General features: G+C 41.2%; 5 protein-coding genes and 1 long non-coding RNA gene across 16 annotated transcripts; 1 reads left to right on the top strand and 5 right to left on the bottom strand.

Annotated features, from left to right (window-relative positions):
• The first annotated feature begins 3,629 nt into the window (after positions 1-3,629).
• LOC125697495 (uncharacterized) lies at positions 3,630-15,647 on the top strand. The gene is made up of 4 exons (XR_007378811.1): positions 3,630-4,058; positions 8,380-8,429; positions 9,668-9,702; positions 13,114-15,647. It is a non-coding gene; the product is annotated as an uncharacterized LOC125697495 (long non-coding RNA).
• A 159-nt stretch (positions 15,648-15,806) lies between these two features.
• On the bottom strand, positions 15,807-26,076 carry C1H3orf52 (chromosome 1 C3orf52 homolog). Of its 3 annotated transcripts, XM_048954774.1 has the most exons (7): positions 25,552-26,070; positions 24,517-24,750; positions 21,548-21,671; positions 20,864-20,991; positions 19,919-19,989; positions 18,261-18,460; positions 15,852-17,103 (listed from the first exon to the last, which is right to left on the bottom strand). In XM_048954774.1, coding segments are annotated over exons 2-7 (702 nt in total). In that variant the 5' UTR covers positions 24,694-24,750; positions 25,552-26,070; the 3' UTR covers positions 15,852-17,101. The 3 variants fall into 3 exon arrangements, with proteins under 3 accessions (XP_048810722.1, XP_048810716.1, XP_048810731.1); XM_048954765.1 differs by having other exon boundaries at positions 15,807-18,460; positions 24,517-24,709; positions 25,552-26,076; XM_048954759.1 differs by having other exon boundaries at positions 15,807-18,460; positions 25,552-26,075.
• Positions 26,077-28,798: 2,722 nt separating this feature from the next.
• Positions 28,799-49,415, bottom strand: LOC125697475 (suppressor of tumorigenicity 14 protein-like). The gene is made up of 17 exons (XM_048954746.1): positions 48,978-49,415; positions 48,459-48,627; positions 47,676-47,800; positions 46,696-46,763; positions 45,498-45,679; positions 45,363-45,401; positions 44,680-44,899; positions 42,857-42,996; positions 42,068-42,165; positions 41,256-41,368; positions 40,275-40,408; positions 38,458-38,565; positions 36,417-36,536; positions 35,607-35,790; positions 33,265-33,536; positions 31,543-31,679; positions 28,799-29,228 (listed from the first exon to the last, which is right to left on the bottom strand). The coding sequence occupies exons 1-17, from the start codon at positions 49,056-49,058 to the stop codon at positions 29,070-29,072; spliced, it is 2,349 nt and encodes a 782-aa protein (XP_048810703.1). The 5' UTR covers positions 49,059-49,415; the 3' UTR covers positions 28,799-29,069.
• Positions 49,416-50,479: 1,064 nt separating this feature from the next.
• TMPRSS7 (transmembrane serine protease 7) lies at positions 50,480-99,869 on the bottom strand. Of its 7 annotated transcripts, XM_048954716.1 has the most exons (21): positions 99,330-99,869; positions 84,715-84,834; positions 81,031-81,191; positions 76,420-76,495; positions 76,303-76,338; positions 75,370-75,500; positions 72,819-72,886; positions 71,611-71,804; positions 70,990-71,028; positions 66,259-66,487; positions 65,253-65,383; positions 63,923-64,035; positions 61,890-61,996; positions 58,762-58,898; positions 58,057-58,164; positions 57,337-57,447; positions 56,112-56,228; positions 54,381-54,558; positions 53,929-54,197; positions 53,052-53,188; positions 50,480-51,086 (listed from the first exon to the last, which is right to left on the bottom strand). In XM_048954716.1, the coding sequence occupies exons 3-21, from the start codon at positions 81,079-81,081 to the stop codon at positions 50,916-50,918; spliced, it is 2,403 nt and encodes an 800-aa protein (XP_048810673.1). In that variant the 5' UTR covers positions 81,082-81,191; positions 84,715-84,834; positions 99,330-99,869; the 3' UTR covers positions 50,480-50,915. The 7 variants fall into 7 exon arrangements, with proteins under 7 accessions (XP_048810673.1, XP_048810644.1, XP_048810639.1 ...); XM_048954687.1 differs by having other exon boundaries at positions 70,990-71,025; positions 76,303-76,495; XM_048954682.1 differs by having other exon boundaries at positions 76,303-76,495; positions 99,330-99,868.
• A 1,126-nt stretch (positions 99,870-100,995) lies between these two features.
• On the bottom strand, positions 100,996-117,433 carry TAGLN3 (transgelin 3). 3 transcript variants are annotated; one of them, XM_048960964.1, is made up of 6 exons: positions 116,854-117,433; positions 111,855-111,967; positions 111,231-111,412; positions 110,200-110,374; positions 105,309-105,411; positions 100,996-101,550 (listed from the first exon to the last, which is right to left on the bottom strand). In XM_048960964.1, exons 3-6 carry the CDS (start codon positions 111,408-111,410, stop codon positions 101,409-101,411), a joined length of 600 nt encoding a protein of 199 aa, XP_048816921.1. In that variant the 5' UTR covers positions 111,411-111,412; positions 111,855-111,967; positions 116,854-117,433; the 3' UTR covers positions 100,996-101,408. The 3 variants fall into 3 exon arrangements, with proteins under 3 accessions (XP_048816921.1, XP_048816918.1, XP_048816929.1); XM_048960961.1 differs by lacking the exon at positions 116,854-117,433 and having other exon boundaries at positions 111,855-112,063; XM_048960972.1 differs by lacking the exons at positions 111,855-111,967; positions 116,854-117,433 and having other exon boundaries at positions 111,231-111,829.
• Positions 117,434-117,445: 12 nt separating this feature from the next.
• Positions 117,446-127,005, bottom strand: ABHD10 (abhydrolase domain containing 10, depalmitoylase). Its single transcript, XM_048951723.1, has 6 exons — positions 126,886-127,005; positions 125,506-125,699; positions 122,511-122,687; positions 121,642-121,753; positions 120,593-120,730; positions 117,446-120,138 (listed from the first exon to the last, which is right to left on the bottom strand). The coding sequence occupies exons 1-6, from the start codon at positions 127,003-127,005 to the stop codon at positions 119,797-119,799; spliced, it is 1,083 nt and encodes a 360-aa protein (XP_048807680.1). The 3' UTR covers positions 117,446-119,796.
• Between the last annotated feature and the right edge of the window lie 17,174 nt (positions 127,006-144,179).

The raw sequence follows: 144,179 nt of genomic DNA, 5'->3' as shown, positions 1-144,179 counted from the left end.
TTTATTAAAAAAAAAAAAAAAAAAAAAACAACTATTTTATTATAAAAGCTAAAAGCTATTATAATTATGTTCACTACTTATTTTTGTATTTCGCCTTTGCATCTTTGGTTTGCTTTGCTTCAGAAAACAACATTGCTTTATTAAAGGCACCTCTTTGTCTTGACATTTAAATGTCTGAAATGTTTCAGTGCAATTACACTGTTTTGTATCATTGCATAAAAACTGGTGTGCCCAAATTCTGTTTGGGCTGTTCCAAATTGTGCTTCTCCTGGTTCCTTCTCAGTTCCCCTCACCACCCCAGGGACATCTGATATTTCTGAGTCCTATGTTTTGAGGATCTGATTGGCACTCAGATGGGGCTGGTAGGCACAGTTAGAAATCCCCTATTTCAAGAGAGACATAGGAAGCACGTGTAACTGGAAATCTAAGAGGCACAGCAGAAGAATCCCAAATGCTGTTGGTCAGAAAAATGTATATCATCTTAACGTTCACCTCAATACACTGTGAAAACTGCTTGAATGCAAGCACATTTAGTCTGACTCACGCAGACAGAACCAGATCTAACTATAGCATGTTGAGAATAATGGGGCCCTGCTCACTGAGTAAGCTACGTAGGTGTTCCACTGCACATAGATAATAAATTGCAGTTTTTCTAAAGATGAATTACAGCAATGTGCCATCATATTTAAGAAGTTTATTTCCTTTTTCTGTAGAACTGGATGATGAAAGCAAAGCAATTTGAATCTGCAGATATTGCTCTACCCCAGCAATGGGAGTTTGTTGAATTGCTAAGATGACTTGTAACAAGGTCTTCTCTTGAATTTAGTTTAAGTTCCAATAACTCTCAATAAAGAAATTTAAAATGACCCGTCTCATTACCTACACAGACTTCATAGGCTGAATATTTCAAAATTTTTCTAGTGTTATAAATCATTAGATACCTTCAAACCTGTCAGAAACAAACAATCTGTGTAACAACACTTTGTCTCCTTCTGGAACAACTAATTAGTTGTGTCCCTTTTATATGTACTTGCCTTATCCTGCCTGTAGCTATTAGGATACATCACAGCACTTTCAATCAGTGCAAGGGCACTGAAGCTGGCTTCCTGGAATTCCATCAGAATAAAAATGAAGTTATTCTTAATGCTTGACACATCATTCAGCATGGCTTGTTCCAGACAAGGAACAGGAGAGGAAAATAATGCATACCCAGAGCTGTTGAGGAATATGGAACTATTTTAGAGGTCAGTGCTTTTGATGAGGAACTACACAGGAGCTAATCCCATTCTCGGGTACCAAGACTAAAAGAGTGTGACTAATGTGAAAATCACAACAAAACCTTTGAACCAGCTTGTGCAGAAAATGACAAGCCTCTGCCATGGGCAGTGGAAGCTGTTCTGCTCTGCTGTGCCTGAAGGCTGGCTGCACCACACAAGAGATCTTAACTCTTCTATCAGGAAGCACAGGCTTGGCCCTCAGCTCTAATCCTCACAAAGGCAGTGCTTGTGCCTGGCAGTGTGGCAGGGCAAAGCATGCAATCCAGAAACATCAGGGTGATCTTTCTGGGAATCACTGATCTCCCCCAGCAAGCAGGGCAGCAGCACCCAGCAATGCTCTTTAGCTAGTGGCTAGTAAGAATCTAGTGCTACAGTTGATGTCTCAAATGAGCCTTCAGCCTAACAAGCAACAGTATAACAGCCATTAAAGTTTAGGACTAGCAAAGGAAAAGAGGCAGAGATGCCCAAGTTCCTTACACTGTTAATAATAAACTAGGTAATAGCTAGGCTTGCACATGCCAAGGTTGTTAATTAGCAAACATAACACCAGAATCACAGATTTATCTTGTAGCAAATAGTATCATGCCTTTATTAGCATCTTGTTCATGTGCCTGTTGCAGTATTCCCTTCAGGGCTTCCTCTTTCCCAAGGCTCCTTCAGCTGCTAAAGGCTCTGCACACCCTTCCCAGGTCCTTCCCAGCCAATATCTCACATCTGCCATGAATCTGCTAATCTACTTCAGTGTCAGCAGCAAGAGCAGCAGACAGCAAGATTTGTGCATGTTTGCTCTCTTTCTAGCCTGCGTATCAATTTATCAATTCTGCTTCAAGCCTATTCTCCAGCCTGTACTGGGACTTCAAAGCCACAGCACTGCATTGATTTTTGCCTCCAGAGACCATGAGGATATTTCCTTTCCCTGGGAATATATACTTATTATTATTAAAGATTATTAAAGAGCATCTGATTTTTATCATGACTATGGCACAACAGCAGAAGCAATGGAATTAATTGTAATGGCAATAACCATGATAACAATAAAATAAGAGCACTGCAGGAAAACTAAAAGGAACAATTTTTGTTCAGCAAATGGGTGACTTTTCAGAGCATTGTTAAAACTTGGGCAACGATAGAAGATGATTACTAGTAAACGTAAATGTTTTCTGACAGAATATTCATTCAACAATGTACAGTTTCTAGCATGATAGATGTAGAATTACTCTTAAATCTAATACCACATCTAGCATCAGATGTGGAGGTTGGTGGCCCTACCTGTAGCAGGGGGATTGGAACTTGATGATCCTTGGCATCCCTTCCAACCCAAGCCATCATATGCTTGCTGTTTTATTTATAAACAGGAAAGCCTAGATTAACAAATGGGTCACCTACCTTGTCGCAGATTTGATGCCTCTGCTCAAGGTGCTGCCTGTGAGTGGAGCAAAACAGGGAATCAGCTTCACCCACTGCTGAATTTCAGTGGTTTTGAAGGTCAGAACACCAGTACACCATAAGCTGCACTTGTTGCAACTTCCCAAGGGCAATCACACAGGTCTAATGCTATGAAGCATAATGCTAATGCTTCATAGCCTACCTGTGAATAAAGTATACATAAAACAAATCCTTCTAAGTCCTAGCAGCATGCTGGGGTGGAAGCAACAACCAACGACCAATTTACAATCAAGCCAGTGCTGCTGCAAAGACCAACAGTCAGCAACTGAGGGATGCAGCATGACCAGGTGCTGGTCATTTGGGTAGGCATACAGGCAATGCATCACATTTGAGCACAAATTTGAGATCAGATGACACAAGGATGGTTTGAATTCAGCTGTGTTTGTCTTGGATATATTTGGGCTGTGGTATCTTCCTAAAGTAGATTCAGTCCTGCTACTATTGGAGTGCCAAAAGGTATACCACAGGATTACCCATTACAGACACTGATGCTGAGACTTGGTGTGGGACTGCCTGGGAGAGAAGCATCAGAGTGAGGTTGCCTGGCTGAGTTCTGGTGCATGGTGAAGCACGCTTGTCCATACAAGTATATGTTACTGGGAGGACAGCAGACAATGTGAAACTGTCTGGTTAACCACCTGCTCCACTACATACCTCAGCTCAGACAAAATTGCTGCAGGCGCCTCATGTCTTAGAGGCTTTTTCTTCAGATAGAATTTTACAACTACAGTGAATGAATTATAAGATAATTAAATTATCAGCCTGGCAAACTGTATTTCTGACTCTTTTATTTTTATTTTTCTTCTCCATCTATCTCAGGAGGAAGAAAAAGGGATTAAAAAAAAAAAAAGAAAGCAAAAGAGGATTCAGCAACAAAAGTTATGGGTTTTTTTGACGGGACTGAAGATCTTATTTTTTTTAACGTTTTGGTTTGTCAGACCATTTCTTAGAAGGTCAAGATGGCCAGGCACTCAGGTTTCCTGTTGCTACTTCAGATGAGGGATCCTAGAGGGAGTTCATGCTGCAGCTCATCATCCTTTTTGGGGAGACCGCCAGCGCAACACACTCCAGCCTTGGTGCCTCAGGAAGCCACGTCACTCATTCATTCTCCCCTCCTACTTTCCCCACCTCCACACATTGTGGTTGTGGTTGAGTGTTTTATTTGGTGTTCAGTATCTGAGTGGAAGAGGTAAGGAGCCTCTCTGATCAGTGAGATTAATTTGGTAACGTATACTGTACAGCAAATTTAGAAAGCAGGGAAACCACACTGAAAATCGGCTACTCAAGGGTGCAGAGATCCAGTGGAAGGATGGGAAACTGTCAGCCAAAAATAAGGTAGGTTCAATATCATTTTATGCTTCATTAGAATAGATCTAAAAGAGTGAATTCATTAGAATTTGAGAAAACTATACCTGCAATGAGTCAACTTTAAAGGACTGGGTAGGGCACCATGTGGAGTTTCTTGAATAAACAAGGATAATTTAGCGAGCAAACTAAGATGGACAATATGGTTTTGAGTATTGCCATGGACTGTTCTTTACAGAGGTGACGCCCCTAGGTTTACAGCACTCAGAGCCTACTGAGGCAGGGAAAGATATTACAAGCATGATACACAAGGAGTAGAGCATCCTTGTCAGCTGCCCTGGCCTTCCAGGGAAGGACATTTGGGAAAACTGCATTTAGAGGTTGACCTTGGCATCTGTCATCTGATGAGCCGCATCTCATAAGGGTGTCCTTCTACATACATAGATGTATAGATAGATTATATTTACACTATATATAAATATACTGTATTTATGTGCAGCAGTGGCTTTCCCTAACGCAAACAGATTTTTGCTGTAGGAAAGCAATGGCTCATCCTAAAGCAACTTGGGATTTCTAAGGATGCCTTACCCCACATGCACAGATGTAGGAAGAGATGCCTGGGATAGGCAGCCCTACCCGGAGGACTCTCCCATCCAACCACCCAGCCCATCTTGCCATTGCTTTGTCAAGTATTTGTGTGTTGGCCTTGCTGATGTTAAATTACCCCCTCATTCTTAGTCTTTGCCTTTGCACTTCCAAAAGGTGGTCACCAGAGCTCTCTGTTAACACCACTTTCTGGAAAACCACTGTACTCTGACAGCTTGCTTGGCCTTAAGGAGCTCAGATAAGGCTTGCTGTTGCCAAAATTAAATGTTCTGCTCATTTCCAAAGAGAAAGCATCCCTCACCTCCATGTTGACTGAGGTATAGGGAACAACTTTTTAAGGTGATCTTCAGGGGAAATGGCTTAAAGTTCCCAAAACTTGAAATCCTGCTCTTTCCAGCAGTCAAGGCCAAGAAAGTCCATGTGAAACTGGTGGTCCTAACCTGTACGGGTGCCTGTAGGGTCTTGGCTCTCAAGCCTACTGAATCCCCATGATTTTAAGTGTCTGGAACAACTTACATGGACAGGATTCCCACTGCTTTTTAACATTCCTGACTCCTTTCCAGAAACAAGCTGCTGGCAAAAAACGTGTGTGGTAGAGCACTAATACTAATGAGCTACCCTTTTGGGTAATATCAGGTAATATCAGCAGCCCACGTCATGCCTGACCGGGTCAGTCAGCAGCACCATCCCACCCTCAGCTCTGTGTGGCATGTCACTCCTTGGTCACAGTCGCCCAATTGCTGATAAATCCATGTCTTTCCGAGAAATCACAAGCCTTGCAGAAATCAGTAGGATGAAAAAACAGCAGGATGTTTTTTCTATTCAGAAAACTCATGCAATGACTCAGCATCCTGCTCCATTGTGCTCTGTAGGTCCAACCCCAGACCCGCAGCCTCCTGTGTGGAGGAAGAGATACTGTGACAAGGGAAGTAAGTAAAGGTGCTCCTCCAACACTCCAGAGGGAGGGTGGCATGGGGTGCCCCGGCCAACTCCAAAAATGTCAGGGCTGGTGAACATCTGCTGGCAGTCAGCCCATCCTGATCCTGTATCCATCACAGTGTTTGGTATTACTGTGGACCCAAACCCACAGCATTGCATGAATGCCCTTCTAAGCACCTGGTGCAAGGTTTTAGGCGTGTAACTTGGCATCAAAGTTCTCCTCAAAGACTTTAGTTCTTTGTTTATAGCTTATGTGTTATCAGCTCAAGTTCTTAACAAATGAGGTTTGTGCACCCACACCACCCAGTTGTCTGCATCTCCACTGAGTAGCTTTAACCAGAACTGGAAAAGAAATAAACCAGATGAGTGCAAGTGGTTGATATTTGTTTTTCTGGGGGTCTGGCAGTTTTATACCAGAGGTAGTTAATTTAAGGAACCAGGCGGGAGCAAAACTATTTCCAGGCCATAACCTCTTGTTGAAGGAGGGCAGGTTAGACAGAGAAGAGCTGCAGCAGCTCCCCATTGAAGTCCTCTCTCCAGAAGCCTCATGCAGTAATGCTCCAGTAATGCTCAGAGGACCAAGAACATCATATTTGTGGAAGAACATGAGACTGGCTGTCCTTCCTTACAAATATGTATGTAACCTTGCTGACAGCATACATATTCCCAAATCCACCACTTCATCCCATTTGTTTGGAGATCTTAGGTTTTCGTGTCACTGCTATTTTTGTTATGACCACTTCCCCCATGTGACAGGTCTGAAGCCTGTAGAAGAGTTCAAACAGTTTCTCTGCACAGAGCAAAGCAAAACTACAAAGCTGAAGACAACCAGTTTTGGTTTTGCTTCTATTTTAATTGCATTCCTTCTGTTTAGAAACTGCTAGCCAGATCTATTTCCCAGAATTTTTGTTGATAAATCTATACATATAATTACCTAAACAAACAAGCTAACTAAAAAACCCAAAAAGCAACATGCAATCCCCAAGCCCCTCCAACCACAGACAAATCCAGCTCTAGTCCTCCAACTGGACATTTCCTGCTGTGGAGCCTGCATGTCTGTTGTGTGAGCACAGATGTTGAGAAACTTTTAAAATTCTCAGATCACAGTATATTTTCCCAGAGAAATCCACATTATTGACTAAATAAGACAACTTTATCTAGGGGTTGTGCAGCACTACAAAGGTCTAATTTGCTACAGAAACGTGGTATTTTTCTTTCAGCTATCCAGGAAAAGAGCCATCCGAGCCTTATCCAAACCTTATCAAAGGAAAAGAGCTATCCAAGTGGGCATAGTAGCGTTGGGTCAGTGGTTGGACTAGATGATCTTAGTGGTCCTTTCCAGCCTTAATAATTCTATGATTCTACAATTCTGATGGCCTGTATCACTTCTCATTCCAAGTGAACAACTGAAAAATCAGAAGCCAAAGGAGTATAAATAAAATGCAGATGAATGAACAGATGAGAAGACAAAAATACTGGTATCAAATGTGTGATATCTCGCATTACAATATAGTCAATATGAACTATGTATATTATGAATATACATAACAATACATATGCAATTTTAATTAAAGTGTCCCTTATAGAACTTGTAGGAGCAAATTGAGTGAAGCACTCGCACTGGTCTCTCCAGCTAAACTAGAGGAGTTCATGCTCAGTGCATTTAATAAAACTTGCAAAGAAAATGAGGTAGAGCATCTGAAGTAAGGCAAGATCAATTTTATCTTTATTCTCAACTGCAACAAGAGAAGTAAATTCTCCCCTTGAATGGGAAGTTGGGAGCTTATATTCACTAATGTTTGAAAACTTTCTGCTGCTCTGATAAGAACACCGTAGATGTGCAAAAAGAAAATTTCATGTTACTTGCCAAATTTAGATGGCATGGGAAACAAGTAGGACCTTAGTAATAACGTGTCTATAGCAGCAATAATGATGGGAACACCTATTTACTTCAGGTCCTGGAAAAGGAAAATACAATCTAAATATGCAATTAGAAAGAGACTCACTGCTCAGATGAACAAGCAAGCCGTTTGCTCAAGAGCATTTCCTGTCTCAAATTGATTTGGCAGCTTCATATTCCCTGAGAATGCTTTTAGAATATATGCAATTATATCACTTAGATACCAACACAGTGTTGTAAAATGCTCATGAGTTACCTTACAGGAATTTTACAAGCATAGAGTTATAAAATATAAGCAATAGTACCGCTCCATTGAACCTAGTTGTTACTACCAAAAAACCTTGCTAACAGTGCATTTGTGTACTGTCGTACTGGTGTAATTTGAAGGGCTAAATATGCCTGATAATTTCAGTACTTAAAGCTGCATCACCTTCTGCTTGAAGAGCAAACAGTACCTCAGTGGCCAGAGCTTGGGTCTCTCAGGAGCAGTCCTGCCTGCCCTTACCATCACCCCTATGCCCGTAGCTGTGCTGCACAGTCGCCTCCTTGCCATTCCTCCTGATTGTCACTGAGACACACCAAAGGGCAGATGGATGTGAATAATGCACAGGGACACCGGGCTGGGTCTCCCATTTGTCTTCCATGCATTTCCTGCTTGCTCACCCATATGGAGTTGTTTAACACAGGCATAAAGGCTGCTTGACACTGCAATGCCCAGTGCCCACTGCACGCTCCTCCCTGAGTGGTCTGGGGAAAGGCTGAGCTGGCCAAAATGCCAAGTAAAGGGACAGGTCTTAAAGCAGGAGGGATCTGCCCATGTAATCACAGGCTCCTGGGGGTTGGCAGTGAAGTGTGAGGTCTAACCAGCACCCGAGCTGACCCTCTGCCATTTTCCCTGCATTCCAGGTGGAAGATGAGCATTCCTGTGTGGAGGAAGAGATACTCTGACAAGGGAAGTAAGTAAAGGTGCTCCTCCAACACTCCAGGGGAATGGGGACCCTCAACCACCCTGAAGCACCACAGCCCCAGCCATGGGGTACTCCAATGTAACTGTGCTGTCTTAGGAATTTTCCTAGAAACACAGGCACAAATACAACCTTCCCCAAGGGAAGTGGTCATGGCACTGAGCTTGCCAGAACACAGGAAATTCCTGCACAGTGCTCTCAGACACAGCGTTAGGATTTTGGCTGATCCTGTGTGGAGCCAGGAAGTGGACTCAGCGATCCTTGTGGGTCTTTTCCAACTTGGGATATTCCATAATTCTATGGTTCTAAATATATGTTTTTCTGTTTGGGCAAAAAGTGTCTTCACGCTTTATATTTAAATATCTAGCAGAGCACCTTCACGTGCTTTAGTATTTAATGGCTGAAAGATTAAAAATGAAGAGCAAACCTGTGGACTCTATCAGGTGTTCTGCTACTGAAATAGTTTGGGCATATTACATACGTAAATAGGGAAGACTCATGTGGTTGGAATCACATGCATTCACATAAACCACGAGATCTTGGTTTCAGTTCATATTGTTATCTTTTCTGTCAGTGGGTAAAACAGTTCATCCACTGAAGTATAATATGTAGCACTGCTCTCATGAGTTGACAACTTGCTCAAGAGGAGCAGCTTCTAGTGTATGTTTGCGTATATTGGCAATCTCATAGCAGCCTTGAGGCAGCACTGTGCTATTTGAAACCACTGCCAGGTCTCTGGATGGCAGCCTTAATGCAGTGCTGAAGGGCTGACACCTTCCCTTCAGTTAAGTTGCAAAGCAGGCATGCTTCAAGGTCTGCTATCTGAGGCAGAAGTGAAAGTTCAGCTCTGAAATGTTGTAGGAGCAACCAACAGCTCAACCAACTTCCCAATAATTGGGTTCCCAGTAAGAACCCCATAGGCAGCTGAAAATAAAGCTGTGAGAAAGGATGAGGCAAAGAGCTCTGTACCAGGGTCAAGGGACAGAGAGAGAAGCTGCTAGATAAGCCCAAACTTCTGAACCAATGAAGTTAATTGTCTGGGTTTCACTGTAGTCAGTGAGTAACATGACAAGGTGTGTGTGCTAAACCAAAGAAAAAAAATAATCTTTACCATCCACCAGATTTCTCTAGTACCCAGAGAGAACCCCGGGGGTTTTCCCTTCCCACACCCCATATCCCTCTGGCTGTACAAGAACTGGCAGTCACTTCTTTGCTTCCTCTCTTCCCAGCACAGACCGAGAGTCACCCGCCGAGCCCTGCCCAGGTAATGATTCAAGCATGTGCTTTCACTGCTCACCCAAGGCATCCTCCTGACTGAAAAAAAGAGACGTCCATCACCTTCCCTTGTTAGCTTCTAAGGAGTACTGCCCTCTCCTCCCCATCATAGCCATTTCCCCTCGGCTGCCTGCAGCTTCATCAAAATTGGCATGCTTTCTGCAAAAAATGTTTTAGTTTCAGCATGGCGTCTTTTAATAAAAAGCCTTTTATCTAGATTGTTGCCAACTCACGTTACCAATAGAAATCTCCAGTTGAAAGAATAAAAGAGATTTAATACTTGGGAAGTATTAAATGAATGGCTAAATCTCTTCTGGAACAGATCAAGGTTTCTGGTGCCAATTCCTTCCTGCCTCTAGGAGGAGGAAAAAAGCCTCAAAGCAGGCACTGTCAAGTTAAACATTTGGATTCTTACAAAACACAAGAGATCAAATGTCTGTACTGCATGACAGGGCACACAGGAGGATGGCGTGATGTCATATTGCCCAGTCCATTTTGCTTCCCTGTTTGGGGTCAGAACCAGGAGCTCTGGTAAGGCACCCTGAGGTAGCTGAAGAGGTAGCCACCCACTGGTGTGTGCCTGCTTATCTGCCCACACTCATCTCCCCAAAGGGAACAGGAGGGACAGCAGAACCTTTCTGCCCAAGGCATCCAACTGGTGCATTGTGTTCATTTGCTGAGATTATTTTTGGTGAGGCACTGAAGCAGGTTATCCAGAGAAGTGGTGGTTGACCAGTCACTGGAGACATTCAAGGTCAGGCTGGATGGGACTCCGAGAAACTGGACTGAGCTGTAGGTGTCCCTGTTCATTTCAGGGTAGTTGGACTAGCCCGTGAGGGTCCCTCCCAACTCAGAGGATTCTATGATTCCTTCAGAACACAGCAGCTGAATACCTGTGGTCTGCTACTTCTGCTTTGAAAAGCAGAGGATAAGGGAAGTTGTCTTTTAAATCACCAATCATAAACAATCACCAGAAAACCCGTGGAGAGCAGAAAAAGGTGCTGCCATTTAGCAGCCTGCTCTGTTTTGTTTTTTTTTTTTTCTTTAAGACAGCAGCAAAGCAAAAGTTGCCTGTAGATATGTGGGTGTTTAACAGAAAATTTTAAGAAGGTGGGCAAGATAACAGAAAAGGGTGTGATTAAATGAGCTCATTGTTTGTGTGGGTGTGGGGTGAGATGAGGGGGAAGAAAAAAGGAGCGGGTGGAACTCTAATGGGGAACCTGTCAAGTAGCTGTCTTGAGACTTTTTGGTCCCAAGTATGATCCACAGAGCAAGATGTGAAGACAGTATTGGGAGAGTCTTTACTACAATACAAAGATAGCCCTTTCCAAGTATTAAGCTCAGTCTATGGCTAATGAAAGACTCAACCAAAGTGCCAGGAGTCTTCATACACACTCCTCATGTGCTGCGAATGTGTGGGACAAATCACTCCACCTCCACACTTAATTCCCCCCACTGATAAGAGAAAGTTGATGACAACAGCTTTGCAAAACTCATAGGTTGCAAGCACACTGGAATGTGTGGCTGCAATTAAGTTTTGGGTAGACCTGTGTGTTGGAAGGAACAAGAACCACACCAGACTTCACTTGGTGGATTTAGAGCCAGTTAGTTATGAAAATAAACTGCCTAACTGTTCTTATTTTCAGGTATATTAAGAGAAATGCTGCTGTCCTTCCAGTTCTTTCTAACAGAGGCTAGGGAAAGGGACAGCCTGGTCTTTGCAAAAAGATAGGGAATTCCTTTTCTTAAGCTTGTCCTCCCTTATCACTTCACTCTTTAAAATTTCTGTCATCTCTAAGTCTCAAAAAATTGTGCAAAACCTCAATTCAAAACTCAGGAATTGTTTTCAAAGCACTGTTTCCCTCATGTTGTGAGATCTTCCATACCAAGCAGAACCCAAATAGACAAGATGATTGTTACAACTGAGAATATCTGACAGATTCCTCAGTAATTATGTTCCAATATGCCCTACTGAAGAAAGGAGCAACTGAAGAAAGGCCATTTAGTCTGGAGAAAACGAGGCTGAGGGGAGACCTTATTGTTGTCTTCAAATACCTGAAAGGTGCTTACAGCAAGAGCAGGGTTGGTCTCCTCTCATTGGTGACAGGATGAGGAGAAATGGCCTCAAGTTGTGCCAGGGTAAATTTAGGTTGGATATCGGGAAAAACTTCTTTACAGAAAGGGTTGTTAAGCACTGGAATAGGCTCCCCAGGGAGGTGGTTGAGTCACCATCCCTGGGTGTGTTTAAAAACTGTTTGGATGTGTTGCTCAGGGACATGATTTAGCAGAGGGTTGTTAGGGTAATACGGTTAGGTTGTGGTTGGACTTGGTGATCCTTAAAGGTCTTTTCCAACCTGAGCAATTCTACGATTCTGTGATTCCAATGACAATTTCTCAAACCTAGATTTGAAAAACAAAAGATAACTGCTTGGGTTTAATAACTCATGCAACAGATACCTTTGTTCCACTTACAGAACACAAAAGTAGCTCTGCTACAAATGTCAGCATGATCACAGCAAAATTCACTTAAACATACTGCTAATGCACCAGACAGCAGTGAATGCCACCAGAAAAGCTGTATTTACTTGCTAGCTTTATTACTCTGTGAATTCAAATCAAGCATCAGGGCAAGTAAATTTTTAACTTCTGGATCCAGTTCACTGCGCTCTTTTGGATTTAATGAGTCATCCTTCTGCCTACCTGGATGAGCAGTCACCCAAAACACATTAGCAGGCATGCACAGGAGTTAAAGAGTGGGCAAGTTTCAACAGGTTTGGGAAGGCAGCTACTCATGCAATGTTATCTTCTCATTCATTAATGAATAATTTCCTCTCTCTGGTTCCAAGGAACATGCTAGAAGAGGGCCACCAGGCAGAGGGCAGCTGTCCTTGCATCCCCTGCAATACTTGGGCCCCTTCCAGGAGCCACATGTCCACGCTCACTTTAAGTGCTACTCCTGAGCCCAGCTTGTGCTGGTGGCTGGCACTTGGACCTCTCCAGGCACCAGCAGGCAAGCACACGGGCCAGCTAACTCATAGTCCCAGTCCCTGGGTGCAGCCAGGGCAGAGGATGATTCAGACTCCCCTATATGTGCTGCTGTGTTCCCATGTGCATGGTGTGATGAAAGTTTTCTCACGTAATCCACCAGCAGGCAGTATCAATCTCAGAACACGTCAGGCCATCACCATCCAGCTGCGCAGCAGTTATGTGCTGCTGCATGCTCCTGTGTGCAGCTGTGGTCCACACAAAAGGGAAATAGCTGCAGGTCTGCAAACCCTTCTCATTATTACATACGAGCATTAACACTACTGCAGGAGCGCTGCAAGATTCTTCAGCAAGAGGGTATTACCATGCTCAAGCCAATTCATGTCTCTTTCTCTCTCCCTCTCCCTGCTCTCAGGAACACAGTGACCAAAAAGGCTCTATGAATACCAGTGGAATGTGGTATTCTACTGTCAGCTACAATGTCAAACCTGAATCCTATGCAGCTAACATGGAAACTCAGACAGAATACGCAACTGTCAACATACCTAAGAGCAAGCAATATACCACCTACTCTGAAGACCAGAATGCATACGATTATGTCCTGATCCATTAGAAAGGAAGCCTTTCTGCTCTGATGGCATTCCTGGGAGCTACGTGAATATTTAAGCTGGCAGCATGCAGCCTTCCTAATCCCATCTGTTGTGCTGACTCTTCAAACAAGCTGGAGAGCATCTCTGTTATGTTATAAAAGCTTATGTATTCTAGTCAGTCCCGATGAGACAAATCTGAAAAAGCAATCACCAAAAGAAGCATGGAGAGGATACAGGACTTAACAATTAAAACAAGAGGAATCAGCAGTAGCTACCATTGCAAAGCAATGTTTATGTTTCTCTATAGAAAATGGAGTGCTTTTTGCTAGAAGCAATTGAGACTTGATGATTTTTCCAGATTTTCAGGATTTTTACAGTGCCTTTTTTTTAAGGGATGTAATAGAATTTATTATAGAAATATCAAAAATTCAATAATAATAACCGCCTCCTTTTAAAAAAAAATAATAATAAACTTTGTTCTAGGTGATCTTGCTCTTCCAGAGTTTCTCTGGCCTGCTTCATATATATCACTATACACACAAAGATACAACCCGGATAAAGGCATCATTTCTCTAGTTGTTCTCCTCAGCAACCCTTAATGCAATATTACTTGTCACAGAGTGAAGTCTTAACAAAGCTGGATAGAATGAAGAACGCAACAAACTGCACACAATAAATAAACAAATAAAAAGTGTAGGCACTTCAAGCCACTGCCACCTGGAAGACCATGAAACCACTGAAGATCCCAAAGTTGCACAGGCAGCAACTGCACACCTCTCAGCAAGGGATTCCCTGGTGCTGCATCTGGCACATAACTCTTTCAGCTCTCTTCTACTGGACTCTCAGTTTTGGCTCCCTGCAGTGGCAGAGCACAACTTCTTCATAGTCCATCGACCTACTGCACGAAGCATTTCTGATCACACATGTCCAGGTTGAAACTGGTTATTCATCTGCTAACCAGAGATCATAAAGTGATTCTGTGCTAATGTTCTTGCTACCGCATGTATTTTTTTTTCCTCTGTTTTTGTATTAAAACATTTTGAAAAAAAGTGTTGTGCAATTTTTCTGATATAAAATCTTTCTTGGTATCCAAATTACTTAACTTGATGAAATGTTTTCACACTATTCTGATCCTAATGGATAAGGTATTTATTATGTCACTGGTTATTTTCTTTTGTATTATCAATTTACCTCTAAGAGGTAACCAGATATGACTGCCTTTTTTTGGCATTTCCTTCAATTAGAGTTCAAAGTACATCTGGAGACATGCTGTAAAGCTGGATACTTTCTGTTGAATTATGGAATCATAGAATGGTCTGGGTTGAAAAGGACCACAGTGATCATCTAGTTTCAACCCCCTGCTATGTGCAGGGTCGCCAACCAGCAGACCAGGCTGCCCAGAGCCACATCCAGCCTGGCCTTGAATGCCTCTAGGGATGGGGCATCCATAACCTCCTTGGGCAACCTGTTCCAGTGTGTCAACACCCTCTGTGGGAAAAACTTCTTCCAAATATCTAAACTAAACCTACCCGTCTCAGTTTAAAACCATTCCCCCTTGTTCTATCACTATCCACCCTCATAAACAGCCATTCCCCCTCCTGTTTATATGCTCCCTTCAAGTACTGGAAGGCCACAATGAGGTCCCCCAGAACCTACTCCTTTCCAAACTAAACAAGCCCAGTTCCCTCAACCTTTCTTCATAGGAGAGGTGCTCCAGCTCTCTGATCATCTTAGCAGTCCTACATCTTGCTACAACTTCACTGCATTCTTCCCTGTGAATTGCATGGGTAAAAAATCTGGAGCAGAGAACAGCAGGGAAAAAATGAATACTTTGCAGCTTCTTGTTTCTCCTCATTAATTCTTAATGCACATGGAAGTGTCTTCGTAAAGAAGTGATTATTATTTTTTTGTTCTTTGAAACAGAATCAAGATAAAGAAGTGTTGGCACATTCAGTCACCTTAAGCAGTAAGAGCAATAATATCAAGCAGCATCTCAAAGGCAAACTATTTTCTTGCCATTGTCATTTCCATAAGCTTCTGCTTTTGGGATAAACTATGCAAACTATGAATTTTGTCCTTCCCCAGAATAAGAGTATCTCTTTTAATTGTATGCTGCATACTATGTTAATGCACAACATTTGTGTATCTGTATATCTTTTTGTTGTTGCTGCTGTTTTTTAGATACATGTATAGAAATAATAGCCCTAAATATACAATCATACCATTTCATCAAATGAGGCAAGAAAAGAGAAATTACGGTACTTATAGCCAGTGCTACATTTTACAAATCGGGATGGGGACAGAATTAATCATAGATGTGAGCTTAGTGACATCCTGATTTGCTCTACACCATTCCCCAACCCCAAGCTCAGATAAAATTACAACAACAATCATTTGAGTGCAGACAGACCCTTCATACTGCTGTCACCATTCAGGATTCCCATTGCTATTTTTCAACTCAAAATGCTGAAAGAATGCCAAAGAAAGAAAATGATCACTTGTAGAGTAAAAATAAATAATTTAATGCATAGTTTAGTTTTCAGTTTACTCTTTAAATAAACTAGTAACAATAGAAAAACAAAAAAGCTATTTTCCCTAGGATATTTTTCACAATACAAAAAATTCCTTAAAATAAATTTATCTATGCAACAATAGTAATATTTATACTGGCTAAAAATGTTTGTAAGTGAGAAAAAGTTATACTTCACTAACATGGTAGTGAAGTATCACATTATTCATGAAGTTAATGCTTAACTTTTAGCTTTCATGTTATAGTCAGTTACTGGCTGTAACTCTCACGCTACACTGGCCTACATCATCTGCCTCAGCATCTTCCTCTTGACACTCGTCTGTCCCATATGATCTCTTGTCATCAAGAACAACTGTCACTGTCTTGCTAAAGTATTTTGCATCTGTTTACTTATGGTTCTTCTTTTCTTTGTGTTTTGTTCTTTTTTTTTTTTTTTTTCCCCATCACTGCCAGAGCAGGAGGTATAAGTAGAGCAGAAACTCATTTTCCTTTGAATTTAGAGCTGTGAATCCAATGGATGTCTTTTCACAAGAACCAGTAGCTAATTAGCAAAGTACACAGCTAATTTGACAGATTTGAAAGATTGCTGCAGCATTCAGATGCATTAGAGTCTTCCCAATGCTTCTTCCTGCTTCATTTCTATTTCACATTACAGAAGAGAAAAACAGATCAGACACCACCTTTTCTGGGAAGACTATAGGATGAACAAGGGGATGATGTGAGTACTAATTCACCTAAGAAGGAAGTGCAAAAGTTTTGAAAATAGAAAGTATATGTAAGTTTTTGATTGTTTTGAGAGGAAAGAGCACTGGGGAGATATGGCAGATGAAGGTGGCAGAGAAGAAAAGGAAAAGACATGAGCACGGGTAGATGTAAGCATTAAGGATGAGATTGTGCAGATAATTTTTTATAAGCCAAGAGCAGAAGGAATGAGGCATTTGCCTTAGCAGATCATTCAAGTAATCCATATTCATTAAAAACTTAATAAAAAAAGAAAGAAAAAAAGAAAAATCAGAGGGGTTGGAAGCCAACAGAGCCCTATTCAGACAAAATATGTTAGTTTCACAAGATTGAAGATCTACCTATAATTCCACACAAAAATAAAGGAGGTAGCAATGTGTTAGGAGTAAGGCACTCTCATACCAATACCACATTTTCATTTAAAGAACATCTTTAGAAGTGTTTCCACCTGTTGAATGACTCCCTAACCTGAGATCACTAATAGACAGTAGAAGACCACCTCTTCTAAGAGGTAAGGAAGATGAGGAGTCTGTCCATTATTTTCCTGAAAATAAAAAAACACATTATTAACACTAAATTTTAGTTAGATATTTCAGAGTATTCTTTCCTGCCCCTTTTATAGTATTACAGTGGATTTATGTATGTTTTTTTTCTTTAAATATTACCAACATAAGGAATAAAATAATATTAGGATTAGAATTTGTGACTTGTTAATTTCTTGTCCCTTCATTCTTTACTTCCTTGGTAATCTCATGAATTAAGCACAAATCTTACTTGTACCTATATATTATGTTCTGTGATGTGTTAGTCCAGGTTCATATTCCAGTCTGGGAGGGAATTAGAAGGATTACTGAATCCAACTCCTGTTCCTCTCCCTCCCCCCAAAAGACTACCTAAAAATTAGGCTATATGTCTGAGAGCATTGTCCAAACATTTCTTGAACTTTAGGAGGCTTTGTGCCATAATCACCTTATGAATTATTCTGAAGGCACTTAGGTATGTTTCAATAAATTCAGGGAAAAACACAACACAACACAACAGCTCCCTGAACTATTTTCAGTGAAACTTCAAAGCTCATAAGACTTTTATACTGATATTTCAATAAAGGCAGACCTAAATTCAATAAAGACAGACCTAAATACACTGGAATCACTGCCTTTTTACTAGAAAATCTGGAAATTGGAACATTTGGTTCATTTAAAAGATATCTTTGTGTATACGAAAATTTCTCCCAAGAATTCTTTCCCTTTTCATTGTTGACTGTTAATTCATCAGAAGTTCACTCCCAAATTGCTAATCCTTTTCACTTGGATTTAAATTTGTTTTACAAACATTTAAATACAAATTAAATATGAGGAAAACCAACTGGAGTTATTTTTGCCCCCTGTTATGGTACACACATACACGAGATTTTAACTGTGTGCATTAAATGCAAGAGGGGATCAGAAGAATTTGGTTGGATTCTGTAGCTAAGCATCTTCATCACTACTCAATCTCTCATTACAGGACCAAATAAAGAATTCTGGTTTATAAGCTAGGTACAACAAGACTTTCTTGTAAACAGAGTATTTTACAATTACCTTAACAAAGTTGTGCAAAACATGAGCTAATAAATCTCAACATCTTTCCAGAAAGATCTCCCTCTTTTCAAGTAAATAATTGTGCTCTTTGTAAACAGCCCCTCTAAAGTACAGTACTTACATGTTGATGCGAGAGAAGCTGGGTCAAGCTTTAACCTGGTACATTCAGATGCCCCGGGATTAGAAGTATCTTCTTCATCATAAATATTTTGAAGTAGAACATTCCTTATAAAGTCTGGGTTCATTACATTCTCCATAAACCCCTCTGTTGATGGCGGTACAAAGAACTCTAGTTGGTAAAATACAGTGGAGCTTTCATTACTGAAAAATAGGAAGCCAAGAATGAATGCCTGTGAGTCACCAATGAATCCTTTCTTCCTTGAGGAGGCTGAATTCTCACAAAGTTGGCACAGATTTCTTCTTTAAGCTCTTTTCTAAAGAAAAGCATCTTAAAAAATAGAAATAAAACCTGCCACCTAAGCATCCCATTTCTTTTTTTCCCCTCTCTTCTCCAAGTACTTCTTGACATTAACAGAAACTGGGCACATACCTGAGGCATGTTTTCCAATGCACAAAGGGCAATTAGATATGTGAGGATGAGGCTTTCGGCATTTGTGCCTAACAAACATATAATGATAAGGGAATAGCTGCTGCAACATCTGGCACACAACTTAGCTAAACACCTACAGAAAAACTTGCTCTCCTGATAGCAGAGTCTGGCACAACCCAGCTGTGCTTCTAGCCCGAGCTCTGGAACAGATGAAGTTAACTACAGTCCCTCTCTGGAGATTTGTGATCTACCAACTCCATTAAGTACAAATAGACAGCTCCATTTTATTCAAACAATTTAGAATACCAAAAAAAGAAATTGCACAAGGAAAAAGAGGCAGAGACACAGATTGGCTAGTACATACACAGTACTAAAGATTTGTACTTGATCTAAATCATTATGTATGCCCAAAAGGCCAAGAAGCTAAAGCTCACTCAGTGAGCCATGGCTGGTGGTGCATAGGAACACATTCCCCAAAGCACCCTCAGGTCTGCTTCTGGGCCCAGTTCAAGGATCTGGAGCTTTTGCTAACCTTCTGCCCATGATGTTCTCCTGTTTTCCCCATCCACTTTGCAACACTGCATTTTCAGAAGCCCTCTGGGATCAATTGCATTTGCCACACTGCTACTTCTCCATGAGAGGACCGCACTACAGCAGAGCCTTCCGGCCTCATTTTTCCTGCAACTTCTTAGTTTCACTCCTGTGGAATCTTCATAGCTTAAAACATGCGTGTCTAAAACACAGTGAACTCCTCAGCCTTCCTTCGGTGTCAGTTTCTGCTGACGGTAAGATTTCCTCTGTATTCCGGTTAGAAGCTTTCTTCTGCCTCTGCAAGGCAAGCCTAAGTTCTTTTCCCCTTCTTCCCACCTCTACTGTTTCTCTGGAACCATGAGCTGAGCTTCTCTTCATCTGTAACGAACTGTCATAGATTCCAGTAGCTCATTTTCTTCTTAATAAGAATAAGCTAATTATGGCCTGCACTTGGAATCAAAGACAGCAGAGAAGATACTCAACAGTAACAAAATGCTACTGTCATTATATACTACTAGTAGGACTTGTCTTTTACACCAGACCAGAGGATCCTTTGTCAAGTTTTCACTACCTATATTTATCACTCTCCCCAGAACGTTCTATTTTTCACAGATTTAAATGTTATGCATATTTACATAGGTACACATCTCACCCAAAGTTCGTAAATTTCTGATAATTTTGGTAATAAATTTGCTTACCTGACATAATCCACTTTAGCAGATCTAAAGTAGCGTCGTAGAGCTGGAGATGAGCTGTAGACATCTGTTATCTTAGAGAGAAAAAAAAAATTTTTTTAAAATAAGGTATTTCTTCCATTCAATTTCTACCTTCCCCACAAAAGACAGTACAATGAATCATTCTTATAAAGGTGTTTTAAGGGCCATAAACACAGGTGCCGAAGGTCAAATATCTGCAAATAAATGCCTTGGAAATGGTACACATTCCATTTAAGCTTGACAGACAAGTTAATCTGTGTGCTTGAGTGATTATTGTATTACCTTAGCACAAAGGAAGGCATTCAGGGTGAACTAAAAGTATGTGCTCTTGTTGCCAGAGCAATTTATGTTGTTTGGCTTAGGTTCTTATTAGTGGCAAAAAGCCCTTCTATTCTAACTTGGCAGAGAGAAAGGTGTCCCAGCTGAGACTCCCATTCCACAGTACATCTAAGCCAGTATGGCCATGCCTCACTTCAGCCACTGCTCAGTCAGCAATGGCTCAGTGTAAATGGCAGATATAAATCCAGACTGACATTATACACTTCAGGAGAATGTAATGCAGATCTGACTCTAGGCTAGAAGACCTCTACAGGCCTCTCCTTATCTAAGCTATTCAGTGGTTCAATGAAAAAGTGAAGATCATGTCTCAATTATTACTCAAATAATAAGTAAAAAAAAAAAATTGTAAAAAACAGCCTTTTTTTTTTTTCTTTTTCTTTTTTTTGCTTTTTTTCCTCTTCCCTGGCAAATGCAATTGTTCACGTGCTTAAAAGCAGCCAGTTTTTCTTTACAAAAATACAATTCAGAATTTAACAAGTTATGTGGAATTATAAGCGGCTGAGTTGCTACACAGAGAAACAGAAAACACTTAAAAGGAAAAACACTGAACCTATGTAAGGAGAATTTGCTTTGCCAAGAAGCACGTACCCTCTTAGTAATGTCTTCAGAGAAAAGGTGTGGAAGACCACACAGTAAGTTGAACTTTCCAGAAAAATTGTGATAATTCTGTAGCAGTGCATCCGTATACCAATAATCATCTTCATCTGTGTAAACATCTAGTATCCAAAAGGAGATAGAAAGGGTAGGAAAAATAGTTAGCAGAATTATTGAGGAAAAAGCAACAACCTCCTGGTTTTCTCCAAGGTGGCTTTCACACAAACTTGCTAGGTAATGACTGTGTTGGAGTGACAGAAAGAAAGCATGAGTCACCTAAAGAAAAGTGACAGCACCCAGAGAACTGTGACCCACCCCATCAATAACAATGACAACCATCTGCTCTGGGAATCTGACAGACATCACATGAGGAGAGGTGAATGATCCATTGCCCTTCCAGCGGTGCTACAAGCATCATTTCTACCCTAGCTCTCACTCTAGTAATACTCTCTCACTTAGCTACAAGAGCTGCCATCCCATCAGGATGCAAGTTACTGGTTTCTTGCTCAATTAAAAGCCTTCACCACCTATTCTGTTCAGCACACTACCTTCTGCAATTGGCACCCAAGTCTCCTATGCAGTTTTCAGCAGGACTTTGGATGCTGCTGTTCAATTAATATTTTTATTAGATTGTACATATTGCTCATTTTTATTAGAGAACAAGCCAAGAGTACTTACTAGAATATAGAGCTAGACTGATGAGAATGACCAGGAACAAAACAACAAAAATTGTAGTTAAAACCATCCATAGTTTACACTTCCAGAAAATTATCTTCCTGCATGATTTCCACTGATCTCTCCCCTAGTTAAAAAAGGAAAGGGAATTTTGATTAATGAAATGAGGTGGGAAGAATATTTAAGCATGTCTCTACGGTCACATATAGAAACACACTCAAAAAAAAGCCCAACATAAATGAGTCTTGTTGTAAGTAATTTTCTGTATCGAGGGTTCCCATCCTGAAGCACTGGTGCAAGACAGAAGATAGACCTGCAGGCTACTACCTGAGAGATGTAGTGTTCCCCATTTGTTCAGTTTCCAACTTTTGAAATGCTCAGAAAGCTGAGGTGCTAGCAAGGTTCTTTCACTGCTTCCAATTTTTGTCAACTACTTCATTTTGATGTGCATGTCCCACAGGCTGTTCTTTTAAAGCGTGCCATGTCTCCCAGCTAAAAACGTGTCTGGAGGAACTTGCAAAATAATTCACCCCTGTGATGTTGATGCTGTTAGCCTGCATAGTTCCTGGATGCCAGCACTCAAAGCAAGTGAGATACTATTCATTAGGTATTACTGCTTTAAAAAAAACACTAGAGTAATTAAGACTTTTAAAGCTGACTCCCTTTTTCTTCAGAAGATTGAATACTGGGAGGCTACTGAGTAGACTTAAAGATTATTACAAATCTCACTTGTTCTGGATGACAAGGAAATTACCTTCAAACAAATTATGTTTGCATGCATGTTCATGTAGGAGTGAAAAGACAATACATACATTTCATTTAACTTTTACTAAGATTTAAGAGCAAAGTTATTGGCTAACCCAGCTATACTAACATTAAAGAACAAGTTTAGGTGACATAATAAAACAAATAAACGCCAACTAATTTGTTCCACAGACAGAAAATGGAATGAATAGCATGAATGGATATTTTCCTTTTAATTTATCCTCCTCTCATCTACTGTAAACCTATGAACTCCATGTCTTTTTGTCTTTGGCACCAAATGAGGCAAAGCAAACGTTATGGGTTGTCCGAGATACACATAGGTAGATTGGCAGGAACCAGCTGCTAGCTGGCAGCATTAATCTAGTTTCCTTTTCTTCATCTTCTGAACTTTCTAAGAACCTAGCACAATGGAAAACTTTTTAATGAATTGAACTGGCATCCTCCAGCTAGCTTAAAACTTCAGTGGAACAGCAGTTGCACAGGGGGAGAGAGCGAACATCCCCAGAAAGAGCTTATCTGAGCTCTCCAGGAACTAGGGTAGACAAAGTGTCCTCTATAGACACCTCCCCATGGAGAACTTCGTTTCTGTGGGGGATGAAGAGCAACTGGCTTAATATAGTTTCTCTTACAGCACATGTTCAAGTGGTCATGTATATACATGGGGATTCTTTTTCATTTAAAAAAATGTATTAGAAGAGACAACCTTCAGTTTAATACCTGACACTAGTATATAACTTTTTTATCTGAAAAAACAAATTGGTAACTACTATCTAGCATTACACTGATGACATCAGCTTTGTATCATCAGTCAAGACTGTTATCAAGCCCAAACTCCCACCTAGAATACAAGTCACATATTCAGGCCATCACAAAAGATTAATTGCTAATCAAGCTCTGTAAACTGCATTGATGTCAAGTAGACATTCAGCTCTGCAATGGTGTTTCATCAGTTGGGCCAGCACCCTCTTGGACACTGCCCATAAACGTCACAAGACCTCCAGGAAGAAGCAACAGAAAAAAAAAAATCTCTCCCAAATGGACAGGGCCATTCTGATTAATCTGCTGCCTGAACAGGAAGCAGAGCATAATAATTTTCCAATATTCTTCATGGGATAGGAAATCAAATCCCAGAATCAACAGAAAGAGCCCAGATGAAAACACATTTCTGGGAAGGGGAAGGCTGAATAGAAACTCAAGGCAGTTTCTCAAGGAAGCTGAGCCTCTCTCCTCCACCCTTTCTCCTATTTCTCTTTGAATCTCCGCAGAAGTTGCCTGATCCTATAGCAGGCTGGTACAGCTCACCGGACCAGAGGAGAAGGAGATGGCCCCCTATATGGTACAGGAAATCAAGCTGTTTATTTAATGGCACAGATCAACACTAAAACGATGAATGGTGCTCACACAAGGAAGCTTGGCCAGGAGCATGAAGGAAGAGACAGCATGACTAATGCTGCCAAGATCTCAGGTGGGTTCAGCCATCCCAAAAGATCTGCCCACGCAGAAATGTGGAATTTCTGCCACAGATTTTCCCTCTGCTCTTAAGTAATGAGAATTTTGTATCACAGCTACTCATGAGTAAATACTGCTCGTCTGGCAGCGTTAGTCTGTCCCATAGCTTGAAGCTAAATGCTGGGCACTGGCTACCCCAGGACTCACGCACTACTCTTAATTGAGGCTTTGGGGCGCTCTTGTATAAATACCCAAATGCAACCACAAATTGCTCCAAGATCAAAGAGGAAGAATTCAGCATGATTTACAAACTTTACTGCAGGACATTCTTATTCTTTCTTTGGCAGCACCATTTTCAGATTAATTTGTTCCTTCAGAAAGTCTGTTTTTAGTGTGCTTCAACATTTCTCCCTTCTAGTTTTGAGCCCAATCCCACTGGCAGTACATGAAAACAGAAAGCAAAACTTAGAATACCAAGTACAACTACAACTTTTATTTCCTAAGATAAAGCTCACAGACAGCACCAAAAAATAATAATGGTAATATCTGACTTCAAAACTAGAATGTTTCATCATGTAAAATAAAATAAATACACTTTACTTGCTCTCAGTCTTTGTTTTCAAGCCAGAAACCTTTCCCCATCCCTCAAACAAATTAAACAACCCCTACACAAAGTTTCTATAAAATGCCACTTCTGTCATTGTGTGGTATTTCCCCAGGAGCTCCACAAGCATCAGATGAGCAACTGAAATTCCTACCTTGCTCGTTGCAGGTTCTGAAGAATTTAGAGGCTTCTTATGATCAGCTGTACTTTCCTCCCCGTTAACTTCTTGCAATTCAATAACCTCATGCTCCCCGTCAGAGCTTTGCCTTTTCATAGCTTCTGTTTCTGTGTGAGGACCTCTGTCTCTGTAGCAAGCACAGAGCCAGCTCATTTCCTTCTGGTTTCAGCTGTAATTATGCCAGTAACAGTTCTGGTATGAAGCTGAAGACTGTAACAGTGAGAGAGCTGGGATAGTTTTTACAAGAGCAATCTCAAAACGTCAGTAAGTAAGGGGAAATCCTTGGAAAGACAAATAACATCATCTGCACAAGCCAAGTAGGAAAGGGAGGGTGAGGAAGTATCGATTTGCCTCGTCTCCATAACTCCACTGTGCAAGACTAGGTTTTCCAGTTTGTCTGCCTTACTGTACCAGCCCTTGACAAGCACGAGCAGGTGACTAACCCTCAGCAGTGCTGCCATTTGCTGAAGTGATTTTGAAAGCAACTGGATTGCTTTCCCTGCTGCTTTCAGCTGAAACAGTGAAATACAGACAAACAGATGTGGTTCTCGACAGCATAAACCAAGGAAAGTATCACATTGCTTGTGGTTCTGCTGGGCTACAAAAGGAGCTTACATCTTCCATTAATGCTTCCAATTTTAGCCTCTCAGTGTAGTCTAATTGGAACTGAACACTACTCAGCGTTGTGCTGGGAGTTGTCCTCTCTAGATGTTCTATAGTCTAAAATTGCGTCAGGTGCCAAAGAAGAGTTTATGTCTACTCACATACTGTGGAGCATAAACTTGGAAATTGAGAATTTAATTCCATATAAAAGAAGAACAAATCTGAAGAGAGAAGGGGGATGGCCTTCTAATTTTATCTTGCACCCTTGAGGGTTTTACAAAGCAAATCATGGCGTGAATTGAGATTTGTTCTCCACTAGATTGCCACAAGAAATAAAATGCTTACTGTAACCAAGGGCTGATTTTCCCCTCTCCTTCCCTCCCACCCTTCCAATATTCTTCATCCTACCTCCTCTTATTTCTTCTGTTCTGACTCCTTCCTGGGGTTTCTTCTTCCTTGCCACAGAGCACTCCTCTTATTTTTGATCAAAAGGATGCTCACACTCCTGCCTCAGAAGAGAGGACATTGGATTAAAAAGGGAACAAAGCCTCTTTCCGCAACTTCTTTTTCTGCTGGATGAACATCCACTCACAGCACCGCTCCTTGTTTCCCCTGCCAAACGCTGAGGATGGGTTTTTCTCCCTCAGATTTTCTCATTGTGCAACTCTTCTGGCTACTAAGCTTAGAGTATTCCCAAGGAGGTTTGGATTGCTGATGTCATGGTGCAGTCATCCAGGCAAAGGCACTCTGTGAAGCTGAGCATAAGGCTCTGTTTAAATCAGCAAATAAAAACAAACACAAGTCCCACGACCCATCTTCTGGTTGTGGAGAATCTTTAAAAGACTGGAGTACTGAGGATGAAGCTGAGCAGACATCAAGATCAAAACAGGTACTGATTCCTGAATCCACAGGAATTCACTTGGGATCTTCACTAGAAGAGAATTTACCTGCTGGTTCTCAAGTATTCCTGTTGAAAACTGGGTTCACTTCATTTCCACTCATATATAAGACTGTACCTTCCTGGTGAACTGCCTGAAACAACAACATTTTTTCCTAAGTCAAGTGAGTTAATGATTATGGATCTCAGCTTGTAAATGCCAAAGTCCATTTATTTCATCCTTCTGAAAGAACTCTGTATGAACTCCTGAATTTCTGTTGTCTGGGTGATCTAACTTTCATACTTAATGTCTTTTTTTTTTTTTTCCTCCTTTTGCCAGTGAAGCAACTGACCCTTCTGACACATGGAACTGCAAAATTCTTAAATAAAACGGGAAGTTAAGAACTGATCTGAACCTTCTGGCCTAGGCTCTTATCTCAAACTGAACAGCAGGAAAGCTATTTTATGCTGAAGACAACTGTTGTTTCTAAGTAAGGAGAAGAAGGAGAAGTACGGAGAAGAAACAAATGCCCTTAAATACATGCTTTTGTAATGCAGGTAGGTTTGGCTCAGTTTTACAAAAAATGTAAACTCCAAAGTACAAATGCAGTTTTGACCATATCCGGGGATTAGAATTTCAGAGGCACAACCAAATGAAGGAAACATAGACATCTACATTTTTATTATGTGTTTATTGAAAGAGAAGTGAATGACTTATGCCATTATAGTTACTAAAACCCCTACAGAATATAATTTGAGTATTGTTTAGGTAGGAAGCTTGTCACAAGAATTGTTGTGGGGGTAGCAGTGAGGGGAATGCCCAAAACCACAGCAAGGATGAAGAAGCAGTATCCCTGTTAGGCACAGGAAGCACACTGTGTGAAAATTTCAGTAGTAGCTCACTCTCACATTTTCCCAAAGATCAGTGACTAAACAAGAACCACACATTTATGTACTTTCGAAAAAAAAGCGTGGTGTGACTGATACTCAAGTTACCAGCTTCATCTTTTTCACCTTTTTAAAAGCTAAACACTTCCAAATATGCAGCATGATTCTGACACCTTCTAGAAAATGCAGACAGATTTTTTATTAAATTGAATGCCAAAATTATTAAATATCATAAACAGCTTTGGAATCTTAAAATCAGCTAAATTTGGTTTATAGGTTCATCAACAGATTATCATTTTCAAAGCTAGATTTACTGCTAAGATTGAAACAATGATCTTATGACAGAAGTGTGGCTGTCATTTCCTCCTCCACTTTCACTGAGACCAAGGACCTCTTAATTCCTTTTTCATTTCTTTTAGAGCAGCGTGGTCATATGGGCACAACCCTTCTTCTGGCCAGGAAAAGAGACAAAACAAAAAACATGACATTGAAACTCAGTTCACTGCAGACCAAGGACATCAAGGAAAGCAGCACAAACCCACCACAAGCATGCCAAAATAGAAAGAGCTTGTTCAAGCCAGAGATGAGACAATCCACTTGTTATACTTTGCAAACATTAGACTCTACAAGTATTTTCTCAGTGTAAAGAGAAGGTAAGAAAGCAGTAAAGACTGAGGAAGGTGTCCAGGTTAATCAGGAGAGTCTCAGAGCTGCAAGATTTTGCTTGTTTTTACTAGAAGACTGGATTCAACAAGACAGACTTCCTAGCAAAACAGAAGTCCTGAAACAGATTACTTGCAAGCTGCCCCCAGAGAAATGCCACTGTGCGTTTTGTCCAGTCTTGCTCATGTAGTACCTTCTCTCCTCAGGCAGCTCTAGCCTTTCATTTTAGGCAGGTGGGTGTGTAGTTTCTGGCACCCACTGAAGCCACTGAGGCATTGGCCTTCTATGACCCAGGGACCAGTGTCATGCTGGTTTGAAGACTGATACAACACAACACAGTTCCACTACAGTTGCCACCTACCACTTTCTGCATGGGTACTAAGTGAGCCCTCAAGCTGCTTGGAGGTGGGGAAAAAAAAAAAGATAGTCAAGTCTAGGAGACAAACCAGCTTACACTCCAGTGTGCACTACAGTTGAGATCTGACTGCCAGTTCCTTTATAAAGGAAATCATTCAGGTTTGGGTAATTTCATCACAGCCTAATATCAAACAAGGCAATTAATAAATAGCCCTGATATTAACAATTATTAAAGAAGGCAAATATACAGTTTTATCTTAATCAGTTACATGCACAAATATGTATTCACAGCCTTTAATGATAGGAATGGGACTGTATTCTAAATTCCTGACATTTTGCTGATGAACCGATAGCTTATGAGATCTTTATTAGGAACTTAAAAAAAAGCATATTTCACAATGGCATTTTTACACGCAGTTCTCTTTAGTTTAATTAACTAAAATTCAGTATTTATTTCCTCTTATTTACTATATTCCAATAACCTAATGACACTTCCATTTTTTAATTTTTTTTTTAATTTTTTTTTTCCATCATAACTGTTCTGGGTAAGTATTTGGTGATTTTAGGAAAAGCACAGGAGAGGACAGCCCAGAAAGGAACAGCCATGAAGTGGAAGCAAAATTAACACACAAATTCATCTAGAATCTGTATACTATACATGATCATATTATTTATAGTTTGAAAAAAAAAAACAAAGGAATTACTCATGTTTAGAATCCTGTAACATCAGTAAGGGAATATATGTGAGTATATATGGGATGTGAGCATGAGTATCCATGTATGCCTATGCAAAGGTAGACAGCAAAAGAGATGCACATACATCTCAAAGGTGGAAGGAGGGAAAATCTGATAAAAACAGTTTGGCTGGACTTTTTTTTCCAGATACAAATTTAATTTGTAAGGGAACCCTGCTTCTGCTGGTAGGGAATAAGACATATGAATCTATAAGGAACCTGAAGTTATTTGAAGCTGGTCTGAATCCAAACAGTTACCACTAGGGAATGACAAATGATCATTTCTGCATTAAGATCGTGCTTTCTTTCACAGTAAAACAGCCAGCAGCATTTTCACGTACATGATAACATAGGAAGCAGCTTCTGTAATGGAGATGACCTGCATTTTCTCCACGGCACATCAAAAATCAGTTTGCATTCTGACGAATCCAGTCATAAAGTGCTGTCACCTTAGTGTATACACCAGGACGATTGCGTCGGGCGCATCCTTCACCCCAGCTCACAATGCCAGCAAGGTACCATCTATCTCCCTTTCCTGTGCAGGCCAAGGGACCTCCAGAATCTCCCTGAAACAAAGGGAGTTTATCCATTAGCATTCACACACAGAGTACTGTAAAATGTTGAATTTATTCAATTTGTTTTAACTTACAGAATTAGCACACTAAACAACACAATGCAAAGGCGAGAGGAAGAAAAATTACTCCCCGCTGGTGTCCTGTTACTACAGGATTCATAAAGCAACTCTTTGTAAGCTGAACGGGGAGAAGAAAAGACAGGGATGGAAAGAGGGAACTCTACTACCACTAACCATAATCTGTTCTCAGACTGAAAACAAAACTTTTATGATGTTAAACAGGAATAGAAGGATACCAAGAATAGTGTGGTTAGGTATTAGCAGCTTCATTTTCAAGTCTGCAGCCCATTGGTAGAGTGAGGGAAAGGAACAAAGACTCCAAGGGATATGCAGGTAAGAGCTGGCTTCTCAAAGGGAACATTCTGGTTTGTATAACATAGAAAATTAAAGATTCCAGTTTAGTTCAGTGCACAAGGTCACAACACATTTGAGCTCAAAAATGCTTTGTGACCTTCACTGCACGCCTTCAGTGAACAGATAGCTCACAGAACTCCAAACAGTTTATTAATACAGCTGATATCTTCAGACTCTCCTAATGTATACAAGGCAGTTAACAGCCTCCAAATTGAGCCAGAACAGTTAACCCTCTCTAAGGGTGCTGATATACTGGCAATTTGGATTATCAAAGAGGCTGATCTAGAGGCCACTTGAGAAAGGAGTCTATATATTCTAACCAGTTATACAGCTGCTTGTGAAAGACAGAAGAAGCTGTGTGAAGGTAGAAAGAGGAAGGGTCCTGGAAAGAGGAACCATGTAAAACCAAAGAACACCCAACACTGATAAGATAACTAAGCCAGAAAGAACATACACTATTTCTCATGGTAACTATCACATCAGCTAAAGATGAAAGCTGTTTGGAAAATTCAGATGAACTGTGAATGGACTACACAGGTTATAGTGACCATGAAGAAATAAAAGAAATCAGAATGCCAACAAGGCTTGAATTGTAATACAATGGTTTTCAGGGTCCTCTAGGAATTTCCTGAACTTCAATGTCATTCATCTCTAGCACTGCACAGGAAACATGCTTGAGACAGAAGAAAAAGAAATAATAAATCTGTTACAGACAAAGAAGTTAAAGACCCAGAGAGCCAGCACACTGGGACACAACATAGCATATTGTATCGGAAACTGGATTAAACAGTACAGTCTATAGCAAATTCAGTTAAAATACTCATCTAAAAATCTAAGGGCACATTTTATGCAACACATATTTTGGAGGAACTTCAAGCCTTAGGTGTATTACAACATGTTTAAACAAAACAATACTAAGGTTTAAGATTATACATAAACAGAACATTAAGTCAACAAAAATAATGTTTCACTGAATAAGAACCTAAAGCCTGCAAGAGGATCCTACAACAGTCCATTGTGTATAAAGAAGTTTGACCCATTAAGAGTTACATACTGTAAAAAATAACCTATTGCATTAAAACAGTAAACTTCATATATTATACAAAAGTTCTATCAAATTACTACTGTCCAAATTCAGTAACATGTTTTTCTCCTTTTACTAAGAATCTGGAAAATTGACTGTGTTTGTAATTCAGAAAGCAGATATTCGTCATAGTAAAATTAAATACTGATAAATAGCACAAGTAATCTAACAACTAGGAAGGAAAAAAAAGAGTTAAGATGGTTGCAGTATGTCCAAAGGACAGTTTCTGATTGTGTGCACAGATAAACTAGGTCGTATAACTCATGATACCATGATGTAATCAAAACTCATTATACGCGTGAATAAACACATGAAACAAAGAGGCAGCACTTCACTTGCATTTACCAAATTCACCTTTTGCATTATGTGTTTGTTTGCAACTGTTAACAGTGTATTTCTCAGACTGCTACAATCCCAACACCCAGATATCAAAAAAGGAAAAAAAAAAACAAAACAACATAAATAGCAAAAAGTACAGGTAGACTTAGCTTCATTCCCTTTATCCTTACACTGCTGCTTTATAACTATATAACAAAATTAATTGTCAGAGAAGAAGAATTGTTTTCAACATATTTTACTCCTTGTCTTGTGAAGTTGTATTTCTCAAGAGTTTCAGATATTCTGCTTATTTTCCTTTCTTATTTTGAACATCTTTAATTGTCATGTTAAGCTAATCATAAATTCAGGACACCTCACTCTCCTACTATTAAGGAGTGGGAAAAAAGCAACAAAAATACTACCTCAAACTCTGAAGTTTTCTAATGAAAGTAAACACTTATTTTCGGTTTCTTAACAAGCCCCACATTACCTGGCATGCATCAATGCCACCATTAAGATTCCCAGCACAGAGCATGCGCGATGTGATGAGATCATCATACAGCTTGCTGCAAACGCTTTGATTAATTATTCTCACTCTAGCTTCCTGCAGTGTTCTGGCAAAATGACCTAGAAAAAAGCAAATGTTGCAGAGATGATAGTAGTACAGATTTCTACAATGGAAGTCACTTGCCAAATCAAAGAAAAATTGCTCCAAACTCAAACTCTACCCAAGCGATAGTTGAAGAGTAGTTCTCCTGTCTTTAATTGTGGCCTGCCCTCAGCTTTTGAACACTGCTGTCTACACAGACATTTTTAGACAAAGTAGTCCATATGCACCACCAGTATTCCCTTCCCGTTTCCTCAGTCTTTATTCTTATGAACTTTTTCTGCCAGAAAGCAGTAAAAAGTCATTAAGTTATAAAAAATACAACATACCACTGAATGTAATTAGTTTTGAATGCCATTTTAAGTTGTGCTCAAAGCTTTCTGTTGTTATTTACACTATGGTTGTCTTTAAACATTGCGTATAGCCTAGCCAAGAAAATTCCTGTGTTGTTTCCTATCCTTCCACTTATAGATAAGGAGCTAAGGAATGAAAGTGGAAGCAAAAGGGGACTGAAATTCAAGCATGTAAGTCACAAGACATACTAGGAACTTGAGTCCATACTAAAGCATTGGCATAAGGTGCTGCTGTGAACTACATATCCTCAGTCATGCTTTGGCCCGATAGTGAGGGTAACCTTTTCAATATCTGGATGAACAGAAGTTTGCTTACTCATTAGGCTCTTTGGGTGAGTTGGGAATGAAATAGGGAAGACAAAAACATGTTGTTTTCCACATACGTTTAGATTGATTTTAAGCATTACCTAAATTATTTTGATAAAAGATAGTATAAGAAGACATCATTAAAAAAAAAAAAAAAACAAAAAACATTTGCAACTTATTAGGCTATTAAGCGGTTATCTTAGACTTATTTACTTATTTATTATTTTTTGCATGTTAGGAAAGCCAACACTACAACAGCAGATGGCTTCTGATCAAACGTGAAGGATTTGATCTCAGCACAACAGTGGAGATTAATGCAATGCTGAGGAGCTGTCTACATTCATGTCTCAAAGCTGGCTCCCATGCGACAGTGCCAAGATCCTACAGGTTCCTCTGTGGCTCTAATTCTGCTTGCTTTTCTTCCTGCCTCCTCACTGCAGCACACTGCTCTGATCTGCAGTCAGCACTCCTCCAGGGACAAACATGAGTTTACCTTTTGTTAAGGCAGACAAAACCAAAAGACACCATATTCTTGCAGTTATTTCAGGGGCTCCATATTCTTAACCACAGCCTTAGAGACAAAGTCTTTCTCCTCTGTATTTCCAAGTTCCTGTTTTCTTGACTAGAAAGCAGATTGTTATCTATTCACTGGATAAATGAAACTGTGAAGATGAAATGGGCTTGCTTTTCATAAATGTAATGCATTTGTTTTTCAGTGACCTGTGACATCATCTCTGACCCCCAAACACAGTATGTGTATTGATACTTACTGCCCACTACAAGTATATTCAGAATTTACAGCCTCGCTATAAGATATTTTCAAGTTTTTTTTTATAGAACTATTATTTAAACCAGAAGTATTTTCTCTGAGGACTATAAATATTTCATTGTTAATGTTTAAAATTAAGCCAAACTTGCAAGAAGTATATCCAGGAAATGAACATACTATTTTCTTTTTTGGCTCCCCAGCCAGTTACATAGCAGACAGTTCCATAAAGAAATACTCTAGAGCTGCTTGGTAAACAAATGGGCTGTACCAGCTCGCTGAAGAATACAGGTGTCTCCAGTTCCAACAGGGCTATGTCATAATCTGAGATAGATTGGTCATACTGTGGGTGGACAATAATCCTTTTGATTGCTCTCATAGCTACATGATTGCTCTTTTCATTAACAGTGCGTAAGCCCATATATGCTCTCCACCTTGATGGAGCAGAGTATCTGCAAAGAGAATGTTTTTAGAACAACCCATTGCAAAGCAATGCAGTTTCAGTTCACTCCATTTTATGAACGGTATGGTATTTGATGAGATTCATCAAAACAAAATGAATGGGGTAGAACCATAGGTAAAACTGTAAACACTTATGAAAATAGATGTTCTATAGTCTCTGCCCCCTAGAACAATAAATAATGGTTTGAATTACCATCTTGAAATTAATAATGTCCTAAAGCTATAAGATCAGTTCCTGGAAAAGCACATTTTTCAGTCATCTTTACAGTAAGCAAAGCACCCTGTGTATTCTGCAATACTTTCAAAGCTGACTCTTTTATTCAGGTATGATGAAAACACAATGACATATGCTATGCTGTGGTAAATCATGCAGTTTTTCTTTGTAGTGCAGTGGACTGTATCATTTTCTTTTGGTACAGAGATCAACCCCAACTGACCCACCAGAAATCTGTTGCATAAATAGATGGACAGGTAGGCTATCGGTCCTGACGCTGCCCATAGGCAATGACCAAAGCAGAACCAGACCAAGCTATTGGCAGTGGGTTTCTCAGAGCTCTGTTATCATCACATTTATACTTTCAACAACACTTGCCTCAGGTAAAAGTCAGTATTGCTATTGACATTCCTGCACCAGGAAACAGGCCAAAGTCAACTGTTCTGACATACAAGCCTCAAAAGCACATATTCTTCTCATACTAGCAGTGGTTCTTCAGGGTCTTGGTCAAAATTCTATTAAATAACACGCCTGTTTTAATTATAAAATTACTTCATGCAGATTAGATAATTAAACTCAAAAGTGGCTATTTAGCTACAGCAATAACCTATTGCTGCATGTCACCACAGTTTTCAAACGCTTATTGTCTAAAGCACATCATCAAAGCTCTAATCAGGACACAAATGAACAGCTGTTCTGAGAATTCTTTGACTGTAATTACATCAATTGATAATGGAGTAAAACTCTCAGGCCTCAGATTAGAATTCAGGTCAAATCAAGACGCACCAGAGCATACAGAACTGAAAAAAATCCTCATACACATACACATTTCTGTGTATGAAAAGAGAGGTCACCTACTCAGTTAAGAATATAACTGGGATATATATACAGCTCAGGGAAATTCTCTGAAAAAACTTCTCTGTGCTGAATAAAAGCTAGATTACATCTCAGACGCAAGCAGTGCACTGCAGTATTTATCTCTGCAGTATTTACAGCCTTTACTCAGTGTGGCCTCTTTCCCTAGGGCATTAATGCATTTTCCACAATTGTATGCAACACTGTGGGTGATAGTGGGTCATTAAAATGGTTAGCACAAAGGCAATTGTTTTGCCTTGAAAGTGAAGTGCAGAAGTACAAAATGTCACCAACTTGAAAACTAATATGCAGTCATACTACTGGAACTCATGTACACATTGCATCAAGAGTGATGTGCTTGACAAGCAAAAATATGATCTCAGTCTTGTCTGAACATGCGCCATATGTTGCACAAGTACCAGATTATCTTACAAAAAAGCCATAAAATCTTTATTGTAAATTACATCTAGTGTACTGTCATGCATACAATCTCATTCTCAGCAACTGAATACTTTCAATCACTGAAATGAAAATGTATGGCTTTCTGTTTTACAAAATGTAACCACAGAGCTCTGGAAGTCACAAAGTGCGTTACTAAACTCTCCGCCTTGTCACACATTGGAAGCACGTCTTTTCAATTTACACTAGCTAAACTGAACTCTGGTGAGTTTGACACCTTCCTTAAGTAACCATTTTCTTGGGAGAAAAGGGCCATTACCATTGGGGGGGAAAAAAAAAAAAAAGCATTTGTTTTAAATAAAAAGTAAAGCAGTGTGTTTTATCAAACAGGATTCACTGGAGATAGAAGCAGAAAAATAACTTCAAATATTTGGGACTTCCAAACTGAGGGTTCATGTACTTATAATGTCACAGTTATACCTGATTCAATTTATCGAAACATGAAGTACTTACTACAGACTTTTAAAAGCAGTACTGCAAAATTGTCAAACTTCAAATTGCTGAAGTCTATGACAGCATAATCTTTCCATACCTTATGGAATCAGAATCCAGAAAGCAATGGGCAGCAGATACAAGCCAGCTCTTGGAAATAACAGATGCACCACAGACGTGGCCATGTGCTTCTATTTGTAAACTTGCTTGCCAAGGCCATTTTCCAGATTGTGCATCTTCACCTCCAACAATCCTGTTTTTCTTAAACTGGTGTCTTCCACAAGCTAATAGAAATAAAAAAAAAAAAAAAGTAGTAAAAGAAAACACAAGGTCATTTTATTTGGTTATGCTTAACACAAACTAACATTTACTTACAGACCACAAGGCCATCGGGGGGAGGGGGAAGAAGTATTTTCTTACAATTGGAAAAAATGATACAGGTACTTGCCCATTTTCACTCAATGGGCGGGTAAGGAATAAACCACACATTGCTTATCCTCCCTTACAGATTCCCTAAGAGGCTAGTAACCCAAAAAACCATTTAAACACAATCCTAAGCTGGGCTGTTTTCAACAGTTTACTGGAATAAGATCTTATTGTTTCCCTACTTATATACACTGCTCCATGAGTCTTTGAATTTACTTCAGATGGAACAAGCAACAAGATCTACCAGTTTAACAACCTGGAAACACTCATTGCTTGAAATAAATAATCACAGACAATAGATCAGTAAGTTTAAAATGAGTACAAACATTTAAGATGTCCATTTTCATGCAAAAGTTACCAGGAATTTTTTTAAAACTCACATCTGATGTTATCAACTTTTAATATAGTAATACTTGACAATGGCACCAATTCCTAACTCCGTTTGTGATGTCTTTAGCTAATTTTCAAATAACTGTTACCACACCACAGTTCATTTCATCTGATCCATCTGTGCAGTCTCTTTTCCCATCACACTCAGGATTTGGTTTCAGCAAGCATTTTCCATTAAGACATTTGTAAGTATAAGGCAAGCAACTTTTGTAGGCTGAAATGTGAGAGAAAACAGTGTCACGTACTCTTACGTTTCAAGTGTTGTTCAAAGCCACACATTCCAATCTGTCTGAAGTCATAGTCTGTGCTAGTGTAAACAGTTCACTCTGTGGAAAAGGATTAATAATCGCACTTATTTAAATTTCAGTCATCCCTGAAGAAAGACACCACAGCCTTCAGCTGCACTCTTTCTGATTTTAACTCTAAAGTGAGTAAACTAGGCTTGTCAGATCTATTGTTTTACCTCTACTAGAACCATTCTCATTACGAATCACACATTTACAGAGCAGATATTACTCAGAAATCATCTTTTTGTTTTTAAGTTCAGCAATCCCCAATAAATTTTTTGTTAATAACTATCATAGTTTGCTATATAGAAATTCTGATCTATCCACTGCTATCATGCCTGTGGTGGGGGGTTTGGAGGTTGATAATACTTGAAGTCCCTTCCAACCCAACCCATTCTAGGACTCTATAGTTCTATGACACTATAATTATCAATTGTTTACAGTGATCTTGAAATAGCAGTAAGGATTTTTCCAGCGAACAAGGACATTCTGCTGGCTACATCAAGGACCTAAGATTCAAAGCAAGGCAAACATTATAGTGGCAAAATGCAAGGAGACATTAGCAGTACCAGCACTGTCCATAATGGTGTTGTAAAGACATGTACGTGCTAAAAGGACAAAAGTCCCAGAACTGTAATGTTTTTGTCCCTTACGTTATTTGGTACTGATCAGGCAGCATTTGAGGAGAATTTGCTATTTTAACAGAAACGCACAGCAAGACACAGATCTTCCAAATAAAATCACTGTTATCCTTGATTTTACTTTATTAATTTCAGCTCTAGACTCTCCCATAAACTAGTTACACTATGCATGTTATGTTTTTACTACTACAAAACTTGTACTTGGTGCTGAGAAAGAGTACATAGGAATACTAAATTCAGTAAATAATTCAGAAGCATTTCCGTTCACTTTATATAGGTGATGGGAAGCAGGATGACTACCAAAATAGGTCCGCATCAGAAGGGAATTGAATTCAAAGTTCTTTTGCAAATTAGATTGTATTAAGCAGATTTCTCATATAACGGTACTGTCATTACTTTTAGTCACTGAGATTATAGGCCTAAGGACATCTCTTAAGGTTCATTTTTAATCCCAGTAAATCCTTGTGGTTACGCCTTATGTTGGACTTGCACAGGAATCAGTAGGAGAAGAAAGGTTAAAATACAGCAGGTCCTTATTGGGAGACTGAGCATATTGTTTATCTTAAGCAGTGACAACCAGTCATGACAGCAGCATGAATCATTCCTGCTGCAAAACAGAGCAGGGAATACTTAGCAGCTAAGTTGTGGCAGAAAGTAGTTAAAGATGCACTCATTTGTTAAGTTCAGGAAGTAGCATCTTGATTTTGTGTACTTAATTGGATTACTAATAGGCATTTGGAGATGACATTAACCTTCTTTCCTCTTCACCAACCCTCTCCCTATGGATAGGCAAATCTAAAGATTTTATGTAAATGTATACTGTATGCTTAGTCAAACAAGTTGAACTCACAGAAAAAAATGGAAGAAACAACACTCTAACAAGTCTGGAGGCTTTTTTTTGTGTGTGTGTGTGTGGGGGGGGGGGGGGATACTGTGTGTGCCTACCAGTACAAATAGAAATGGCTGCTTAAAGCCATTTTGAGGAAGTTAATGGACATTGACTACAAAAGTACTTCTTGAAGAGAAAAAAACAATACCTTGGTTTGGATTCTTACATATAGAACATTCAACTGTATTTCTAATCTGCATGTCTACTGGAAGATTCACAAATTGAATGAGAAAGTTTTCCACTAAAAATTAAAATGAGCGCATCTCCGCTTCTGCCTTCCACTATCTCTTGGAAAACAGTAAAAAAATATATACTTACAACAGTTGTTTTCACTGCTGTCCTCCCTGCAGCTATCATCACCTTCACAGGTCTTAAACTGATGCTTACATTTTCCATCATCACAGTTCAACTGCTCTGGAGCACAACCTGAAGCAGAAAGGTCTGTAAATGCTTATCCAAATATCTAGTTAGTGGCCATGTGTTATCTTCACTTGCTACAGGTCAGCTTGATGTTAGTTGCCATTTCTATCAGACTACCTTCTTGTTAGCTTCTAGTAAGGAAAAGATTCACTGCACTAATTTATACTCTGCTCCCTGAACCTGGATTACCTTCTGGTTGCTCTTTCCAGTATCTCTTTATTGTTTCCCATCTTCTTTTACATGCACTGTCACACTTCAGCCAAGGCCTTCCCACAGACTCTTCTCCAGACTTTTCAATCATCATCACTCATATACTTTATGCAAGCTTAAAGATAGATATCTTACAATTTTTATCAGTTAATCTCTAAACTCCCTAAGATAATCTGATTACAGGTGCACACAAATAATTGCCCTACCACTATCTAATTAATCACTACCATCTGAAAAGCCTTTCCACTAATCAGACAGACTACTTAAGGAACGTATGCTATATCTGTGCATCCAAACTGTCGAGGACAAGCTAGAAAAATCATAAAATCATATAGCGGGTTGGGTTGGAAGGGACCGACCTATAGATTATCCAGTCCCACCACCCTGCCATAGGCAGGGTTACATTCCACCAGATTAGGCTGCCCAGGGCTCCATCCAACCTGACCTTGATCCCCTCCATGGATGGAACATCCACAGCTTCTCTAAGCAGCCTGTGCCACAGCCTCACCACTGAATGAAAAAATTTCTCCTAACATCTAAGTCACACTTTTTAATTTAAAACCACTTCTCCTTGTCCTATCACTGCCATGTAAAAAGTTGGTCTAATTGCTGCTTATAAAATCCCTTTAGGTACTGCAATTAGGTCATCCTGGAGCCTTTTCTACAGACTGAACAAACTCAGCTCCCTCAACCTTTCTTCATAAGTGAGGTGATTCCAAACCTCTGGTCATCTTTGTGGCTCTCCTCTGGACCTGCTTCAACAGCTGTACATCTTTCTTGTGTAATATTCCAGATGGGTCTCAGAAGGGCAGAGTAGAAGGGAGCAATCCCCTCCCTCTCTCTGCTGGCTACCTTTCTCTTTTGATGCAGCCCAGGATACTGTTGGCATTTTGGGCTGTAAGCATGTCATTCTTCCTTAGATCAGGTCAACTTTAGCTTTTGCTCCTCTAGCACTGGAGGTAAATTAACAGTTAAACAAGGCTGAAGGGCCAAACTAATTTGTCCCACATTTATGTAGTCAGTTCCAATTTGGAGTTATTTTCTTCTCTTTATTGCCTTGATAGGAAGAAAAGACACTACTCAGCCAGTACTAGTAGCTCAAAGCAGGAATTCCTCTGAAAGAAAAGAATCTCTGATACATAGATACTTTTAAGTCACCAATTAAAAGAACTACACTCAGTCAAGCAAGCTGAGGATCTGAAGTTTCACAGTGTGATCTTTTCAAGTCATGGAGAACTTCTACTCCCTAGAATTTCATTAGCAAAAGGAAGTTAGCCTGTTCAGAAACAAAAAGAGAATATTTCTGGAAATAAGTAAAAGCTTCTAAAAGCAACATTCCCCTAATATCTCAGATATATTTGTTCAGTTAATGTTAACATAACACACAATAGCATTTTAAATATTACTCTCAAAAATAAGCAAAAAGGCAAGTTGATTTGTAAATATGTTGTCTGTCAAAAATGGTTTCTGTAAGCTCCTTTTAAAGTGCATGTGTATTCACTTACTGTCTGTGTTACTGAAGGCTCTATATTCAATATAAAATCCTCTATGGGTGACTAGTTCATCGGAATGGAAGTTGATAGCAACAGAATAGCCATATTCTCTGCTTCTGCCATTTTCTGAAATATCTTTACAGTATCTGGCAAGACAAAATTCAAAGGAGTCCATTTCCAACCAAACTAAGCATTACCACCTAGCTGCTTTTCTCATTATTAAAGGGTACAAATGCCAAAAAGCTTTAAAGCAACGCAATAAAAGAGAAGCTTTTTTTTTTTTTTTTTTTTTTTTTAATTTTTTGAAGTGTTTTTCAGCCCAACAGAAGTATTAGAAAGCATATTAACAAATACCTTCCATTTCACTCCACCATATCCACAACTTTTCTGGGAAAGCAAGATAATCATTGTCAGAGTCTGCTTTATAAATACCAATCACTTCTCAGCATGCTTGACTTTAGATTCCCCATTTGAGTCTGCAAACTCAAAAGGCTACATATCTAGTAAGAAAATCATTTAACCAAAACCAACATCTATTACCATATCAATGCAATTCATTTCCAAGAGACAGATCGCTCTGAATGCTTTTTTTTTTTTCCCCCTGAAGAAACATTTTTATTTGCATTATTTGCTGCAAACAGTTACAACCATTAAAGAGTAACTGGCATAGGAAGTGAAATTTCAAATTATGCAAGCTCAACACCCATGTCGAGATCATAGCCAGGAATACTCAGATCCATTGCAGCTGCATAAAATCCTTCAGTTTTCATCATTGCTCTCAAGAGAAACAATAAAGTAAATATTTATCGCTGTGGAAGATGTATGCTTAAATTAACAATAATAATAATGACAAATGTTTAGTACTAAAGCAGGAGTAAGTACTATTCTGCTGAAATTCAGTGGAAACAAGTCTGGTGAGACCTTTTTCTTTAGTATGACTTGTAGAACAATAAAGTACAAAATAGCATGTCAGAAAATAGTATATTAACTTACCTAACTCCATCAATTTCTAACCAGTCTTTATCACATTTACTGGACCCTGGAGACTTCTCTTGAATTTGTATTGCAAGGATTTTTAACGAGAGCTTGTAGGCAGGTGAGGGTGCCTAAAAAAAAATAAAAATCAAAGGATAAGTAAACACAACCACAAAATAAAGTCTGCTGCTGAGATAGTATATAAATCATGCTTTACTTATAAACAGATTGAAAATACGATTTTTTTTTTTATGATTCACAGCAGGACCTTTGAATAAACAAAATTTTTCTACCTTGAACATGTATAGAAACATTTTCAGCCCCACCTTTGGCCAGACTGTGCTAGATAAGAAACGTAAGCTTTTCTACAGCAAGCAGGAAACATTATATCTGATGCTCACAATATGTTTGCACCACCACATGTTCCTGGAAGGTCAAATAAAAAATTTAAGAAGGTTCTGATGCAGAGCTCAAGGAAATAGCGTAATGTGCACTGTTTGAGACATGAGTTACATGAACTTCTTTTGTCTCTCTGTTATAGAAATAAAGCCGGGGACTATGAATAGTTTGCTCCAGCTGCTAGGAATTGTCATCTTGTCCACCACTTTATTTCAGTCACGTGCAAACACTCAATCTTTTGGAAATCCTTCTCTTCCACAGCTGGCACTTGTACATAAGAAGAAGAAAACAAGGTGCCTGAGAAGTCAGGTGCAGTGGTCTTATTATGTTTTCCCTTCATTTCACCAACATCAAAAGACATTACTCCCAATTTTATGTCTATATCACATAAAGCAAAGTCACCACAACTCAGAATACTTCCCAGAACTTACTCGGATGATCCAGCTGCAGTCAATGTTTGGTGGGTAGTAACTTGGGTAGTAAGGGGAACTCAGACTTCCATTCCAGGAAATATAATGACCACCACACACTGGAGGAGAATTATAACAGGAAGAAACACAGTTATCTCAGCCGGGTTAAAGTGGAGAGCCTACTTCTCCTGCTGGGATACTTCTCTATGCGCAGAGTTAGAATAATGGGTTGTGAACTGATTAAACTCAGTTTTAGCCTGGATTAACAGAGAATCACTCTTTATTTCTCTTTAAATAAATAAATAAATAAAATCACATTGCAGTTGAAACTAAATATGGAATACCTCTGATGGAAGTTTGTTTTTTCATTTAAAAATGTTCTTTATAGACATGAAATGGAAAAAACAATTAAATGTAGACAGCAGGAAATAATCCTATTACTTATAATTTACCTCTGGCCTTCCTGTGAACATTTTCAGCAGTTAGAAAGCATTCAGTCCTCTGAAATGATACCTCTGACTAATTTCATGTAAACCAAAATTTTGAATGTAGTGGTTCTGAGGCTGAAAACATACATCACTTTTGAACTGCATCTATGAGGTTTTAGTTTCTCTCTTAGATGCCCATCCCCTATAGTTATTGCCTTTCTTTAAGTATGCTGTGAATAATAATAATAATAAACTAACACAGATTTGAAAATAGCATAATCCTGGAAAGGGACATGGGGTTCTGGGTGATGGAAAGTTGAACGCAAGGCAGCAGCATGCCCTGGCAGCTTACATCACACATTTGTTTATGTTAGTCACTTACTGATTTTAGGGATTGCTTGAAAGTGAGCTTTTAGTATATTCCTTTCTTCTCTCTGGTCCAGTGAGATGGTAAGTAACATGACATTACTAGAAGAAGTTAAACGTATAACTGGAGGAGCCCAGGCTCCAGAGCCGCACCACCTGAAATATTCGAAAGATTGCATAGAAAAAAAAACTTGTGACATTCCAATCACCTTTTTCGAGTAACTGGGCAGAAATGACACTGATCCAACCAGCTGTTTCAGGAGTACTTCCCCAACTACTATTTTTCCTTAACTGTTCCACCTCACTGATACTACATGAGATGCAAAGTCCCTGCATCATTGCTGAGCAACTTAGGCAAGAATATCTGTGATGATCATTCTAACAGGTGTGCTGGACTTTCCAGACCTGTAGAAATATCAGAAAGGCAGTGCCAGATTAGGCTATTTCAATAACAGTTGTAGTACTGAGAAGCAATGGGCAGTGATGAAAAAGCCAGAAAGTACTCAGCTCAGCAGTGTCGCATAGCATCTATGCAACAGATAATGAGCCTTTTAGCATTCAGCTTGATTTCACATCCCAAGAGACATAGAGCTCCATCTGTGGCGGTTCTTTTTATTCTTTAATTTGAAATAATTATGAGTTCATTTATATCCTGAAGCCTGAGTACTTAATGTTCCTTGTAACATGAGTTGCTATTTCATGCATCTCTTAATTAACTATTTATTGTATTTTTAAATCTACAGTGTATTTAGTATTTCTTTTCATTAATTTACAATTCTATGTGTGTGAAAAATTTCAAGTAGAAAACTAACAGGCATAAGAAAAAAGGCACATTTGCTACTTTGGCAATAGAAGTAATCAAGAAAATTGGTTTGTTTGTAGATATCGTAAGAGCATTCAATGCCATTTTAGTCGCAGCATTCTTTTCTCTGCTGTTCAAATCAAATTCTTTGATAGACAGACATCAATACACATACATATTCTTGATATTTTACTTATGACTTACTGCATCAGTGTTTTCTAAACATGTTGCGTCATATACTTGTGGATTTTGCTAGCTTCCTGTGCTTTCATGCACATGGTTGACTATCCATTTCTGGATCATAATAGACTGAGCCACTGCACAACAGAGAAATAGTTCAGGAAATAACCCATAGTCAGCAGTAGAGCGTATGCAGCCCAGCATCAGGCATGGGATTCTCCACGCTATGCTACCTATGTGCAGTGCTGCTGATTTGGAGACAATAAAAGTTTGATTAATTACAGAAGGAATTAGTCTGTATAAACCTGGCCTTCTGACAATCTACCAACAGTGATGAGGTCTATTGTCTTGTTGCTTAAGAACAGAGACCAAAGTCTGTCAAAAGAGCTGAAGAGGACTATCTCCTGATTTCAAGAAACTGAAAGCACAACTAAATAAATACATTTCAGACAGTGCTAACTGAATCTGCATGCTCATCTAACGTCTACCTCTCTACCTAGTAGGCCTGTTATTTTTTGTCAATGAAACCATTCTAAAATTTGTTAGACTATTTTGTTCATGGTAGACAACACGTCCACACATAAAATTTGACTCTGGAAGATTAGGATTAGTGTGGCTGCTGAAAATTACAGTAACGTTTGATCTCATTTATGCAAGTGGATTTCAAAGAGACTGGGGATGAAGCCTTCCATAGACATAAGCCTCTTATGAACAGAGGTCTAACTGCGAATGAACTACTATAAAATAGGCATTTTCTACAATCAGTAAAATACAACATTCAGTTTTGGAGATAATACAACGCAGTTTTGGAGAGCTTCTCTACAGCTCAAGAACCTCTTTGCCCCATACTAACATACCTTGTAATGATCTTGTTCTGCAGAGGAAGAAGGAAATCGTATGCAGACAAACGGTGAGTTGCACAGCTCTCTGAAGCAACAACATGCAAAGAGGTAACTACCAGTCTCACCACGCAGTTAGGAGGAACTCGCAACCTCCATTGATAAAAAGACTTCTTGGGATTCAGCAGAGTTAGAGTTCTGTTGTTACCTGGCTTTGCATACAGGTCAAAGGATACTGCTATATAAAAGAATCTAGATTAGTGGCTGAAAAACTGAAGTTGAAAAACAAATATTTGGTGAAAAATTCAGAAGTGGTGGCAATAAACACCTACCTGTGTTTCTTGATTATTTTAATCTCCTCCTGACTTATTGTCACAAATCTACCCCTCCCCCTTCGAGGCTGCATCACCTCCTCCTGCTCTGGACAACAAAGCACAGAGCTTCACCATCACCACTGGCTCACTGCACACTCAGCAAGCAAGAGGGGACTTGTCTGCAACAGCTAACAACTTGTCTGCATAAGCTATTTTCAAGCCAGGGAAGATCTCTAGTTTGCTTTGATTCATAAGCCCCACAAATACAAGGATAACTGAGAAACTGCCATTTTCCTATTACACGGTTGTTGTTTTTTTCTGTTGTTTCTTTTTTTTTTTCCTCTCCCCAAAAGTAACATGAGTAATATGGGATTGAAGAATAATTACCTGATTTTAGCATCACATCGTATTCTGTAGAATCTGAAACTGAAATTTAGTAACTATCAATTACACAAACCAAAGATGAAAACCAGAGAAAGAAAAACAGACAGAATAGATATTAAATGACAGGTACATTGTTACCAAAAAGCTCCATTGTAACAAGATCAAAATCTCCTTCCCCAGAAGTACTGAATATGTGAGGTATTTGTTTACTACTCATTTCTTTTTGTTCCAATGGGATTAACTTTTTAAGAGAGCCAGTAATATCTTGTGGTGCCCAGAATGTATTCCAGTAGTAAGCTCGAAGTCCATACTCTCCTTCACTGTGTATGGGAAAAAGCATCAGTGTTATAAATACACTCTAGGTAATATTTTGAACATGATTTCCATTGCATTTCTGGCTTGCACTGGTTTGCTGGTCAGTTGAACAGCCATGCAAAGAATTACAGCTGAACATGGTGGCATTCAACAACTCTCTCATTCAACAACTGGTCTATATATAAATGTCCACACACACACACACACGAAAAATCAAGGAAAAGCTGTTTAAACATTAACACTCAGACAAAAATCTACTCCTCAAAGAAAATCCTGCAAGTAATTCTATGGAATTAGATGTTTTCATAACTGCTGTATACACTATATGCTTTAAAGATCGTATTCCAGTTCCAGGCACATTTTCCTTGATATATTTTAACTGACGCTTCATACCACACAACAGTATAATTTTATGCTTGTGCTTTGATACAACATTTCACACAATTCTTGATATAAATGATACGTACAGATACACATATAAAATATTTTTTCAGTGATTCAAAGAGACAGTCCATCACAATTGTCCTTTTGAAACTGCTGATGGACTGACCTTCCAGTTTTCAGAAACCTGGGACAGCAACAGCCATCTGCTCAAAGTGTTTACATTTCTCGGCAGGAGCTTAAATAGAGTGCCTTGCCCAACATCATGCTTTTAAATTTTGTTTTTGGAAGGTTAAAAAGGAGCTTCATTTGAATAGAGAAAACCAAAATAAGCTACGCATAAAAAAAAAAACAAAAAAAACATGCTGGGCTATGATGCCAGTAAACAGAAGTGGATGAACAGATTACAGAGCAAAGGCACCATTAATCAGGTTTCATCTCTCTCACTAATCTGAGATCACGCTATTATCTTAGTGCTTAGTTCACATTTTTATCTAGTCTTCCATTTCCTGTTATCAAGCGTGTTATCCCAGTATCATAGCACATTATCCCAAAGTAACAAATGTAAAATCTGCCAAAAAGACAAGACTAACACAATTTAAGATCTCATATTTGAACCACACACTGGAAAAGTACCTACCTGAAAGCAGCCACTATGGACTTCAAATAATACTTTCCCAAGGTGGAACACTCATAGGATTCTGCAAGCTGACAGGTAAAAAAAATTGTGAAAGTTACTCTGAAGTGTTATATTTTAGTGTCAATAACGTGTCTTATGTTGGGAAGCATTTATCCTATTTCTTCCCTTCCGAAACCCCCCACGCATGACAGACACTAATCAAACAATTTCAACAAATGTCTCTAACAGGGATCATAAAGATGTACACATTTCCATTTAAAGTGATCACGTTTATAAGAACATTGAAAAAGCTCTTGATAATCAACCATAAAAATAAGCTTTTACCAAACCTGCTTATATTTTGCTATAAGGCTTCACATATTTTAGTTACCTAAAATTTGTGGCAAATTTCTGTCATATAATCCAGATTATATGACAAAATGTAAGATTATAAGATTATAAGCAAAATGTATTGGCTGTGCACTCAGAGACACTCAATTAGCCCTTTTGGGAAATACCAGCTAACAGAGAACTGCTTTGTGTTTAAAGCTTCTGATTGCAAGTAGCAAAGAAACTACTGATCTCAAAAATACAAACACACATCAGCAGTACAAGAAAGCAAGTGCTGCTTAGGGAAGAAAAGCAGAACAAATCAAAATGGCTATGCATTAAATGTGAGCTATAATTAAAAACAAAAGCAGCTCAAAGAGAAAAGACATAAAAAGGAAGAATTTTCAAGTATATAAAAGCAAAACAGAAGAACTCCTTCAAGAACAACAATTTATCCACAATCGAAAAGACCTCAGAAATGCTGTCTTTGTGGTGAGAAAGACCCAGCTGTCCAGCTGCATTCCTAAACTGTACACCTCCAAAAAACATGCTTTAAATTCATTATTTTTGAAAAAATAAATTGTGACTCAAACCAGAGTCTTCTCCACAATCTTAATTTGATTCTGCAATAAATATTATTAAATTACTGCTGTACCTATGTGGGGACTTACATAATTTTGGATTGCTTCCGCTTGCAGAAGGAATTTCTGGGAGCTGGGATCATTGAGATCATTTGTGTAAGTCAGATTAGGAATTTCTACACTTCCACCAATATATATTAAAGAGAAAGCTGGAGCTGAGGGGAAAAAAAAAAAAAAAAAAAAGCATTAAAAAAAATCAGCACATCTAATAACATTACAGAAAAGATTCCAGAACAAGACAATTGCATAAGTATTTGTCTTTAGCATTAGCAAGCATTAGTTCTGAAGAGAAACCTGCACACATGTGTGAGACATGAGTCCCACTGCTACACCAACAGAAAGGAGAGGACCGAGGTATAGGCTCAGATAAGCATTTCTACCAGTAATGCTTTAATTCTCAAACTTCCTTCTTTTTGCAGGGCTCTCCTAAAGAGAGATGATTTTCATGGCTATAAGTTGAGGTCTGTAAAAAAAATATATATATATATATAAAAAGTAGGAACTCACTCCGTTTTGGAAAAGTGACTGGAAGGCAGACTGTTAATTCATCAAGGCTACTGGGAAAGACAACAGTTAAATAATGACGGTATTCAGAAGCAGAGACAAAAATTAGGAATAAAATACATGCCTTCTTGTGCAACTATCAACACTGCTGATTTTTGCGCATTTTGTTGTTTAGCAAAGACTTTAAAGAGAAATGAAATTCAATGAGTGCACACACAGTAAGTGCTTAGCACAGAGCTTTTGGGATTAACCATTCACACAGTTCAGAACCACCGTCCCACCCGGACTGCGCTGGGGAATAACACTTACAGAACGAATAGTGCAGGACTAGCACAACTACTGCAACTGATAAAGAAACTAGAGATAGTATTCCTAGAAGCCATCTTCTCCAGAAACACGGTCTCATCCATTTGAAGAAATAGTACTTCTGATGCAAGCCATTCTGGTAGGATGTGCAGTAGCGAATATACAGATTTTCCTAGAGAAAGACACATAGGGTGGCATCAGTTGGATGACAACACAAAGAGAGCCATTGTATCATTTTTCAGTATATTTGCCCTTTTAGTTTTTATCAGAGATACAAAGTAACAGATTAAAACAATGCGTTTCATATTATGTCACAAACAAAACCCATGCATTTCACCTTTTTGCATTTCAAATGATAAAAGGTCAGGGTGGGAAAGAGAAAAGAATTGCTGTCACTTTAATTAGAAGCAATTACATACAAAGAGCAGAGATCAATACACACCAACAGAGGCCTGCAGGCGTCAGAAGGTGCCAGAGAGATTGCTTACTGTGCTCCTGTAAAGCACAACTGTTGTCTCTTACCTGCCCATCAGCCTGCTCAGGGTGGTATGGAGCTGGTATGCTGTACACAGAAACCCGTCTGGAGGGAAAAGCCGGTGTCATGATGCCTTGAGAAACGCAATAACAAAAATCCTAGATGAACCTCATTCCTTAAACATAAACCAGTAATAGCGTACTGCTCACCAGCTCGCACACCAGGCTTCTCTCATTTCACCTTTGCCATACTGCTGAAAGCTGGAGCCAGCCGATCTGCAATCAAAGAAGGTGGGGAGGAAAAGTCGCCGTCACTGTAACTCTTTGTTTTCCTAACTGCTAGAGTAAGACACAGATCCCATTATTTGAAAACAGAAAGGACACACAAGCAATTTATGTGTGAGAAAAATCCCAGATCTAGAATAAATACTGTAATTTCTAAAGAACACCTGATGGGATTCACATAAATCTTTATAAAAGAGAGAAAACACAATTCAAAACTGGAAAATTCAGGTGATCTTTCAAGTGTGATAGACTTAAACCTGCACAGCAGAACAAACATAACTGCAAAGCAATTAACGTATTTCCTATTCAGACTTAAAAATGACATCAAGTCAACAAGCCAACAACTTCAGAGAGTTCTGCACATAAAAGAAATGAAGAAAATTGAGGATTCACATGGGGAAATTACGCATTACATATGATACCTTCATGTGTATATAGCCAAGAACAAGAACAAAGCTGGATAGAGGGAGCAAAATACAAACAACAACACAGAAGAGGTCCTAGGAAACTGTACTCCAGAAAACAAAAAATGAAACAACCGAAGTCAAACATAGGTCACATGGTGACTACAGAAGGGATTAATTGGAAAGCAATCGTTACAGGTCAGGAATGCAAAATACAGCTGTAGACAGACTGCTTTGTTAGCATCCTCCTTTTCCTACAAGTCTACCTCCACTGTGTGCACAAACTGGTGACTGGCCAACACTTCGCACTCTCTTTTAGGGAAAAGAAACCCCTAAGAAGAGCTCAGACTAAATGAAATCTCTTTTTCATCATCTCCAAAAATGAAATCAGTATCTATTATTTTGTTTACGATATATACATTCAGAGAACCCAAATACGTGATGATTCAAGACACCTATCGGAGAGCAGAAGAATCAATTTCATGTGGACAAGAGCAAGACCACTGCAGTAACAAACATCATCATATTTACGCATCTTGTCAAGGTAGCCTGAAGATAAAAAAATATATATATATATATCAAATTCTCAGGCGGATGATACATGGAAAATCTTCACTAGGGGGAAAATAAGACAGGAAATAAAACAGTAGTTTCAAAGCATGCAGACAAAACAGAAGCTGGAAAAGGTATATTGCTAATGCTTTGTTCCATGCTTATCTGCAGAACTTCTGATCTCCAAAAATGAGTGTCCTGCTACTTGAGAGGATTAAGCTCACTTGCTGCAATCCATTTTCTTTCTCTCTCTCTCTCTCTCTCTCTCTCTCTCTCTCTCTCTCTCTCTACTGGAAAGGGCAGGAAAACCAGAATTAGCAAAAGTACTAGTGGCTGACTGCTATGCCACTTAATTAGTGTATGCACAGCTGAGAGGAAAAATGTGAGTCAGACTTAAGCTGCCATCAGATAGTCAGCTGTATCTTTAGTTTCCTGATAGATTGCACATAACATGTGCCATGTAAAAAGAACAAAAAGGACCAGATGCTTATTTCCACATCTTCAGTGTTCCCAGATATCTCTATAGAGCAAATCTCAAGATTTTTTCTCCGATTTTCCTTTCCCTGAGGCTTGAACAAAAGGTGCTTGTTACTGCCATATACTGCCATATACGCACTCCAGAATCAAATATTGTGACATCAGGGAGACATGCAAAGAAATTCCCACACTGAACAGTTTTTAGCCTAACATGCTTTTTAATGAAGATATCCAGCACATGTTTTATTCCAGCAAAATAGCTTTCAAGTTATATGACTGAAGGCACATGTTTGTAAATCCATGGGGCAAGATTTGACACTCTTGTGTAGACACCAGGAAAATTTGGTCTTCCACATCCATAACCCCAGCTAACAATGCCAGTCAAAAACCATTTTCCATCTTCATTGCTTTGACATGACAACGGCCCACCAGAATCACCCTGAAGAAAAAAAAAAAAAAGAGTTGCATGCATTTAAAATCTGGAAAATTAAAAATGGGACAAAGTTCAATGGATGATATTTTTCCTGACGAATTCCAACAGTGATTATATTTTCCCATCTGTATACTTCTAACTTTAGAATTCTTTGCTTTGTTTTTCCTCTTCTTGAAGCAGATGGGATTGCACAGTTCTACCAAAGTTTACTCTTTCACAGGAGAGAGAGCTAGCTGGCACTCTTTAAAGGTATTAGGATGCTACTTTGTGAATTTGAAACATAAATCATAAAATTTACTTTCCAGTCTCAAAGCTAAACCCAGAATCTGCTACTAAATATGTATATCCATTTAGAGGTTACACACCTCAGGACACCAAATACCAAGCCTTTTCTTTTTTAAATAAAACTGTGATCATTGTGTTTAACATGCAATATCACTTTTTTCAAATTAAAAGCAGATGAAACAGATTGAATATATTTAGTTTTTCTTCACAAAAAACAACCACCCCCTCTCCCCCAACTAACTGTTGTCTTATAGTAGATATAAGTGAGTAGATAATATTTAAAGGTACACAGTGCCTAAAAATATGACAGCAGCTCAAGCAAAAGATATGCCACTGTTTGGGGAAAGTCTCTTGAATCAACTTTAAACTTTCCTGAAAAACTCAGCTGTAGACATAACTTCTCTGAAACAACTGCTAGCAAATTGAGCTTTGCCAAATCATTGGATGTAAAAGATGATTTCCAGAAGCAAAACCTGAGTTGGAAAAATTTAAATGTTTGCAAGGGGATGCTTTCTTTCCACGCACATTTTTTTTTGCTAGAGTCAGTGAACTATTTTGCTTTAACTTTTAAAGGACCACAGCCTGGTCTGGTGGTTGGTGACCCTGCACAGAGCAGGGGGTTGAAACTAGATGATCGTTATGGTCCTTTTCAACCCAGGCCATTCTATGATTCTGTGATATGATTCTGCAACATTCAGGTAGGAAGGCATACCAGTAGATTACCTAGTAAAGCCACCTGCTACCCAAAGCATGATCATCTTAAATTGTCTCACAAAATTAAATATTTAACTTTGAAGATCCATCTTTCATCCTTGACCACTAAGAAATTTATAGAGATAAACATTTAAATTTCTCTTTAATTACTGGGACAAAAAGAAACTGGAACAGCAGTAATTTTCATAAAACAGAACTCCTACAATTCTCTCAGCTCTAAAAACTGCCCAACGTATTGAGACATTGCAGAAATTCACCCCCAGGACGTTGAATTATGCCTTTCACTAGTTCTGTCTTGATCGGCCAGAGAGATAAGCAAAGAAACAAATTCTCCAGTTAATGAAAATGATGTTTGACGTCAGTGGTCTCACAATCTGCTAGCAAACAGCTGGTACTTGATATTCCACAGAAAACCCTCAGACACTTCTTGCCACAAGAGCCACTATGGTGTCTTACTTCTATATAGTGAAATCTAGAATACCTTGAAGGTACCAAATCATCATCATAAAAACCAGCAATTTCACCTGCTAAAACAAATGAAAATTCAGAACTTCACTTATTATTTTACAGCACTGTCAGAAATATTATGCATTTGAAAGTTTATATCTAGATGACTGCATCTTATCTGACTGCCCTGTAGTCATACACCAGAGAAAAGAATCCAGAAAAAAAAGTCAAGGTAGGTTCTCAGTTTCTTCTTCAGCTGAGAGACCCTCTTGCCAGAAATAGCCTACCTTCACCGCACGACTATGTGCAAATTTTCTGGACCTGGGCTTGCAAATGAAGTGTCATGATCCTATTCATGCCCATCAAGCAGCAAATCTCTGAGAATACCCAAATTGCAGACTGTTTGATAGCTCTTTTACATAGCCGTGCTTCAGTAAAACAAGGCAACTTGCCAGTCAGTTCTTATGCCTCATCATGCGACAAAGACAGACAAAATAAACTTGTGAGTTGTATTGAAGTACATACTTTGCACCCATCTCTTCTTCCAGACATTAATCCTGCACAAAACATTCTGGCTGTGATAATTCCATATGTGGAATGACACAATGTTTGGTCAATAATTTCTACCTCTGCTTTCTGAAGAATTGCAGCACCTTCATCATCTGGAAAACAAATTGAAAGGAAGATGATTCAACAGAGCTTAACATATTACTTAGTCATTGAAAGCAAAGCCATGAAGACTTCAGAAAATACTGCGTATATGTTTGAACTCCAAGCTATTCCAAATAGCCAACTATCAAAGTAAGGAAAGCCACTTCTAAGTATCATGCATCTATATAATGTGATCTTGGCCTTTTAACAAGATTGACCAAAAAGCCTTTTGTAATATCTTTTGTAAAAAGCCTCAAGATTTCCTTGTTCTTCCCCCCCCCTTCCCCCCCCCTTCCCCCCCCCTTCCCCCCCCCCCCCCCTTCCCCCCCCCTCCCACTTTGGAAAGAAAATAGGACTTCCTAAAGGTATTTGGACTATTGGCAGGTCAGCATCTTGGGACTGTTCAGCCTGCAGAGGCTGAAGGCAGGAGGCCTTAATTTAATTTCCTTGCAGCAGGCAAGGAAAAGTCCATTTAGGCACTTAATGCACCTCCAAGAGTAACAAAGTGGAAAAATGATGCTGTATGACTCAGAGGAAGTGCAGCTTCCTCTAAGTTCTAGCTAGCTGAAGCACTCAAGTCTTCTAGATCCACAGGAGCGGTAGCCAATTTTCCTGAGCAAATGAAGGTATGTACATACCAGAACCTACTTCCAGAGGGAAGCAAATTGAAAACATTACAATTTTGTGCATGCCTCAGAAGCAGAGGCAGGTATCCTGCACACAAGCCTGCAGCTGAGGATATTAAACTCACCCACTTCCTGCTTTTGGCCCCAACCTGTTATCCAGCACTTCTCACCACTGCGAACTTTGTGCGAGAAAGGAGGCACGCAGATTGGCTGAATGACATGGCTCATTGTATCTGGCCATGGCTTGCTCAGCTGCAGCAACGCAATGTCATAGTCATAGTTTCTGCTGTTGTAGTATTCGTGGACAATGATCCGTCTCACTGCAGATACAAACTTTGCACGGCCTTGTATTCGCATCCCCAAGTGAGCACGCCACGCTCTGGGGTCAGCCAGCCTGGTTGGAAACAATAACACGCAACAAATCTTCAAAAACATGCTCCAAAATGCACAATCTACCCCAGCAGTGGGACATGCAAAAGGAGGGCACATCATCCTTCAGTCCAGTTCAAACTGGAAGCTAAAGGTGTTTCAAGACATTAGCAATGTCTAGGAAGAGTTAGAAGGGAAGACTGCTTACTTGCTCCCTTGAAAGCAGTGAGCTGCAGATATAAGCCATTCTTTTGATATCACTGATGCCCCACAGTACGCAGCTCCCACAAAATGGAGGCTGACCTGCCAGGGCCATTCACCCTCCTTAGTGTTTGTACCACCCACAATCCGAGAGATGAGATTGCCACTCTTGCTGCTGCCGCAACCTGCAAGAGGTATTTCAAGTTATTGCCTCTATCCCATGAGAGTGCTTCCCACATAGGGTATGAAATAATCACAGAATCACAGAACTGCAAGGGTTGGAAAAGACCTCAAGAGCTCATCAAGTCCAACTCCCCTGCTGAAGCAGGTACTCTGCAAAACATATTAAAATACAACATTATTTAAAGTTCATTTTCTTATCCTGCTTTAATCAGAGAACTCCTATATTCAATACCCTGTTCCTGAAACAAGAAGTGGCACCATAAATAAGGCACTGGCATGGCTAAGTTTATTTTCTAGCTCTGCCATAGAAGTTGGCTTCAGTCTTTCTTGTGTCAGAAATGTCAGAGCATCCATTGATTTAACAAGCAGCACAATTGATACGGTAAAACAGACAACTCAATCTCTCTCTTACTATTAGTCCTAACCTGAAAGGAGTCCTTGTGGTAAGTAAGTTCAGTAGTACCTACACACTTATTTCCAGCAAAAACAGTGGGAATGGTGCGGTTACAGTAATAGCTACATGTGTGTAGTTTGGTCATCTAATACCTCAGAAACCAAGTGGTTAAAAAATTACTTTGCTTGGAGACAATTGAAGGTCTGAAAGTGTTGTATATTACCAAGTCTGAAGTGATCAAGCCATGCCTCAGCACAAAATGCTTTGCACTAATTCAGAGAGCAATGGAGAAAGACCTGTCTGCAGGACCTTGTGCTTCTACTCTTGTGTGCACATAAAGTCTTTGCTCAGCAGTTTTATTCCCATGTTCCCAAAGGCTTATACCAGCACTTCCCAGCACACAACCAAAGAATCAAAAGTGGCATTAGTATTTAAAAAAAAAAAAGAAAAAAAAAAAAAAAAAAAAAAAGGAGGCACATGGCTTGTTAAGACGTCATACTTCATCCAAGGCAGGTGCTGGCAGGTTTGACATACAGCTACTGTGGCAGGAGCAGCTGAAGGCCAAAAAAAAAAAAAAAAAAAAAAAAAAAAAAAAAAAAAAAAAAACACTATAGGACATTCACTTAAAGCAAGTGAATCCTATCCCATTTTTATTCCTACAGCACTAAGAATCACCTGTCTATTTTATAACAATACGAGCAAAAAGCTTGCACAGAGATTTCTTTACGAAGGTTTGAGACTAGAATCTAGACTGATGCTGTGAAATACTGAGGTCTTTCCCACCAAGAGACAGAGAAGTCAACCATTTTTGTTTCTTACTTCACCTGTGTCACTCCTGAAGTCTCAATACACTCCGACTCCAACAAAAATACTTGACTCTGCTGCAGCAGTGAGAATATTGCTTACCAGCTGGCCAAGTTCATTCTGCAGTTACCCTAGCTTCTCCACTGAAACTTCCCATACCTGTAAACCACACCTCCCACAGATACTGCAACCAGACATGACGTAAACTGATAGCTGACTGCTGTCCCACTATCACCAAGCAGATACAGTAAAAACCTCACTGCATGCTGCATGAGTAATACATACTCTAAAAGAGGAAGAAAGAAAGGGCTTTAAAATGGAAAATGTTCAAAGTACAAAACAGCAGGAGGGACTTACTGCAACTGCTTTCATCACTTCCATCAGTACAATCCACAGTCCCATCACATTTTGCATTTTGTTTCTTAATGCATATGTTATTCCTGCACCTAAATGTGTGGTTGGTGCAAGGAATACCTGAAATAGTGTGAAAAAAGAAAGATGATTGTTGGAATGGCTTTACATGCAAACACACAGCTGCACAGACAAAATTAACGTGTGTGTCAGTAGACTGGACAGAACATAGCAAAAAGCACTTTACCTAGAATGGCTTCATCCAGTCTTTAAATTGAAGAAATTATTCAAGTCGAGCTGCATCTAAACTAGTGCCTGTGCTAAGCTGGAGGTGCCTTTGTACATAGATTGCCATTCATCTGTTCCCAGAGGATTAGTGAACATAAATATACTAGCAAAAACATGCCAATAGAGTAAGCGCTAGGCAAAGAAAGGAAGAATACCCAGTACTCTGGAGTGGAACCTCTTTTATATCTCAACATTATATAGAATACAAACAAAAAAAATTGCAGTGGAAGCCATCTACTAATTGTATCCAGTAATCCTTCATTCCCCAACAGGTTTTTTCTCCATGCCTCACAGTAAGGGATATCACACCAAGGAATCTGTTTTTCTTCTCCATAGACAGAAATATGCTGTGACCATTTACACGGATTGTCAAAGTTAAGCACCTCATAAACATTACAACTCTTTAAAAGTGTTACTTGCAGCTCTTGCTAGTGGGGCTCCCTTTCATATGCCAGTTTGTCCATTTGTTCTGAGAAGTTAAAGACTGTCTCAAACCATTCATGTTCTGCCAAAAACAAAACTTCCAAGGCATTTTAAAAGCGTTGGCCTTATAACTCTGAGGACAGTTCCAAAGAAACAATCCTTTTTCTTGATATTTTACATATGCTAAAAGGAGTCCAAGAAATAATTTGCCAAAGATTTTACTTGAAGGAGATAAAATCTGGGAATTAAATCCCTAGATCTACATCCTGGACCCACAGTAGTTAATTCTCATGTCTCATTTCACTGAAACAGATGTTCATGAGTTCACAAAAATACCACAACAATTTAGATCAGTAACTACTTGTTTACAAGCGTAACAGAAAATTGAAAAGAATTATAAAGCCTGTATTAGATTTGCCTCTTAACTGTTCATATACTGCATCTAGTATTCAAATCAGGATGGAGTAAATAATAGAACAAAAAGAACTGGGAAAAAAAGGAACCAAGAGAGAAGCCTTACTGTTGGTGCAATTTTGCTCATCTTCTCCATTCTCACAATCGTTTACTCCGTTGCAGACAAGCAAGTTATCCTGTATCGCAAAGCTGGAGTTACAGTTCCACTCAGGGACAACTTTAAAACATGAGTCAAGTCAGTTACAGAAGCATTATCACAATGCTAACACTACGCTTCTGACCATGTCCAGGTATCACTGTCATAGCTTCACTGCACTCTACTAGGATGATTTTAAGTGCCACATTACAACAGAGAAAATAAAGTGCAAAAGACTTCAGTAACCTATGCAAGTTCACACAGTGCCCCAGGTGGAATGGCTGGTGCTCTTTCAACCATAGGCATTTATTACCACTCTCATCTACCGTCTCCAACACAATTTGCCATTCCTACGCGAAAATAAAATAATTACACCTGAAATAGAACAGAACTTCGTGTTTATCAAGCATTTATCACAGGAAGAAAACCTAAAAAACAACCTCTTAGAACCATTTTTCCATATTAATTTTTTTCCTCTTGCTTTTCAATAACATACCTTCTCCATTCCTAGTTTCTTTTGTAAAATCCTCAAGAGACCAAACGATGGCCTGAACCTGGACACAGAAAGTTGGAAACATCTTTCTTTTTTTCTCCTAAAAGAATTTTCAGCTTTTTTTAGTTTGCCTCATAAGACTAGAGAATACATTCAATGGGTTTTGTAGTCCAGATCTCTGATAAGTGAATACAAACCACAGAAGAGTTCATCACTTTCGTCGAAGCAGTTGTTTACCCCATCACAGCGCTGCATCTGCTGGATGCATAAACCAGTAGAACACTTGAAATATCCGGGTGGACATGCTGGAGGTTTAAAAAAAAAGCAAAAATTTCTAATTGCACGCCAATTAGAACAAGTGGTTGGTTATTCAGCATACTGCATTCATCACCTAGCGCTCTTTGTGGTAACAAGAAGATTGCAAACAAAACTTTGGCAATGAAAACAGGAAAAGCAGACTTCAATTGACTGATATTCATCATCCAATAAATTAAAGTGGATGATCTCACATTATTTCAGATTTTATTAAATAGAAAGGAAATAGCAAACAGAGCTACTCGTGCAGGCAGAATGAAATGCGAGGCTTCAGGAGTTCACCAGGATTACTGCATATGCATGCTCTGGCCATACAGGAAGTTTTATGGACTGTGCAGAAGAGAACACATTCTATACGTACAGGAAACCAGAGCATGCTGCACACAATCATAAACCTTAGCCACGTAGCCTTGACAAGCTAGAAAAGATTCTTGGTTTGCTGGATACTTAGCTTAGAAAGATTAGCAGTGAAAAATTAATATCAACACAGTTTCCAGCATAAACATAATTAAGTCTAACCAAACATAAGTTCTACTTCATAGGGCTAAAAATGCAGAGATAGATTGAAAAAGAAAAATTGTTCTTACGCTGGCTGATGTTATAGCTGCCATACTCCACCAGAAGGGGCTTCTCTGACACCTTTGAACTGCACTGAAGCTCAATGTTAACAGCAGAGCTTGCAATGTGGAAGACTGTTTGGTGATCAACATAGAAACCGCAGTACCTAAAAAGGATCAATAGATTTCTAGAACAACCTGCATCAAAATTATCTTACACCCAATTTAAACATCAGCGTCACTGATATTCAACAATACATACTAACATACCTTAATTAAGAACCAAAATCTGGAACAGCATCCAAATTCCCTAAACACTAGTATATAATCAATAAATATACCAATGTTATAATTATGAAATGAACAAGAGAGTTTTGGCTAAGCAGGTTATTATGCCAAAAAGAGAACAGACAGAATGCTTATCCTTGTCCTGGGCTCACCGCAAAACTCCAAAGGGGGCGATCTCCAGAAAGAGATTCTTTCCCACTGGTAGCCAGCTCTTAAATAGGTCTAGGAGAGGTAGATCCAGGCTCCACCCATTCCAGCAGCACAGGAGAACTGCCTTCACCTGTGCTCCCGTGGCTGACTCATGGCTCATTTCAGGTGATAGAGGTTCAGGCTGTGATTCAGCAGTTCCCATACGACTAGTGATCCTTAATTTCTCAGTACAACAACCTCTACGCATGCAAGCAGAATGTTTTACCAGAAATTCAAGAGCACTGGAAACGTAATGAAGAAATTTACTGTCAAACACAGTACCTCCATCACCACTGCTGCTAACTCGTTTCAAAAGATCTGAATTCTTGGGAAGACACAAGCAACTCGGTGTGGAGGGAAATGTCATACAGTGGAGAGCCAAGTTTAGCTGCTCTCATTTTAAGGAATGCCTTTAAAGAAGGGTGCAGAGTTTTATCAGGATGAAATTGGTCTGACCATTTTGGTGGTAGAATAAAAAAAGATGTAGAGAAACTGAAAATGTTTCTTCTTATCCGCTTATCTTTCACTCATCATTAAAACTGCAGAATTTAACTTTTGAAATTCATATCTTCAAATATCTATTCTAGATGAAAAAGTCCACTGGATACACATCTAACTTTGAGCTATTATTTGGTAAATAATTTCCTTGTACTTCTTAAGTATCCCTTAACTCAGAGAAACCTAAAAGCTCACAGATCCCAAGAAACATTTAATCCATTCACTGCCACATCATCAAAGATGCCAAGAATGTTGCAGCAGGCATTTAGATGCTGCTCTAGCTACGGAGGAAATAATAGTAATAATAATAATAAAGAAAAAAAAAAACCACCCTCTTTAAAAGGAAGATGTTGCTGGATAGGATTTTAAAACTGGATACAATTTTACACGTGGTAAAACTTTGACAGTTTAGGCTGTACTACAAGTAGAGCTGAGCTCCTTTCTCTCTGTCTGAACAACAATGAATAATACCAAATACATCACTTACAAGAAAACCATGTAGCTTCAAGTCTCTTATCAAAAAGAGTACTTATTAGTCCAAATAGACAGAAAAGCAAAAGCATCTGTAATAGTTCTTAGCACATTTAGCATATACATTTTCTTGACAGCAGTGAGAAGCCACATAGTATGTTTAAAGTGAACTCGAATGCAAAATGAGTTATTTTATTGTTAAATAGACTGATGCAGTCGCACCCAAAGGTAAGTTTTTCTCTTGCTTATTTTTGCAATGCAGAAGGGATAGCTGAGAATGGAGGGAAACTACGGCATTTCTTCAGAGCAGCACTTCACATCAATAAACACAGGCAACCTCTCTGTTAGTGAGAATTTTAGCTAAAGCAGCTTATTAACTGCAAATCCTCCAACTAGACAAAGCAACATATTCTGTATAACCCCTGAAAAAAAGACAAGGACTGAATGCAACCACACAGTTCTTGTCTCTGGTTGTATGAAGCTGACTCGAGAAGTCAGAAGAAACCTCATCTGCACCATCTTCATAAATATAAACATGAAGAATGGAATTATGTTTTAAGCTGCCATTTCAGGGAGCTGAAGAGTTGGTGTTCTGCTTTTTGTTTGCTCACAAAAAATTGAGAGCATGCACTATTTTGTAGTTCTTCAAAACTAACACCTGAATATATTTCTGAGGGTCATACTCTGACATATGATTCTGTGAAATATTTAATGAATAGGCTTATTTAAATGTGAGTCTTTCATGGAGAAAATTCTTGCAATATGAACTCATCATCAGATTTTGCCTTTACTTAATCCATCTCTCAGCAACCTCTAAGACTTCAATTTCTTCCACTTATTTCATAAAGACGACCAAGAGAAACCTACAAAAACACATCATGTTGTCTGTTTTTACCAGCTTTTTTCATGCCTGTGTCATTGGGCCACCAATTCCCATTAAGATACAATGTTAGTAGCTTCAGGCAAACTGAATCATCTCTACGGAAGCACAACCTGGTATCAAAGAATAAGGAAATGTTTCTTCCTCTACTTGTAGTTTTAGTAATGAGTTCAGAAATTCACTTTCAAATCTGATCTTACTGATGTTTCCATTTGAACAATTAAAAAAAAAAAATAGAATTCAACCTCCCAAATTTAGCCTTGCCTCATCATTCACTGACCTAAAAATGATTTTAAAAATTATAGAAGAAATGGGTGGAAAATAGCAATATTGATGTAAATAAAAAGCATTTAAAAATGGCATACCTTGACAGCCCACCTCTGTGGTTTCTCTTTCAAAAGCCGGTGACTGGAATGAGGAAGGAGTTTATTTCCAATAAGCTCATTGTAGTACCTTTCACTGATAACTCAATTAAGTTTGGTGTCATGAGCAATCATGGAGTTTACTTACATTAAAAGTGTTTCTACAGTCACCCTAGACTTACATCAGGGTCTACTGGACATTCATCTTCACCCACACTTCTCATTTCTTTCTCCCCAGTGAAAACCAAGGGCATTTTCAGCCTCCTGAAGCTTTTCATTAGATTCTTCTTTATTTTTTTTAACGTGGTATTTATGAAAGTTCAGTTACGTCATCAACCATAGTGAAAAAAGAATCATAAGAGACACAAGTGAACTATTTGTCTTAGTGTAAACTCTCAAAGGAACCATGGTAGCGATAACAAAGTTTATATTGGTAGTGTTTGTTTAACAATGTATGCAGAAGTACTTACATGTGTTCATTAATTTTCCACCATCCTCGTTCACAGCCTTTAATATTCTTCTCACTGATGGTATAGTTATGAAACTTCAGAGCTATACCGAGGTTCTTCTGTGGAGTCTGTTGTGAGTAAGAAGGACAGTGCAAGGCAGCTTCCTTTTCCTTTTGTGAACACAGCTCATGATAGACTTCTGAATTATCTCAGCAATTACAGTGCTTGGCAGTGCCAAGCTGTGGGAGCTGTGCTGACTTCCCTGACTCAACATCCAGCACCTGAGACACCTGGCAGCTATTAGCCCTCAGTCAAAGCAAAGGCTGGCAAAGGGCCACCACAGCTGCAGGCTTTCTTCCCCTCTAGCCAACAGCCCTTTCATCTTCAAAAAGCCACTGTCCATACATAGAAGGCAGCTTTTGTGTCAAGATCAAAGCATTCAAATGCATCCAAATTTACTTGCACAGGGACAGACAGCCACAGTGGATTGTTAGCAAAGACACTGCACCTGTGCCACCTTTGAAATGCTAGGAGTTATTTCAACAATAACATGGTAGCTTTTTCTGACATGTTCAGTCAAGGACTTGCTAACATTATGGAAAATATTTTAAGCCTAGCAGTATCATAAGAGCTAATTGTAGCTTCCTTTATTAAAACAAACTGAACTTTTTAAGAAACACTGCTGCCTCTTGCAAAAGCAAGGGCTGAGTCACAGCAAGAATTAAGAAATGAAGATTTTTCCTCCTTTCTTACAGAAAATACATAACACAGAAAATTTCAATATCAAACTACAGGGAAATTAAACTGTTTTGAGAAAAAAAAAACACAGACAACTCCCAAGACTTATGTTGGCAAACTGTACTTCAGAAGTTCAGGCTTAAGTTTAGCAAAAAGGTCATCACCATAATTTTCTAGAGGAGAAAAAAGCTGCAGATCTTGGCTAACTAGACATCTCTCAAACTGGTACAATTCAACATGGGTAACTAGTAGCTAAAGTAGGAAGATGGGCAGAGTAGAACACATTTTATTCATTATCCTGTTCTCACAGAAAAATTTGTGATTACAAACAAGTACCAGAAAATTTCCCCAAAATCTCAATCTTGCCATTTGTTTTATTTTCCCAATTTGGACAGCTGATCTTGCTACAAAAGAGGATGTAGTAATACATTTTATTTATAACTTTAGAAACACCACCCCATCATCAAAACCATCCAGAAATCCAAGAGCTAAGGCAGAATGTAAGTTTGTGCATTTGAAGGTCAACGAAGAAGAAACATTAAAACAAACTGTGATTTCTGGGATTTGAACTACTAAAAATGACTAAAGTTTGCCATAGTCAATCACAGGATGATTGTAATACACTAACCTGACTTGACTGTGAAGGGCAAAACACAAACCAAAGATCATCTCACAGCAGAAAAGTCTACTGTCAGATTTTCTTGGATAACTGGAAAGACTAACGTCATCAGAAAACGCGTAATAAAATTATCTTAATCAAAATAAACTTCAAATGATTTGTGTCCAGGAAAGTGGCTGAAAAGATAAGTAGAAAGATTCTAAAACAAAGTAGTCTGTGGGACTGCATTGTTTGAACAGACTAACTTACAAGAGAACAATCCAATTTATTACACATAATGAAAATAGACTGAAAGAAATTATCAGAGAAGCAGCAATACTGGTGTGAGTAGAGGAAAAAGGTTCCTTTTTGTCCTCTTCATTTTTCCTCCAATTTGAGAAGTTTGAAAGAGGAGAAGAAATATTTAATTCCTACATTTTCTCCACTGAAGCAATTCTGCAAGCTAAATGTCAAAATTTATTTCTTCTCAGCTCTTTATCTTTGCAATGAATCAGACAAATTAGAGTGTTTGCTACATTAAGAATAAATGCACTGAAAACAAAACCAAGAGAGCACAGACAGCTATTCAGCTGTGCCATTTCTAGGAACTACCATATCTGTGAGGATGAAGATGACCTCTTCTCAATTGTTTCTGCTATATTTCCAGGCACTGTGCTCTCCAAACAAGTAACAGCACTCAGAAAGAAGTCTGTGTTACCTGGAAGTTCCACGCACAAAGACATTTTGGAGGGTAATAGCTTGGGTAATAAGGACTTGTGATTCTCCCTTCATAGCCAATTTTCTCTTTTGTCACTATGGCTTTTCCACACCCTTGAGAAAAAAAGGAGGCAAAAGATGGTAAACCATCTACTTCCAGCAAAGCTATTTAGTTAGCTACGCATTCAAGTCTTACCCATATTTCACTGTAAAACTGGACAAACTTAGGAATTATGTTTATGTGGTTTCAAGTTGTCATGAATTACCCCTTTCCAGTTTTGCAGACAGATAAGGGTTGTAAACTCTAAGAACGCTTGCTGAGATTTTGCTTGATGAGAGGCACATGCAACAGAGTAAGCTCATATCGCCCATTGGATATTCTAAGGCTGTCAGAAATGACTGCAAACTTAGGCTTTAGCTCAGAGGTTTGGGAACAACGTTTTTTCCTTCTTTAAAGAGAGCTCTTTACTGGGATGTTGACTTCTGTCTTAGCTCTGTGGGACCAGGAGAAAACAATATGAAGCACTATCAGCCTCCTGGAAGCCAAAACATGTTTTTATAACATATCAATGCATTTAGACAGTTTAAAAGCAAACAAAACCAAACAAGTAACAACGTACCCTGAACATAAAGTTACTTATGATACAAAATTAATCACGTGCTTTCACGGTGGCATTCCAGTGCTTAATCACTCTCACCACTGAAAGTAAGCAGTGCCTTTTTGAGCAGCTTAATTGCAGCTTCATTTCCTCTTTTGGATTGCGTTATACTTTTGTCTTTACGCTACAAGGGTGAGGTTCCTTATACTCTTTATCATTGTGACTGATTTCTTCAAGATTAAATCAACAAAAGGCAGAAGAGTTTTAATGAACAAGCATAACTGAGTCTTTTGTGTTACTGAGGAAGCAGAGACCAACAACCAAACGCAGACAGAGCTACTGAAGCTTTTCTCTCTCAAATTCTCAGTACTGAGTCCTTCCACCTTTAACGTTATCACCAAGACCCAAATAAGGAGAAAGGCCCGAGCACTGCCACATCTGGAATAACAACTCCACCTACTGGCACACTGCAGCTCTGACCTACTAAGTTCAATCAGTGCTGGCTCAGCTTTCTACATTCATATTTTGTGTAGACTGCTAATCTGAACAGCTGAAATTTCTCCTGAGCCACTTAGCAATGCAGAGGAGATAAAGGAGAGATAGGAATGTAGGGAAATACTGAGATACAGAATTGTAAGGAGTCATTTATTCATAGCAAGGAACACGATAGCCACTTAGGGTTTTCAGGTAGAAAGAATACAATAAATGTATTTCCACGCATAACAAACTCACTTTCTTGTGCAATGACCTCAAAATAGCCATGGAATCCCTTCTGTTCCTTTATGTGTGCTGCCTTAAATATTACCAGCATCAGATTATTCGTGGACACAAGTGACACCAAGGAATCAGCTGGTTCGCAAGCCCTACGGGGGGCAGGGGGGGGAAGAAAAGAGTAATTTGCATCAGCAACAGGTTGTTCCCATTTTGAGTTTTTCCCTGCTGTGGTGCTCACGTACTTTAAAGCCTAGTTTAAAAAAATCCATGCATTTAAACTCAGAAGTGCCTCTAATTAGACCAGTTAGAAACACCACTGATTTCTATTGACAGAAACTTAGATTGGTTTAGGCTAGAGGACCTGAAAAGTCATTCTGCTCCAAACCCTCTGCTGTGAGCAGGGTTGCCAAGGATCCCATGCAACCCATCCTTGGGATGGGGCATCCACAAACTCTGGGCAGGCTGTGCCAGTACCTTACCACTCTTAGAGCAAGAAGTTTCTAACACCTAAGCTAAACATCTCTTAGTTTAAAGCCATTCTCTCTTGTCCTATCACTATCATGCTGTGTAAAAACTTAGTCCACCTCCTGCTCATAAGCTCCCTTCAAATACTGGAATGCCCCAGCAAGGTCTCACTAGAGCCTTCTCTTCTCCAAGATAAAGAAGCCCAACTTATGTGGGAGACAAGTTCTCTTACAGGAAAAAATTATGACATTTTCTTCCACTTAACATCTGCTTCCCACTGATAAAGAGAAAATTCCATCCATTAATGCACAAACTTTTCATATTTCATTATGCATGTGAAGATGCACTCTATTTGAAAAAATAAAGAAGAATCTGAAGAATACATAACAATTTCTTTAACTTTTCCACCTCTTTACAGGGATAAAAAATATATATATATATTTGGTATTGCGTGCATAGCGATAACAGTATTTTAAACAAAGCAAAAAAAAAAAAAAAATCATATGACAAATCCTCAGAAAAGATTTTCAATGAAATCTTAATGAGAATGTATACTTACCGATACAGTATCTTATGCTTGATTGGCATCAAAGAGTCATAAATAGTTAGTGAGTCAGTGATGCAGTTATCTGCTTCAATCTGAAGGGATACTACTGAAAGACGAATAAGATGGCCCACTAATGCTATCAGTTTCAGATAGCAGATTGTTCCCCCAGAGGTAGCATGGATATCCAGAGGAAAATGCTCATGTAGACGATCAGCATGCAGATCATACATACAATTTGTTCCTGTGGAAACATCACATTTTCAGGGCTGGAAACCTGCTTGAAAACTCTTAAATCCACACAGAGTACAAAAAAAAAAAAAAAAAAAGCCTAAATATAATTTTGAACTAAAGCAATGTAAGAATGTTTGCATGCTTGCATATCCAAACAGTAAAACAAAGTAGTCTGTGCCACTCACTGTTTTTATTCTACTTAAGAGTCTGTGATAAAGGAGAAGTCTATTCATGAAGCTAAAGAGCATGGCAAAGAGTATTGTAAATAAATAGCTGTAAGGGTACTCATATAAAAGCTCTGCCATTTTGTCCAGAGTTAACAAAGATCTGCAACAAACAATTATTCCCTAGGAAATGTTCAGATTCACCTATTAATACAGGTTGGAAGTGATTCTAGAAACTCTTTTGTTTAACCTCCTGCACAAAGTAGAGTCAAAATGAACCGAGATCAGGATTTTGTAGTGTCAAGTCTTAAAAACACTCGCAGTATTAGAAGTCACTGTTAGAAAATAAGTGCTATAAAAAATAGACAATACAACTTAGCCTAGACAAACTGTTTTTATTAAAAAACAACTACAAAAGCACATAACATATATTAGACAAAAATCACCAAAAAGTTACCCTACTTACATACAATTTTCAAACTGGGCTGAATAAAGCAAGGCTTTCAAGTCAAATATATTGAGGTGGTTGTTTCAATTAAATATGGCAGTCCCTATTCAGCATAATGCTTAGGGATTTTTTTGTTTGGTCATACCTAGAACTCTTAACATAGCACTCGGAAAGGTGAGAAGGAACAAACAAGCAAATTAGCAAAAAATAAAACTCAGTAAATATTTGCATGAATCTCTATCTTCTAAGGAGACAAGTGTCTGAAATAGTTACATTAATGGAACTTCAATTAGAGCACTGTGAAAATTTGCACTCACTCATCAATTCCGATTGACTGCTGGTATTTTAATCACTAGATGTTCAAGACAGGAAGAGGCAGGTGTTGCCCAAGTTCCACTTTTTAGTTACAATCTTGAAACTAATGCTATAAATGCTTGAGAACATTTTGTCAGAATCACATGCCATTCAAGTTCAATTACAGTTATAATAGTTCAACCAAAGCTCTAAATAGTTGTGTTTTTTTGTTGTATTTTTTTTGTTTTTGTTTTTTATCTCCAGTAACTTTTTTTTTTTTACTAGTAGTTCTTTCTGCATATTTTCTTGCCCCCTAACACAGCCAGTTTTAAATCAACAGAAATTCCTTAAAATTCTATTACTGTCATCAATGCTACAAAGTGAATTGCACTGTGACTAGCTCTTTGCTGGGAAAAAGCACGACACATAGAATTCAGAGCTAGCCCTGGTGCTAGAAGTAATCAGAGTCATTGAACCATAGAATGGCTTAGGTTGGAAGGGACCTTAAAGACCATTCAGTTCCACCACCTTGCCACGGGTAGGGCTTCCACACACTGGATCAGGTTGCCCAAGGCCACATCCAACCTGGCCTTGAATGCCCCCAGGGATGGGGAAACCACAGCTTCCCTGCGCAGTCTGTGCCTCACTGCCCTCTGTATGAAAATTTTCCACTTAACATTTAAACTAAACCTCCCATTTTTAGTTTAAAAATATTCTTCCTTTTGTCCTACCATTATCTTCACATGTAAACAGTTGATATCCCTCCAAAGCTCCCTTCAAGCTCTGGAAGGTCCCAGAGATGTTTCCCCAGACTTTCCCTTCTCCAGACTGAACAATCCCAGCTACTTGAACATTTTCTTCATAGGAGAGATTCTCTTGCTCTCTGATCATCTTTGTGGCCTCCTCGGGACCTGCTCCAACTGCTCTATGTCTTTCTTGTGCTGAGAGTCCCAGACTTGGCTGCAGCATTGCAGCTAGAGCCTCATAAGCATAGGTAGAGGGGAAAAGTCACCTTCCTCTCCCTGCTGGCCACCCCTCTTTTGATGCAGCCCAGGATACAGACAGCCTTTCAGGCTGCAGGTTCATGCTGTTAGCTTGCCTCAAGCTTCTCATCCACCAGGACCCCCAAGTCCTTCTCCACAGGGCTGCTCTCAGCTAGTTCTTCTCTCAGACTGTACACATACTTGCTATTGCCTTGGCCAAAGTGCAACACTTTGCACTTGGCCTTGTTGAACCCCAGTAGGTTCATGTAGGTCCATTTCTCAAGCTTTTCAAGATCATTCTGGATGGCATCCCTTCCTTCTGTTTTATCAACAGCACTACGGAGCCTGATCTCATCAACAAACTTGCTGAGGATGTACTTAATCCCACTTCCATCTTTTCACCATATTCTATAGACCTAAGCAGACATAATCAAGGAAACCTAGGAAACAAAACTGCATCAATACACGATCTTCTGAACTGTCATAGCAATTCATATTGTTACTCTCCTGCAGCTTCACTGATATGAGGACTACTCATAGAAAACAGTTGTCAGCTGTGACAGACCGCACTGTTAGTCTTTGAAAGATGTTTAGAACATGGCAGGCCATCCTTACCCCTTTATGTGTAATATAATAGGTTAAAATCCTAATAAATAAATGAAATTAAAAAAAAAACTATTCTTCTGCCCTGGAACACTGACTGGAAAATGAAATTGCTATGCAAGCGAGCAACAATATATTTCTGTTATGTAATTAAAATGTCCATAAAGATGTGCAAAAGAAATATTACAATAAATTGTGAACTTTGGAATTTGAACTACTAAAAAAGGATTTAAGTTTGTCATAGCCAGTTCCAGGATTGACTGTAACGCACTAATATGACTTGACTGTGAAGGGCAAAACAGAAACCAAAAGATCATCAGATGCTACATTTCTCATAGCAGGAAATCTACTACCAGATTTTTGGGGGGGATAACTGGAAAGATTAATGTCATCAGACAAGGTATAATGAAACTATCTTAAATGTAAACTCCCAACTATTTGTGTTCAAGAAAGCATCTGGAAATATTAAAGAGAAAGGATACTAAGAAAAAATAGTCTGTGGGATTGTGGTGTTTTAGAAGGCAACAATACAATTTAAGCAGGTTGCTCTGAAAGAAACATTTCCTATTTATTACCCTGGAAACTACAACAGATACAAAGAGAGCAATGACACTATTTGATACAGTAAATTCTCAGCTACAAAACGCTGTTTTTCCAACAGAGTCACTACCATTAGCTATGCATTTTTACCAACGATGAACAAGAGCTTGCATGCTACACTTGTACAAATCTGCATCTGTACAGGTGACCCAGCGTCACCATATGTATCACCTACTGCCTCACTGTGCTCACATCTACTGTTTGGTCTCCATAAACATTCAGTTAACATTAATGAATGCCAGTGGATGCCACTTTTTTTCAGATGGAGGAATTCAATGACATACCTTAGTTTCACACTCACTTCCTGTTCTAGTATTATATATGAAGGCTTTTGATCCTGCTTGCAACGGGGAGGTTGGAGCTTGATGATCCTTGAGGTCCCTTCCAACCCAAGTCATTCTATTCTATGATTCACTGCCAGATCCCATTTTGTCAGACTGCCCCTCTACTGCCATCTCTCACATGGCAAAATGTAAGAGAATACTGACAAGAAGGTTCAGCATCTATTGCCATGCCACCAACATCTGCTTCTGAGTTCGTGGGCCAGTATAATAAAATAGGAAGCATTACTTTCAGAGCAGCCCTTACACAAGTTAATATCTTAAAAATCATAGATATGGAGGGGAATAAAGTCCTTAAAAATCAAGAGTGTGATTTGACAAGAAGAATAAGCCTGTGTCAAGAGCAAGAGATACCAGCAAGCCCGTCTGATTGACAGCTGCTAAATCAAAGACTTAACAGGTAGCTCAAAGTTGGTTAGTATATTAATGCTTAGCCTAGCAGTGGTTTTTTCTAAGTATCTACTGCACGTGCTAACGAACAGAGCTGCGACTTACTTTTGAACTCTTCTTGTCTACTTGTAAAGTCTCTGCATACCAGCAAAGAATCTCACAGGGAGGTTTAAAACAATAAATCAGACAGGAATATAAGCTGTGTCTCCCACTACCCTGGCTAAATTGAACTGTTTGGACTAACTTCTGCTGGGGAATTCGTTTAAAAAAAAAAAAAAATGCATCATTAACCTTGGAGAAAAGGGAGTAAGTAGCATAAAGGATAGACAAAAGCTTTGTTTTTGTTCAGGGTAAAAGCTAATACACAGATTTAAATTCAGCACTGCCCAGATTAGAACAGGTTTATATTATTTTCAGCACAGAGTAATTGGCAAACAATTGCTAAGTTTATTCTCCACAATGCCACTGATACAGTCAAAGTTTAACAGTCAAAATGAAGGCAGATAGTTTCTGTATTTGTCACATGCAAAACTCTTGGTCACTCTAAGAGCAAGCAAGCAAGAAATGCCAGGGCTGAATTTAACCCTTTTAAAGTTTAAATTAATATGGAGAAGTACCTTTGAGTCTTAAGACATGAATTAGAACTCATTCTCTACCTCTGCCAGGAAGCTGCCAAAATGGTGAATTACCTGTTCCTGTTGTTGACCAGTAGTCTGACCGAAGACCTGCTGCACAGAAGAAAGGTCAGTCGGGGAGGTTTATTCACATAAAGCTTGATCTGTCCTTTGTTCACAGAGCTAAAAATCTTAACCTACATTGGAACTAATTACATTAAACAGGGTCTTGAATCCTTCCCTGCTAATTTCTTCCCTAAACAGGAATGGCATAGTGTATACAAGTTGCTTAATGAATAGGCAGCTTTATAATATATATGTATACTGTTTATTTAACTCTAATACAGCTGTGAAAAAAAAGTCTCCTTTTCAGTGGAGTGGGTTGAAGTTTGATCCTTGCATAAAAAGAGACCCATCACCTTTTGACACCTTCCAAGTCATAGTCTAAGCCAAACCTAAGTTGGCTGCAAGGTGTCAGGCTTAGCTCCAGAATTAGACGATAAACACTCCAAGTACAGAAAGGATTGCTTTTGTACCTTAACTTGACTTCCAATCTTTTCTTTTCTACACCACCAGCCCCACTGCCCCCATGAGAAGCACAGGATAGAAATGTTGGTATATTTATAGAACCTGTAACTCCAAGGGTAAAAAAAAAAAAGTGCCCCTTCAAGGACAGGGACATGTACTAATACTAACCACTTAGTACGATGGAGTCCATGTCAACTGCAAGGTCCTGAAGAGTTCCCACTGAGGTCCGGTTAATGATGCTGGTCTGAATAGAATCCTTTAAAATGGCAGCCACACAGTCCTCACACAGTGCTTGGCCTTTCGCCTGCGGTACCACAAATACGATCCAGAAGTGAATAAGAAGGCCTCCATTATTGTTGTTACTGAAATAAGAAGGTCCTACAGATTATTACCACATTAAAAGTTTCCTGAAGGCTAGACTCTTAACACAAGCTTCTTTTGAACGATATGGCTTATTTACAAATTGTCTTGTTGGTTTGATACAATGAATATGTTTTCTTTTCTGAAGAAAGGAGCCCCAAAATTCACGTCTTATGCCCAGTTGAGGGTTTTCACTAGGATGATTTTCTGGCTTTCGTGGTTTGCCAAAAACGTCATAACTACTGGAGTAAGAGCTGGATTACCTCCTAAAAATTGTAACAGAAATGGTACAGTTGCCATCTCCAGAAATGCAGAACTCTGCATCTCAGTGCATCTCATACTGTACTGAGTACTGTAGTGAGCGAGAACCAATTTCTACACTACTTAGGTAATACTTTAGATGCTGAATATGGTCACATCAATCTTTGCCCATTAGACGAGAAGAAAATTCCTTAAATCAAACCATACGCCAGAAACTCCTGTTCCAAAACTGTTCTTAGTTCAAGAGGATTGAGATACTTAATCCATTCACATCAACTGCGCTTTTAATACTAAAGTAAACATACTTTACCACAGCAAAGAGGTTTTCCTTTCTCCCATGCAAAGACATCAGTCAGTACAAAATAATTTAATATCAATAGCACCTATAAAATACATCAAACTCTGCAATGTAAATAATATAGAGTTTTCTTGTAACAGCATGTTAGAGTGGCTAAACATGAGGGTATTGATGACTTATCAGCCAAAGCATCACCATACTTCTTCAGGGACATTATTTCTGTGTAACTTAATTAACCTTAAGTTTCCATTTACCCTGCAGAAAACAAACTGTTGAAATGACTTTAGTTTGCCCTTACTTGCATAAAAGCAATTGGGCAGGTTATACTTATATTTTGCTATCACTACATGTGATTACCAGAATGATTAAATAATAGCAACCAAAAACAGGCTTCTCTTCTAGGCTCATTGTATCATGTATTATTCAGCAAAAATATGAATGCATTAACCAGTTTTACCTGACTTCTGTAACAGTGGACTGCTTATAAAATTTGGAGAAAGAGGAGGTAGTGTAAACCAAGTTCATCTGAAAGAGAAAGTATTAAGCTGATAAAGATACAGCATTTCAAAAAAATCAGACATATCTAGAGATGTTCTAGGTCTAGATTTCCCCAGGAATATCCTCTTTTTCACCAAGAATAAAAAAATCAGCACACACATCCAGACATACAGCAATAGACATTGACAGATTGGCTCTGCAATGCACCAATACTAAGTCCAGTATTAACAGGAACATCATATGTTCTGTACAAGGCCAGCTGATGTGTACAGCAAACACTTTTCCCAAACAAAAAGAGTTTTGAAAAGGGTGCACATTCTTTGCTCCAAAAGTTCCAAACACAAAGTCCTTATCTCTCCAAAATGCAAAACCTTTAGTGCCAATCTTCAGGAAAACAATAAGGAAAAAAAAACTTAAAAAAACTTTCAGGAAAACACTCATAACACGCACGTTACCACTAAGATGCAGTGAATAGTATACAATATATACATTTATTTTTACAGAATTACGAAAAGATTGAGGTTTGAAGCCTCTGAAAATCATCTAGTCCAACCTCCTCAAAGCAGCATCAACAACTGCTCAGGGCCACAACCAGTTGTTTTTATATCTCCGAGAATAGAGACTCCACAATCTCTCTGGACCACCTGAACACCTTCACCAGAAAACAGTGTTTTTTGTTTGGTTGTTCTGTTCCTTATCCCAAAATTAATGGGGAATTTTCTCTATTAGCAGCTTAGCATTAATGTATTTCTTTCCAATATACAGTACAATATACAGTACAATATACATGGAGAATGAAAAACTGCCATTTCATGCTGTGGGACTGCTTTTGGGGAAAGTACACTCCCAGTTCTACCCAGTTCTTCTTCAGCTAAGAGTGTGATGATGCCATGTTAATTCATTCCTCTTGTTGAAGGAGGCACACTGCTAATACCACCAGGTGGCACATACCTCAAGCTGTTCAGACCCTATCCTGCAGTTTAATCATTAACATTAATACTCAAGGGAATAACATAGATTTTTTTTTTTTTTTTTTTAGGCAAAGCCTGTGAAAGTCATATTACTGTTATCTCCTAACTTTTGGTGTTTGATACAAGATGACTGAACAATTCTTTTAAGGGCCTAATTAGAATAGATGAAGCTCAATCTTTCTCCAGATTAGGTTGCAAGGGATTTTATTCACTGCTGTTACTATCAAAGGGGAAACAATTCTATCTTGAGAGGTTCTTCAGCTGCTGTTCTGGGGATCTCAGACCCATGAATCATAAACAAAGGAGTTTCAGTGACAAATAGCAAACACAAACCTCACAAACTCAAATTCCCTGCATCCCTACCAGCCCTTTTAGCCACTAGTCAGGTAACAAGATGCACTGTATCAGTAGTGCAAAATTCTATTGGTGAGTTCAAGCAAAGTTTAGAGACAAGAAATAATTTCCAAGTTATGTTCAAGTAGAAGGTGGTGACACTGCCAGTTCACCCGCTTATCTGTCACCTCCCCCTGCTGAAATAGCAGCAAGATAAGCCAGGACAAGAGCAAGACGTAGGGCCCAAAGAAGGTTGGAGCTGCTCCCTTGTGGGTGGGAAAAGGCAATACCTGCACAGCTCCATCTCTGGCCTGAAAGCTCTTCAACAGACATCGACATGCACGATAAGAAAACTAACTTCCTTTCAAGCCTTTCATGACAGCTTCTAGGGGGAAAAATGTCATCCCTCTTATCAAAGATAGAACAGAAAAACATGACCATGAGTTCATATTATAAGATAGCAAAAACTTAGCAATTACTCAGAAATCTCATTTGCATTGACTTTTTTGTTTACTTGTTTTAGGTTTTTTTTTTGTTTGTTTGTTTTTTAAATAAGTGCTTTAATGCTTTTATGGGCAGTGCTGCATTACTAGACTGTAACATTTTTTTCCTGTCCATACAACGTGTCTTTAAAGGTAAATTTGCTTGTAATTAAGATGCACACCTCCCCTTTCCAGCTGTAAAGCAGTTCTAATTGTATACCTACAATACTGAGCACTCCTGCTGTGACTGATCGAGGCATTTGGGAAGAATAATGCTCTTTAAATATCTGGTATCAGAAAGAAATGTAAATGCAATCGTGTATGAAAGTTCTAGTGTAATTGTAGATGCTCTAAGGCAGAAGACTGGCAGCAGATTCCAATTTGAATGCAAAAGACCTCATCAATGTCTTGAAAGTGGCAATTAAGTTTTGAAGGGTTTGTGCAGAGTTCTGTTCACAGACTCAGATTTGTGGGGGACAATATGCAAAATTTTTAGTAAATGTAAATGTCAAACAGACCTCTCCAAAGTTTGACAATAACAAGCTATAAGCAGCTAGTTCCTTTCTGCCTCCAGACAGCCACCTTTGCAGTCTTCTGAGGGAGGAAAAAAAACCCAAAGAAGCAGAATACCACGCCAGACTGAATGGCACCTGAAATTTTCACCTCCTGTTTACAGCTGTAGTTCCTGCTACTTGTTGCTAGCTGAACAGCCCACTCATCTTACCACACGCTGGACGTTCTGTGCCACAGAGAGAAATTCTTTTGACTCCTTCTGCCTATATTCAGGGAGAAACTCTATGTTGGCAACACGGAACAACCCAACAAAGTACAACGCATCTTTGTTTTCTGCCTGAACTGCAAGAAAGAAAGAAAATAAACTAGTTATTCTTTAAATAACGCATAAATGCTAAACTAAGTCCACCCATTCAGGCCTAAGGTAGAGAGATCTACCAAATCAACACTACATTTTCATAGCCAGTTGATTTAGGTGACTACTATGATATGAAGGTTAATTAAGAATCTGCTTTGTGCACACAATATAAGATACAATGGTATGAATGAACAAGCATAATAAAGGCAATGCCAACATCCATATCCTGGAGTGTCCCTAAGGAACCTTAGGCAGTACTAGTGCCAAGGCTTTCAATGCCCACGTCAAGCACAAATGCAGCACTCCGCAGGAACTATCATTTCTTTTCTTGTCCTGTCCAGTGTTTTTACAGATCATGAAAAAAGTATTTCCTCTGTATATTTTCCTCCTTCTTTAAACCTATTCCGCATAAGGAACAAAAAATTTACCTGGCCTCCAGCAGGCCTAGAAACACAGTGGAAGTCACAATTCGTGAGGAATCAAATTATCATAACTATATGCACAATTAGCTAGCACACAAGAAATGCTTTATATAGCCCTCAATAAAAGACAAAGCACAATACCTAAACCAATAGCTATGAATTTACAAACATAACAGCAGGCAACCATATGAAGTTCTAACAAAGGTATTCAAAATTCTTCCATGTCCCATTTAAATAAGATTCATGAGGGTTGATTTGTTTGTTTTGTTCTTTAAGAAAGAGCCTTCAAGACAAGGGAGATCCTACAAACACTGAAAGTGTTATTAGTGACTTTTGAAAGAAGACTGAGCTTTCTGCAACTCACCAACGAAGAGCCACAGTAAAGTCCAGGTTACAACTCCTAAAACAAATAGAATGAGGGTAAAAAGAATTATTTGGTTTTGAAAATTCCACAGCATCTTTTCTTTTTTCTTCAGCTTGCCATGTTTTTTCCTCGCCAGAATCCTCTTTACCAACTTGTCTTCCACAGATACCATTTGGACTGAGATGTTGGCTACCTAAAATAAGGTGAGAGACAACAAGCAAATGTAAAAGCATTTGACTGATAAAAACCTAGAACAGAAGCTCACATACAGTCATCTGTGTATAATCAATGAATATTAAGATGTTATAATTACAAAATAAACAAGAGAGTTTGGCAAAGCAAATTATGATAACAAAAAGAAAATAGAAAGCTTACCCCTATGCTAAGCTCACTTACAAAATTCCAGCAGAGTAGATCTCCAGAAGAGATCCTTCCCCACTGGTAGCCAGCTCTTAAATAGGTCTAGAAGAGGTGCAGCCAGGCTCCACCCCTTCCGGCAGCACAGGTGAATTGCCTTCACCTGTGCTCCTCTGGCTGACTCATGGCTCAGCTCAGGTGATCAATCAGAGGCTCAGGCCGTGACTCAGCAGTTCCCATACAATCTGTTACTGCACATACAAAACCATTATTAATGCAGCAGCAGTTTAAATTGCAGTCAGGAAGCAAGGTATTTTTTTTTCCAGACAATTGCAGAGGGAATGTAAAAACACAGTGGTCCCTAGGATAACAGCTTACTATGCAATAGGAATCCAGAATTAACCATCTGAACAAATGTTTATACCTTGTGCATCTCCTGTTAGTGTAAATTAGCCCTCTTTTTTTCTAAAAAGCTGGCAAACTTGAATTAATTTTTACTGGTTTAAACTGCAGTGTATACACAGACTAGTACTGCAGAACAGCAGCTTTCCACTGGCAACTTGCTGACATAACTTAGCAAGTGGTCTTACTACCCAAACATTCACTAGGGTGACGCAAATTTGGTGCAAAATCAGGCGCCCATTTAGTCATTCATTCCTCCCTTTGCATGAAATAGAAGGGAATAGTTACTAAGGTGTTCATATAGCCTGTCCTTTTCCCAGTACTATGCTTGTCATTTCCCTGCTAAGGAACCAGGAGACAGATGCATGCACACTCTCCTTGCTTCCTCCCAAGCCTATGGTCAAAGCATCACTGCTCTTCCAAAAATAAAGCACACTTTCTTCTCAGACCATGACTATTCCCACAGTAGCTTCCTTTCAGGATGAAAAATCATGGGTTTGGGCAGCCTCTTCCTGCATATCCAGCTCCCTTTAAGAAATTCTCCCCAGCGAACAGGAGGAAACAACAGAATTCTTGTTGGGATAGAACCTAAACAAGGTTATTATCTGGATCTGCAGCCCCGTAAAAGATTTTTTTTTGAACTACAGTTCCAGTTGTCCCAAACTATTCAGAATATCTCCTGACTGTCTTAACTCAGTTTGAAAGACTGTGTGTGACCATACCTGCATTTACTGGAGCAGTTTCTATTCCCTACATTATTCATCGTTTTGTCTGTTCTTCAGATGAAAATGCCTGAGGGAGTGCTTGGTACAAATGGATTCTCCATGCAAAAAAAATCACTGCATGTAAGCCTACAAATACTGTCTATCAATAGGTACATACACAGCAAGAGCTGTCAGGGAAAATCTGTGGGATTTCATAAAATTCCTGCCAGGAGAGCTCTTGCGAATATTTCCTAACAACATCAGGTGAAAGTTCAACTATCTTTCCATGTTGACTCATTGTCTTACTCACACAGAGATTAGCTGGCAAGTTCCTGGGCCATTTGAGACCTTAAAAACTGAGTGCATTGGGTATGAATATAAATAGGGCCACAATACCTAGCTAAATCTAGAATTATAACTACAGAAAAACTTACATTTGCTTTTTAAATCACAACTATAAGTTACATAATATTGCCACATAATAGAGAAGATTCAAGAAACATCTAAAAAATATGTTGGTGCTTGTGAGAGGGAGGCACTCACAAGGATGCCTTGGAAAGCTGTGGGATCTCCTTGAGAGAGGCGTTAACAAACTCCTGTCAAAAGTTAGCAGCAAGAGCTTTTTGTGGGAAGACTTGTATGAAGTGCACAACAGATTGTGGATCAAAAGACCTGGTTCAAGATTTCATGTGTACAGAGATGAACTTCACCACTGCAAATATAAGGAAAAAGCTTATTTTTGGATGTGGTCTTTCAGAACAGCTGAATTTTCATGACCATTTTCAAAGTGCATTTCCCTCACTCTTCAGCCAATTTTATGCTATGTGTGGGCTGGAACGCACTCAGAGTTGCACCATCTCCCAGCTATTCAAATCAGGAATGTGTCTTGACATGACCCAGTGACAACCATCGCATTATTTGCTCAGGTGCAGATAGGCTACCTCTTCTGAGGTACAGACTACTCAAGTACAATAGGAGAGCTCACAGCAGAACAGATACATATATAACAGCACAGGCCTTGTCTAGTGCAAATTGAGCTGTTCCCAGTGCTGAATAGGCCTCTGTAGCCTCTGCAGGGTTATAAGGAGTAGGCAGTGAGGAGACAGACTGCAACAAGCTTCTAGGCTACTTGCCATCATTTAATTCTTCAGAGGCCTCTCAAAAGGTGCAGTACAATAATACGTGGACTATTGTAGAATAAAAGATGTAGGCACGAGGCTCATTCTTCAACACTACCAATTGTGTTTCACTGGAGAAGGCATCTGTCCAACAACTGCACTCCAAATTATCAACATGGGTTGCTACGTTAATTCAGTGACTACAAAAACTGTATGCCTTTGGAGCCTGACATCCAGGAAGTGCTAGGCATAAGTACTATTAGCCATTTGCAAAAGTCATTTGTGATATAATCTGAAATAAGATTTTGTTTCCTTCTGCCTAATGCTATCAGAGCCACATCCGAAGTACTGCTCCCATCAGTACAAAAGAGATGTTAATAAACTGGAAGGGTCTTTAGCTTGTACCATGAAAATCTGAGAGCTGTAAGTAAAATCAGTGTAATGCTAGTCATATATTTCCCTGTCTAAAGTGTCTTACAGAGAACACACAGCCACACTTCTTTCTGTGGTGCACAGTGAAGAGACAGCTGCAGCAGTCACCTGTGGAAGCAGGGGAAATTCCATCTGGATACACCAAAAATAAAGCATTTCTCCTTAAAGGTTGTACATCCCTAGAGTTATTCCAAACTCAGTGGGACTGGGCCCTGGGAAATCTGTTCTGCTTTGCTCTGTTTGAAAATAGCATTTGGTAGGTCACCCTCAGAAATTCTCACCATCCTACACTTGTCTGATTCTCTGATATTATGTCCTAGCAATGCTTCAGATGAGAGAACTCTATATACCCAAACAGACAGAAGCAAAGACTCATCATGATAAAAGTCCTGCCAGGCCCACAGTCAAACACAACAGCTAGCCACCTTTGATTGCAGAGTTGAGAATGTACACAAGGGAGTTAAAGAAATGACTAAGTTTACTACTGGAATAATTAGACCCAGTAGTATAATTTACAGTTTCCTCAAACAAAATGTGAAAAAAACTGAACGAGTCCTGGCCTATATCTTCTGTTTAGTATAATACCAGTACTTATTTTCCATCTTCTCAAAAAGGACAAATTTGCCTGTTGTATTTGTAAGGCCTTATTGAGCACAATTTAATGTAAGATAAACACAATTTGCCTGGTTTTTTTTGTTTTAAGCTTTGTTCTGTCCTGTAAAGTTCAGTTATACTCTCAGATGTTCACTAAGACAACTTAACACAGGTCAACAATGTTTAAGATCTGAAATTTTATAGATCAGCGAGTACACTTGCTGCTTTTATCATGTTTCCCCCCAAGAAAAAATTATACTAAAATCTTGACATTTCATTCTTGTTCATATCTGTCAACCTAACCAGGCAGATTTATTTTTAAAGAGTAGAAACAGAAACCCCTGTCAAGGATCAATAGAAATTACATGGGGTTGATGTCACTGGAATATGAGTATACACTGGGAACAGTTTATATCTTCATCTACTGTAATAGTAACCTTATTTTTTAAAAGATGCACTTCATGTATCAAGGCTTTTACAGCAGAGTTTACTGTTTCAGAATTCAGAGCAGTATTGAATGCTGTGCTCTACATTTTAAATATTTCCCTAGGTTAAATTAGTTTATCATAAACAGTTTGTAAGAAGGAAGATAGTAGCAAAGTTAAGCTGTTACCTTCCCTGAACAGGGATCACAATTATTAATTCATCTCTCTGCTGCGGCAGCTTACTTTCCGAATTCTAGAAGTGTTTTCCAGCTAAAATTGCAATTTGACTATCACTGAATTATTTATTAACTTCTTTGTCATGAGTAATCCTCTTCTGTATCACCTCAGGGGAAAAAAATAAAACAAAACAAAACACAAACACTTCACTTAATCTAATGCTTACTTTCTTGTCAAAAAATAGATTTGTTTTTGGAAAAACCTGCTGCCATGTTACTATTATAAGCTTTTCACATTGTTACTTTAACAATCCCATTATTTCAGCTGTCTGAAAGTATATGTTATTAACAATTGGAAGATAATACAAACATACATGGACTTTTAGAGATTAAGCTATAAAATGTAAAGGTGGAGGAAATCTTGGAATGTCAAGGTTAGTACTTGAGAATTAGATCATAACAGATCTAATAGATGCCAAGAAGTATATGAAATAAAGAATGCTTAAGTCAACCTACTTACACTTAGGTCATCTTCAGGCTTAGCTGCTGGGTGATCAATTCTTTCATCCATTCCAACAAAATTAGTTTTATTGCTTGTCTCAGCTCAGAAAGCCTTGCACTTTTTCCCCAGGCTCTGCTTCTCCTTCTGAAGCTGAGGACAGCTAACAGCAACGACCAGGACTAAAAGAGGCATCAATTTACTTTGATGAGTTTCCAGTTGTAATCTCATCTGCCCTGTTGCTCATTTGTGAATATTAGAAGGATGCTATCAAGTAACTTTAGACATCAGTCTGAATATAACAGGCTTTTCATAGTCTTTTTTTTTTTTTTTTAAGCTGAAATAGACTTCAGCTTGTTAACACATCAAATCAGAGTGCTGAAATCTACACATCATTAAAATCTAACAAAATCAGTTGCCATGAACAATAAAAACCACAACAAATAAAATGCAAATGAAAGAAAAATTACACAAGTACAAAGAAGGGGAAAAGAAAAGTAAGCACCTTGAGTAAAGAGGGCTTCAAGTAGCAAATGACCATTACAAACAAAAATAGCATTCTGACTCAGAATTTCATAAGGTACCTTTTGAAGACTCAAAATTAGTTACTTTACTGTAACCTAGAAATAAGCATATTTTATATTGTTAAAATAGATACAGTTTCAAACTGAGACTCCTTTTTTTTTGTAATGAGAGGCATGAAGTCACTTGTACCATAATAGTAGCATCCTATTTTCTTTGGTAATTAAATATTTATAGAGGATGTAAAACAGTACTTTCTTCAATGAATACTAACTATAGAGCTGTCTGTGCTTTTAAGTGATTAACAGTTTTAATGCCTTCCTTGGGTCAAGTTCAGAAATGGCACTGGAGAAAGGGCAACTTTATTTTATTTTTAAAAAGTACACATTCTCTGAATTTATCGCTGAATATATCAAGCCTACACTAAAAATCATGAAAATATTAGCAACATAATAATGGAGAGATATAGGACAGATAGAAAAGATGCAGCCAGACCTCATAACAATCTCCAAGGAAAATCTACGCTCCATCGCTGTAACTAGCAATAGAATTCTTCAAATATGGGTCTATGGGTCAAGAAATCCTACAGTTACATGAAGTGTTTGTAAATTAAGATATTTTGTCTATAGGTTAGTCTTGGCTTATGCCTTGAAGCACAGTGTCAGTGTCTTCAATATCTATTTTTTGTTATTTCTGCTAGAACTGCAGTGTATTTTATCCACATAATGTCACACCACAAGCTCTGGGCCTCATTAACACTTCAGTAACATAGACAAATATATATATATATATATGTGCACATACATGTACATATATACACATTACTATATATAATTGCTTGCTCCCATCTCCCACTTATTTTTTAATTATTTAAATTACACTTAATTTTGCCAGAACTAGAGTAGGATATGTAGATACTTCATATTGAAAGGACGTTCAGAGATCATTGAGTCCAACTTCCTGATCACATCAAAGCTAGCCAAAACTTAAAGCACCTTAAACAAGCGCGTCATCCAAACATCTCTTGAGCACGGACAGGCACAAGACACCAGGCATTTTAGGAAACCTGTTCCAGTGTTTGGCAATCTCCATGGTAAAGAGATGTTTCCCAAATAACCCTCCACCGGCTCAGCTCTGTGCCATTTCCACCCTGCCATCAGTCATCAGTTCCCAGGAGCAGAGCTTGGCACCTACTTCTGTGTCCCTCCTCAGGGCATTACAGAGAGCAGTGAGGTTGCTTCTTGGCCTCCTCTTCTCCAGATGGAGCAGCCTGAGTGTGCTCAGCACATTCTCACAGGACATACCTTCCAGTCAGTCCTGTTACCAGCTTGGTTGCCCTTTTCTGGATTTTTTTTCAAAGACCTTAGCATCCTTTTTAAATTATGGAAACCAGAAAAGCATACAATATTCAAGGTGAGGCTGCACCAACACTAAATATAATGGGAGAATCACCTCTTTCATCTGCAGGCTATGCTGTGTTTAATGCATACTAAAATGCTGTTTGCCCTTTTGGCTACCAGGGCACACTGCTGGCTCCTGTTGAGTCTGCAGTCCCAGACTCCTTTCTGTTGAGCTTCTCTCCCACCACTCATCTCCCAGTCTGTGCCTGCATCCAGCATTGCTCTGTTTCAGGTGCAGCACCTGGCATTTACCCCTGATGAACTAACTGCCCAGTGCTCCAATTTATCAGGATCCCTTTGCAAAGCCTCTTGTCCTTCCAAGGAGTTAACAGCACCTCTTAGTTTAGTATCATCAGCCAGCATCCTGAGGACGCACTCCAATCCTGCACTCGGATCACTGCTGAAGACGTTGAACAGAACAGGCCTTAGAATTAAAGTCTGGTGAATACTGCTAGTGAGTGACCACCAGCCAGAGGTAACCCCGTTTACTACAACGCTACAACCATCCAGCCAGTTCATCACACTGCCTAAAGTGAACCTTTTAATCTCACAGTTGGACAGTTTGTCTGTGAAAGATGTCACAAAGGGCTGTATCAAAGATCTTGGTGATATCCAGCAAGATTTTATTAGCTGCCTTCTCTTCTTTCATCACAAGGTCACTCGCTTCTCAGTTGGAGGTCAAATTACTAAAGCAAGACTCTCCATTCATGAACTCATGTCAACTATGCCTGATAACAGCTTTGTTCTTTAAATATCCTTTCTGCATCCCCCAGGACAGTCTTTTCCATAACTTTTCCAGGGACTGATGTTAAACTAGTAATTCTGTAGTTCCCTAGGTCTTCTCTCATGCTCTTTTTTGTAGATTGATATAACACTGGTTAGATTCCAGTTAGCAGGGAACTCCTGAGATTCCCATGAACTTACTTAAATCATTGACAGGAGTCCATCTGTAACATCTGCTAACTCTTTCAGTTCCCTAGGATTAATCACGTCTGGCCCTGTGGACTTACAAATGTTGAGCTGATATAACTGGTCCCTCACAATTTCAGTGATCGTAGATGGGAAGTCCGTGTTCCCCCAGTTGCAGTTCTCCAACTCTGAGATCAGGGTAGCCCAATATCTGTCACCATTGTTAAATACTGAGGCAAAAAGGCATGAAGTGCCTATGCCTTTTCCTCCTCCTTATTTATTAAGTGACCATCTACTCTCAATATCAGACTAAGGTTTTTCTTTGATCTTTTCTTGCTGTAGATATTACTTGAAAAAGCCATTTTTGTTGTCTGTCACCACAGGGGTCCTTGTCAACTCAAGTTGGGCTTTGGCTTTTCCCATTTTCTCCCTGCCGATACGAACTGCAGCTTTGTGTTTTCCCTGTTAAGCAACATCCTGTGAACATTGCTCCCAGAGGTCATATATTTTCTTTTTCTGCCCTTGTTCCAGGCAGAGTTTCCTACTGAGCCAAGACAGTCTCCTGCCCTGCTTGCTTGACTTGAGGAATCATTGCATAGTATGCAGCTCTCTGCAGTTTGAACTGGCTGCGTGGTTGGCCGGCTGGTTGGTCCAACGTTTGCCAGTCCCACTTGTGACACCAGTCACCAGTGCCTCCATGCACACAGTGCAAGAGTGTCAGGGCTCTGAAAGCTCCTCAGACACTCCTGTCATCTCCCCAGCTTCTCACTTGTCTGAGTACATGGCTGTGGTGCTTGAAATTGTTTGTGTAACTCAGAAAAGTCTTTCACCAAACTGATCACAGCACAGATTAAAGTACATCAAAATCTGTTACCTTTGTCAGTATCAAAATATATTGCACTTCTATTCAGTAAGTTCTTCTTCCTCTGGAGAAGCACAGATTTCACCTCCAGACTTCACTTTTCCCTAAGCAGTTTAACTTCAAATATTTTTCCTTGAGAAGACAAAAATAATCATGGTTTGTTATTAAGACAGTAATAAAAGTCAATCAGAAGCTGTAGTGCTAGAAATATGCTTTAAACCTGAGAAGACAATTGTATGCCATTTCCTTCAGATTACAAAGGCAAGCTGAGACAGAAGTTATTTCCATTCCTGCCAGTGAGGTAAATAACATTACAATGCACCTTTCTCATACCTAGGTTGTATCTGAGCCATTTGCACGAAATAAATGAAGCAGATAATAGAATTTATCCAAACAGCATCTAATTGAGTGTTTGTATTGGCAAAAGCATTGGCAGCAGGGAGATGCAGCTGTGTGAAAAGAGACTGAGGGTTTGCCCTGTGCTGAATATAGCCAGTGCCAGTCATCTCCAGTATGCCCACAGCAGGGCACAGCTGAGCACATCAGCCTGGTGGCACTACTGGGAAAATGTATTTCAGGAAGAAAAAAAATGCCTGATGGAGAGAAGATCAGGAAATAAAATGAACAAGAAGCACATGAAAAACTAAGGCTAGAGGAGGAGAAAAGGGAGCTCCTACTGTAGGAGCAGATACCCATGCTAAAGCCCATAGAGGAGACCATGCTAGAGCAGATGGGTTTTCCTAAAGAACTGCATCCTGTGGAGAAGGCAGGAGTGGCAGAGAGAAGCCATTGTATGCTGACTGTAACTGCCACCATACTGCTTGGTTACTTCCCCACAAGTAACCAAGCAGACTAGACAGGAGTGAAGATGAAAGGAGGGGAGGAAAGGTGTTATTTCAGTGTCTGTTTTTTTGTTTCCCACTACCCAAATTAACAGTTGCATTTTTATTTTAGTTGGCAGAAATTAAGTCAGTTTTCCTCAGTTAGAATCAGCTTACCAATTACTGTTGCAGGCAAAACAACCTTCCTGCCTTTATCTCAGCCCACAGGCTTTTTCCTCTTTCCTGTACTTCCTGTTCTCTCCACACATCTAGCTTTGGAGAGGACCGAGCATGTAGGAATCTGACTGCTAGCCAAGACCAAAAACATTGGTATGGTACCTGTTATTTCCTTTGCTCATCTCTAGTTTTAAATAGCAAAATTATAGTTTGGTGGTTTTTTTCCCCGTTTCCAAGTAACACAGGTTAGCAAACTGAAGTAAGAAAACATGTAAGAAATAACATCATGTTATTAAACTGAATATTGCTGTCTCATTCCGTTTCTTTAGCTTTATAAGAAAGTCTGGAGGTTCAAAAAAAACTGCGATCTCCACACAATGATAGGCTTACTTTCAGGTTCCCCGATGGACACGGCTGAATCCAGGCCAGCTTGAAAGGTTAATATGAGCCAATTACTCAATTTCTGAGAAATGTGCTTTCACTTGCATCCACCAGAAATGGCCATTGGCTTTGAGCCATTACTTTGCACGCATGAACTGGTAATTAAGCAGTCTCATTTCGGCTTCTGTAATTAATGCATATCAAAATATGCCTGTTACCCCTTTCTGACCTGAGTCAACATGATACTCATGTCAATTCATTTCAGAAGCCTTCTGTTTTCCCACTTTTGCCGTGGCTTCCAGACCAGTTTCACCTCCTTATTCTTCCCCACTACTACAGAAACCACTGTTACAAATCATAGACTTCTCTGTTTATTCATGCACTGACCATGACACTTGGTTTTACACACATCATCCTCTCTTAGGGCTGTGACTTCCTGTTTCACTTTTTTTTTTTTTTTTTTTTTTTTTTTTTTTTTTTTTTTTTTTTTTTTTTTTTTTTTACAACCTAACTTGGTTTCCCCTCTCTCCAAGACTCTGATGTAACCAGGGGCAGCTTGGTATAATCTGTGACATCCCTTCCTACCGCTCCACCTCAGCCCACTGCCTCCTTAATTAAGGGATAGGCTGCAAAGAGTCTATGCAGCAGCCTCAAACCACCGCGGAGATGCCTGACTCTATTGCACAGATTTCACAGAGGAAGCTGGTATACCAGTGATTCAACTTTCTAGGAGAAAGATCTCATCTTGCACTACACTAAACCACTGCTAAGAGAGGAGGGAGATAGGGATCAGCTTACCTACCTCATACTGCCTGGAAATTGTGTGTATAAATCCAATTATGTTTTCTAGACAGACAATAGTCAGTTGTGAAAGAGACACATTCAAGACAGAAGGTGAATCACACTTTAGCCATTGAATACAAATAGCAAAGACACAATTATTTCAGACTTGAACTATCTTATCATCAATAAAATCCTCCCTTTATAATAGAAATTGTCTCTTTCTGACCATTGCCACAATCAGTTCAGAAGCAGTCTTTTTTCCTTCTTCATTGCTAAGTAGCAATGACTTGCAAACTGCAGAAAAACAAGGAAGGAAAAAGAGTCCACGAATAAAGCAAAGTTAGTTCAACTAAAACCTGGTTTTGGTACCTACAAGAATTCTCTTGCATATTGCTTGTAACTATTTTTATTTAATCAAAACAGAGATCTTAATATGCCTGTGAAGACTAAGCAAGGGTTTAAATGATGATTGCTGATAACACTTGAGAAGGCATTCATAAAGCTCCTTGAGTCTAATATTGTATGACAATCTAATACTGTACGACTGCACATTTTGCCCTTTGCATAATTTCTTCAAATTACAGCCAACATTACCTCCAGAAGAAGAAAACATTTTGGCTGTCCTTTTCAATACATGAAGATGAATTACATATTCAGCTAGGTTTGAACCTGGAAAGGTCAAATACCTATACTTTCATAAAAACTTGTACAGATAATAACCAGTCTACAAAGATCTGCAAACATACATTTATATTTTGGATACATCTCTTCCCTCACAGGAGAGTGAGCACAGAATTAATGTTTCTTTAATTTGTTTTTGGAATTTTATATCATGATCAAGTTGAAATGAGACTACCAAAGTACGGAAGTGGGTGGCATTTGATTACTAAACATTAAGCAATAAATAATTGACTTCTTACATATGTTTCAGTATCAATTTTAACCTCCTCCATTGAATGAATACCACGCTGCTTACTTGTTAGATCTTTGACGTCTAGAAGAGGCAGCTTGAAATCACAGCGTTCATACATGCCTTTCTTCTCCTTAAACTCTTCCTTAATTTCTCATTCTTGACAGTGTTTATGTATGCATACTAGAGGACTCTGATGCAGCAAATACTTCCCAACAGACAAAGTCATTTTGGAAGTCACAGGTGACTCTCTTTTCAGAGCTTCAGACACAGACTGTAACTGCCATTGACAGAGCATATCATCGGAAGGGAAGCAGCCAACTGCCTAGCATAGCAAGCTTCCCTGAGCACTAATATAACTATTTGGCTTTGTCTATGCAGACTGAGTACAGCTTAATTATTTGTGTCTTCATCTATTTTAATTAGAGCAAAAAAAAAAAAAAAAGGCTATATGAGCACGCCTTTTGGCCACAGCTTGCATTTATCAGTCTGTGGCATTTTAAGGACAGACAAGCCCTAAGTATTCAATCAGTTAATGGCCAAACACCACTTGCCTCTTACTGGGGCCACGAGCTAATTTTACTCTCAATTTCTCTCTTGTTTACTAGACAGCTATGTATGGCAGTGAAAAAGACAAGGATTGTTCAAAAACGGAAAACAAAGATTATTCTATTAGAGTAAATATGGCTTGTTAGGAGAATCAGTGTTAGGATATCTGCTGTGCTTCTAAAAAAATAAAGGTTTTCTACAATATTGAGGTTGACCTGGTTCATTTGGTGCTGAAGCCAATGATATCACCCTTTACAGAAGTCAAGTTGCAACAGTACTGCAGCCAAGTGAAAGCTGTGTTTGTAGCTTTCCAGGTGATGGAAAATCCTGATGTTCAAGCTCTCATCCACCAGAGTGCTCAGTCACCTGCTCTTGAGACAGGCCAGGCATGAGTAGAATTTACATTGTGAAGACAAAGCATTCGCTCACCAGTGAACGTCTGTGCTCTCCCTCACAAGCCACACGTTAGTTTGTGCCCTACTGAAAGAGAACAAAAATGGATATTTCTAAGTTCATTACAGCTTCAGTTCCTAAGCAGAGCTTTCCAAAAACATCTCTTCTTGAGACTAAATCCCCAAAGCAGTTATGATTTGCAGGTGCCTTATTCTCCATCATCAAACCCAAAGCGTCACATGGAAGGCAAATATAACTCTTCCCACACTTCCATAGCAGTCAGTTGCTGTAATGCATGCCCAACTGACAAGAGAACAGTGTTTAATGTTAGTGAACCAAAGATGCAGCCCTTGTGTAGGAGTGCAGCCTCTCTCTTAGTGAACACTATATCCAGTGCGCCCACAATCCTCCTGCCAGCCTATGTGTCCATGAGCCACAAATATAGTTCACAAATATATAAAACAGTAACATAACACATTGTCATGCCTTTCCACGACTGTGTTTTCCTTGCAGTTACAACCTTAAGCTGTAGGAGCAAAAGAAGCAGAACAAAATTGTTATTGTTTCTTTCATTTGTTTTTAAAGCAATGATGTGAATTAACATACTATTAAGCTGATTAATTCACTTCCAGTTTCAAACAAGATGTTTCACTCAGTCTGGTGAATATGGAGTTTCAGTTCCTTCTTTCATGAATTATGGGGCAGCTCAACATACCACCCCCAAGAAGTGACACAGGGCCATTGACACTGCTGTTGTCCTCACTCATCCACCAGAGGTTTTGGTTAGTAACAGAGCTCTCAAAAGGCCAGCAGTGACTAAGTATGTTCTTCAGTCCTCTAACTAACAGGGAGGGACAGCAAGGAGTTAGCATCACTAATTTGACTAGGAAAGTTTAAACGCAAGTACTTTTTTTTTGTTTGAATTGCACCTGGCCAAGAATTGTACTGACTTGTTCACCAAATCCCACAGTTGCCAGTTCATACTATTTTTCCCCCAAGATGCACCTGTTGCCCTACCTAGATGAGTGCAATCCCCTTTGACCTTGACATCTTAGAGTATTTGCAAGCAGCTGCTCTGCCTGACTTGCAGGGGCAGAAATCTTCATTAAGAGCTCTTAAACCTCACCAGCTTGAACATATGCTTATGCCTTTGGGCTCAGTGCTGTGTGAGGACAGGCAGAAGAAGGTCTGGACTGTTGGAAACAAAAAATAAACAAGTTTAAATATCAAATTCATTAACTATGATTCACATAAGCCGTAATTGTTTCTTCTTTCTGCTTCTAGGCTCTGTGTTACAGAGATTGCTGTTTGTATGTTGCTTACAGTGGCAGGGCTTCAAAAGACCAGGACTGGTCATGATCTACACACACAATGTATTTACACACTCACCAGTGCATGACAAGTTTGCCAGAACTAAAGAACTGTTAAATGGAGAGAGCTAGAACCCTACTGACTGTAAATGACTTGACTCACATGTTCCTGACTAATAATTGTTACCATAGCTTAACTATAGCCCTGGGCTTTTTTGTTTTGTTCTTGCTTCTTGTGCTTGCTGTGTGGAACTTCAGAAGACAGAAGCATCCTTCCAGCCCTAGGGTCTCCATACAGCCTAAACTCAGGGTAGCTGTGGGCCTTCCTCCTGTACTGCTGCATTATACATCTCCATCAATCAACATCTCTTTGCAACACTGCTTGAGCCAGCACTGTGGACAGAATGCCTACCTGAAACTTAAACATTTCATTTCTCATTTTCAGGATCAGCCCTTCTCCATCTTCTTTCAGATAAACAGTCCACTCATATGAGTTTCAACCCAATCAGTGTTAGAGCTGACGCATCATGAAATGTAAAATGAAGCTACTCAATACCATTCAGAAAATCAATCTGATCACCAGCTTGCCAAAATCAGGAAGCCATCTGAGATTTGTTTAAGGATCAGCTTGTGAGGATCAAAAGGTGGTCACAGGAAAGAAAAGCTAATCAATACGTCTATCAGTATGGTGTCTAGTAAAGATAGCTACATTTGCCTACTGCAGCAAAACTTCAGTGTCTTGTTATCTGGAAAGCACAGGCTAAGATCCCAGTGCTGAATCCTTTGTGTACAATAATGCCAGAACCCACCAAGACTCTGATCTACTTGCCTTGCTATAGAACAGAGCTGAACTTCCATGCCTTGACTTCTAGATGTGGGAAGCTCCCTATCTCCAATTCCATGTTGACAAGTCATCCTCCTACTTCATGCCTGTCCAAATGCATAGTGGATTTATTTTAACAGGTGAATTGGGTTCCTCATGGTGTTTCACTAAGTGAACCACAAGAAGGGTTGAGCCAAGTTTGGATCAGCCAAGACACTGACAGAACCATCCTCCCAAGAGCTTTTACTGCCATGACCACTGCACAATCCAAACAAGACAAAAAGCACCTGTGTTTTTACACAGACAGCCTGGACCCATCCTTTCTCAGCTTAGGATCTTCCACAGTCTAATGGGATCTTGGTTCTCCATCTCATCAGTAACATGCAGGTCTGTCAACATACTGTCTCCAAAATCACTACTAGGGGGCAGCTGTAAGGGCCTCACTACACTCACGTGCTGAACTGATCACCTTGTTGGCTTCCTGTTTAAGAGACCAAATTTCTGAACTCGTCTGAGGCTGATCATTTCTCCAACATTTCTCCATAGCCACAAAAACTTGAAACATTTCTGTAGGAACAGAATATTTAGGCTCCAATTTACATATGTTTCCTGGGGGAGGTCGGTAGGAATATATATAACAATTCCTACAGTTTAACTGTGGTAAAGAATTTTTTTCAAGAATTATCCATACTACATTTCATTTTCTCTTCCTAAGGATTTTAAAGGACTCCAAGGCAGCATGAGAAGTCTCAGAAGTGCTTTGCATTCTTAATGAGTCCCAAGGGAGGAAGCATGATTCATTCTGCAGAATACTGAGCAAATAGTAGCCACAACCTTTATCTCAAAGGACAAAATGTAGTTACAAGCACCCAGCCCATAAGTAATGTTCTGTGAAAAGCTATTTTTGGAGTTAATTTTCCTCACTCCAAGGAACAGAAGAAAAAGAGTAATAATAATCCTGTTCTTTTAGAGATCCTGGTTTCTTTCTGATCGATATACATTTGTTGATGGATAAATCTCAGAATAAAAAGACTTCAGTGAGAACACTGCCCTCCCTTTTTTCAGATCAGTAGCTCCCACCAGACATGGAACAGCTCACCCAGTGAAGCAGCTTTGCCTGCACAGAGGTGAGCTCCTGGAAAAAGCACGTCTACCCTGCTGTACTTTCAGTCTTATTTTTAGACAGCTAAGTAAACAAACAAGTGCCAGTTTTCTTCAAGCAAGGTACATTATCAGTCTCTGCTATGAATTGCTCCCCACTAATGCACATAATGGTCCACTCTCCCTCATTCCCAGACAAGATGGCAGACTTTTCACCTTCACTTGTTATTCATAGGTTTAAATCATCGATATATCTGAAAATATATGAGCACTGACCAAAGAGACAACTAAAATTCAAGACACTTGGTGACCTGTGATGACAGCAGCAGTGATGTTGATGACATTAAATCTGACTGATTCATGTTTCTGTCTGAAAAAGTCATTCACTCTCTCCTCACAAAAATAAGGGATGCTCCTTTTTGTAACACAGCTGCTGATTCCCCCCTCCTTTCACTCTGGCCCTATTTCCCTTGAAACATCTTTACCTCTGCCCATCTTTCCCTGTATTTCATATGCTATTTCAAGCCTCCTCACTGGAGAGGCTATTTCAAATCCGTCTGTTCTTCTAATTCATTTACTTTCTAATTTGCATTTTTTTTCCTAATGACCCACTGCATCCATAAAACAGGCATTTCAGGAGCAGGTATACAATATTTGCTTTTAGGTTTTTGTTTCCTATTAAACCATATTCTTGCTCACTTTTCCAGGCCTGAAACAAGGAGTCCAGAAATCAAAAATACCTTGGGTTTCTTTGCTTGTTTTGGGCACTGCATGCATCATTCCCCATTTACAAGAATCACAATCCCTGCAGTTCTATCCAGGCTTTGCTATCCACGCAGTGTATAGTTTGGAGTGCACCACTCACCTCAGCACTGCAAGCAAGCAAAAGAAATCCAGCTACCCCATCTTCCATTTTCAGATTCTGATACTCTAAAAATAGCACCGCAAGAAAAAGTCTTGAAGGTTAAGGCATGCTCACCACTCCCAGTTGGCCTTAATCATGCATTTTATACCTTGAGGACAGATTAAATGAACAATACAATTTTGGCAAGATTGTCTGAAAACACGAGGTTAAATTGTTCCTTTTATTTCAAAATTGCTATGAAGTGGTTAACATTTGCTGAAACCAATTTTCTTAAAAACTAAAGAGTCATTCTAGATGAATCTTGAGGTTTATGATTCATCCCAGGGAAGAATTCATCCTTCTATCACCTCTAGGTAGAACACAGCATCTGAAAGAAAGTGGGCAACATTCAGAACTTAAACTTCTTTACATACCTCTCACTTTTATAGGAGACAGCATTTGTATTCAGCTGAAGGACATGAATATCAACCCTCTCCCCCCTCCCCCCACCAATTAAATGCTTCCTGGGCCCATTTATCTCCATCTCATAATCTAATTTGCCTGGATGTCTTTGACTCTGGTGGGGTGTAATTCACAGACCAACAGCAAAGGGTAGTTCTTCAGGGATTCATCAGATTACACAGAGGCAGAGATTCTAAATACAAAACATTTTCTGCTAAAGTGAAGTTCACATACACAGCTTGCTTCAGTGACACTGCAGTTGTATGGCTTGCTTTTATTTTACAATGCTGCTTCAAAAAAGCAAGCAGCACAAAAAACAGTTTAGTTATTCATGGTGTCATTTTATAAAACAGATTCATGTGAATCTTGTTATAAGCATTAATTATGGCTTTGGTGCTCATCCTACACCAAGTATATAAAATGACAGAGAGAAGTGATTTTAAAAGGAAAATAATCAATCACTACAAATGTACTACATTTTTTTTCTGTACTTACTTTGAGTCAACTGTTAACAGGACTTTGTATACAGAAAACACAGAAATATACCACAACAATGACCTTCACATAATAATTCTCTTCATTCAGAGACAGGGTATGGCAATAAATTGACTTACAAATGAAAAATGTTATGCATGTTCCATTCTTTGTACTTGGCACCTTACAAAACATCTCACACTGTAATGACACTTCCAAGGGAAGGATGAACACAACTGAACATTGCACAGCAGAAAAAGAAAGTAACTTTTTGGTTTTTTTTGTCTTGGAAGCAAGACTTCCAAGGCTGCATAATGCACTTCCAAAAAACCACACTGATTTAAGCAAGTCACTTTTGGAGACTCAAGCAGAAGTACTTTCTAATTATTCTAAAAAAACATCCTAAAGAGTACATCCCTATTATATGAGAGATAGAGAACACATCAAGGCCTTAAAAATATCCTCCAGGATTTGGGAGCCTCAGATCCACCCCTAAGGCTTCCTGCCATGGCCTTGGTGGAGGCAAGCAACACAGGCTGGTCATGAACCTTCCCCAGGGCCCAGCAGCTACTGCATGGACTAGCCTATGCTCAGGGGACAGATGCCTTCACACAGCCTCACTCCCACATGCTCCATTTTCAGCAACCGCCACGCTGCTCCTGGCTAATGTCTACTCCATCATCATCCAGCAACAAGATGCACTTACTAGCGAGCAGCCAAGGAGGATTAATAGCTGCTTTTCTGCATTCCCAGCATCTTCTGCCCATGCTGAGCTGCTGAAGGGATGTTGCCTCAGAGCAAAGCCTTCCACAATAAGACAGTAGAATACTCCCCAGGTGATGTGCAGCAGCCTGAATTTTATTTATCTTTCCTAAAGCAATAACTAAACCTTTCACTGCAGGCCCTTCATGTAATCTTACAACCAAATCTACCTGGCTACAGCTCAGTCTCTGCCTTTTCACCAGCAAAACTTTCTCCAGCTGATTGCTTGGGCACCCAGCCGCATCCTCCTTTCCCAAACACTCATCTGAGGAAAGGGGATTCAAGAAAAGCTTATTTGATTTAATAATCCCACCACAATGGTGCCGTACTGTTTGATTCATCTGAGCTGCTGTGGCAGATGAGGGCAAAAGGTCCCTTCAGAAGATATCGGGAGATGGCGATCACTCCCAGCACAAATTCCTTCAATATCCCACTGAAGCCTTCCAAACCTCTTCCTGAAGTATTGATTTTTCTCCTTGCATCAAAAACTTTTCTGTTCAGCTAGAAAAATAACGCTGTGGCATTCAAGCACTTTACAGCCAGACGTGTATTGTCATGGCCCTTTTCACAGAATCACAGAATGGCCTGGGTTGGAAGGAATCTCAAGGATCATGAATCTCCAATCCCCTCCCTGCAGTCAGGGCCACCGATCTCCTTATTTAACACTAGACCAGGCTGCCCAGGGCCCCATCCAACCTGGCCAAGAACACCTCCAGGGACAGAGCATCCACAGCCTCTCTGGGCAGCCTGTTCCAGCACCTCACCACTCTCACAGTAAAGAATTTCAGCCTGACATCCAACCTAAATCTTCCCTCCTTCAACATAAATCCATTTCCCCTTGTCCTCCTGTTATCTACCCTTTGAAAGAGTTGTCTGCCCTCCTGTTTATAGGCTCCCTTTAGGTGCTGAAAGTACCTGCATGCTGGGGAAGTACTACTACCCACTTCTACCAAGGGCCAAACCTACAAAGACCAGTCAGGTGCACAGCAGCCCTGTGGTGTTAGGTACGTCTGTGGCTGAGGCACTCTAATATCTTTAATAGCTGGGTTGAAACAACATCTATCAGAAGGAACTGCAAATGGCAGAGTTGCCCTTTACCTACACTATGCTATGCGTGGGAGCTGATCCAAAGACACTGAGCACGCAATGTTGACTCATCACAACGCTGCTGTAAAACCAACCCCTGAAAACAATCTCTACACGTTTTTCCTTCTCTCCTTCTGTGCCTTAATAATAAAAGATAAGATAAACAAGATATTTAGCTGATGGCGCACACACAAAAGCTCTCATCCGTCTTCCATCTTTATTGATGAGTCGACAGAGTGCTCCCTTTCTTACAGTGGGGTTTGGAGATGCCCAGCAGCCTGTATCTGATGGTCTGCAGCCAGCCATGCCCTCCTCTTTTTGGATGCAGTCTCCCCTCACCGCGTGAACCAGCCCCATGAACCAGGGCAGAGCAGGAATCGCTCTGTGATGCTGAGCAGCACTCCTCAACCTGGTGTGAGGCCTTACCCTACCTTTCAGGCTGCAGGGCAGTGCAGGACTTACTCACCAAATAGCATGTCTACTGAAGTGAGCCATTTAATAGAAAGTTCATTAGGGAGAAAGGTCACCACGCTAATTTCTTTAATAAATCCAATAAAACAACAGATGTGTTTGTTTCTGTATTTGAGGAACAGTGCTATATCTTCACATGAATGTCACAGCATCACGCACTTTGCTATCACATGAACACAGCAGGATAAAAACTGCCTTCCATCCAAGGCTGTGATTTTCCCACATTGCAACAGTTAATATCCTTCTGCTGTTTTACCTCTTGAATTTCTATAGCTTAGGCTTACTCACTGAACAGTGGTGTTTTTATTTATGAATTCAGGTGGGAGGAACAATCTCTGTGAAGTTTAAGCGATTAAGCTGCTTAAATAGCAGGAGATGTGGCTGCTGTGCACACTTCCCCACTAGTAGCTTGTGCTTTCCCTGTGTCCAAGGCCTCTCCTGCAGAGCAGTAAGCCCCTCTGAATGGCACAGCACAGGTTCCCTGTCAAAAGCACGCTGAGTACCAGAGACACATGCCAATATAACTGTTGGTTCACCTCCCTGTGTATTTGGGGACTTCCTGTGCTCACCTTAGGCCCTTGCACCCTGCCTTGGGAAACAACAAGGTTGCCACTGGGGAGGCTAAGTGCAAGGTGCTTGCTGGCCTTCTCAGCACATGTAAAGCTCATTTCTATTGGGATATATTGCCATTTCACCAATCCAAGAATCATAGAATCATAAAGGTTGAAGAAGACCTAAGAACACCTAGTCCAACCATCAGCCCATCCCCACTAACGTTTTTCCTCAGTGCCACATCCACAGAATTTTTGAACACCTCCAGGGACGGTGACTCCACCACCTACCTGGGCAACTTGTGCCAATGCTTCACCACTAAAAAGAAATTTTTCCTAATATCTAACCTGAACCTCCCCTCGTGTGATCTCCTCTCATCCTATCACCATTATACATAGGAGAAGAGTCCAAACCCCACCTCACCACAACCTCCTTTCAGGCAGTTGTAGAGGGCAGTGAGGTCTCTCCTGAGCCTCCTCCAGACTGAAAAATCCCAGTTCCTTCAGCTGCTCTCCTTAATACTTGTGCTCCAGACCCTTCACAGCTTTGTTGTCCCTCTCTGGACACGCTTCAGAGCACCAGTGTCTTTCTTGTAGTGATAGACCCAAAACTGAATGCAGTACTTGAGATGCAGCCTCACCAGAATTGAATACAGGGTAATGATCACCTCTCTGCTCCTGCTGGATGCACTATTTCTGATACAAGCTAGCATGCCACTGGCCTTCTTGGCCAATTGAGTGGCCTGCTTGTGCCTATCCTTATTAAGTGTTAGCCTTGCTATCACACAAGACAGACACAGGCAACAACTCTCAGATAACGCAGGCAGAACCAAATACAATCGATTACAAACACAGAAACAAAATCCTGATGCACTGAACCTTTATCCTTCCTTCCTTCCATGTAGCTTTGTCTTGACCTCAGCGGCCAGGGAAACAGATCATCTTCAGCAGAGGCATGCTGCAAAGTGATGCCACAGGCAGATTTACTGAAGAGTGAGGTCTCCTCATGATGTGTACCCTCATTCCTTTTAATTTAAAACTTGTCATGTTATGTTAGCCTAGCAGTCCTCAAGCTCTGGCTTAATTGAGCTGACTGAACCTAACATTGACTTTATTTACTTTCTTTCAGCTCTCATTATAAATGGGGATGAACTCAGATTCCATGTTCAGGTATGTGGATGCCTATAGAACATCCCTTCATAAGGATGTAAGAGATCACCTTACCATTAAAAAGGAATGATTAAATAGTTGTCTGTAATGAGCTCATGGTCATAAAGCCTTCATGAAGGCAGATACATACCATTCACATTTATACTGCTACAGCAAACTGAAGCACAGGGTGTCAATGCTAACAGTATTTCTGGCCCAGCCGGCTGTTGGGCATTGATATACAAGCACTTGCTTACATGAATATTTTGTGTTGCTTTTAAGCAAGGTTCATTGCTCAAGCTATGGCTGTGCTTCAAAAAGGGCCAATAGCAATGTGGGAGAGGGCTTCCCTTAGCTCATACGTGTCGTTTAACTGAGCCCACACCTGAAGCAAGATACAGTTCAGCCCCACAGTTTACAGAAAACACAGACCCACATGGCAGGCACACCATCACACCACACCATGTCTACTCAAGGTGCATGCACTTTCTCCCTTCGTGAAACAAAATTCACATTTTGCTCACATTTCAGCCCCCGTTGAACACAAGAATAATTATATCCAGTGCACGTGCAATGTTTGACATTTGTTGAGTACATCTCTACCACTGACAACACTAACACATTTCTAATATATATTCAGCCTTTTAGCAGGAATGATACATCAGATTGTCATAGAGATTAATGAGGCTTGTGGGAGACCCACCTAAGTGCTTTTAATGCAACAGAAGCAAGCTTACAGTAGTTTACTGTTTGTATAAGAAAAAACATATTTCCTTCCTGTCACCTTTGTTATTCAACCAGCCTTGTACTGTATTAATTTACAGCTTAAGATGTTTTTGAACTTGTTAAGAAGCACATTTTAATGGAAGATGTAAGTAAGTCAAAACATGTTAATATTTAAACAATAATAATTCTTGCATTTTGGCATCATCATATGTGAACACAAAAGGATAAAGTTAACCTTTGGAGCATCTCCTGCCAGGCATTAATAGATAGGTCAGCTCGATGGTTTTAGAATCATAGAATCATTAACGTTGGAAAAGAATTCAAAGATCATCTAGTCAACCGTCAACCCATCACCACCATGCCCCCTAACCCATGCTGCCCAATGCTGCATCAACCCTTTTCTTGAACATCCCCAGAGACAGTGACCCCCTAGGCAATCTGTTCCAATGACTCATCACTCTTTCCAAGAAGAAATTTTTCCTAGTATCCAAACTAAATCTCCCCTGGTGCAACTTAAGGGGATTACTATAGGGCCATTCAGGTGATGAAAAAGGGTTCTGTGAGCTGGGGAAGACCTTCCAAGGATGACATTCCAGCTGTGGCTTTCCAATGCTGTTGCCACACTATGCAAACACCACCGGATACAGATTTTCTTCCCTGGAGCACAGGCTGTTGTTGCCTATACAGGGCATGTTAAACATACCATATTGCTGTTGCACAAGCATACAGTGTTTTCTGTAACCTAGTGAAGCCATTAGAATGCCAAACCTAATGAAAGCACATTTAACTAAGGAATGTAGGTTTGGTGAAAGAACATTTCTCAGAGGCAGGGTCTTTCTTACACTGCAACTTACCTTATTGCAACAACCATAGATGTAGAATAAAGCACAAGGATCAGAAAAATCATCCAGGCTCCTGTACTCTTTCAAATGGAGAGACAAAGATCATCCAGCTCAGAGCTGGCTTCTGCAGGCTGCATACTTTCAAATGGTGTGGGGCAGGCTAAGAGCCACTCTTGCCTACATGGCAGGTTCTTCTAGCTCCTCCCACCTATCTGATAAGAATGCATGCTGTTTTGTTTGCACTAAGTGCAACTTCCTAGTCTCTGTTAGGAGAAAGTGGCTGCTTTTCATATTTGTGTTCTCCAAGATGAGGTTGCCTTAACAAAAGGAGGCATAATATGCCCAGTGTGCAAGTTAGGTTATATGTTATGAGCAAGTTAGGTTGTATGTTATAAATTGCACCAAGCTAACCTACTACAGCTGCAGGTTGAGATCTTGCCCTAAATACACCATTTCAAACACCTGCTCTGTACTGAGCTATTTCACCTCAGTAATAGGAAGATAGCTCTAAGCAGGTAGCAAACACCAAAGTAAAGTGCTCGACAAGAGCAGAGTGGAAGAACCAGATTGCCCTGGTTTGTTGAAGAGAAGCTACAAATGGGGGCAGGACCTTTTTAACAGCAGCTGCCATAGATTAGCTCAGCCCTAAGCTCATGTGGTGACCTTTACATCATTTCTCACTTGTTACGCTTTGCAGTGCTTTATCAAGCTTCACCAAAGCTTGAATTAAGTGGGTAGGTATTTTTCTCACATTCCTGACAGGTAGGCTGAAGCTTAATCTGGGATGGGAGAATCACCCTCCCACTTTACACACCAGTAGAAATTTTTGAAGCAGTGTCATTGTGTGAGCCACTGGCTCCAGGGCTAGTTAGTGGGCAACCAGCTGCCACTGGGGGTCACTAGGTTCAGACACACACAGGGCAGCATGCAGCAAACAGAAGTCACCACTACTTCTGTGTAGGCCCCTCACAACAGGTTATTAGCTTTCCAGATGTTATGTCTTCAGGCCTTTTTGGAATTCTGTTATGAATTTTAAAAGCTCACAAAGTTATCCCATTTCCCTTCCTACTTGCTGAGAGGAAAAAAAAATTGATTGGGATTTGCAAGTGAATTCTTAATAGGAAAGAAACTTGCTGAGAAAATAGCGTGGCCCCTGAATGTATGTGTGATGTGCAATCTACACTAAGGGTCAGGTGAACTACTCTGGTGAGCTCCTGTGGCCAGATGACTGCACCAGCAAGCAGTGCTTCTATTGGCTCTCCAGCAAACTGTCTCATAATCAACTATTTGTCCAGTTTGCATTCCATCAGAGATGAGAATAACAAAATCCTTGAATTCAAACAAGTGGTATTAATGTCTGGAGCTTTCTGGAACACCTCTTCTGTTTCTTCTGAGTGCTTAAAACACAGCTTAGTTTGCAGTGTTTTGTTTGATGTAACATCAATCAGCACAAAGTGAAAGCTGTTTTCACCTCTGACAGATTTTCCTTTCAAAGTGAAGAACTCTCTGAGGATTGCATTGCTGTCATGAAGACTCACTGTTGGTTTTACCAACTTTGGCTGGGATGGAGTTGGAGGCAAGAAAGACTGAGGCATCAAAACATGTCATTCCTCAGCATTGTACCATGCTATAAGAGGTTCAAATTGCTGTTCTTTCCTTCAAAAAAATGAGGCCAATATGTGTTTAAATGTCTTTATTCTTAGATCAAACAATGTCATCACTGAATTGAGGAACGAGATTACTGGTTGAGATATAAGAGAAATGTGAGACAAATATGGAAGATAACACTTTGCAAATAAATTAAAACAGAATAATTGTCTTTGCATAGTTCAGAAGTGAAAAGTAGGAGGCAGCAGTGCGCATGTGCTGTGAACTGACACACAACACCACGAAAACCCAAGTTCCTAGATGAACTCCTGTAGCTGCAAATAAAACAAACCAAACAAAAAAATACCCCACACCTCAGAGCACTAACTATTAAAAACAGGCAGAAAGAGAACTAATGAGCTTATTTTAATTTTTTTTTTCTTTTTCTGTTGTTGCTGAACAGACCATGCTGCAGGAGTGTTTTCTCTACAGACAGAGGTGCTTTTAGATAATCTGCCTTGGCATCCCATAGCCCGTCATACCCGACTGTGAGGCTCCTTTGTTGCTGCCCATCTGAAGGCCTATTACGTTCTGTCCCTGACGAAGCTGCTCTTCTGAAAACCCCCGTCGATTCTGCTGTGCTTTCCTGTACAGGTGCATACAAAAAAACAACACAGACATTCTGCATATGTCCAGATGATTGTGAACAGCAATCTGAAATTGGCTCATGTTAACAGCTCCTCCCTTGTACTGCAGTATTTAATTTGCACCATCCTCCTGGATGGACAATACTGGCTGGGCTAATGGCTTTCCTGCAGTTAGAAGTGCTCTCTTCAAACCCACACCACTTCAGTCTTTCACTGTACCACCTACTCACAACCTTCAGGATCATAGCTTGCCCAGCAACTATGATAGGTAAAATATTTATGTAGCTCTGTGTATAGAGTTTGTATTTTGTCCTATAGCTCTCAGAAGCCGTAGTCTACAGGAGCTGATCACTAAGATACTTATCTGTTCTGTAGTACAAATTGATATCTGTCTACAGCAATGGTATACATTCAACTCAGTGGAGTCAGTGTGAGTGCAATGTACCCAGAGAAACAAAGAGACAGCAAAGTGGCTTGCTCATTTTCACAAGTGTGGATGATGGTTGCCTGCAGGGCAGAACAATTGCCCTGTTGCCATTTCCAGATCTCTCTTCTCTAAAGCAATAGACTTTGGCCTTTGCACCTGTGTCTTAACTGTATGACAGTCCTTTATCTTCTGCCAAAACATGCTGACTATTTTTGCTTGGCATTAGCAGTCTCAAAAGCCATCCAGATCAATGAATCTTTGTTGGACCTTAAAAAGAGCCTCTTTTCCCTGAAAATAGCACTGGGGAAAAAAAAGAAGCACAAAAGTTTGTACTTGATTAATCTTTCATTTACACAAGGTGGGGAAAACAAGTCACTTACAAGGGAGAAGGATCAATCTGTTACTGCCAAATAAATGGCAAGAACCTACAGTCTCAAAGGGAGGGAGGCTTTCAGCCAGCTCCCATCCAGGTACAACCTCTCTGCCATCTGTGTCTGTTTGTCCTGAGATCAGGTTATCTAGCAATATGACAACACATTACAATTCCCTTTTCTCCTCACTCCATCACAAGATGGGAATGTTAGATTGGGTGCCTGCTGTGACTGAAAGTCACCAACACAATCCTCTGTGAGGATCTGATCCTGTGCAGTGGCTGAGCTCAGGTCCAGAAGAGCACTTCAGATCTCTCAAGAATGGATCCCACGCCAATGTGCAGATGAGTACGAGGGCTTATAGCACCCTACCACAGGCTCTTCCCAGAAAGCATGTGTATGGGAACTGTTGAGTCACGGCCTGAACCTGACTGATCATCTGGGGAAAGGACCAGGTCAGCCCTGGGAGCACAGGTGAAGGCAATTCAGCTGTGTGACCAGAAGGGGTGGAGCCTGGCTGCACCTCTCTTAGACCTCATTTAAGAGCTGACTGCCAGAGGGGAAGGATCTCTGGTTGGAGATCCCTTCCTTGTGGAGTTTTCCCTGTAAGCCTAGATCTCTGGAGATGAGGGGAGCGTTCTCTCCCTCTTTATCCCTTTTGCCATTTCACTCTTGTATCTTGTACCTTACCACCGCACTAATCTTTGCAACTTTTCCAACTGCCATTTTGGAGGCAGGCACACAGAGTTTTGGGCACCTCATACAGCAATTCTATCTCACTGCTGCAAAATTTCTTTTGCAGAACCCTTACGCGGGCAGCAAAGCACTGCCAGTATCTCTGAGAGAGGATGTTTTTGGAACTACTCCTATTACATAATTGAATCTCAGGTTCACTGCGACTGTCTCTATTTTAATTAAAATCCCAGAAACACGATCTACCTTTTTTTCCCCTTGGACTTTTCAGCTGTGCTGTGGAGTGAATCCAGAGGAAGAAGTTGATATGTAAGTATGACTAGGAAAGAAAAATAAGAACTGCACAGAAAAAATTAAAAAAGAGACCAAGGATATGCTAATAAAAGTTGATTACTTGTATCGTTTGGATCACGTGGTGTTATTTTTACAATCATAAATGCTGCCCTTAGAATATGATAGTCTTATAGATAACAGCAGGTACTTGTGATTTGCTTTTAGGCTGGTGGAAGCAGGCATAACAAAGGCTGTAGAAAAGGAGGTGGGAGCATCTCACACTGCTGCAAGTTGTCTTTGACCTGTTTGCTATCACTCAACAACACTTTCTCTGCCACTGTGCAGACTTATTAACTTTTCATGCCAACTTTGCACCAGAGCCAGAGGCTTCCGACTCACAGATAACAAACAGCAGTGGATCCATGAGCCTCACCAGGACACGCAGTGAAATAGCAGGCAGGCCCGATGGGAGCAGGCATGCAAGACACAGAATATGGAAAGCTAAGCAGCTTTGCCCATATGTGGGGATGTATTGATCACTGCTGATCCCTATGTGGATACTCTTGTTCCTTTTAATCTTGACATCTTTCAGTTTATCTTAAGGTGATTAAGAATCAGTCTGAATGCTCTGACTCATGAATAATGATGGGTGATGGGGAGAGGACTCGATCTGCCTGAACGGGTGGTTAAGCTACTCAGAAAGCAGTTCCCAGTCTGCCATATGTTATCTCCTTATAGAAATAACAGTTTTCCTGAAGGCAGCAGCTATGAAACAGTCTTTCAGGGACTGCAGCAGACGCAGGCTGGCAATGTAGCCCAGACAGTCAAGAAGGAGGGAGATGATCTTCAGGTACGCCAATGAAAACTATTCCATCCACAATTAAGAGCAGATATGAAAATTAATTTTTCATTTGTTTCCATTTGTTATAGTTTGTTATAGTTACATAAAACAAATAAGCCTGTCTGGGTCATGGTGAATTCATGTCTGGTTTAAATTAAAGCATGTAACTGGATTTGAATTTAAAAACCTATTATATTCAGGAAGTAAAAATCTCTTTGTGGTCTGTATGAAGTAAATTTAAATGAATGCCACATGAAGAATGTATAGGAGTTGACACTTGCTCACCTAAACTTCAGGTCTCCTTTAGCCTCTGTTAAACCACTTCAAACTTTAAGAAAAGTTTGCTTGCTGATCCTCAACTAATCATCAGAAATTTCAGGGAAACCAATGACCAGCAGGCAGCACTCTTTTCTTTAACATGCCTCAGCTGTTTTAGCATAAGAAGTACTTTTGGGTAGAGGAACCTCATTTCAACACAGTGTCTGTGAGCAAGAGGCATTACTGTAGAAGGATTTCCTTTTTTTCTGCCCTTCTTCTCAGCCTCCCTAACCAAGGCAAACGGGGCGGTAGAGCAAATAAACATCTTTTCCAAGACAGAGAATTCTCTGCAGATAAGTGGTACTCCACAAGAAAAAAAAAAAAAAGGCTAAGAAAGAAATCCAGTAGGATCTCCATATGTCCAAAGCAGGGCAGCTCAATAGAAAGGGGTGCCTGCAGGTGGAACTCAGAGCTGCAGCCGTGGGTGAGGTGCTGCTCAGTCCTGGCACCAATAGCACTTTTCCAGCTCCAGGGCAGGAGAGATGTGAGGAAGAGGACTACCTGAGAAAAGGCAGCAGCATGGACGCACTGCATCCCTCCTACAGGGCTCCTTCTCAGCAGCCCTGGTGTAACTTCTGGCTGACAAGATGTAGTTAGGCAGAGGCCAAATGATGCTGATATGCTGGGAACCAGTGAAGGGCAGAAAGTGCTGCTGCCTGGTTGGATATTTGATCCCCTTGTCTAGACTCCAAAAAGGAAATCTCTTCACTACAAGGACATTTTGCAAAGATTCTTCCTTTCCTTCCCCAGTAAATTTCTTCGAAGGCCAAGAACAGACAATAATACCAGCTTTCCATGAAAGTCAGCTCTGGGAAACTGTGCCTTGGACATTACCTGTGAAACCAGGATGGATCCCCTTTGTAGCATCCATCATCCTTGGTGACTGCCAAACTGCCTAGAGCCATTAAGGTTCTCTGCACTGCTGCCATGTCCTTCCCTGGAAAGGCAAACAGCAAAACCAATATAAGAAATACTCACATAACAAATAGCTTGGCACATTGATCAATGCCTTCATCCAATGCATTAACTGCTTCCCTTGGCTACTCTGAAAAAGTACACTAGAAGCATTATAAGTGCTATTTTAGAGTTGCTCAAATTGAAGTGCTGACATGCAAGAGATTATGAAAAAGATTATCAAAGGAACGGTGTTAAAGCAAAATTCAACTATTTGGGAATTTTCAAGTTTCAAAGCTATTTTAATGCATTCACCCTTGCTATTTTAAGCCATTCTAAATTTTGTGCTAAGAGAACACTTTGGCGTAAAAAGAATGATAATGTGCTCAGTAAAACATGGCTGAAGGAGAGCAATGTGACAAATAACTGTGCTGGGCCTCTTTGCTTCACCTGCAAACTGATCCCATCATGTAAGCACTGGCAGTTGCAGACAGTCCTCATGCTGACAGAGTACCTGGCAGTCCTGGAAAGGACTCGTGCAGATTAACTTGCACCACCCTTTCCCAAATTACCCATCAAATCACTTCCCAAATCCTTCCTACTGGCTTCCCTTCACAGGCTGTCAGAAGTCGATGCTCTTCAGTTGCTGTCATCCAGTCCTAACTTACATTATTTTTCTACAGTTTCCCTCTTTACCTTACCACGCTTGATTCCTCATTTCAAAATGCCAGTGCTCATCTCCCCTTTAGCCAAATAAAGTTACTATACCTGGTCTTCACTACTTGTTAATGTTCTTCCGTAAACAACAGAGAGAAAAAGCTTCTCAGGGGATAATTTCCCATCTATACTGTGAGGTGATGGACTTGTCAATTACTTGCCTAGATGTATGCTTTCCATCTGCTTGAGAATTCACCAATTTTCCAAGATGGCACCTTGAAATATAAGGCTCATTTCCAAAAGATGTTGCTATTCCTGTTGTCAGTATTTGTTTTTATTTTAAAAAACAGTACCCACTCCTCTGATCTTTCCTTCCAAAATTAAGGTAGGAAGTAAATTTTCCTTTTGTATCAACATCTTCTGTTTATTTCTCCACTTAATTAAAAAAGAAACAAGTGAGGGTTTTTTGTGTGTGTTTTTGTTTTGTTTTTGAAAAAATGAAGGATACTCCTTTTTTTTTTTTTTGTTTCTTCCCCTGCACTTGGCTACTAGGTGTGAAAAAAGCAGAGAACATTAGGCAAGCAAATAGAAACAAGCAAATTCTATCTGATTACCCAACTCAAACACAATGACATTTAGAAAACTCTCTAGCAAGTACTTCACTAGGAGCTGCCACATATCTTTGCAATGGTGTGAGCTGATTAAGTTTTTGGAAATTTTGTTTCATATACCTTTTTTTTTCTTCTGAAATGAAAATGGAAATAGGTGTTCAAGGCAAGGGTGGACAGGGCTCTGAGCAATCTGATTTAGCAGCTGGCAATGCTGCCCGCAGCAGGGGGTCAGAACTAGATGATCTTTGAGGTGTCCTCCAACACAAGGCATCCTAAGCCCTGGAAATCTTCCCCACGCATTCCTTCTGTTCCAATTCTTCCTTTTTCCTGAAATCACCTTTCTAGTTAAAGGAACTAATTTTGAACAAAAGTTCTTCATATGGGGAAATAAGTTCCTCACAAAATCATGTGATGCTCAAGATATGACTATGACAGCAGACTCCAGAAATGCCTCCCATGGAATAGTGTTAATGAAAAGCACTGTAGACCAGTAGGAGTGCACAGGAAAGGAGCTTAGCACATAGTGTATAAGCATCACCCTGATTACAGGTGGATGAAGCTTGGGGCTCTGGTTCACACAGACCTCACTGCATAAGGCACTGGCTAAGGTGAAGATGACACCCTAAAGCTGAAAATGACTTGCGGCTTCCAGCTGTGACTGGCACATAGGCCATTACAGTTTACAGGAATCTTCTCTGCAGGGGACCATTTGTACAGAAAACAAATTGTCAGCCATCCGGGATCCTCCCGTGCCCGTGTTTGTTAACCAGACTGTGTCAGATGGTCCCTGCTTGAGGGAGGGCAGCTGAGGGTCGGCCTCTTGCACAGGCACGTACACAGGGAGCAGCGTGGGGCGGGATGCTCGGAGCTCCCCACAGCAGCAGATGTACCATATGCCTCAACAGATGCCACAAATAACCTCCTTGGGATGCCCATCGTGGTAACAAACAGGGATGAGGAGAGATGTGGAAAAAGGATTTAAAAGTGAATGAGCTGAATAACGACAGCAAGCACGTACACACAGATAGAAAAAGAAAAGAAACAAAAGACGGGTAGCACAATATATCCCGCTGGGCCCGGTGGAACCATCTGGCAGCCCCTCCTATGCTCTGCACTCAGCTCTGCTTCCCTTCTCAGTGGCGAGGGGAGAGGCTGCAGGGCAACTGCAAGCGGGGCCCAGTGCTCCTGCACATGCATTGGCCACTCAGTCAGGGAAAACCCCAGATGTGCTTCATCTTGTGGCATCTACCCTCTCATCCTTTGCAGTAAGCCCTGTAGAGAATCTTGGCATGGCATATTAGAGGAGGCGGGGGGCTCAGTCACATCTCTCCCTTTCTCTCTGGGGAAGTGTGGCCAGAAGGAAGGGCTGAGACCCACAGAGGAGAACTGCTCTGAACCATATTCCCGAGACACTTCTTTGTGCAAGCTGGGCTATAAACAGAGTTACATCTGCCTCTTACCTCTCTGGAAATATGGCAGGGAGCTATCTGTAAAACAGCAAACACGCTCTCTTGGGCATGGACTAGGAAAGGCTGCTCACTTTTCTCTTCTTTTAAGAAGGACCAAAGGAGAGGTGACGCCGTTGAGAAATACACCAGATGGACTGAGTGAGTTTGAAACAACCTACAGCAGATTGCGTACTAAAACATTTTCTTCAATCATTACTAAGAATCTCAAAGCAAAAAAAGCTCTTGGAAAATAATCAGAGACAGTCAAACTCTTTTATCACCCACACATAATTTTCTTTCCACGTAAACATACGTTGATGCTTGCTGCCTCTCTAAACACATTGTGGCCTGGAAGTATTTTCTGAAGTGTAGAAGTTATGTAATTATGAAAGATTCTGTCCTTTCTGCCTAGCCCATATGTCAAATTTCTGATGTTTCAGACTCAAAACAATAGTGATGCTGGAGATCAGAGCTACGGTTAGGCAAGAAGCCCTCACATGATTACTCCTGCAAGTGCTGCTTCACTTCAGCACTCTAATGACCAGCATGAGGGATGGAAAGAGAATGGGGAAAAGACAAAGATCAGTTTTGAGAAGGCCTAAAATGACCATGGAGAAAAGTCCTGTACATCTCTCCCCTGGGCTGAAAGTTGTGTTTTGACACTCTGTGATCTGGAAGTTTTTCCCCTTACATCTGCTGAGGAATGGAGATGAGTGAAAGAAAGAAAATGAAGAGATTGCCACCACAATTAGGAGCTCTACCTTTAAAACCAAGTCCTTTTCATTGTAAGGATTGACTTCTTTTATTTGCATTATGCAAAAGTGTTATGAAATGCAGAAGCCTGCAACCAAAAGCACCTGAAATGAACTAATATCATCCCTTCTAGTATAGATGAAGCTTCCCTTTCAACAGCCTGCTAGGCTGAGGAAGAGGGTGTTACTCCAGGGAAGTAAAAACCCTTTCATTTAAAATATTTAAAGGTAGATTGGAAAAAATATGAAAAAATGACCTGGAAGAAACAACCCAGCTCTTGCATCCGAAGGCGAGATCTGTCCAGTACCCTGAGAGCCTAGTAATGCAGTCTGTCAGTACGTCCTCCCATTCTAACCTATCTGCAAAGAGCTCCCCTGTGTTTCATGCCTGAAGCTGTCCTTGAAAGAAGAGATCTCTTCCACATATCCCAACAGCCTGTGAAAACAGATCTCAGTGTTTTCACTCCACCTGTGTTCCTACACAAATGATACTGATTGGCTTTCTCAATAGATCGCTCTCCTTCCACCGTTTCATTTTCACAACAGATTTTTGACCCTTCCAGTTTTCTGCACACCTGCCTTTCACTACCCTGGCACTGTCTTTGCTTTGAGTCCCTGCATTTTGTCCTGAGAGATGCAAGATACACAGTGCATTTCACAAGAGCACCAGGAAGAGCGCATCACCACAGAGGTGGCAAAAGCAGCCATGCAAACACTCAAATGACTCAACTCTTTGGCAGCTACAACGCACAATGTTCACTTCATGTCCGGGAAGGAGTGTATTCACCTCCAGGTGAATATACAGGGCACTCAGATTTTTGCTGTTGCCATAGTGACTTTTCTGGCAAGACTGTATTGTTGCAGAGAGATACTCAGCTAACACATTAGCAGTGAGCTCTGCTCTCTCTAATCATAAAGGAGCCCTCATCTGCTCTATAGAGGCATGTATGCTCCTGGGAATGCACTTTATGGCTCTAATTTAAGCTTTGCTTATAATTTGAAAACTGTAATAAAAGCTCGTCATCACAAAATAAGGGTTTCCCCTATTTGCTCTTAGAAGCTATTTTACTTGGAAATAATTAGCATAGAGAGCAGTTGTTTCATTAGGTCTATGGATTTCTGTCAAAATGATGAGCTTTTGGATAACACATAAGCTTGGAAAAACTCCATTATGCCCTCAGGGTAATATAAATCCCTCAGAGGAGATAATGCACCATGGGAAGAACATGGTAATGAGATAAGGCAAACAGAAACAAAAGATAATTACATTAGAGAATATGCCTTAGACAAAATGCACTATTACAACACATCAAAGCCGAGTAAAATGAAGACTGCAAGCTGACTTCCAGTTTATTATTTTTACCTTCCCATAAATCCACTGTCTGGAAAATATCTGTTGTTCTTACTCCGTAGATTTCAGCAGCTTTTAAGAACTGAGAAATTTGTTCCATCTGCTTGAAAGCCATTTTTGATTCAGAGATCTTTGCAATGGGTTCATTTCCCTTTGGATGTAAACTGTTTATTAACTTGCATAACAGCTGAGAGAGAAACACAGAAACAAAATGAGAAAGCAGTCACCAAACTAGGAGAAATTTCTGCACATGAAATGATGCTGTAAAATGCTTTCAATCTAGACAGTTTCTGTTAGGGATGTAATTTCTTCTATCAGGAACAAACAAGAGATTGATGATAGTCAAAGTATATTAGAAAGGTATTAGAGCTTTCATTAACCAATGGCAATAGCCCGACCGAATAAATCCTCATCTGCTAGAAGCAGCAAAGCAATCACTGGTAAGTTATGTAACAACTGACAGAGAAGAAACCACATGCTCGAGCCAAAAAAATAAGCAATGTCAATTGAAATATTGTTGAAGTCACTTTGGCAGAGATTCAATGATTAGCGTATTTCTGCGGCTCTGTGCAAACAGCAGCATCTGCCTGTTGTTCAATAAACCAAAAGGATACAATTGTTATAGCTACAGAATGATTCACAAGAAGAAAACACTTCTTCAACACCTGTTCACCTTTTTCGTTTTTCTGTAAATACTATTTCTTAAAGAGAAAATTATACATCTAGTTTTAAAAGCAGATCTCATTTAACTGCATGAAGAAAGGCACTGAAGGAATGAGTCATACCCATATATAATGTGCATGACTCATAAGAATCATAAGCACTATACTAATCCCAGTACTCCAGCAGAATAATTATTTTCTGAGATTAGGATTCACAAGCAAAAGGAAATCAGTCAGATGCTAGGACACCTCTTACTGCACTGGCCATGAGCTCTGACCAATTTCGCCGGATGGAGACAGAAATCAAGGACACATAGTAATATATACTAATTCACTGCATGCACAAAGATACTCAAGTAGAGAGTTAAACAGATAGCTCACCGTTCCATCCATCAGCCAGGTCTGGAAATGCTGCCTTCCAGGAGGAGGGGGTTCGATCTGTTCCTCACACTGCACGATAATCCAGTTCGCCAGCCTAGACTCTAATTCCGGGTCATATTTCTGTTCAATCTTTTCCTGAACTTCTCGGCTTAAGCCATAGCTTGGTCCTCTGTTAGCCATTTCTGGAACCAAAGCAGAACTCGGTTAGCAGGGAAGGTCTTGGTGCGCAGCTGTTAGGTAGACACCGGAAAATTAGAGAATAAAGGACAGAGCAGCCTGCCCTATACATTAGGCAGTTGAGCAGATGTTCATCAACACTGAAAGTCACTGTATGGCACTGCTTATAGCTGTTCTGCAGAGCAGGGGAGGGATCAGCAGGGGAATATCATTTTCCAAAAGCATACATCAGCCACAACATTTCTTGCTTTTTAAAAAAGAAGAAAAGAAGGAAAACAGAAATACCCTCCCTTACCCCAACAACAAAAACAGAAGGTGAAAATGAAGATTTAAAGCAGAGTAGGTTTCAGAGAGCGGCTTCTGCTGTGATTGCAGAGAATATAATAGAGTTCTCAGATCGATGTTACAAGCTGCCTGCAAATCCAGAAACGCTTTAAAATTGCCTACCTAACGCTTGCCAGTAAGAAGAAGGTTATACATGGGAGCTCCAGGAATCCTTTTGAGATGCAGTCGGGTTCTTCTTCAGCAGAGATGCAGGGATGGATATCCAGATCAGCAACCTGAAAAGCGTCAATGGATTTAAGAGACAGAGGCTGCCACAATGCCCTGCTGCCGCTGCAGCATCGTGGTTTGAAGAACAGTGTATTGATTTGATTTTCCTCACATATGAGGAGGGTCAGAGCAGGGGCGTTGCTAAGAGCCATTAAAGAGGCCTGCCTCCTCCGTTGCAGCTGGGGGATCTGTTTATCTCGCCCATCTGCAGACTGCTCTCAGGCGTGTTTTCTCAGCCCTGTGTGGTTCACCCCACAGACTCAGCTTTATTCCACCCAGTCTGCATCACCCCAAACTACAGCAAGCATCCCAGCTCACGATAGTTAGCAATGTAAACAGAAGGGCTTCATCATATGCCCTGTTACACAAAGGTAACACAAATTACTACGCATTTCATTTATTTTTAAACATGAAGCAGAAGCAGAACCTTTTTTCTCCCTGTTCTGCAGCATGATGCTAGCAGGTTTACAGCATGAGAAGTAATTTCTCCTCCAGCCTGCCCAAGTGCTCAAAAAAGTTACAGTACAGGGAAAATAAGATGGAAAGCCAAGGAAGAGAAAGCAGGCAGCAGAGTGTTACCATCACCCTATCTGTGCTATGTATTAGGCTACCAGATATCATCCCAAGAAAATAACTTGAGCCACTAAAAATAAGGGAGGATCACTGAAAATTAGTAACTATACTGTAAAGCACAGAGGTTGTGCTTTCTGTGGGTGTGAGTCAGCATGCCTCCAGCAATAGCAAGGGAGCTACGCCCATGTACGTACGGAGGTTTAATTTTGATTGTACCACTGCAGTGGTAGGAGGAAAAGGGAAGAGAGGAAAGAGAAGAGATTCTTCTTCAGATGTCATTTGCACAGGTTTATTCCTTGTTAAACAAAATCACTGCACTCCAGTCTGAGTTGCATCAGCCCTGCTAAGAAACAGCTCCCATTTGGCAAATGAATTGCGATCAGCTGGAAATGAAAGGAGGCTGACAAACCCAAGAAGGATTCACAGTCAGCATTACCAGAAAAACTCCTTCTACAGCCTTGGAAAAAAAATAAAATAAGGAGAAAAATGTACAGCTGCTTGTTTACCTGTCTCATAATGGCCTCCTCATCCATTATTTCCTTATTTTAAAACCACAAATTCTCAGATTTATACTGCTCAGGATGCTCCTGGGCTTGAAAAAACTCGAGATGAAAAATTTAATAGATGACCTGATTTACTGTTGTCTTCCACGAGCATTTCATTTAGTGCTTTCTCTTCTATGCCCTGGTAGTTTTAAAACCCCATGAAATATTGGATTACATAACTCAGAGCCTGTTACGTGACAAGGCCATCACTTGAACACTTTCCATTCCTGAGAACACGCTGTTAGATGCAAAGCAAATGTGCAGGACCAAGAGTGCAAACCAAGCCTGAAGACTGGAGTAGGAGCAAACTGCAGCTGCAACAGTAAAATACAGCACAGGATGGTTAAGGGCCTTCCACTCTTTGGCCAGTCCCACAAAAAAAAAAAACCCAAAAATAAAAACAAACAAACAAAAAACCTACATTTTGTACTATCAGATCTTTTTTATTCTTCTGTTTAAAACAGAGCTCCCAAGACTGCTCATTTGTTTCTGGTCACATCAGGGTGCTGTGTGCTTACTAGCAATGGGATTTCACTAAGGTCATGCCTCCTTGCACAAGCCTCTGGCCTTCTTTCTGACTTGGGGGCAGCAGTGGGTAATTTAACTCTCTTGAGCTGAAGAGCAAAGGTCTCCCCGTTCACAGATGTTGGCTCTGCAACGTGTTCTCGAGGGATCATTCCACGCCAAGAAAGCTGAAAAGCCATCTTGTCCTTCAATATCAATTTTTAATAAGGCTTTGAAACCCAGGAAAGCTGCAGAAGATTGGAAGAACACCAGGCTCATACCAATATTTTCAAAGCACGGCAATCAAATTGTAAGCCTGCTATTATGTCATCAAGCCACAGAAAAAACAATGGAACGAGTTTGGCTTGAAAAGAGATGGTGATGATACAATGTACTAAGAGCTCTGCAATACAGTGTGCTTAGTGACTGCACACTAATTGATCAGGGAGCTAAACTGATTCTAAAGCAACACGACTCAGTAAAGAAATTAAAGCTAACTGTAATGACTGAAATTGAGAAATTAATTATCAGGTATATTTTCATTGAGTTTGTACAGGAACGTGTTTCCAGGCCTGAGCTATTTAATGTGTCATCAGCAAAAACAAAAGAAGCCCAAACTCTCAGTAACATAAGCTTCACAAGCTTCAATGAACAAACAACAAAAATAATGACAACTCCTTGAAAACAGTCTACCTGGAAGCAGGTAAAATGGTATCTCAACATAGCCATAGTCAGAGACAGGAAACTGCTTTATAGAATGTAGCACTGTTCTGTGGAGCAGCAGATGCTGAAGCACAGAGGGTGATGGAATATCATCAGGTGGGCACAGTGTCTGGGTAAGATAATGTGACCAAAGGACTCCACTGAGCTAAGTGCAGAAGGTGCAGCAGCAATGAGAATCACTACAGCTGGTTCTGACACTCACTCTCCACAAACAGTGCTGAAAGAATACAGGAAATTCAAATAGTTATTCCAGTGACCAGAGGACTGAAAATAGACTCTTTGCAGTGAATAGGAAGTAAGAAGGATTACCTGTTTAGCTCACCAAAACTGCAAGTGCAATGGCAAGCACATATGGTTTCAAAGCAAAGGAGAATTCAAGTTTCTTTTCTTGGATAAATGCATACAACAGACTGATGGTCAGAATCATGACATGGAAGAAAGGATCAGACTTTCAGCAGCAAAGGTATTACCATTAGAACATTCCACTTACAGTTTCCAATAGATTTTGTCTCATTTATTTTTCCTTGGTAACCCAAGATTGGAACTTAGAACTAAAATAGAATTCTACCGACTGAATGGAAGATGGAGCTAAAATAGAATTCTTTTTAGCGAATGGAGAGGGAGCTTGAAGACTTCAAATTAAGATTTAATGCCTGTAAATGCCATGGCTCATCTTATGCTTCAAATAATACAGATAATCACAATATTACAAGTTTCAAAATCTGTGAACAGCCGCCAGCAACAGTAAAGCTGATGTTAATTTCTTCACTACCTGTGTCTAGACCCGCAGCCTTCAATGCCTTCTAACTGGAACACAAAGACAAAAGTACACCTTGCTCTCCCACAAAGCAACCCTTGACCTTTGTTAGATTTGGTGTTTGTCAACTCACTCCATAGAAAGAGTCTGGTGATTTCAGCCATCCCCAAATACTGTCTGTCAAAAGTATGCTGATCAACTCCCATGAGATAAAGCAATCCAGCAATTAGAATAACTGGCAAATCCAGGCTCCATTCCCCCAGTCACCACAATGCAACAGCAAGTATTTCACAACCAGGTTACAAAATAAAAATAAAAAATAAAATAAAAAAAAAAAAAATGGAAAGTTTCCAAAGTTGTAGAACTTTGAGCACATCCTTTCACAAGGAAACTCTTCTGGAGGTTTGCTGAAGATGCTCCCTATGTATACACCTATGTGCTGACGCTGCGGTTTCTAGAGATGCACAGATGATGCTAACTCTGTGCAAGCCCAGGGCATCTGTGGAGAAATGCAAGGACAGAGAAGTATTCTGCAGACCTGGTCTATTTATGGCCTTTCTTTGTCGTAAGAATAACATAACCCAGGGAAGCGGCTGAGTCACCATCCCTGCATGTGTTCAAAAACGTTTTGGATGTGGTGCTCAGGGATATCATTTAGCAGAGGGTTGTTAGGGTAGTATGGTTAGGTTGTGGTTGGACTTGGTGATCTCTATGGGCTTTCCCAACCTGAGCAATTCTATGATTCTATAAATACATACCAAAGAGAGATGAGATCCTGCAGCAACGAAGTCAATCTAAACTGGGTGAACTGACCTATGAGGTCATAAAGCTTTAACATAATTGTTTACTTTTTTTTTTTATTTAATAAATAATTCTGAAGTGTAAGGCAGACCTCTTTCTAACAGGACAACTGAGTAATACTTAACAATGAATTTCACATTCAATGACTAATTCAATGAATTAGTATTCCCCAAGGCAGTTTTCCTTCTGCTCTTGCACTTCTTCAGAAAATGCTTTAACCATGTACTGCAGTACAACTAGAGCACTAAAAACATGAGAGCAGCTGTGAACATCACTAGTTGAAAGTTTCTTCTCTATGGCATATTTTTACTTGATATGAAAAGCAGTGTACCGTAAATCATTTTGTTCCATCGAGTAAGCATGTCCAAGGGAAAGCATGTAATCAAAATTAACATAAGAAAGAAGCAGCAGGAGGCAGTTCCTCTCAGGCCTGTCCAGCTAGGATGTTTTTGTACTCAGTGTTTGTGCAAGAGAAAATAAACTGCCTACACTGAAGCTGTATGGTACACTTCATACCATGGAACTCAACCGAGAAAGAAAAAAAGGCTGCTGCATGTACTACAAAGCCAAACAACAGAAGGTGCAGAACAACTGGAATACAAGACAGGATAAAAATTGATGTATAAAAAGTTACATTAGCGCAGCTCACTATTCAGAGGCTAAGAGTGCTTGCTTGATAGGAAACCAGTTTAATATGCTTTATAGACTTTTTCAGTGCATTATGGTCTACTGCAGAGCTTAATCACACACATATGCAAAAGAATCCACCATTTCCCTCCCTTCAGAAAGAATCATCATCTGTGTTTCACAATTCAAGTAGTTCCACAGATTTTTGCAGCAAATTGGAAACAAAAACATCGTTAAGGACAGAGACAACTGAAGTCAGTGGTTAATGCTTCTGTTTCTTTTGGTGACGTCTAGCACTTGATTCTTTGATATTATATGGTAATCAAGCTTCTGTGACTTGCTATATAGGCTTTTTGTTACTTACTCATGAAATTTGATTCCTTGGCAGGAGTTAATGATCTGTATTTAAGATGTTATGCACAGAAGAAATATACCCCAGGTGGTTTGATCAAAATCAACAAGAGAATATGCTGAGTTGCTCTGTTTGTGTCCAGAGCTTCCACGTTCCACATGGCAGCAGCATCACTCCCTACATCTGTACTACACTTAGTGACAGATGAGCCCAGAAGTCGTTTTCAGACCTGCCAAAAGTGAAGGATAATGAAGATGCTTACTAACAACTTAAATTACGAGTACTTAGCAAAAATAACTAAAGATAGATGAAGGTGCTCAGAAAAAAACAATCCTCCAAGAGCCACAAGATAGAGCTGCTTGTACTGGTAAATCAGAAAACACAAAATACTGTTTAAATGTGCATGTTACATATTCATAAAATACACTTTATACTTGGCAGCAAATTAGATGTATGCAAAAAAACAAACAGAGGCTAACAATTCATTACAAAAAAATTCTAATAATTTATACCTCTTTCCAAACATGTGGTACCCTAGTTTAATATAATATTTCCACAGAAGTTTATTTATACTTGTCTTTTTGCTTATTATACTTATACAACTAACATTGAAAACGATTCATTATCCAGACACTGACAAGGCAAAGATGAAGGAGATGCCACATGCAGTAATTCTGGGGACAAATACAGTATTGAAAATAAACTGACAACACTCTAACATACAAATATTTCGTTACTCAAGATTGTCAAGACTTCCTGAGAGGTCAAGAGCTGGCCATCAGTACGATGTAAATCTCTGGTTTCAGCATTGGGATAGCTGTGCCATAATGTTGTTTTCCTTCAGACTTTCTGTTACTGCAATTAGCAGCACAGCTTTGACAACATGAGCATGGTAACAGAGAACGTGTTGGAGCCTATTGGTTATCATCTATCCCCTCTTCCTGGCATTCTGAACACAAGCTGGCAGTGATCAAAATGCTGGCAGTTTCCAGCCTGAACACAAGGAAAATGCTGTGCCTGCAATGAGAACAGAGCTACAGTGGTAAATTTAGAGGAAAAAACATCTGCCTACAAAAAGTCTGCCTCTTCATATTTACAGGAATACATACTGAGTTAATAAAGTGGCAAGGGAGAACAGAGAGGGACACTAGTATCCACTGAATCTCAATGCACTGTCTGGAATAATATCTCTACTAAGGAAGTACAACCTGTTTTTGCACTTACACCGTATATAACAAGTGAGGGCTGTAACTGTAATGTAAATGCTATCACTAACTGCCATTCAGCAAGGAGAGAAGTAAGGAAAACAGGCAGATCTACCAAACAACCAGCACAAAAATACCCCTATCATGACCCTTTGGTAATGCTGACATTAAGGCAACTGATGCTGCAGTTTTGTATCCTCAACAACTATGCTCATCTGCCTTCTCTCACCTGAACGCTGTTACAACAGTGGCGAGACAAAAACCCACTCTCCAAACCACTCACACAACTGTTCCCCTCACATCTGTTTTCCACTGTCTTGCTCAAAGGCACTGCAACAAGACGACCTTACCCATGAAATATGAATAATTAAATAAACACTGTGGTGAAGCTTTGGAAGAATACAGTGTAATTCTTTCGAGAGAGTTACACAGCTCCAGATTATGCACACATATAAACATATTTCCCTGTCTGAACTACTACAGTTGAACTGAATGTTTATAGGCATGAGCCTCAATTAAAAACCAAACCAAACAAAAAAAACCCTAAAAGGCATCTATCATAATTGCTAATTTTAAGCCTTAATTGATATTAACTATTCCTGAATTCCTGCACTGCACCTTTTTCAACTTTTTCTTAGGAGGCAAAGCAATCCAAAAGATGTGAAAAAATACATTTAAAAATTATCATGGGTAATCTATGAGCAGAAAGTTTTTAATTAACTTAATTGTGATTTCCCTATGTCTATATAACTCACAAAACTTTTCAGGTTTTATTATGTGCAAGTGTCCCATGGCTACACATAGACGGTAAGTGTTCAACAATACATAAACACATTGAGCCTTCAGGAGTGGAAAGGGCTGAGCAACCTGCATATGTTGTCTTTGTTCATTTTCCTCAAAAGTATGTCTTCAAGAGGTTGTAAAGCTTCAAAACTTAAGGAAGATGTGAAACTGCTGACTTAACACCAAGATGATATATTATTCCCTTAACAGTAGTTCCATAAATTATTTTTTATGAAAGGCATGAAGAGATTAAGTACTTCCGATGAGCATGTATAAAAGGGTTCTACCTGTACTTTAAGGCTGTATGTCCTTAAGCTCTTAAAGCCTCTGCAACAGGAGTGGGGGCATTCATCTTTGTTAAGTTTTGTCTTCATATATTATAAGGAAATCCCAAATTAACTTACTCCTTATTTATCACCCCAAGCACACCGTCAGGGAGTGCCTTTCATTTTAGAATGTAAATACTGCTTAAGAATACTACCATCAGTGATGAAGAGTCTGCTTACTTCATATTGTTCACTAGATCAGCAAATTCAGTAAACACTTAAATTGTGCACTGCCTTGCACAGATGGATGAAATACAACATTATAGGAAAACAACTGTACTGAAACAGCATCAAAAACATGGGAAATTGAACTTGTACTGTACAAGGTCAACAGTAACAAAACTGAACGAGCATTTCAGTACAAAAGGGTAGGAAGCTCGTGGAAAAAAAAGATTTAAGAGGTAAAGCAGAGGTTCTATACCCAGCAGCAGCACCTCCTTACATTTTGGTCTATCAGTGCAAATGCAGCATTAAAAAAAAATATATCTATATTTACAAAACAGAGGTAAGGAAACAGCAGATAGAGCTCTGTTCCTACTGTGATAGTCACGCCACTAGAATAATCTCAGTGAGAACAGGGTTTCTGCTACTGATGGAAAAGAGTCAGGTGTAGGCTTCATCTATTCGTGCTGCTCTGCAGATTATGTTAGCATTGCCAACTTGTCAATTAAATCATCAACGGTATTCACAAGAAGTTTTGTGTCTTCCTTCTCACTCATTCGATGTTGGCCGGCTTTGCGGAGGATGACATCCACATCTTTGCTCAGAACACGATCAGCAACTTGCATAGAGATCTGCCAAGGGACGTCCCCATCCTTCATGCCGTGAATAAGACGGATGGGACACATTATAGGGATAGGGCTATTGAGCAGACAGTGATTTTCTGCTTCTTTAATGAAGTCGTAGGTCAAGGAGTAATATCCTTCCTCGTTATGCTTTGTTGGAAACTTCCACACACCTTTCTCTTCTATTTCTTTTTGTACCTATAAAAAGTGCAAGGTATAAAACACAGATGTTACTGTGGTGTTTTTTTTAGAATGTTTCAATTTATTCTTGTTCTAAACACACTAAAACTTTGCCCCTTGAAAGCACAATCCTTATCTACAGTATGCTGAATAGGATTCAACCCAATTTTAATGCAGATATAAGGTATTTCAACACCAAAATCTAATAGACTGTAGAACAACAGGGATGTGACTTCACATCCTGTATGCCACAGTAACATAAACACAGGATAGGTTCATACCAGCATCATACTAGAAGCAACGTATTTTGCAGACACTTTGATTATCATAAATTTTCTGCTTACCTCCACCACAAACACAGAAAAAATACTGGAAGACTTGAAGGGAAAGTACAGCTTGAACAACAGATTTTTTTTCAAGCATTTAGCTTGACAAATTTTTTGACTGCACAACAGACAACGATCAGCTTTACCTCAATGGGAAGCCTCTTAAAGGCAGTCACAAGATGGTCTGCTGCTACAGCTACTCCAACTAGAGCAGCGACTTTATCTGGGCGTGCTATTGCAGCATGAAGCATCAGCCATCCTCCTAAGCTGGAGCCCACTAGAATCTTAAAAGAGAAAAAATCAGATGTTATTTTATAGGAAACAGCTTTTATTTTCTTTTTACAAAGCGTCGGCTTTCATCTAACTACTTAAACCTCGGACATAATCCTGCTGTCCTTACCCAGGCAGAACTGCTGTCACCTCCAGTGGAAATTTTGCCTGAGTAAGCACCGCAGAATCTGGAATGTTATTATTCTTTTTGTTTGATATGGCTGATTATTGGCCTCTGAGACTGAAACACTGTAAACAAAATGAGAGTTGAAGCAATTCAGTATCGCGTGCATATTTTTTTCCCTTCTTAAAATAAATGCACATCACAAAGGCTCTGTGCAGTGACAGAGGTCAGCAAAAGCAACTCAGAAAATAAAATGCTTTTCAAATACAGTATTACGTTTTTCTGGGATGCAGACTGACTTTCTCACATTCATTTCAAAAGTAAATGAAGAAGCCAAACATATTGTTTCTGTTGTTGTTTTTTTTAAAGCTATTTTATCATATAGAACATCTTAACTTTCAACATTTCTGCAAATCCCTCAATAAATACATCAGCAGTGGAACAAAGCCTCACTCTTCCACGAGGAGAGCTTCCACGAGGAGCTCCTTGTCCCTCTTTGTCCCTCCACAAGCCTTTCCCAAATCCCTTGGGACCAGACCAGGGCTGATGTAACCCAGTGCCAGTGACAGATCTGCCCTACTGAACCATCCCTTGCCTACCCATACCTTCATAAAGTTGTGATCCACTTGTTTGCAAAAGAAGCCCTACAAATAATGTCATCTCAAATGAGTCTGCTTGACAGCTACCAGATGCAAGTTATTAAACAGAAGCTACTCTATGCAGCACCTACTGCAGTATATCTTTGTACAATATTCCATCTTGAGGAAAAAACATGTTCTATATTTAAGAATGAAATACAACCTGTGGTCCATCTGTAAGTTCATCCAGTATAGACAGAACATCTTTTCTCCATTTCCCAATCGTACACTCCTCAAAGTTCCCCTGTGAACTTCCACATCCTGTATAATCAAACCTGAAAAAATGATCATCAAAAGTTGTGGTACCTACCTACAGCAACACAGGTACTAAAACTAAGCAGTATTGTTTAACAGAAATTAAACAGAGGACCCAATACACTGCACTGAATATTTTCTTTCTTGGTCCCACACATCACTATGTGGTTTATACACAGATGATCAAACAGTTGCATTTCACGTAGCCATATCCAAATTTATCAGGGTATTTCCCAAACAAGGAATTTGACAAATTCCCTTACAACTAAAAAACAACATACTTCAATATTAAAGGCTCTTTACAAGTGCAAAAGCTCTTCTAAATGCTTTATGCAATCAGGAAGACTTACAAAGCTCAGCATTCAGCCGGAATACTCAAAATATATTACCAAGCATGTGCACGTTTCTCCACAACCACAGAAGGAATGGGATAGCTCAGTACAATTCAGCAGTTAAAAACCATGCTTACAGACATAATTTAGAAAAAAAAAATAGTATTTCACATGCTAAAACTAATATTTCTAAGTGTTTTCTTTATTTTTCTTTGTTGTGCCCTTAGCTTTAACATGTAACACTGGCTAGACCACAGAAATTTAGATACATTTCTTTCAAATTACATTGTCCTGATCTACCTCAGCCCCTCAACAGACAGAAATTCTATGTCTGAAAGAGAGACACTCATTAGCTTGCATGCAGCACAGCATGCACCTCAAATCAAACACCCAAGTCTACATATGATACTTATTTCATATTCTCAAGAACAACATTTCTACATACCTGACGAAGGCATGACCTAGACAGCTGCAGAAATCTTCAAGGGCAGTTGCTTTCTGACCATTCATATTTGACTGCAAGCCTGGAAGGAAAATAACCCCTGGATTCCTGCCTTTCAGCTTACGGTAGGCTAGATTCGGTCGATCTGGTCGAGTAAGAAAACTGACTGATGATTTCCACCTGCAAACTAATAAGGAAAGCTATGAAGTACCACCACCAAGACAGCTCTGGCAGAAATAATAACATTTTATAAAATGAGAATTCAGGAAATATATATATGTTATGTGAAATTAAGACACAGGCTCAGGAGAAAAGAAAGACAGAAGTGTCTTCTACACTCTTCAATACTGTAATGTAATGATTTGAAGGTGCTCGGTAGCAACATCAGTCACATAAGGAGTCCATTCAGCAACGAGTAAAGTGGCTGACAGAAATGGAGCACTAAGATATGCTATGCTTCTCCTCACATTGTATATCATCTGGAATATTTACTTATCTCTCATAAAATGACAGCTTCTTCATCGGCTTAAAAAAAGTTAAGTGAATACCAAGTAATTCTGTTCTGAACCTAAAGCACTGTGTGGGATGAAATAGATAACACACAGCCTCTCACAGCTATTGCTGCTTGAACACTGAAAACTAGCAGGGTGATAAGCTCTGAGTCAAGTTCCTCACAACTGTTTCATCTTAACAGCATTCTTTTCCTTAGACACAAAAGGTTAAAAAATAAAGCTGTTAATTTCTGTTAATAAAGAAAAAAAAGTATTAAACACAACTCATAAGGAGAAAGAGCTGACTGTTGTAGACCTATGAATTTCTCATCATCTCCTAAAGAGGCAAACATCTCCCATCACATGGTCTTGTGCATTCTTCCTGGAGAGGATAAATTCTACCTGCACTCAAGTGGCTGTCTTTACCTACAAGAAGCTAAATATTTTGCAAGTATTTAAAAGGTGCAAGATTATTTAGTTCAACTTCTTTCAAAGTGACCTGCAATGTACTGTCAGACCTTAGCAGTTTTCCCATCAGTACACTGAGAACATATTTTTTTCATTTTTGTTAAGGCTAAAGACAACAACCCAGACACATTTGGAAAGAAACACTGAGGTCTGAGCTGTTATTCGCATTAACAACCGTCCACAAATGGAGCTGGCTTTGAGCAAGGAACACAGATTGATAAAGGAAGTGCTACCAAATGAAAACTATGTTGAGTTTCAACAGCTGCTACTGTATTTAATCTGAATTTAGCAGTCAGCTTTACCTCTACTGTGGATGAAGATAAGTGGTTTGTAGAGAGGTGTTACAAGGAATTAATCCACTCTATTATCCCTCTCAGCAAGGGAAAGCCTGGGCAGGACTTCTGATAAGACTGATAAGACTCTGACAATCTTTAGAGGAGCACTGGTTCTTGAATACCATTAATCAAAAAGTGGAGCACAAAAACTGCACAACCCTAAAAAAATATATCAGGACACCGTGGTGGTATAACCACTGGTCAACATACTGCAAAAACCAGCTTTGAGAGTGCCACAACACTTAACTATTCTGCTGCTTCCTCTCACAAAGAAAGATATTATATTCAAGTCTTTTGTTTCAGTTTGCATGTGTACAAGTAAAAGTGCCATTTTATCCGTCACGTAAAGAGGGGACAGTTCTTCATCCCACTGATGCACGATGGGGAATAGATACAACACTAGAAGTTTATTTGTTTAGATACCTTCACACTATGCACTGTCTCTATCAGTAAGGCAATCAATTCTGTCTGCCTGTCGGTAAGAGATGCATCAATAACTGCTAAACTTCATAGAAAAAAGTGAGGAATATGTCTCTCCCATATGTACTCATAACCATCTTCCAGGCCATTACATTTCCATCCTATAGCACTCTGGAACTGACCTCAACCTGCCCGAGTTCTAAAATCTAAACTGAGCCACAAGAGAACAAAACAACTCCATGAATGAATGCTGCGCATTCTGCAAGTTACTCCACATGCACCAGCAGCAATTCAAACTCAAATAATCCAAAAGCCTAAAGAAATCACCTCAGCCAGCCAACTACAATGCATACTTCCCTGCAGTCACATGCTAGGACTCCTCTTTCAACAGCTGAGAACATTAATTATCTGCACAATTACCAGTACTTTCTTCTCCTTATTTCATAGAATCACCGCATAGAATCACTAAGGACCACTAAGACCATCTATTCAACCATCAGCTCCCCACCATGCCCACTACATGTTCCTCAACGCCACATCCACACAGTTCTTGAATGCCTCCAGGGCTGGTGACTCCACCTGGGCAGCCTGTGCCACTGCCTCACTGGAATGTTTCCTAATATCCAACCTGAACCTTCCCTGGTGCAACTTAAGGCCATCCCTCTCGTCCTATCACTGTTACAAGGGAGAATAAACTGATCCCACCTCACCACAGCCTCCCTTCAGGAAGTTGTAGAGTGCAGTGATGTCTCCCCTGAGCCTCCTCTTCTCCAGACTCAACAATCTCAGCTCTCTCAGCCACTCCTCATAAGACTTGTGCTCCACACCCCTCACCAGTTTCTTTTCCCTCTCTGGACACGCTCCAGGACACTGATGTCTTTCTTGTAGCGAGGGGCCCAATACTAAACGCAGTACATGAGATGCAGCCTCACCAGAGCTGAGTACAGACGGACGATCACCTCCTTGCTCCCGCTGGCTGCACTGTTTCTGATACAAGCCAACACGCCGCTGGCCCTGGCCACCTGGGCGCACTGCCGGCTCACATTCAGCTATCCGCTAACACCCCAAGCTCCTTTCCCCCTGCGCAGTTTTCCAGCCACTCTGCTCCCAGCGTGTAGCAATGCACGGGGCTGTTGCGACCAAAGCGCAGGACCGTGCACTCGCTCAAGAAGCGGAGCGGCCCCATTCCCACCCCAGGGACCGGCGCCGTGCCCTGACACCCCTATCTCGCCCTGCCTGGCGGCGAAGGAGCGCCAGCAGGGCAGCCTCGGGGCCCCTCCTTACCCGGGAGCCCCAGGGCCGCGCTCAGCAGCGGAAACCTCAACAGCGGGACTGAGGCGCGGCCACCGCTCCGCCGCAGCCCCAGCGCCGCCGCCATGTCCGCCTCCACGCGCATGCGCCTCCGGGGCCCTGAATGGCGGACTCGAGAGGAGGGGGGTCCGACGGTCCGTGGGCTGGTGTGGCTGAGCGGGTGAACCCTGCCGGCACGGTCACGGGCAGGTAAAATGCCAGCCAAACTGCGAGGCTCTGGGACGTGAGCGATTGCCGTGGTGCTGTGAAACAACAACCCAAAAAAATCAGTACCCCATGGTGATCGTTCATTTTTTTTAAATTTTTTTTTCAAATGAGGTGGATCGTAGAAATGAGAAAGTTACTGTGTAGGTACAGTGAGCAGACTGTGCTCACAGAATCACAGGATATCCGAGTTGGAATGTACTCACAGGGATCGTTGAGTCAACTGCTGGCTCCACATAGGACCACCCGAAATCCAAACTGCTGCCATGATGCCTCCCCTCAGCCCCCTCGGCTTTGGGCTAAGCAAACCACAGGACCTCAGCTGCTCCTCATAAACATTGCTCTCCAGACCCTTCCCCATTGCAGCCCTCCTTTGGATAATCTCTAACAGTTTTATTTCCTTCTGACATTATGGCAGCCAAAGCTGCACCCAGTGCAGGAGGTACGTACATCTGGGGCTGCCCCATCCCAGGTGCAGAATCCAACATTGCTCTTGTTCAGCTTCACGCTGTTGGTGATTTTGTCGAGACTTCTTTGCAAGACTTCTCCGCCTTTGAAGGAGCGAACAGCTCTCCTATCAGTATAGTGCTGTCCTCAAACTTATCCTACATCCCAGTCCTGCATCCAGACACCATCTCTACATCAAACCTTTCCCTTCAGATAAAGCACTTAATCCTGTAGAAAGGGGTGTGATTCAAATGGCTTTGGGAACACCACTGGTTTTGTTGGATTGCTTTCTAGATTTCTAAAATATCAAACGAAAGCACTGGAACCAAACCAAAGAAAAGCGGGGTTGCACATCTCCTGTTGATGCCATCAGGAAAACAGACCTGGTGTCTTGTTCTAGTTGGACCTACAGAACAGGCTCTGGGAGATTCTGACATGGCAGAGCATTGCTTGTGCACACAGCTGCCCTGCAGAAGCTGTGCTATTGAAATCACAGAGCGTCTGCAAGAAATGGTGGCAAACTGGGAAGAGATCACTGTTTTCTTTTGTTAGCCTTGCTTGGGAAGCTGATTCCTGCTGCCATCTGGAGAACCAGAAGGGAGCTACTCAGCGGACCATGCAGGGAAGGGCAAGCAAGGTCTGGGTGAGGAGTGGTACCCTTTAAGTACAGTTTTATTTACTTCTTGACTGAAGTTAATATACCTGTGACTCCGTGCAGGACAAACAATAAGAGCAGGTCAGCAACATCTGCTCAGGCTGCTGCATCCAACCAGGCTCTGGGCACCACATGGTAATGCCATCGTGGTGACTTTTGAGTGCCATGGTGACATTTGAGCATCTCCCACTGTAACCCTCAGACAGTTCCATTGGATTTTGCTTGCTGACCAGCAGGGCGGAAACTGTCTCATTGCAGAAATGGCTGCAAGTGCAAACTTTGGGTAAATGGAGACAAGAGAAAGTGAACCATGTGCAGAAACATCTGCTTCTGATTCAGAGAACCTGGCTGAATCCTAAGGCTGCCCTTCTGCTGATCCTCCAAGACAGGATCAAGGAACATCTGGTGATGCTGCCATAGCATTGATAATGGATGGAAAGCAGTCAGAAACATTTATTGATGAAGACAAAACCAAATGTTTATCTCATACTTTTTATGAAGAAAGTACAGGCAAACCCGACATCTTTTCTGCCCTCAGCTTTCCAGAGAAACTCTGGGTGTTGGGTGAAAGTTACCAATTTGAGAGCATTTGGTGGGGTCACAGTAGAAAGTGTGTTGTAATCAATGAAGTAATATTTCAGGTGGAAGTACTGGGAAGAAGAGGGCCTTGAAGAGCTTTTGAGATTGAAAGTATGAAGATCGAAAGTTGTGTTCAACAACATAATCTATATGGATTCACCAAAACACCACATGACTTCAGAAGACCTCCCTCACTTCTCAGATATCTGGGAGAGGAAGAGGCATTTGTTGCCTCCAGGAAAGTACAGCAGTTGCTCCACACATGAACCAACTCTTGCAATATTCTACTGCAAGAGATGAGGGTCCGAAAAATAAACCTTGGTAATAGAAGAGATTAGGAGAAATTAAAATGTTCTGATCTTCATTGTTGTTTTTTTTTTGGCTGTTGGCAGCTCTTTAGAAGTAGTAGTGCTGAGTTGGAAAAATGTGAGTAAAATATATTCAGGTTATATCTGAGTTTGAATGCATGGAATGGAAAGATAAGTAAATGAGGATACGATAAGCCTATTTATTTTAATATATTTGCAACACATCTTGTTGTAGTCAGCCTAAACTGTGGGATTAAACTGACCAATGGAGCTTTTGTTTGTCTTCAGCAATTGAAAGTCTTAGCTCCTCTATCTTGCTGTCTTTCAGTCCTGAACTGATAGCAACTAGCTGTTCTCCTTTGCATTTTTCAGTTACTCTTCTTTTTTAACACACTTTTTCAAGAGAGATCACCCAGAACTGCCTTGCAAGAAGAGAGTTGCTCAGAAGAGAAGAGATGTGGCTGTTCCTTCCTTGCAGGAAGACCCAAAGGAGAGCCACCCGAGGAGCAGCCCAGGCGCCCAGTCCATGCAAGGAAGGAAGGAGCCTGCTGGCAGTGGATCCAGAAGCTGGCATACAGACAGTGGAATCCACAGGGTCCCTGTTGCTCAAGAGCTGCAAGAAAGCCATCACCCAAGCCCGGGGCAGCGCTACTCCAAGCCTGCCAGATCCTGCTGCAGCAGAAGGGAAAGAACGGTGCCGTCCTCTGGCCCCATCTCCGCTGCCACCAAGCAGCAGCCAGACCCTGGATGTTACTTCTGCTCCTCCACCTTACAACACTCTGCCCTTTGTGGCATCCAGATTTACACCTGGTTCATCACAGCAGGAGCTTCCCTGACAACCAGAAGCACCAGAGTTGCAGGTTTCTCGGGCTGCCCAGTCATACCATAGCCCATCCTTTGCAGTGGCCATGATGGCAGCAGCAATGCTGACACCACACAACTGGCAGCCCCAGGCAGCCCAGCACTGCCCAACGTGCAGCTGCAGCTCCCACATGGCAGGTGCAGCTGTTGGGCCAGCACCTCAGTGGGGGGGCATGAAGCTGTGGCACGTTTGTCCTCAGCAGGTGCGCAGAAGGTCATCCACCAGCTCCTCCACCAGCTGGCACTGGTCGGCCTTGTATGGTGCTGGCCACTGGGTGCTGTCGGCCCAGACTCTGCCCAGGTTCCATGTCTCCTCTGAGTCACTGTTCTCTTCCTCATCATCATTCTCCTCCTTGTTTCTGGACCTTTTCTGGCTGCGGCTGCCCCAGGCCAGCATACGTGCCACTTTCGTGAAGAAGAAGGGCTTAAGGAAGATGGTAAGGATCGCAGTACAGATCCAAGTAATGCTGCTACTTCCTGGCAAATATTTAGTTTCCCTGAGGCACCAAAGGAAACCAAAGAGCAGGACAAAGACTTCAGGAAAGGCCCAGATCTGCCAGTGCTGCAGGGCAGCAAGGAGCAGGGCTGCCTTGGCTGCCCGGTTCTGCCACTGGCTCCATTGCACTAACCTCTGCCATAGCCGAGCCACATCCCAACTCAGGTGCTCCATGTGCAGCTGAACGTGCTCGTGCATCTTTCTGTACATGAGGTGAATTCCCAAAAGGATGATTCCCATCCCATTCCCAAGATAGAGGCCATGGAGGAGCAGCAGAGATGAAGCATTAAGGACTGACCACAGCCCCATTCCCAGTCCGTCCCGCTCATCTTGAGAAGGTTGATGTTTCAAGTGTAAAGTTGAGCCTTGAGAGTAGAGGTTGTAGGAGAAAAGCATTTTTAGCTTTGCTTTTAGTTTTCACTGTTCAACCCTGTCATTAACTGGCAATAAATTGAATTCATCTTCCAAACGCTGTGATGGCAACTGGGGAGAGATCTCCCTGTCCATATCTCAACCCACAAGCCGTTTCATCCCTGCTGAGGACGAGGAGACAGAGAGTGGCATGGCATGCACTGGGTGAACAGCTAAGGTCAACCCACCATGTACGTACAGCTTTTAAAATACAGAAAATGTATTGTAAAAGAAAATGTAGGGCTGCACAGTCAAAAATTGACAAAAGAATGAAAGCGGTAGCTGTGTCACTCATAAGAAACAGTCTAAGAGGATTTCTTGATATTCTAGATGCTCTGAAGGATTGCCTGTTCACTTCCTCCCCAGTTTAGAGCTGCAAATCACAGAAAAAAATCACCCTCTCACATCATGAAAGGAAGCAATTGAGGTATACTCCAGGCGGCAGCAGAAGTGCCGCAGGAGGTCATCCAGCCACAGGGGCAATTCCTCCTGCTCCAGGCTTCAGAGGGCTACGGTTGTCAGGTGGCGAATCACAACCATCTTCAGGGCTTGGGGCGAAAAGCTGTGCCCACCAGCAGACAAGTGCTGGTCCACAGACAGCTGAGGTAGAAGCTAGAGTGCTGGCCATGCCTGGCCGTATGCCTGGCAATCTGTATGTCCGCCACAGCGCAGTTTCCTGGCCGCACCATGCTGCTGGTGCAGCTGGCTTCAGCCTATTCGATGCTCACCAAAGTGCCTGAGACATCAAGCTCCTCCTGACTCCTCATCTCAGTGGTACTGAACATGTCTTGATGCTATTGAACAGATTCCTACCTACCAGAAACAAAAGGCAGCTGTGGAAAAGAGCCTTAGAGATAAATGAGAGATTGAAAAAAAGCCATGTTCAAAGCACAAATATTCTTAGGTGTTGATTTGTGTTATGGACACAAAAAAGAAAACTCTTACACAAGGAGCGCTGGTGTTAATAGTATCCAATTTATTTAAGTAAGAGAATGACATACTGTGAAAAAGAGAAACAGAGAAGAACACAGAAATGTATCCAGAGCCTACTCAATGCTCAGGAATGTGCCCGATTCATCAAGCAGCACCCCAAGAGTCATCTCGATGTTGAAGGTTGAGTCGGAGGGGGCGGTCAGCTGGATCTTGCATGAGTGGCTGGAGGGCAGCAACTCCAGGAGGCAGTCACACGACTGAGGCAGACGCCTCCAGGCTGCTTTCACCTGGTCCTGGAGCCAGAGCATGCTTTTCTCCACGTCTAGGTAGGAGCCCGTGCAGAAGGTGTCGAGCAAGCTGGGCTCCTGTTTTCCTCTCAGCTCCTCCTGATCGTGGTGCAGAAAGCAGAGCATGTCCCCCAGCAGCCGCTCCCTCATGCAGGTGCACTGCAGCTGCACGCGCAGACAGGACTTGCTCGTCGCTGTCTCCTCCACGTCGTCCAGCTCCACATGGAAGCTGTGCCCGGGGGGAGCCTTCACGGGCACGAGCAGGCGGTAGGTGACGTTGTCAGAGTGGGAGCTCCATTCTTCATAGACGCAGACCCCGGTGGGTGGCTGCAGCCGGGGCGTGAAGCTGTGGCAGGTTTGTCCTCGGCAGATGCGCAGAAGGTCATCCACCAGCTCCTCCACCATCTGGCAACTGTCGGCCATGTACGGTGCTGGCCACTCGGTGCTGTAGGCCCTAACTCTGCCCAGCTCCCGTGTCTCCTCTGAGTCACTTTCCTCTTCCTCATCATTGTCGTCCTCCTTATTTCTGGACCTCCGTATTTCTGCCATTTTTCTGAGTAAGAAGTAGGGCTTAAGAAAAGCAGCAAGGATCGCAGCACAGATCCAAGTCATGCTGGTGCTCCCTGGCAAATATTTCGTGTTCCTCATGCACCAGACGAGGCCAAAGAACAGGATAAAGGCTCCGGGGACGGCACAGATCTTCCAGTACTGCAGGGCAGGAAGGAGCAGGGCTCCCTTGGCCGCCCAGTTCTGCCACTGGCTCCCCTGCAGCAGGCTGTCCAGGAGCTGAGCCATGTTCCGACTCAGCCGCTCCATACGCAGGTGAACGTGCTCATGTATATCGCCACGCGTGAGGTGAATTGCCAGGCGGATGATTTCTTTAAACGCCAGGGTGGTGAAGACCATCTGAACCCCTCTCACAAAGAAGACGAAGGTCTTAACGAAGACAATAAGGATCGCAGCACAGACCAAAATAATGCTGCTGCTCCTTGGCAAATTTTTCCTGATGAACAAGATGAGGCCGAAGAACAGCACAAACACTCCGAGAAAGGCACAGATCTGCCAGTGCTGAAGGGAAGCAATGCGCATGGCTCCCTGGGCCGCCCAGTTCCGCCACTGGTTCCACTGCACCATGCTGTGCAGTAGCTGAGCCATGTCCCACCTCAGCTGCTCCATATGCAGGTGAACGTGCTCATGCATATCTCCACACGTGAGGTGAATTCCCAGACGGATGATTCCCAGAAGCGCTAGGGTGATGAAGACCATCCGAGACACTTCCATGAGGAAGGTGAAGGCCTTAGGGAAGGCAGCAGGGATCGCAGCACGGTTCCAAATAGTGCTGCTGCTCCCTGGCAAATTCTTGGTCTTCCTGATGCACCAGATGAGGCCAAAGAACAGGATAAGCACTCCGGGAAGGGCCCAGATCTGCCAGCGCTGTAGGGAAGCAAGGACCAGGGCTCCCTGGGCCGCCCAGCTCCGCCACTGGTTCCAGTTCACCTTGCTGTCCAGTAGCTGAGCCATGTCCCGCCTCAGCTGCTCCATATGCAGCTTAACGTGCTCATACATATCGCCACACGTGAGGTAAATTCCCAGATGGATGATTTCCAGAAGCACCACGGTGATGAAGACCATCCCAGCCACTTTCATGAAGAAAATGAAGGTCTTCAGGAAGAGAGCAAGGATGGCAGCACAGATCCAAATAGCGCTGCTGCTCCCTGGTAAAAACTTGGTCTTCCTGATGCACCAGATGAGGCCAAAGAACAGGATAAGCACTCCAGGAAAGGCCCAGAACTGCCAGTGCTGAAGGGAAGCAAGGACCCGGGCTCCCTGGGCCGCCCAGTTCCGCCACTGGTCCCAGTTCTCCATGCTGTCCAGTATCTGAGCCATGCCCCAACTCAGCTGCTCCAAATGCAGCTGAACGTGCTCATACATACTGCCATGCGTGAGGTGAAACCCCAGAATCGTGATTCCCAGAAGCGCCAGGGTGATGCAGACCACCCGAGCCATAGCCGCTAGCCGCTAGCAGGTGCGTACCGCACTCACTGAAGGCCTACGGCGAAGTGCCACTGTGCTGCTCCCTCTCTTACAGCTCCTGGCACCCCATTGTGACTCGTCTGCTGATGTCACAAACACAGCCACATCACTGCACGCCGTCACAAGGCCACACCACTGCGTGCTTTCACAAATATGGCCGCATTGCTTCACTCCTCTGCTCTCCTCTCTCCAGTCTCTTCCCTGACCTCAGTACCAGGGAAGGTTATGGAGCAAATCCTCTTGGTGAGATCACATGGCACGTGTGTGGTGTCCGGGGGATCATTCCCAGCCAGCACGGGTTCTTGAGAGGCAGGTCGTGCTTGTCCAACCTAATCTCCTTCTATGAGCGGGTGACCAGATGATTGGTAGATGAGGGAAAGGCTGTTGGTGCAGTCTCCCTAGACTTCAGCAAAACCTTTGACACAGTCTCTCACAGTATTCTCCTGGGGAAACTGGCTGCCCATGGCCTGGACGGGTATACTCTTCTCTGCATAAAGAACTGGCTAGAGGGCCGTGCCCAGGAGGTAGTAGTTCGTGGAGTTAAGGCCAGCTGGTGACCCATTACAAGTGGTGTCCCCCAGGGGTCAGTACTGGGGCCCATCTTGTTTAATATCTTCATGCTGGGAGGTGGTGTTGATCTGCCTGAGGGTAGGGAGGCCTTTGAGAGGGGTCTGGATAGACTGGATCGCTGTGCTGAGGTGAATGGGATGAGGTTCACCAAGGCCGAGTGCCGGGTCCTGCACTTTGGCCACAATAACCCCATGCAGTGCTATAGGCTTAGGGCAGTGGGGCTGGATGACTGTGAAGAGGAAAGGGACCTAGGTGGAGTCCTATGGAGCTCCTTGGAGTTCCACGCGATGAACCCATGTGAGCCTCATAGGTTTGTATGCATCCAGCTGCAGCAGCAAATCCTACTCAAGTTTGGGGTTGTCTGGGGGTTTATTCGTACCACAGTCACAGTCCTCCAACTCATGTCTCTGGGTTTCCCAGAGCTCGTCATCAGTGTTGAAGATAGTGTGAGGAGGGCATTAAACGTCTCTACAGCCATTTCTGCTCCACGTGGTGGAGCAGGCTGTCCCCCTGCAGCTCACGGGCACTGCGCAGGACAGATCTCCATGCACAGCCATGAAAGAGCCCACAGTGCAGCAATGGATGAGGTCTGGAGGAAGCCAAAGCACACGGAGCAGCCCTGGGCTGGAGCTGCAGCCCGTGGAGAGCAGCCTGCAGTGGGGCCGGGGGCCTGGGGGAGCTGCCACCCACTGGGGACCTGTGTGGAGCAGTGCCTGACAAGTATACCCAGTGGTTCAAAGCCGTGTTGGGGCAGTGCTGGGAGAGCTGCAGCCTGTGGGAAGCTCATGCAGGATCAGTTCTAGCTTCAGCAGCATCCTTCATGGGGGAAGACAGAGACCATGGAGGAGCAGCAGAGATGAAGCATTAAGGACTGACCACGGCGCCATTCCCAGTCCGTCCTGCTCATCTTGAGGGGAGGAGGTTGAAGTTTCAAGTGTAAAGTTGAGCCTCAAGAGTAGAAGTTGTAGGAGTTTTTAGTTTTCACTGTTCAACCCTGTCATTAACTGGCAATAAATTGAATTCATCTTCCAAAAGCTGTGATGGCAACTGGCGAGAGATCTCCCCATCCATATCTCAACCCACAGGCTGTTTCATCATATTTCCCCCCTGTTGAGGACGGGAAGAGAGAGAGTAGCTTGGTGTGCACTGGGTGAACAGCTAAGGTCAACCCACCATGTACGTACAGCTTTTAAAATACAGTCTGAATAAAGCAATTGTCCCCTACTCTTTCCACTGGCAAAGGTACTCCTTAAAAGGGTTCCTTTCCAGGCGTGTGAGATGGAGCAGAAAGTAGACATGTTCAGGAACAAAAAGTTAAATCCACACCTGCAACCACGTTCACATACATTTGCTTTCTTGAAAAACAAAACCTAGCCACAGAGTGACCGGTCCAGTAAAGTTACATAAAAATCCAGAAAATATCCAAATATCCCCCTTTCTGTTCATTTCTTTTTTTCGTCTCTAAGCTCCCGTTGAAGCACAGTGCATACTGGCTCTTGATCAGAACCGGACCTCTTGACATAAGGAAATATTTCAGCAAAGGGTTCCCAAGTCTTCAAGTCAGTGTGCACAGCCTTCTTGTGCAGTGCTCTATCCTGCAGGTCGGACACTCTCCTTTACTTCCTGTAGGCTTAATGGCTCTGGGGATCGAAGCGACGCTCAAGTCTTGCGTTTCACATGCGGCCTTACTTGCTGGGCAGGGGCCTTTTTCAGTGGAATATGGTCAAGAGGGTACTGGAACTACTGCCACTCAAAAGGAAGACCAGCTCATGTGCTATTATACTAATGCATGCAGCATGGGTAATAAACAGGAGGAGCTGGAGATCATTGCGAGGTCGGAAAGCCATGATGTACAGTCACCATCATGGAGACGTGGTAGAATGACTCGCACAGCTGGAGTGCTGTAATGGATGGCTGCTGACTTTTCAAAAGAAATAGGCAAGGCACGAAAGACGGTGATGTTAAGAATGCAAATACATGGAAATGAATGTTGGTGATGATAGGGTTGAGACCATATGGGTCAGAATAAAAACAAAGGCCAATAAGACTGACATTATCACGGAAGTCTGCTACAGGCCACCCAACCAGGACAAAGAGGTGGACAAGACAGTTTATAGAGAGTTGGGTGAGGTCTCCAGGTCTTTTCCCCTTGTTCTTGTGGGGGGCATCAACTTCCCACATATCTGCTGTATTTATAATTTGTATTTATATATATATGTGTGTGTATTATATATATTTGTATTTATAATTTGTATTTATAATTTATAATACAGCAGATAGGGAACAGTCCCAGAGGTTCCTAGAATGTGTGGGAGATAACTTCCTGACACAGCTGGTGAAGGAGCCAACAAGGGGAAGCAAAATCCTGGACCCGTTGTTTGTTAACAGAGAAAGTCTTGTGGGGGATGTGAAGGTTGGAGGCTGTCTGGGGCTTAGTGATCATGAGATGCTAGATTTCTCAATCCTTGTCGAACCACAGAGGGGAGTCAGCAGAACGGCCACCTTGAATTTCCAGAGGGCAGACTTTAACCTCATTAAGACCATGGTTGAGAGGATCCCTTAAGAGGTAGTTTTGGAAAGCGTGGGAGCCCAGCAAGGTTGGGAATACTTTAAGGAAGTAATTTTAAAGGTGCAGGAGCTGACCATCCCCAGGTCACGGAAGACAAGCTGATGGGCAAGGAGGCCAGTCTGGCTGAACAGAGACGTTTGGCTGGAGCTCAAGAGCAAAAAGAAAGTTTATGGTCTCTGGAAGAGTGGGCAAGCTACTTACAATGATTACAGGTACATAGTGAAGCTGTGCAGGGAGAAAATTAGAAAAGCCAAAGCCCAGCTAGAACTGAACTTGTCACTAAGGTAAGGGACAACAATAAATATTTCCATAAATATGTCAAGAACAAGAGGAGGGAGAATCTCCATCCCTTGTTGGACGCTGAGGGTGACTTGGTGACTAAGGATCAGGATAAGTCTGAGGTACTCTATGCCTTCTTTGCCTCAGTCTTTAATAGTAAGACTTGGCACACAGCTCCCTGCACTGGTAGATAGGGATGGGGAGCAGAATAGGCCCTGTATAATCCACAATGAGATGTTTTTGGACCTGTTCCAAAAGCTGGATGTTCACAAGTGCAAGGGGTCAGATGGATTGTACTCAAGAGTGCTGAGGGAGTTGGCAGATGTGACTACCAAGCCACTCTCCATTATTCTTGGCAGTCCTGGATAACCAGAAATGTCCTGGTGGACTGGAAACTGGCAGATGTGACACCCATTTTCAAAAAGGCCTAGAAAGATGATCCTGATAGCTACAGATCTATCAGTCTCAACTCCCAGGTGCCGGGGAAGGTTATGGAACAGCTAATCTCGGGAACAATCTTGGATTTTTGTGAGGAAGAAGTAGGGCTTAAGAAAAGCAGCAAGGATCACAGCACAGATCCAAATAGTGCTGCTGCTCCCTGTCAAATATTTTGTCTTCCTGATGCACGTGATGAGGCCAAAGAACAGGATGAAGACTACTAGAAGGGCCCAGATCTGCCAGTGCTGAAGGGAAGCAAGGCGCATGGCTCTCTTGGCCGCCCAGTTCTGCCACTTGTTCCGCTTCTCCATGCTGTCCAGTAGCTGAGCCATGTCCCGACTCAGTTGCTCCATATGCAGCTGAACGTGCTCATACCTACTGCCAGGCATGAGGTGAAATCCCAGAATTGTGATTCCCAGAAGCGCCAGGGTGATGAATGTTACCCAAGTCATAGCCTATGGCAGGTGCGTACCGCACTCACTGAAGGCCTAGGGCAAAGTGCCACAGCGCTGCTTCCCCTATTACAGCTCCTGACACCCCCACCCCATCCTCCACTGTGACTCGTCTGCTGATGTCACAAACACAGCCACATCACTGCGTGCTTTCACAAACACAGACACAGCACTGCATGTTGTCACAAACACAGCCAATCACTGCACACTGTAACAAACGTGGCCACATCACTGCACATTGTCATAAACAGAGGCACATCACTGCACGATGTCACAAACACGGCCACATCACTGCACATTGTCATAAACGGAGGCACATCACTGCACGATGTCACAAACACAGCCACATCACTGCATGATGTCACAAACACGGCCACATCACTGCACACTGTCACAAACACGGCCACATCACTGCACATTGTCATAAACGGAGGCACATCACTGCCCGGTGTCACAAACACAGCCACATCACTGCACGCTCCCTTATGAGGAAAGGCTGAGTAACCTGGGTCTGTTCAGCCTGGGGAAAAGAAGTCTGAGGGGAGGATCTGATTCATGTTTATAAATATCTAAAGGGAAATGGAAGGCAAATGGATGAGACCGGGTTCTTCTCAGTGATGTGTAGCAATAAGAAAAGGAGTCATGTTCTAAAACTTAGACATACAAAGTTCTGTGCAAACACACAGAAGAGCTGCTTCATGGTGAGGGTGACAGAGCACTGGAACAGATTGCCTAGAAAGGCTGTGGGGTCTCTTACCAACCTAATCTCCTTCTGTGACTGTATGATTGGATCGGTATCATGATCCGTGTGCCATGCCTCACTGGTGGAACAGTACTGCAGAAGTATGAACAGGAATGCTGCCAACTGACACTCTAATGTAGGCTAGAAATTTGGGGGCAAGAGCTTTTCAGCTTAGTGCATGGAAAAAAAAGTCACCGTTAATCTAGGAAATTCAGCACGTATCTAAGCCTAAAGCCAAAGGGAAACTGTTGAAAATTGCTTATGTTTTCCACTAGTTGGCTAAAGAATTAATATACATAACATACCAAGAAATCTGTAAAAGAAAATGTAGGGCTGCACAGTCAAAAATTGACAAAAGAATGAAAGCGGTAGCTGTGACACTCATAAGAAACAGTCTAAGAGGATTTCTTGATATTCTAGATGCTCTGAAGGATTGCCTGTTCACTTCCTCCCCAGTTTAGAGCTGCAAATCACAGAAAAAAATCACCCTCTCACATCATGAAAGGAAGCAATTGAGGTATACTCCAGGCGGCAGCAGAAGTGCCGCAGGAGGTCATCCAGCCACAGGGGCAATTCCTCCTGCTCCAGGCTTCAGAGGGCTACGGTTGTCAGGTGGCGAATCACAACCATCTTCAGGGCTTGGGGCGAAAAGCTGTGCCCACCAGCAGACAAGTGCTGGTCCACAGACAGCTGAGGTAGAAGCTAGAGTGCTGGCCATGCCTGGCCGTATGCCTGGCAATCTGTATGTCCGCCACAGCGCAGTTTCCTGGCTACATCATGCTGCTGGTGCAGCTGGCTTCAGCCTATTCGATGCTCACCAAAGTGCCTGAGACATCAAGCTCCTCCTGACTCCTCATCTCAGTGGTACTGAACATGTCTTGATGCTATTGAACAGATTCCTACCTACCAGAAACAAAAGGCAGCTGTGGAAAAGAGCCTTAGAGATAAATGAGAGATTGAAAAAAAGCCATGTTCAAAGCACAAATATTCTTAGGTGTTGATTTGTGTTACGGACACAAAAAAGAAAACTCTTACACAAGGAGCGCTGGTGTTAATAGTATCCAATTTATTTAAGTAAGAGAATGACATACTGTGAAAAAGAGAAACAGAGAAGAACACAGAAATGTATCCAGAGCCTACTCAATGCTCAGGAATGTGCCCGATTCATCAAGCAGCACCCCAAGAGTCATCTCGATGTTGAAGGTTGAGTCGGAGGGGGCGGTCAGCTGGATCTTGCATGAGTGGCTGGAGGGCAGCAACTCCAGGAGGCAGTCACACGACTGAGGCAGACGCCTCCAGGCTGCTTTCACCTGGTCCTGGAGCCAGAGCATGCTTTTCTCCACGTCTAGGTAGGAGCCCGTGCAGAAGGTGTCGAGCAAGCTGGGCTCCTGTTTTCCTCTCAGCTCCTCCTGATCGTGGTGCAGAAAGCAGAGCATGTCCCCCAGCAGCCGCTCCCTCATGCAGGTGCACTGCAGCTGCACGCGCAGACAGGACTTGCTCGTCGCTGTCTCCTCCACGTCGTCCAGCTCCACATGGAAGCTGTGCCCGGGGGGAGCCTTCACGGGCACGAGCAGGCGGTAGGTGACGTTGTCAGAGTGGGAGCTCCATTCTTCATAGACGCAGACCCCGGTGGGTGGCTGCAGCCGGGGCGTGAAGCTGTGGCAGGTTTGTCCTCGGCAGATGCGCAGAAGGTCATCCACCAGCTCCTCCACCATCTGGCAACTGTCGGCCATGTACGGTGCTGGCCACTCGGTGCTGTAGGCCCTAACTCTGCCCAGCTCCCGTGTCTCCTCTGAGTCACTTTCCTCTTCCTCATCATTGTCGTCCTCCTTATTTCTGGACCTCCGTATTTCTGCCATTTTTCTGAGTAAGAAGTAGGGCTTAAGAAAAGCAGCAAGGATCGCAGCACAGATCCAAGTCATGCTGGTGCTCCCTGGCAAATATTTCGTGTTCCTCATGCACCAGACGAGGCCAAAGAACAGGATAAAGGCTCCGGGGACGGCACAGATCTTCCAGTACTGCAGGGCAGGAAGGAGCAGGGCTCCCTTGGCCGCCCAGTTCTGCCACTGGCTCCCCTGCAGCAGGCTGTCCAGGAGCTGAGCCATGTTCCGACTCAGCCGCTCCATACGCAGGTGAACGTGCTCATGTATATCGCCACGCGTGAGGTGAATTGCCAGGCGGATGATTTCTTTAAACGCCAGGGTGGTGAAGACCATCTGAACCCCTCTCACAAAGAAGACGAAGGTCTTAACGAAGACAATAAGGATCGCAGCACAGACCAAAATAATGCTGCTGCTCCTTGGCAAATTTTTCCTGATGAACAAGATGAGGCCGAAGAACAGCACAAACACTCCGAGAAAGGCACAGATCTGCCAGTGCTGAAGGGAAGCAATGCGCATGGCTCCCTGGGCCGCCCAGTTCCGCCACTGGTTCCACTGCACCATGCTGTGCAGTAGCTGAGCCATGTCCCACCTCAGCTGCTCCATATGCAGGTGAACGTGCTCATGCATATCTCCACACGTGAGGTGAATTCCCAGACGGATGATTCCCAGAAGCGCTAGGGTGATGAAGACCATCCGAGACACTTCCATGAGGAAGGTGAAGGCCTTAGGGAAGGCAGCAGGGATCGCAGCATGGTTCCAAATAGTGCTGCTGCTCCCTGGCAAATTCTTGGTCTTCCTGATGCACCAGATGAGGCCAAAGAACAGGATAAGCACTCCGGGAAGGGCCCAGATCTGCCAGCGCTGTAGGGAAGCAAGGACCAGGGCTCCCTGGGCCGCCCAGCTCCGCCACTGGTTCCAGTTCACCTTGCTGTCCAGTAGCTGAGCCATGTCCCGCCTCAGCTGCTCCATATGCAGCTTAACGTGCTCATACATATCGCCACACGTGAGGTAAATTCCCAGATGGATGATTTCCAGAAGCACCACGGTGATGAAGACCATCCCAGCCACTTTCATGAAGAAAATGAAGGTCTTCAGGAAGAGAGCAAGGATGGCAGCACAGATCCAAATAGCGCTGCTGCTCCCTGGTAAAAACTTGGTCTTCCTGATGCACCAGATGAGGCCAAAGAACAGGATAAGCACTCCAGGAAAGGCCCAGAACTGCCAGTGCTGAAGGGAAGCAAGGACCCGGGCTCCCTGGGCCGCCCAGTTCCGCCACTGGTCCCAGTTCTCCATGCTGTCCAGTATCTGAGCCATGCCCCAACTCAGCTGCTCCAAATGCAGCTGAACGTGCTCATACATACTGCCATGCGTGAGGTGAAACCCCAGAATCGTGATTCCCAGAAGCGCCAGGGTGATGCAGACCACCCGAGCCATAGCCGCTAGCCGCTAGCAGGTGCGTACCGCACTCACTGAAGGCCTACGGCGAAGTGCCACTGCGCTGCTCCCTCTCTTACAGCTCCTGGCACCCCATTGTGACTCGTCTGCTGATGTCACAAACACAGCCGCATCGCTGCACGCCGTCACAAGGCCACACCACTGCGTGCTTTCACATATATGGCCGCATTGCTTCACTCCTCTGCTCTCCTCTCTCCAGTCTCTTCCCTGACCTCGGTACCAGGGAAGGTTATGGAGCAAATCCTCTTGGTGAGATCACACGGCACGTGTGTGGTGTCCGGGGGATCATTCCCAGCCAGCACGGGTTCTTGAGAGGCAGGTCGTGCTTGTCCAACCTAATCTCCTTCTATGAGCGGGTGACCAGATGATTGGTAGATGAGGGAAAGGCTGTTGGTGCAGTCTCCCTAGACTTCAGCAAAGCCTTTGACACAGTCTCTCACAGTATTCTCCTGGGGAAACTGGCTGCCCGTGGCCTGGACGGGTATACTCTTCTCTGCATAAAGAACTGGCTAGAGGGCCGTGCCCAGGAGGTAGTAGTTCGTGGAGTTAAGGCCAGCTGGTGACCCATTACAAGTGGTGTCCCCCAGGGGTCAGTACTGGGGCCCATCTTGTTTAATATCTTCATGCTGGGAGGTGGTGTTGATCTGCCTGAGGGTAGGGAGGCCTTTGAGAGGGGTCTGGATAGACTGGATCGCTGTGCTGAGGTGAATGGGATGAGGTTCACCAAGGCCGAGTGCCGGGTCCTGCACTTTGGCCACAATAACCCCATGCAGTGCTACAGGCTTAGGGCAGAGGGGCTGGATGACTGTGAAGAGGAAAGGGACCTAGGTGGAGTCCTATGGAGCTCCTTGGAGTTCCACGCGATGAACCCATGTGAGCCTCATAGGTTTGTATGCATCCAGCTGCAGCAGCAAATCCTACTCAAGTTTGGGGTTGTCTGGGGGTTTATTCTTACCACAGTCACAGTCCTCCAACTCATGTCTCTGGGTTTCCCAGAGCTCGTCATCAGTGTTGAAGATAGTGTGAGGAGGGCATTAAACGTCTCTACAGCCATTTCTGCTCCACGTGGTGGAGCAGGCTGTCCCCCTGCAGCTCACGGGCACTGCGCAGGACAGATCTCCATGCACAGCCATGAAAGAGCCCACAGTGCAGCAATGGATGAGGTCTGGAGGAAGCCAAAGCACACGGAGCAGCCCTGGGCTGGAGCTGCAGCCCGTGGAGAGCAGCCTGCAGTGGGGCCGGGGGCCTGGGGGAGCTGCCACCCACTGGGGACCTGTGTGGAGCAGTGCCTGACAAGTATACCCAGTGGTTCAAAGCCGTGTTGGGGCAGTGCTGGGAGAGCTGCAGCCTGTGGGAAGCTCATGCAGGATCAGTTCTAGCTTCAGCAGCATCCTTCATGGGGGAAGACAGAGACCATGGAGGAGCAGCAGAGATGAAGCATTAAGGACTGACCACGGCGCCATTCCCAGTCCGTCCTGCTCATCTTGAGGGGAGGAGGTTGAAGTTTCAAGTGTAAAGTTGAGCCTCAAGAGTAGAAGTTGTAGGAGTTTTTAGTTTTCACTGTTCAACCCTGTCATTAACTGGCAATAAATTGAATTCATCTTCCAAAAGCTGTGATGGCAACTGGCGAGAGATCTCCCCATCCATATCTCAACCCACAGGCTGTTTCATCATATTTCCCCCCTGTTGAGGACGGGAAGAGAGAGAGTAGCTTGGTGTGCACTGGGTGAACAGCTAAGGTCAACCCACCATGTACGTACAGCTTTTAAAATACAGTCTGAATAAAGCAATTGTCCCCTACTCTTTCCACTGGCAAAGGTACTCCTTAAAAGGGTTCCTTTCCAGGCGCGCGAGATGGAGCAGAAAGTAGACATGTTCAGGAACAAAAAGTTAAATCCACACCTGCAACCACGTTCACATACATTTGCTTTCTTGAAAAACAAAACCTAGCCACAGAGTGACCGGTCCAGTAAAGTTACATAAAAATCCAGAAAATATCCAAATATCCCCCTTTCTGTTCATTTCTTTTTTTCGTCTCTAAGCTCCTGTTGAAGCACAGTGCATACTGGCTCTTGATCAGAACCGGACCTCTTGACATAAGGAAATATTTCAGCAAAGGGTTCCCAAGTCTTCAAGTCAGTGTGCACAGCCTTCTTGTGCAGTGCTCTATCCTGCATGTCGGACACTCTCCTTTACTTCCTGTAGGCTTAATGGCTCTGGGGATCGAAGCGACGCTCAAGTCTTGCGTTTCACATGCGGCCTTACTTGCTGGGCAGGGCCCTTTTTCAGTGGAGTATGGTCAAGAGGGTACTGGAACTACTGCCACTCAAAAGGAAGACCAGCTCATGTGCTATTATACTAATGCATGCAGCATGGGTAATAAACAGGAGGAGCTGGAGATCATTGCGAGGTCGGAAAGCCATGATGTACAGTCACCATCATGGAGACGTGGTAGAATGACTCGCACAGCTGGAGTGCTGTAATGGATGGCTGCTGACTTTTCAAAAGAAATAGGCAAGGCACGAAAGACGGTGATGTTAAGAATGCAAATACATGGAAATGAATGTTGGTGATGATAGGGTTGAGACCATATGGGTCAGAATAAAAACAAAGGCCAATAAGACTGACATTATCACGGAAGTCTGCTACAGGCCACCCAACCAGGACAAAGAGGTGGACAAGACAGTTTATAGAGAGTTGGGTGAGGTCTCCAGGTCTTTTCCCCTTGTTCTTGTGGGGGGCATCAACTTCCCACATATCTGCTGTATTTATAATTTGTATTTATATATATATGTGTGTGTATTATATATATTTGTATTTATAATTTGTATTTATAATTTATAATACAGCAGATAGGGAACAGTCCCAGAGGTTCCTAGAATGTGTGGGAGATAACTTCCTGACACAGCTGGTGAAGGAGCCAACAAGGGGAAGCAAAATCCTGGACCCGCTGTTTGTTAACAGAGAAAGTCTTGTGGGGGATGTGAAGGTTGGAGGCTGTCTGGGGCTTAGTGATCATGAGATGCTAGATTTCTCAATCCTTG

This window comes from Lagopus muta, chromosome 1 (genome assembly GCF_023343835.1).
Source record: "Lagopus muta isolate bLagMut1 chromosome 1, bLagMut1 primary, whole genome shotgun sequence".
Taxonomy (NCBI): Eukaryota; Metazoa; Chordata; class Aves; order Galliformes; family Phasianidae; genus Lagopus; species Lagopus muta.
This window is presented reverse-complemented; position numbering and strand designations above follow the sequence as displayed.

Coding starts and splice junctions, on each gene's coding strand:
- C1H3orf52 (XM_048954765.1), bottom strand. CDS start 24,693: ATGAGCTGGCTCTGTGCTTGCTACAGAGACAGAGGTCCTCACACAGAA. Junction 21,672..24,516: donor CAGAACCTGCAACGAGCAAG/GTAGGAATTTCA, acceptor TTTTTTAACTAG/GGGAGAGATCAGTGGAAATC. Junction 18,461..19,918: donor GCTAAAGTGGATTATGTCAG/GTAAGCAAATTT, acceptor CCTATTTTTCAG/TAATGAAAGCTCCACTGTAT.
- TAGLN3 (XM_048960964.1), bottom strand. CDS start 111,410: ATGGCTAACAGAGGACCAAGCTATGGCTTAAGCCGAGAAGTTCAGGAA. Junction 110,375..111,230: donor CCTGGCTGATGGATGGAACG/GTGAGCTATCTG, acceptor TTTCTCTCTCAG/CTGTTATGCAAGTTAATAAA. Junction 105,412..110,199: donor GACAGTGGATTTATGGGAAG/GTAAAAATAATA, acceptor TTGCCTTTCCAG/GGAAGGACATGGCAGCAGTG.
- ABHD10 (XM_048951723.1), bottom strand. CDS start 127,005: ATGGCACTCAAAAGTCACCACGATGGCATTACCATGTGGTGCCCAGAG. Junction 125,700..126,885: donor TGTCCTGCACGGAGTCACAG/GTATATTAACTT, acceptor CCGTGCCGGCAG/GGTTCACCCGCTCAGCCACA. Junction 120,139..120,592: donor TTAAGAGGCTTCCCATTGAG/GTAAAGCTGATC, acceptor CACTTTTTATAG/GTACAAAAAGAAATAGAAGA.
- LOC125697475 (XM_048954746.1), bottom strand. CDS start 49,058: ATGACACCGGCTTTTCCCTCCAGACGGGTTTCTGTGTACAGCATACCA. Junction 42,166..42,856: donor TCAAGCAATCCCTAAAATCA/GTAAGTGACTAA, acceptor ATTCTCCTCCAG/TGTGTGGTGGTCATTATATT. Junction 41,369..42,067: donor ACTGCAGCTGGATCATCCGA/GTAAGTTCTGGG, acceptor ATTTTTTTTTAG/GCACCCTCACCTGCCTACAA.
- TMPRSS7 (XM_048954682.1), bottom strand. CDS start 81,081: ATGGATGAAAGAATTGATCACCCAGCAGCTAAGCCTGAAGATGACCTA. Junction 75,501..76,302: donor TTTACTGTGGCTCTTCGTTG/GTGAGTTGCAGA, acceptor TCTTTCTTGCAG/TTCAGGCAGAAAACAAAGAT. Junction 71,805..72,818: donor TCCACTGTTACAGAAGTCAG/GTAAAACTGGTT, acceptor TTCTTATTTCAG/TAACAACAATAATGGAGGCC.